Raw genomic sequence first — 118978 nt, 5'->3', positions numbered from 1 at the left:
TTTAACTTAATTCAACACTAAGCTTAGATAAAATCTGCTATCTTATTTAATATCCCAATCTCAGATACAAATTGATTTTTAATCCTCAGTATCCAGGTACTCCATTCTATTTTCTCTGACATTAAAAGGCTTCAAAGAAACTGTCTGTGGAAATATGCCATTTGGCATAAATTGATGAAATTATTTGTTAATTTATACATTTATCCAAAAAAATTCATTAACACTGTGGTAGTTTGAAGGTGAAAGGACTCCAGAAGATCAAGTTCTTAAAGCTAACCCATTCCTGTGGGTGTAAACCTATTGTGGGTAGGACTCTTTGACTTGGTTATTTCAGTTGAGGTGGGCTCCAGGTAGGTCTTCATCCTTTATAAAAGGATAAATACAGAGAAAAAGACCAGATGTTGAGAAAGACATACACAGAAGTTGAGAGAGATAGCCTCAGTAACAGAGAGGAACACACTGAAGCCAGAATCTGAAAGTAATAAAATTCAGAAGAGAAGGGAGAGACCAGTAGATGCTGCCATGCCCCTTGCTTTTGACAGAGGGGTCCAGGTATCATCTTGAAAGTGCCTTGATTGGGATATTTTCATGGCCTCAAAAAGTATCCCAACCAAAATATCCTCAAAATATAAGTGCTTATAAACTAATTAATTCCCTTTGTTAAAAAGCCAGTCCATTTCTAGTGTATTGCATTTTGGCAGTATTAGCAAACAAGCACCCACAATTTGTTCAGGTATTGTGCTAGTGACTTAAGTATAAATAGATGATAACAAATGAGCTTTTCTTCAAAGATATCACAGTCCACTGGGAGAGGAAGTGTTAAATAATACATTAAAGTCAGTAATGGATGTAGGTACCAGTCATTATATGAAAGCATATACTGAATCCAATGGAGCTTGTAGCCGATGGGCACCAGGAAAAAAGATTCTTCTAGAAAAATCTGATACAATCTTTTCTTATCCACCCAACTCACTTTTTAATGGTTTATAAAAAGGAGGAATTGAGCATTTGAGGTAGAAGAGAACAATTAAAAAACATATAACAAATTCAGTAGGAGTATGTATGTGAATCTTGAGAGTTAAGGGCAAACACCAAGGTCATATTACTCATGTAATTAAGTTTATTTTGCTTGATCATGAAGGATGAGACTGAAATGATAGCTACTCCTGTGTGATCAAACTTAATCTATAGGCAATTGGTTGTAATGAAGAATGCAGTGTGATTAACTTGCATTTTATACAGCTCCCTCTGATGATTATAGGAAGGGAAATATGTCAAAGAAAACAATTATACTTATTTTGTGTTTTCTTGTGGGCCAGATGTTAATTTTTTTTCACTTCCCCAAATGAGGTCTATCAAAATATGCTAGCTCTGTTTTCCTTCAGTAAAAAGTTTAAAAGAAAAACCATGTTAAATAAGATTTTTAAAAAACTGATGCATTGCAGAAAATGTAGCTTATCATATTACCTAAGTTGTTACTAAGAAGGCATGCATAGATTCTTTCTGATAAGTAACTGGACAGAAAAAAAAACTAAATAGTGGAGTTTTGTATATTTTTATACCAGCCTTATTGAGATATAATTCACATACCATACAATTCACCTATTTAAAGTGAACAATTCAATAGTTTCAGTATATTCACAAAATTGTGCAACCATAGCCACAGTCTAATTTTAGAACATTTTCATCACTCCAAAAAGAAAACCCATACCTATTAATAGACACTCCCCATTGCCCCCCAGCTACTCCCAAACCCCAGTCAAGCATTAATATATTTGCTGTCTCTATACAATTATACAAAATTTATCTATGTTGTAGATAATTTATCTATGTTTACCCCAAATTTGGTGGCTGAAAGCAATGCAGATTTATTATCCTACAATTCTGGAGGTCATAAGTATTAAATGGGTCTGCAGGGCCGCATTTTGTCTGGAGACTCTGGGGGGAGTCAGTTTCGTTGCCTTTTCCAACTCTGAAGGGCTGTTGGCTCATGAGCCTGCATCACTCCAACCTCTGCTTCCATCTCACATCTTCTCTGTGACATCCCTCCCATCCTCTTCTAAGAACTCTCACAATTGCACTGAGCCAACCTGTTGATCCAGGATAATGTCTCCATCTAAGATACTCAATTTAATCACATCTGCACAGTTTCTTTTGCCATCTAAAGTAACATATTACCAGATTCTGGGAATTAAGACATCTTTGAGGTACGATTATTCTGTATACTACATATGAAAATGCCGCATTTTATTTTTCTATTCATCTGTTGTTGGGCATTTGGGTTTTTCCAGCTTTTGTACTCTACTGAATAATACTGCTATGAACATTGGTGTACGAATTTTTATATAAATGAATGTGTTCACTTCTTTTGAGCATAAACTTTGAAGTGGAATTGCTGGGTCATAAGATAGCTCTAAGTTTAACCTGTAGAGAAGCTGCCACACTGTTTACCAAAGTGGCTATGCCATTTTATAAGACCACCAGCAACATATGAAAGTTCCAATTTCTCCACATTATCACCAACAGTTATTTTCTCTTTTTTATTATAATTACCCAAGTGAGTGTGAAGTGATATTGCCATGCAGGTTTGTTTTGCATTTCCCTGCTGGCTGATTGTTTGAGTATCTTTTCATGTGCTTGTTGGTACATGATATTTTGAGAGATATAAACTTGTACTAGTTTGGTAGGGCATACTTTCAGGCTTAAAAATCAAGACAACTACATATAAAATAAACAAACAGAAAACCTAGTAGTCAAAATTCAGCCAATTGATATAGAAGCTGAGTCTTATGGCCATCTATGCTTTTTTCCTTTGTAATTCACTGAAGCGTATCTGAAATTTCCTCCTTATATATTTTTGTGTTATTTGAAAAAAATTATTAGCCTCTGTAATCCTCAGTTTTATACTTTAGTAAAGAAAATAAATATTTTGAATTAAATTAAATATAGTATATATGAAAATTACTTTGTAATTACTAATCAAGTTGCTCCATTATTAGTAGCATTTAAATAGTAACTTCCATGTACTTAATACTTAATACCAATTAGATGCCATTTACCATATATGTGTGTGTAAATATGTACATAAAGTCATATATATGTAAACATACATACATACATACATAGGAACTCCTTATATGCAAATACTTATGTTCATATAAAACAATACAAAATAGAGTCTCTAACCACATTTTACATTCATTTCGCCACAATTGTGTATCAGACATAATTGATACACAATAATCAATATTGAATATTGATAATAATCAGTTGGCTATTGATTATTCCTTATTGTTACACTATTAAAGATGATAAAATAAGATTGTCATGATTCCTACAGAATTTCCATTATTTTTTGAGAGAGTATTAATAGTAACATCCTCCCCCTTTTATTGTATGTTCCCTGATGGTCAAATTTCCACTCCATGTATGAATAGCTAACATTTCAATAGTACTTACTCTATGCCAAGCACTGCTCTAAATGTTTTACATAAATTAACAACTTGATCCTAAAAATAACTTGATAAGGAAGATACCTTTATACTCATTTTAGATTTTGAAATGGAAGCACAGAAAGGTTAAATGACTTACCTAAAAGCATGCAGTTAATAAGTTACAGAACTGATATTTGAACCCAGGTCATCTGGCTCCAGTGGCCATGATCCTAACCACCTTTTTATACTGCTTTTCACAATGAAATATAGTTTATGTGGGGGCAAAATTGTTATTGTCTTATACCCACTAAAGTGTAATTTGTGATACTGTTACTGTTTCAGAGAACCTACTTACTTCGGTGAAACAAGGGCAAGAGTAAAATATTGGCCATCTCAACACAGAAACAGACCAAATCTATATTAACATAATTGCCCTCTCAATTTCTGCCCATGTCTCTGCTCTAGCTCTCTCCATCTAGAGTCTCTACTTTTCTCACTTTTCATGTCTATATCACTTAACCACTTAAACCACATAGCTAAACATAGAGTTATTTTGAAGAAGGTGTATTTTAAAAATGGAAATATTGTCCCCATTCTAACTGTTGGATTGTTTTTTCTTTCATGACTCCATTACCCAATTCTGTATCTGTCAGCCCAATACTTTCATTCATTATTAGTCTCCGTCTCCTTCTCCTCTCCCTCTACCCCATCCTTCTCTAGTAAATTGTCATAGATGAGGACTGACACTTCTTGATAATTTATTCCTAAATAGTTTGTTCTTTCCTTTTCATTATGAGTGGCATCATTTTATCCTTTAGTTTTTTGTTTTTGTTCTTTGCTTTTTTTAGCATGGGCAGGCACTGGGTCTCTGGCATGGCAGGTGAGAATTCTGCCACTGAGCCACCGAGGCATCGCCCTATCCTTTAGATTTTTAACTATTTTAATGCTAATACAACCTAAATTTATAGTTCTCTTGAAAATCAGTAGATATAGAAAAATTAGGCCATTATTCCAGTATGGAAACAGTGAGCTGGGGTTGAGTAGCCTCTTTCTCCTTTCAATAGAGCATACAATTGACACATCACATTCTGTTCTCATTCCACTCCATGCATTTGGTTTACCTGCCTAGCCCCTGCAGGAAAATGCTTTAATTTAGGGTTGATGAGTCACACAGCTGTTGACATTACTTGGATGAAAGAAGTCTGTATTATTTGTTGGGCCTAATGTTGATTCTATGATATTACCAACTCTGGTCCCTAAATATGACCTCTCCTACCTGACCTGTGGGGTCTGCCAGGTGCTTTCAGCTCTGTCTGCAACATGATCCTGATTTTCCAGACCAGAAGCAATGCCTTCCTTCTCCCTAACTACACCCTGCATAGTTGTGCCCTTCCTCCCAAAGTGGCCCCACTATTGCCTACCAGAGCGGTAGCCTTAAAGAGCGGAGACCATTCCTGCCATCCACAATTGCATATCTGTGCTAATTTCCTCCAAAGGTCTGCCAGTTAAGAGGAAAGGGCTTCAAAAATGTCTTATATCTCTGGCCTTATAATTTTTCACTTCTTCCTCCCCACAGTATAATTTATTCCAAATCTCTACTGCAGCATCTACAATGAGTCTACATAAATTATAGATCAGTGAAAAAGAATTCTCACCCACAATTGAGTCTTGACTTATTGCGACCACCGTGGACTGTAAAAAATTGCAATAGAGATTCTTAAAGAAATGTTATACCTTATGAAGACGTCCCTGTTATACGTATGAGTACACATATCTCTGCAATTTGTAATAATAGCATAAATCCTCTGGATAGTTTATAAGTTTGCATTAAAAGATGCAGGGAAGCTTGTCCATTTGCCTATTTTTAGCATATTTCCTGAAACATTCTGTAAGCACAGATTTCACAAAGCTGAGTTTCTCACTTCTTTTTTTAAAAAACTTTAATTTTGCAATAGTTTTAAATTTACAGAAAAATTGCAAAGACAGTAGAGCTCCTGTTTATCCCTTACCCCAGTTTCAATTTGACCTAATGTTATCCTCTTATGTTACCATGGTACACTTGTCCAAACTAAGAAGTGTAATTGGGTACATTACTGTTAGTGTGAATTAAATTGTGTTCTCTAGTTTGGAAATGTTTTTGGTCTTGGTCCACATTCTGGTGGGTGTGGAAACCTTGTAAATAAAACTGTTATTCAAGCTGCTAATTGAGTTTAGGTATGGCCCAATTAAATCAGGTTAGGCTTTAATCTAGATTCCTGGAATCCTTTATTAGCAAAGTAAAACTCAGAGAGAGAGAGAAGCCACAGCAATCAATAAGAAGCTGAAAGTCAACAGAACCCTGAAGAAAAAGGAGACAATGCCACAATGTTCATTGCCATGAAACAGAGAAGTTAAGCCCCAAGAAATGCCAGCAGCCAACTCCAGACAACCCAGTCTTCTGGAAGAAAGCATCACCCCATGATTTGGGGATCCTGGTCTCAAAACCATGGTTCAAGAAATCCTTCCATTTATACCAGTCCATTGTTTAGCATATGTTTTGGCAGATATGAAACTAAAACAACTATTAACTAAACTCCAGACTTTATTTGGATTTCACTGTTTGTTTCTTTAATGCCCTTTTTCTATTCCAAGATATCATCCAGAACATCACATTGCCTTTAGATGTCCTGCCTTCTTAGTTTCCTTTGGCCTGTGCTGGTTCTGTCTTTCCTTGTTTCTCATGACCTTGATAGCCTTGAAGGGTATTTGTTAGATATTTTGTAAAATATACCTCAATTTAGGTTTATCTGATATTTTTCTCTTGAATAGACTGCAGCAGTGTGGTTTTGGAAAGAATACCATGGTGGTGAAGTGCCCCACTCATGAAAAAATATCAGAGGGTACATAATCTCCACATGACATCACTGGTGATGTTAACCTTGATCACTTGGTTTAAGTGATGTTTTCCAGGTTTCTCCACCATAGAGTTATTATTTTTCTGTTTTCATACTGTGTTCTTTGGAATCAAGTCACTAAGCCAAATATGTAGGTGTGCTGATAATACATTCTCTCTATTTTGTTTGAGGTTTTTTATTTCCACTTCATTTTTTTATTTTTTCCTTTTTTTAATTACAGCACTTGCAAGTTTACAGAAAAATCATTCATAAAGTAGCGTTCTCATATACCCCTCCTCACCTACGTAGTTTGCCTACTCTTCATATTTTGTATTGTGTAGTAACTTTGTTATAAATGATGAAGCAATATTATTAATATTATTCTGTTATTACATCAGGTTTCTAATTAATTTAGCCAGCACCTGTAGCTGGGGACAGGTGGACCTGTGTGGCATAATTTTATTCTTGGCCTGATGGCTTAGTCTTTTTCATTCCCTCCCTCGCCATTTTGGCATGTCCGGTTCTTCTAGACCTCTGAATTACAAGCCTCACCCGGCGACTAGTGACGCAGCCTTGTCTCTCTACCCCTGTTGGCCTCCTCCTTATCCCTCCACCCACTCAACATCCGCAGCTACAGGCACACTCAAAAACAACATCTCCCTGGTGCCTACAGACGTCACAGTCACCCCATCCGTCCTCCCTGTGTGATTGGCTACCCTCCCCTGGAGTCCACACCCTAACTCCACCTCTCCTCAAACTGTATATAGTCCGGGGCTCACCGAGCCTCGAGGTCTTTAGCTACTGGCGGCCCTGGCATAAACTTCTACCAACAATAAAGCTACCTTGCTTCATGCCTTAATTGACTCGGCCTCCAGTCCTTCAGACCCGCAGTGGTCCCCTGCGCGCGCGCCTCCGACCCAGACCCTCGAGCTCGAGCCCCCTCTGTGCCTGGCGGTTCTACTCCCTGGACCCCCTCGGCAGGAGGAGTGGACCCTCACTAGCCTAGCGGGACCGGACTCGGCGGAGTCCCACCGCTCCCCGCAGACCTGAGGTTAAAAGATGACTCAGGAGTACCAGCTGCTGGGAAGCAGCTGACAAATTATCTATTTCCTAGCTCCCAATAGAGCTTTAAGGAGAATTGCAATCCCCACATGAAACCTGGGACTTGGTTTATGAGGGAAAGACTGACAAACCAAATCCAAAAGGAGACTTTCAATGCAAATTTAAATACATAGCCATAGTTGCATGAAGGAAATTAACTTACAAAATAACTTTATTAAGACATTTAGATGCCCCATGTGCAACAGAAAATCATAAAACACATTAAAACTCATGCAGATATGAGCCAGTCAATGAGCCAATTAAATCACTTGATGGGGCACAGAATCTGGAAAAGCCAATCAAAAATATTCATGGCACCATAAAAGATATTAAAAAGACATGGGAAGAGCATAAAAAAGAATATGAAAGAATAAATAGATACATGGCAGATCTCATAGAGATGAAAGATATGATAAACCAAATTAAAAGTATGCTAGAGATATACAACAGCAGATTTGAAGAGATAGAAGAAAGAATAGGTGAATTAGAAGATAGGACAATTGAACTTGAACACATAAAAGAACAAATAGCAAGAAAGATGGAAAAATGGAACTAGATTTCAGGGCAACAATAGATAACACAAAGCACACAAATATAAAAATTGTCAGTGTCCCAGAAGAAGATAAGAATAAAAGATAAGAATTAAAAAAATGAGAAGGCTAGATAAAGAGATAATGGGAGAAAACTTCCCAACTCTTATAAAAGACATAAATATGCAAAGCAAAGAAGGCCAATAAACCCCAAATAGAATAAATCCAAACAGGCCTACTCTAATACTCATATATTGAAAATCAGAATGTCAAATATCAAAGAGAAGCAAAAAGTCATGAAGCAACAAGTGGAAAGTGATTCACTACTTATAAGAAAACCATATAAGACAGAGTTCAGACTACTCAACAGCAAACATAGACATGAGAAGGTAGTGTTATGACATAGTTATGATTCTGAATGAGAATGATTTCCAGCCAACAACTCTTTATCCTGCTGAGCTGTCCTTCAAAATTGGGGGAGAGATTAAAATCTTCAATGACAAACAAAGGCTAAGAAAATTTGCCAAGAAAAAACCTGCTGTACAAAAATCATTAAAGGGAGTTTTGTCAATAGGAAAAAAAAAGAAGGAGAGAGAAGTCTGGAGGAGAATACAAAACTGAAAGTAATAGTAAGGGTAACTTAAAAGATTATAAGAAAGAGAGGGAAAAGAATATATAGAACTGATAAATAAATACTAAAGTATAAACGGTAGATTCAAGAACTGCCTTACAGTAATAACTCTGAATGGTAAAGGAATAAATTCACTAATTAAAAGATACACATTGGCAATCTGATTTAAAAATATAATCCATCTATATACTGATTATAAGAGACTCGTCTCAGACCTAAGGATATAAATAGATTGAAAGTGAAAGGATGGGAAAGGGCAGTTTATGCAAGCAGTAACCAAAAGAAAGCAGGGGGTAGCCATATTAATATCAGATTAAATTGATTTTAAGTGTAAAGATGTCATGAGACAAGGAAGGACACTATATATTAATAAAAGCATCAATTTACCCAAAAGAAATAACAGTCATAAATGTTTGTTCTCCCAATCAAGGATTTCCAAAGTACATGAGGCAAGTACTGCCTAAATTCTAGGGAATAATTGACATTTCAAAAATAATAATGGGAGATTTCAGTACCCCACTCTCTTTGATCAACAGAACAACCAGACAGAGGATCAATACGGAAAAAGAGAATTTAAACAATGTGATAAATGAATTAGACCTAACTGATATATATAGATCATTATGTCCTAAAATACCAAGATAGACATTCTTCTCTAATGCTTATGGAAATTTCTCCAAGATAGACCATATGCTGGAACACAAATCAGGTTTTTTTTTAAGTTTAATAAGATTGAGGTTATTCAAAAATTTTCTCTGACCACACAGAATTAAGTTGGAAATTAATAGTCATCAAAAAACTAGAACTTTTACAAATATAAGAAGATTAAACAATGCACTTTTAAACAATCAGTGGGTCAAAGAAGAAATTGCAAAAGTGGTAAATATCTGGAGATGAATGAAAATGAAAATGCAATATATCACAACTTGTGGGATAAAGAAAAGGTAGTGCTGAGAGGGAAATGTACTGCCCTAAGTGCCTAAATTAAAAAAAAAGAAGAAAGAGCAAAAATCAAGGATTTAACTGCTCACCTAGAGAAATTAGAGACACAATAGCAAATGAATGTCAAAGCAAATAGAAGAGAAATAACAAGGATTAAAGCAGAAATAAATAAACTAGAGAACAACAAAAAAGAGACAATAGAAAGAATTAAAGAAACTAAAAGTTGGTTTTTTGAGGTCCATCAACTTTATTTTTTCTCAGCTAGATTGACTAAGAAAAAAAGAAAGGGTGCAAATAAACAAAATTAAAAATGAGAAGGGAGTCATTACCATGGATCCTGAGGAAATTTTTAAAATCATAAGAAGATATGAACAACTATAAACCAACAAACTAGACAACTTAGATAAAATGGACAAATTTCTAGAAACATAAATTACCAACATTGTCTGAAGAAGAAATTGAAGTTCTGAACAAACAAACCAATTACAGATGAAGAGATTCAATTAGTTATTTAAAATCTTTCCGTGAAGAAAAGTGCAGGACCAGAAAACTTCATAAAGAAATTTTATCAAACATTCCAAAAAGAACTAATACCAACTCTGCTCAAGTTTTTTCAAAAAATTGAGGAAAGAAGATCATTACTTAGCTCATATTATGAAGCTAATATCATTTTAATACCAAAACCAAATGGAGATGTTACAAGAAGGAAAATTTAAAGAACAATTTCCCAAATGAACGTAGAAAAATTCTCAATAAAATTCTAGCAAATCAAATCCAACAATATATTAAAAGAATTATACATCATGACCAACTTGGATTTATACCAAGAACACAAGGATGGTTCATCATAAAAAAAAAAGTCAATTAATGTAACACAGCATATTACTAAATTCAAAGAGAAAAATCACATGAACATATTGATTGATACTGAAAAACATTAGACAAAATTCAATAAAAACACTGCAAAAGGCAGAAATCATACAAAACTTGCTCAATGTCATAAAGGGCATATATGAAAAACTCATAGCAAGCATCATTCTCAACAATGAGAGATTGAAACCATTCCCTTAAGATTGGGCAAGACAAGGATGCCCACTGTCACCACTATTATTCAACATTGTACTAGAAGCCCTACTTATAGTGATTAGACAGGAGAAAGAAATAAAAGGCATCCAAACAGGTAAGAAGTAAAACTTTCATTATTTGCAGATGACATGAGCCTATACTTGGAAAATCCTGAGAAATCCATGACAAAGCTACTTGAGTTAATAAACAAATTTAATATACTGGCAAGATACAAGATAAATGTACAAAAAAATGGAAATGTTTCTATATACAAATAATGACTTAAATATGGAAACATGGAAAAAATTCCATTCAAAATAACCACTAAAAGAATCAGGTATTTAGGAATAAGCTTAACCAGGAAAGCAAAGGCCCTGTACATAAAAGACTACAAAATATTGTTTAAATAAATTAAAGAAGATCTAAACAGATGGAAAGAGATTCCATGCTCAAGGTTGAATGTTGTTAAGATGTCAATCTTACCCAAATTGATCTATAGATTCAATGCAATACCAATCAAAATTCCAGCAACCTACTTTGAAGACTTGGAAAGCTAGTTATCAAATTCATTTTGGAAGGGAAAGAAACCTCTAATAGCTAAAAATATTCTTAAAAAGAAGCACAAAGTAGAAGGGTTAACATTTCCCAACTGTAAAGCTTACAACAAAGCCACAGTCATCAAAACAGTATGGCATTGGCACAAAGATAGAAGTATTGATCAATGGAAGCAAATTGAGAGTGTGGAGATGGACCGCCAAATTTACAGCCAATTGATCTTCAATAAGGTTCCCAAATCTACTCAATTGGGACAGAATAGTCTTTTCAATAAATGCCCTTGGAAAAACTGGATGTCAATAGTCAATAGAATGAAAAAGGTCCCATATCTTACACCCTAAACAAAAAAACTCAAAGTGGATTAAAGACCTAAATATGAAAGCCAGTATTATAAAACTCCTGGAAGAAAACATAGGGAAACATCTTCAAGATCTAGCTATAGGAGGTTGTTTCCTGAATTAACAAGAAACAGGAAAAAATAGATAAATGAGAGCTCCTCAGAATCAGAAGTTTCTGTACATCAAAGGATTTTGTCAAAAAGGTAAAGAGACAGACAACTCAATGGGAAAAGAGATTTGGAAACCATACATCAGATAAAGATTTGATATCCCATGTACATGAAGGAATTATGCAATTCAACAACAAAAGAATTAAAATATAAGCATTAAATGGGCAAAATATATGAAGACATTTTTCTGAAAAGCAAATACAAATGATTGAGAAACACATGAAAAGTTGCTCTTCTTTAGCTACATGAGAAATGCAAATTAAAACTACAATGAGATATCATCTTACACTCATAAGAATAGCTTCCATTAAACAAACAGGAAACTATAAAATTGGAGAGGATGTGGAGAAATTGGAACACTTATTCACTGCTGGTGGAACTGTATAGTGGTAGACAGTTTGGCAGTTCCTCAAAAACTAAACATCAAGTTGCCATTTGACCAGACAATACCACTATTTGGTATACCTAGAAAAGCTGAAAGAACATGAACAGACATTTTCAAACTGATGTGTTCATAGTGGCACTATTTCCGATTGCTAAAGAAGGAAGCAGTCCAAGTGCCCATCAACAGATAAGTGGATAAACAAGGTGTGGTATATACATACAATGGAATATAATACTGCAATAAAAGAAAGTGATGAGCTGAAGCATATGACAATGTGGATGAACCTTGAAGACATAATCCTTGGTGAAATAAGCCAAACACAAAAGGATAGATATTGTATAATCTAGATAATATGACTCTGGTAAAATTAACAATGTCAAGGTTCAGGTGAGCTGAATGAGTTGCTCTGAAAATAGGCCAAGAACTGATCAGATCCCAGATGAAAAGTCAATGCAACTTCCTGTGATATTTTCCTCTAATATGATTTGGATGAAGTTTTAGGGACAGAAGGGAAATGTGGTGCTCTTTTCCCAACATTGTCCTCCCTCCTTACCTCTTCTTCTCTCCCTCCTTTCTCCCTTCTCATTTCCCCTCTTTTTCTTTCTCTCTTTTCTGATTCTCTTTCTATATTTCTCCTTTTCTCCTTTCCTTCCCTAAAAATAAAAATAAAATATAAAAAATGAAAATTTATACTATTAACTATACTCCATAGTTTAGAGTTCACACTTTATGTTGTACAGTTTTATGATTTTTTAAAAATTTTATTCTGGTAATATTTTTAAAATATTTTTTCACAGTCAATAGTTTTTTGCACAATGTCTTTTTTCTCACTGGCTGTTTTAAACATAGTCTCCCTGTCTCTCTTTTTGTCTCTCTCTCTCTCTCTCTCTCTCTCTCTTTCTCTCTCTCTCTCTTTCTTCTTCTTCTTTTTCTTCTTCCTCCTCCCCTTCTCTCTGTCTCCCTGTCTATATTATACCAAGGTGTTGTAGTTGTGTATGTGCATGTCTGTATTTTCTTGCTTGGTATTCTTCAAGAATATTGGACCTAGAGTTTGGTGTCTGACATTAATTCTTAGCCATTACTTCTTTGAATTTTTCTTCTGCTCTTTTCTGTTATTATTCTCCACTGATATACCATTTATAAATACATTACACTATTACATATTGTCCAATAGTTTTTGGATGTTCTGTTCTATTTCTGTTCACTCTTTGTGGTAGGCAATTTCCAACGTGGATCTCAATTATGCTCTTGTGCAGTCCTTGTATGTGGGCTGAATCTAGTGACATGTGCTTCCAATGAACAGAATAAAGCAAAAATGATGAGATACAATTTTCAAGTTTGGGTTATTAAAGACCATAAATCAGCTCACCTGGTAAGGAACTAATGGGAGCCTCTGTCTGACTGTCATTAAGAAATTGATGTCTTCTGTCCAACATTTTATAAGGACCTGAATCATACCACAACCATGTTAGTGAGCATAGAAGCAGATCCTTTCCCAATCAAGACTTCAGATAAAACCACAGCTCCAGCCAACAAGTTGATTGCAACCTGTGAGAAATCTTAAAATAGAGTAATAACTACTGCCCCCAAAAGAAGGTCATCTCATCCATGCTTTTGCCCATTGTAAAAGTAAGAAGGTGTGCCGGCTTGAATCTGTTATGTACCTGAGAAAAGACTATGTGCTTTTAAACCTTGTGGGGGGAAGACCTATGTTGGGTATGACCTTTTGATTAGGTTGTTTTCAGGAAGATGTGATCCAGCCCACTCAAGGGTGTCTTAATCCCCTTACTGGAGTCCTTTATGAGAGGATTAAAGGCAGAGATATTTTGGAGAGAGCTCAGAGCTTAGAGAAGCTAAGAGATAAAGAAATACCCAGAAACAGAAATGCCCAGGAGAAATGAGAAAGGACTGACAGAAGCCTAGAGACATTTTGGACAGTAAAATGTCAGACCAGCAGATGTCATCATGTTCCTTCCCATTTGACAGAGGACTCTGGATGCCAGCAGCTTTTCCCACAAGAAGGTATCTTCCTCTTGATACCTGAGTTTGGGCATTTTCATGGCTTTGGAACTGTAAATGTGCTATGTAATAAATCTCCTTTGCAAAAGCCAATCCATTTCTGGTATAAAACTAGAAGCTTTAGCAAATTGAAACAGAAGAGGACCCAAACATTCAAATTGGGATATGCTTCCAAGTACCTGAGGGAGAGAGAATTTGAAACTGGAAATGGGAGAATACCAAAAAAAAGCAAATTTTTTAGAGAAGCAGGTGGCAATTCACATGTTCTATCAAAGAAGAGCAAAGCCCAGGTTTATATTTTTTCGTTCTTACTTCTATAAGATCAAAGTTTAGTCAGTCACCAATAATAGTTTGCTCTGGATTCTCTCAGTGTAAAGACATCAAAAAGGTGAAAATTTTCCCAGCCATCTGTATTTTGATAATTTCAGGGAACTATGGCTGAGAAACAAGGTTCTAGACTGCTTCAGTATTCAACTATGTATTCTTCTTTCTCTCCATCATATTATCTTACCATGGATAGTAAATTATATTTCCCCAAGGACTTAATTTTGTTCAGTCCTAAGCCATCCTAGACAATGTTCTCCTTCTTTTTCTTCTAACTACTTTGGACTTTGAATCCCTTTCTCAACTCTGGGAAAAGAAAAAGAGACTACTTTATGAGAAAGGAATTTTCTCATTGCAGAGGCACAGCTAGCTCATATGTAGAAAGGCCTAAGATTTAATTCAACTCTGTCACAATAATCTTTCTTATGCCATCTGCCAGATATCTAGGTTGAAAAAAGACAAAGAAAGGCAAAGTTCTTGAACTTAGCTATGCACATTTAGACGGTTTTAGTTATTTATGTAGATCTCTAGTTCCTTACATCTAATTTTTGTTTCTATATGTTAATTTAATTCTTAACCAAATATTCCAGATAGAAATAAGGTTGGAAAAATCCTGACAAGGACTTTGATGGGCTTGTTTTGGGTCATTGGCTTTTCTTTGAACAAGTCACTATAATCAGGAAGATAGGAACTTATAAAAGGATGTGAGCTCTTATTCTTAACATATCAAATATAGGGGAGGAAAAGCAAATTCCCCAAAAATAAACAGTAATGTGGTAACACCCACAAGGATCGTCATTGTGAGCTGAGAAGCTACTTCTGGTTTTCCACCAAACTTTTTAAATGATCTTAATCCATATTTTCCAAACTCCTTTGATGACTAAACACTTTTTCACACTCTTTTAAATCTAAAAACCTAATTTTCCAAGGACTCATTTTTGTTAAACATTTTCACAGATTACAGAACTTTTAAACATGTTGCCTACATACAATTTATTGACATCAGTAAAATTTTCATAGAAAATCCAACTTTAAGCAATGTAGCATTATACTGCTCCTTTTAACAGAAACTGGTAGCAATCAGCATGCTAAAATAAAGCAAACCTAGTGACATATTTATCTTTTAATTAAAGGCCTATAAAACTTTTTCACTAGAATGTTCCATTTATAAACAAATATAAAAAAGCAAAATATGAACATTTATGAAAGCTCAAGGTGGCAGTTTATAGTTGCCTTTATTCTGCAGGATTTTTTGAAGCAGATTCTTTAATTTCCCTTGTTGTTCCAAATATCAACATGATAAGAAAGTAGTGAGGAAAAATAACCTCATCTTTTATATGATTTCTGCTTTCAAGAAGCACTAATTCAGTTTAAAGGTCCTCTTATTTAAAACAAAAACAAAAACAGACCTATTTTCACCTGAAGAAAATTATTCTTCAATTAACATCATATGCATTGTGACAGAGTTGAATTAAATCTTAGGCCTTTCTACATATGAGCTAGCTGTGCCTCTGCAATGAGAAAATTCCTTTCTCATAAAGTAGTCTCTTTTTCTTTTCCCAGAGTTGAGAAAGGGATTCAAAGTCCAAAGTAGTTAGAAGAAAAAGAAAGAGAACATTGTCTAGGATGGCTTAGGACTGAACAAAATTAAGTCCTTGGGGAAATATAATTTACTATCCATGGTAAGGTAATATGATGGAGAGACCTCTAAGACCATATATAAGAAGTCTCAGGAATTATTTCATAAGATTCAAAAAGAGAGAGTCCTATGATGATACTTCCTCAAAACTTCTGGCTTATTGGTATGAGTTGGTTTTATTTTGCCCTGCTGCTCTGGAAAGGGTGAGTATGGTAGAAGCATGTATGACAACAAACAGATATAAATATTAAGCAGTAAGGACAAAAATGAAAAGAAAATAGGAACTATAAAAACATATTTGAAGTTTTAAAGAGCTTATAGTAATAGCAATATTGGAGACAAAATTGAAATTTAAGAAAAAAGTTTTATTATTACATATATAGTGAAAAATCATTAATAGTGTTAACAAAATATATATGATAAGGCTGGAGATAAGAAGTCATAGCAAGGTATGAAGTGGTGAAAATGAACAGAAGGGGTAAGTGAGAAATTTACATTTATTGTTACCAAATGCCAGATACTATGGTAAATGCTTTACATCATTCCAAATTAAGTCTCATATGTAACCTGTGCTTGTAGATATTATTGGCCCCATTAATAAATGGAAAATGGACATTTATGAGGACTATATTATTTATTTAAGGTCATATTATAGATTTCAAAAATGTAATTTGAACCCAGGACCAGCTAAAACCAAAACCTGATCTTTCCACTACAAAGTTTAGCAAGGAGAGAAAGAAAAAGAAACAATGATGAGAAAACAAAGAACTAGTCTTTAATGGACTCTTGAGAGTAAGTATGGAGAAAGGAAAAATGTTACAAGTAAATATTTAGGAGCACCTATGAAAATAGTGGTAGTCCTTAAATCAATACTAACAGACATTTAGTGGAAATAAGGAATGGAGAAGGATTTTAGGGCTGGAATGCATTTTGGGACTCATAAGGACTAACTAGTTTTCAGACTTTTGAAAACTGCAATGCCACTTCTGTTGGTATTCTCTCTGGGCCATACCCAAGACAACATTACTACAAAGCATTTTAATATTTTGTGACTATTCTACTTATGACTGAAGACCAGCAAATGTCTCAGAAATCCAATTTTTTTCCAGACTTTGTTGAGAAAGGCAAACTATAGTTTGAGATACATGGCTAGCTTATATCTACAGAGGTCTGACCCATTGAATTGCAGTCCTTCATAATTCATGTGTGTTACAAGATAATTTTATTTAAATTTTCATATGCTGTCTGCCAGGCATCTACATACAAAGAAATAGGAAAGATGAAGGTCTTGAATTTGGCAGAATGGTATTAGTTATATAAAGGACTGTGAGTTCTGGCAATTAGGCTTTATTTGTTGTCCTTCTCTACTCTCTGTTACTGTAATATTTGTTCATGTTCTCATCAGTTTTTCCATATGTTGGTGTCAGAGCTTACTAACTGGTCTCCTTACAGCTGATTTTATGTTCTAACCCCTTGTGATAGTTAGGTTCAGGTATAAACTTGGCCGGGTGATGATGTTCTATTGCTGTGGACTTAAATCATCAGCATGTGAAATTGATCTGTGACTGAATGCATCTGCATCTGGCTAAGGGGAGTGCCTTTGCAATGAGTGACATTTAATGAGCTAGAGGCTTAAAAAGAGAGAGATCAAAAGAGATCTCAGCAGCTCAGCATACATCATCTCAGCCCTCAGACCAGTTCAACCACAGATTTTTGGATATACAAAGAGTAATTGCCCTGGGGAAAGCCATTTGGACCCAGAAGCTGAAGAGGGAGTCTGGTAGATGTCTGCCAGGTGCCTTCCCAAGTGACAGAGAAAGTCAAAGGGAAGCCAGCTGCTTTTCCTCTGAAGAACTGTAAATATGTAACTAAATGGATCTCCTTATTGTAGTTTGATCCATCTCTGGTGTGTTGCATTCTGGCAGCTTTAGCAAACTAAAACATATTTTGGTACCAAGAGTAAGGTGTTTCTGCAGTTTGCAAATGTGAAACATGTCAGAATGTTTTTTAAAATGGTTAAGGGAAAGCAGTGCACTGGTGGCTCAGTGGCAGAATCTTGCCTGGTGTGCCAGAAACCTGGGTTCAATTCTCAGAGCCTGCCCATGTTAAATGGTTAAGGGAAAGATTTTGGAAGAATTGTGAGAAGCTTGATAGAGAAGGCCTAGAGTGCTTTGAAGAGACTCTTGGTAGAAATGTAGACTTTAGAGATGCCTCTGACAAGGCTTTAGACAGAAATGAGGTATGTGTCATTGCAGGCTGGAAGGAAGGTGTTCTTTTTTAAATGGCAGATAATTTGGCCAAATTGAGTACTGCTGTTGGATGGAAGTTAGAATTTAAAGGCATTGACCCAGGATTCTTAGCTGAGGAATTTCCAAACTAAATGTGAAAAAGGCAGCCTAGTTTCTCCTTGCAGCTTATAGGAAAATGTGACAGGAAAGAAATAAGCTGAGGGCTGAACTCTTGGGTACAAAGAAACCAGAAATTTATGGTCTAGAAAATTTGGGGCTTCCAGAAAGGGAGACTTCAGAGAATATTTCCCTAACTGAGGATTTACAAAACATGGAACCAGTCAACAATTTCAGAAAAATCCAGGATTGGAGATGGAGCTAACCAGGAAAGATTTGTGGAAAGTCCTTTTATCCGATGGGCATGATCCCAGTGTGCTGCATGGAAAACCAACAAGAGTGTTGTGAGATCTGTATAAATGGAACAACTATGAATCTGGACTAAAAATGACAGAAAAGGGACAAGTTGAAGGAAAAATAACTTTGGAAACAGAACCATGGAAATTAAGGTCTAAAACTAAGAAACCTTGGGCCAAGAGAGCAGACCCACCCAAGTATTTGGAGAGGGTGAGTGTGGTAGTTAGATTCAGTTGTCAACTTGGCCAGGTGAACGTGCCTACTTCTGTTGCTATAGACATGAACTAATGGTACGTGAACCTCATCTGTTGCTCATCACATCTGCAGTCACCTAAGAGGTGTGCCTGCTGCAATGAATGGTGTTTGATTTAATTGGCTGGTGCTTAAATGAGAGAACTCAATGTAGCACAGCCCAAGAAGTTTGGCATGCTTCATCTCAGTACTCACAGCTCAGTCCAGGCCTTTGGAGATGCAGAAAGAAATCACCCCAGGGAAGGTTGTTGGAACCCAAAGGCCTGGAGAGGCCAGCAGAGATCACCCTGTGCCTTCCCACATAGGAAAGAACCTCAGATGAAAGTTAGCTGCCTTTCCTCTGAAGAACTAATGAAATAAATCCCCTTTTATTAAAAGCCAATCCATCTCTGATGTGTTGCATTCCAGCAGCTAGCAAACTAGAACCGTGAGTTTGCCCTGAAGGCAGAGGATGGGCCTTCTGCCTCAATGTTGTGGATGAGTTGTACCTCAGGCCTTGGAGAGGATGGAGCACATTCCTTGGAGATTAAGGAGAGCTTGGCTGCCACCATATTGTTCTGGAAGTGTTGAATGTGTCCTCCAGAGAGGGCAGAAAGCCCAGGTGAGACACTGATGTTTGAAGGTGTTGGAGCCAAGAAAAACGTGGTCTCCCCAATGTCTCCCAAAGTTGCTGAGAGCTGGGCTGCTGCATAAGCCCTTGGAAAAGATGGAACTGCCACTTTCTAAGTTCCTGAGGATAAATGACTCTCAGATTTTGACATCTAATGGAGTTTGCCATGCAAGTTTTCAGAATTGTTTAGAATTGGTGACCCTTGTTTTCCTTCCAATTTCTCCCTGTGGCAGTGAAATTGTTTATCCTATGACTGTTTCTTCTTTGTATATTGGAAGCAGATTGCTTTCTCCAAGTACACAGGTCCACAGTCAGAAGAGAATTTTTCTTTAGGACAAACCATGCTTGCAAATGACTTTGATGAGATTTTGTACCATTTTTGAATTGCTATTGCATTTGTATTATTACTGAAATTATTTAAGGCATTTGTGATATTATGATGAAATGAATGTATTTTGCACATGGAAAGATTTAGTGCATTTTATCTTCAGGATACAGATTATCAATTTTAGGTAAAAAAAAATACATCTGTTATTGTTTTCTGTTTAGAGATTAAGTATAGTTTAAGGTAATGTGTGTAGTTGACAAGGGATGGACATGTGATGGTTAAATTCAGGTGTCAACTTAGGTGATGATGCCCCCTTCTGTTACTGTGGACTTAAATCATTAGCATTTGAAATTCATCTGTGGCTGATCACATCTGCAGATGGCTAAAGGGAGTACCTTCTGCAGTGAGTGATGTTTAATTTAATTAGCAGGAGGCTTCAAAGAGAGAGGTCAGGAAAGAGCTCAGAAGTTCAGCATACCTCACCTCAGCACTCAGAGCAGCTCAGGCAGATATTTGGAGATGCAGAAAGGAATTGCCTGGAGGCTGGGAGGGAGCCCAGTGGACATCCACCATGTGCCTTCCCATGTGACAGAGAAAGACAGAGGGAAGCCAGCTGCCTTTCCTCTGAAGAATTGTAAATTTTTAACTAAATGGATACCCTTATTGAAGGCCAATCCATCTCTTGTGTGTTGTATTCTGACAGCTTTAGCAAACTAAAACACCCCTCTTACAGATGGCTTCTCAGTTTCCTAGAGGAATTTGGGCAAGTGAAATGGCCTCCTCAAATAATCTTGCTACCCTACATATCATGTTAATGGAAGTAAATTTTCTTATTATTAAGAACTAAAATATAATGGAAAAAGAAGACCTACTTAATGGGGATTTTGGATGTTGATGGTGTTCTAGTTTGCTAGCTGCCAGAATGCAGTATACCAGAATCAGAATGGCTTTTAAAAAGGGGGAATATGATGATATTAAGAATTACTGATTGTATATGTAGAATGGAATGATATCTAAATGTTTTGTTTGTTAATTTTTTTAATTAATAAAAAAAGTTTTTAAAAAGGGGGGGAATTTAATAAGTTGCCAGTTTTCAGTTCTAAGGCCAAGAAAATGTCCCAATTAAAGCAAGTCTATAGAAATGCCCAATTTAAGGCATCCAGGGAAAGATACATTGGTTCAAGAAAGCTGATGAAATTCATGGTTTCTTTCTCAAGGGGAAGGGCACATGGTGAACACAATCAAAGTTTCTCTCTCATCTGGAAAGGCACATGGTGAACAGTCAGGTTTCCTCTCTCATTTGGAAGGGCAAATGGCAAACATAACATCATCTGCTAGCTTCTTCTCCTGGCTTCCTGTTTCATGAAGCTCCCCGGGAGGCATTTTCCTTCTTCATCTCCTAAGGTTGCTGGCCGGTGGACTCTGCTTCTCATGTCTATGAGGTTCTGCTCTGCTCTCTCAGAAATCTCTTATTCTCCAAAATGTTTCCTCTTTTATAGGACTTCAGAAGCTAATCAAGACCCACCCGAGACATGTCATCACCTAATCCAATTTAACAACCACTCTCAATTATATCACATCTCCAGGGAGATAATCTAATTACAGTTTCAAACATACAATGCTGAATAGGGATTAGAAGAAATGGCTGCCTTTACAAAATGGGATTAGTATTAAAACATGTCTTTTCTAGGGTACATACATCATTTCAAACCAGCACAGATGGAAAAGAAATAAAATGGTGCATCAATAATCCATTTCACATTTGTTTCTCCATCTTTGTTCTGTGGAAGGGTTTTCTCATGGTTTGGGTACTTTTCTAAGAATGATAGATGTCATTGACGACACTTAATATCATAATATTATGAAATATGAACTGTTGCAGAAACCTTATTTCGAGTTATTTATTCTTAGAGAAGCCATTGGGATTTTAGTATCAAAGGTTATCTGAAAAATAATATGTTCACCAAATAAGATGTGTGGCTGGGTCTCAGACCTGTTAGTGCTTCCTGTCCTTTCCCTACAGCTCAAGCACTCTGAGTCTTGGTTTATCAGTTCTGTTTTCACCCTGCTCCCCTAGGTGACCAGTGTCATTACTGGAATTAAGCACATCCAGTTTAACTCTTACTTAATCTTCCCTAGGATAAGCTTCTAATAAAAATGTTATTTAGAATAGTTCTAAACTATGGTAAATAATAATGAGATCAATTAGCAGTCAGCATTAGAATGAACAACAAATGCTGCTTTGCTTGCACATTCCAGTTAGAAGCCACTCAGTAGAATGCAGGGGACAGGATGTGTCTTTCCCTTTATTGTCAGAACAAAGCACCAAATAAGGTTCTTGAGTAATTTCCTTTTTAGTTAGAAGAAGAGTTCTCTTACTGCTTTTATCCTATTATGGATTTGAATCACTGAGGTTGTCTAACATTTCTCTGAAATGCATAGAAGTGTCAAAGAAAAAAACTGTATCAGACAAGGTTAAACAGGCAAGAATGACTTTATTCAAGGGCTGCTGCTTCCTAGAAAAGAGGAAACAAAGGACAGCCAGTTTTTTAAGGACTGGAAGTAGGTTGGAGAAAAAGCAGTGGAAGATATTAAGGGGGATTGATAATGGGTTGGTGAGTGATTTACTGAGGTTGCCATTAGGATAACTTTTCAGAAAGCTTTCTTTAAGGTAATTGGGTCACCTGTAGCCTGTGAGGGCTGAAAGATAGGAGAGGACATATAAGAATGCCTAGAGCCTCTAGGCACCTGGGTAGCCCAGAGGCAGTTGGGGGAGGGTGGTGAAGCTTGATATTTAGGACACAATGACAAAATTGTAAAGTTTTGCTTTGTGAATGGCAGTTTCTTAATATTAGCCAAGGTCAAAGAAGATTGTTTCCAAAATAAAAGGATTCTGGTATCCTTCATTATTTAAGTATTCTTGTTAAAATCCCAAACAAAATATGTTTTCACTCTTTACTTTTCTCAGTACATAAAGGATACATCTCATCTTCATTGGGTGGAGAAGGAGGTTCATTGGTCAGGCAAACAGATGACTCTGTCCCAAACCCAACTTAGATATTTCTCTGTGAATTTGTTTTTGATGGAGCAAATTTGGACCTACTGATCATGGATGGAAGCAGCAATTTTTTAAGATGCTGTTTCAAAGGTTCAAAGATCACAAGAATATAAGAATTTGGATTCTCTCTCAGGAATAATTTTTTGGGAAGTGAAAACTGTTAGGCATAGATTCATTAAGGATTCCTCATGAGATAGTGATTTAAAGCCTAATGGTTCATTGAGAGAGAGAGAGAGAGAGAGAGAGAGAAACAGATTGAGAACAAAGGAAGAGCAGGCAGGTAGGCCAGTGAAACCTGCTAGAAAAAGAGAAATGATTCCAACTCTCTTTCTGACAGCTTATGGTTTTAAAGGAAAAACTGCACCAAGAGGGATGGGGGTGACATATGTGACTGCAGGCATCACTGGGAGATAGGCTGATGCAGATCCTGGCTTCATGCTCATGTTATCTGGGCTGGCCTCTGGTGGGTGGGGTGTCAGCACATTCATACTCATCTATCTTGCCAGTACATCAGGTCCTGTCAGAGAAGCTTCTGAGGAAGAGAAGCAGAAGGGGCCCCCATGCCACAGAATCCATTTTGTATGTTAAGTTTTATTTTCTGAGACCTTACATTCCTGCCTTTTATTTTTTTTCATAAAATTGACTGGAGCTTGGGTTAGGTTTAGAGGGATGCCTTAGCTGAGCTTGAAGCAATTTTTAAAAGTAGGGACATTGTGTTTTCTTCTTGGCTACTTCCTGCTGTGTCCAGGTGAAGATGAGGAAATAAAAATTGCTTTGAGCTAGGCAGAGGCATCATTAATTGGGCTTCTAGGCATCTTCAGTTGAAATTGGTTGATAGTGCTGTTTATGCTGCAACAGGAGCAGATTTTAAATTTTTGTTGTAGCAGGAGTATGTTTTTAGAATTCTGCTGGTTGGCTATGGCTGTTGTTGTCCTGTGAACAAATTTAGATAGACATTGTGAGAGGCAGGGGTTTAGGAGGAAAATCAATAAGAGGATAATTAAAGAGGACTGAATTGCTAATAAGATTTAAGAGGTAAAGGGATGAATTGATGAAATAAGTTGTTATTTGGGGAGAGCTTAGCATTTTCAGGTTTCAGAGCTTTTTGGTATTGGAACAATTTTGGAAGTTTTAAGTTTCTGAAAAACAAACTTATTAAGTAAAATTTTATAGAGAATTAGAAATTTTTCAGGGTTTTTAGAAACACTGTTGGTTGGGATTTGCCATATTGTGACAGTTTGTAATATCTGGCTGAAGTTTGCATTAAAGCAACCTCCAGAGTAACCTCTTGATTCGATTTGAAATTTTTTAGCCATTGAAACTCTATTTCTTTCCCCCTTTTTGGTCAATTAATCCATGTCAAGGCCAGAATCATTTTGGGATCTTATGTCTTACAGTGCCAGGACTAGCTATGTTCTTCTGTGATGCCAAGGTCAGCTGTATTTCTAACAGCCAGTGCCAGGTTCATATCCCTGAAAATTATGTCCCACATTGGGGGGAATCTCAGAGTTTGGCTTAGAGAGAGACCACATTTGAGCCAGCAGAGATCTTTTGGAGATGAATCTTAGACATTAATTCTAAGTAGGTTTAGTTTGCTATTATAGAAATAAGTTTCATAAGGGCCTTAAAATTGAGGCCTTGGCTTCCTGGGGAATTCCTAATAATTTTATTTTTTCCATTTCCTTAAGGAACATTGCAGACACTTTCATCTTTTTCCCCAAACACTCTAAAATGTAGAGTACAAACATCAAGATTTTGTTCCTTATTCCAGGTTTTATATTAATTAATGTTAAATTAGGTTGTTTAATTTTACTATGCAGATTAAATTAGGTAGTGCAAATTTTGGACAAAATAAACATTTTTTTATTTCACACAAAAGTTAAAGCTTTAAAATACAAACAATATTATTTTTTACCTTGCATATAGATTTATTTTGGTTTTAACTATATCAGTTTCATTACATTTTTAATTAAAGTTTGAGTGCTATATAAAGAGCAAAGTACCTCAGAATTTAATGATACTAGTCAATGCTTACAATTTGAGCTTTAATTTTTATAAGTATTTTTAAATGAAGCTTTTTTAGAAATAAAAACATAGACAGTTGTTTTATATTAAGAAATTATAGCAAAGGTTTTGTTTTATCAGGTTTTTACACATTTACCAGAGTTATGTTATTTAACAGATAATATATATATTTGTTTAACTTCTCTTTTAAAGTTAAGCACATATATTTTTAGAGAGGTGTTAGAGCAAAGTAGTGCAACTGACAATTTGCCTGTTTTTATTATTTGCAGCCTTTTTAAAAAAATCAAACCATGATTAATAACATCATACCATTGCTTAACATTATATACATTAGCATCAGGATATAACATTGACAGAGAATATTGTCAAGATTTTAGGAATTTATGCAATGTTCAAATATATGACTATTTTATTTACTTAAATTTAATTAGCAACAAGATGGAAAATTCCTTTTAACCATTATAATATATTTCAAATATTTTTTATGGAATAGGTTAAGTTTAGTAACTTAGCATCTTATTTATACAATGTGAAAAAACATAATTATTTGCAACCATTTTTTTCTAACAGTGAGAAGACTTGTTTTCTGAAGTAAAGGATAATGCCAATATAAACATTAATAAGGATATTATTTTGATGTAAAATGTAAAATATATTAGATATAATATTTGGATGATAAAGAAAAATTATTTAAAAATACCTTATATTAAGAGCATACTAACAACTGATGCTAATAGAACACAAAGAAATCTTAACCCTCATTTTGTTTGAATACTCAGCATAACCCAAAAGCTTTCCTTTTTTTTTAAATATATGATAAACAAACCTAATAATTTTGGTTAGTACTGATTATGACAAGCAGAATTCACTTTTATAAACTCCTTTATAACTCTTTACAGTTGTTCTATGATAGACAGAATTCATTTTTATAAACTTTTTCTTTATAACTTTTCACAATCATTTAGAACTTATAATAAAAATGGCTATAACAAATAGAATTCATCTCCTCCAACTTTTTATTAATTTCTTTATCCATTTATCCATTGTGGATGACAATGATCCATTGTCAATATTGACAATAACAAACAAAATTTATTTTTTTAAACTTTTTATTACCTTTTATATTTATTTCACCTATAGTTTTTATTTATTTAAACTGCATATATTAGAAATAAATTTGATAACACATTTATAAAGCTTTTGTGCCAGAGATTTATGAATTAATACAGAAAGGGGAAAAATTTATGTTTGGGTTTAGAACATGGCCAGGCATTCATATACTTTATATTCAGAACACATAAATGCTTATTTTATAATATATTTTAAAACTTTTATCTTAATTTAGCAAAACCTTAAATTTTTTCTAATAATATTTTTTACTGCTAAATAATGCCAGGAATGTGTTAATTTATAGAATTAAGTTATAGTTTATAAAAACTGTTTAGAGTTTTATTTGTTTAAATGCTACTTTCTGATTTAAAGGTTTTATGCATGTCATTTTTATTTTTTTTGCATTTTAAATTTTTTCAGCATTTTTATTCCTTTGCTACCACTGTTTTATATAAAGCTTTAATAGATGTATATTTTAACTAGAGTATAAAACCTTACAAGCCAAGATTTATGGTTTTTTATTTATGACAGGCAGGCATTAATAAAGTTATTATAACTCCAAATTTGTATACATATTGAGGTAACAAATGACTAAGTAAGAAAAGTTAGATTTTTCAAAATTTAGGTAATTAAAGTTATAAAAAGTCCATTTATATTTTTATTAAACTTAGCTGATTTTTAAGAACATACCTAAGCAGAAAAAAATTGCATTTGTTTAATTGAAAGATTCATTATTTAATTTCTTTTATTGCTATTATAATATTTTAAAATTATGAAGAACTTTAAAGGTACATTGACTATTAAGTTTTGAGAAATATATTGAGTTCATTGAATTTGTCCCAAGTTCAAATGTGGGAAAACTTTTTAATTGATTACACTGATAGGAAGATATTAGGCATAGAGCTCATTAAAAATTTTCTTATTAATTTGCTGTTACTACCCAGAGGTATGAGACTATACATTGAAAATACAAACAGGCATAAATAGGATATTTATTATGTGAAAAGATAAACAGGAACATAGACTTTTTTTGAGAGTAATAAGTAAAGGATTGAATATGCCATCTCATTCCATCCTCATTTTTTATAAAAATGGGATAAAATAATACATTTAATTTTTTACTGATAGTAGTAGTATTTTCATTTTAAATTATAGTGAAGTTAAATTATGTTATAGAAATGAAACCTTTTTTTAGACTTATTACCAAAATGCTTTTAATTTTCAATACAGCCTGAAAGTTTCCTTTTTAAAAGAATTTCTGTAATTAGTAACCAGCTATGAAAATTTGACTAATATAAATGTAGGAATATACCAATTAATAATTAGACTGAACACATTAGCTAATAAACAGGCATTAAATATATGACATACCAAATATATTAGTTAACAATTAAACAGACATGAAACACTTATGACACCACTTTAGAAGTGATTAGAGGGGTAGGAGGCTTAGAAGCTCTTTTATGAAGGAGGCAAAGCAATAGAGTAATAAGGTTGTTAAGTTTGAGAGGAGGAACTTTCAGACTATTTGTTAATCTAGAGTGCCATTTTGTGGCCAATGTTTTTGTTGCTCTAAAAGGTACTGTGGTCAAGCCAAATTGCAGAGAAAAATGAGTTTTTCTGGTTTTATTTTTTAGTTGGCATTTACTTAGAGTGGTTTTAGGAATTAGCGGGACATTGCCCATGATCGCCAGGGTAGACACAATGTTGAAGTAGATCAGGGCACCATGTCTAAGTGGGCCAAAGTAAACACTGCTTTAAAGTAAGTTGGGGTGCCTTATGGGCATTGAGGTAGACTCTAGGTAGGGGCACTGTGCTGGGGCAGACCAAAATAGACACTGCCTTAAAGCAGCTTTGGATGCCTTCGAGGCCCTGAGGTAAACATCATGTCAGGATGTCTCCATGACACTGAGCTGGGGCACTTTAAATGTGACTTAACCACCCAGATCTGTGATCCTTTGTGATGACAAAGTTTGTCATCAGAGACCAGGAGTGCATGCAGTCATTTGCTTAATGTGTCCCCCAAGCTCATTTGACTGCTGCACCAGGAAAAATGCTCCCTGGCCAACATACTCCCTGAGTGTCATGCTCCCTGAGCATGGGAGAGTTTTAGCTGAGTACTCAGATTTTATAAGTGCTGAGGCTGGGACCGCTTTAACGTGAGCCTAAACACCACACTGAGATGGGTGGGGTGTCCCTAGTACACCAAACAAAACTCTCAAGGGGAGAATTTTGAGCAGAAAGACAACATTTGTTTAGGGCCAAATTTGTCATAGTTGTTTGAACGCCATGGATGTGAGCTGGCATCACATTAAGATGGTCCAAACTCTACAAGATCAACATTCAAAAATCTGTACTGTTTCTATACACTAGCAATGAACAAGCTGAGGGGGAAATCAAGAAATGAATTCCATTTACAATTGCAACTAAAAGAATAAAATACTTAGGAATAAATTTAACTAAAGAGACAAAAGACCTATACAAAGAAAACTACAAGAAACTGTTAAAATAAATCACAGAAGACCTAAATAAATGGAAGGGCATACCATGTTCATGGATTGGAAGACTAAATATAGTTAAGATGTCAATTCTACCTAAATTGATTTATAGATTCAATGCAATACCAATCAAAACCCCAATAACTTATTTTTCAGAAATAGAAAAACCAATAAGCAAATTTATCTGGAAGGGCAGGGTGCCCCGAATTGCTAAAAACATCTTGAGGGAAAAAAACGAAGCTGGAGGTCTCGCACTGCCTGACTTTAAGGCATATTATGAAGCCACAGTGGTCAAAACAGCATGGTACTGGCATAAAGATAGATATATGGACCAATGGAATCGAATAAAGTGCTCAGATATAGGCCCTCTCATCTATGGACATTTGATCTTTGATAAGGCAGTCAAGCCAACTCACCTGGGACAGAACAGTCTCTTCAATAAATGGTGCCTAGAGAACTGGATATCCACATGCAAAAGAATGAAAGAGGACCCGTATCTCACATCCTATACAAAAGTTAACTCAAAATGGATCAAAGATCTAAACATTAGGTCTAAGACCATAAAACAGTTAGAGGAAAATGTAGGAAGATATCTTACGAATCTTACAACTGGAGGTGGTTTTATGGACCTTACACCTAAAGCAAGAGCACTGAAGAAAGAAATAAATGGGAGCTCCTCAAAATTAAACACTTTTGTGCATCAAAGAACTTCATCAAGAAAGTAAAAAGACAGCCTACGCAATGGGAGACAATATTTGGAAACAGCATGTCAGATAAAGGTCTAGTAACCAGAATTTATAAAGAGATTGTTCAACTCAACAACAAAAAGACAGCCAATCCAATCACAAAATGGGAAAAAGACTTGAACAGACACCTCTCAGAAGAGGAAATACAAATGGCCAAAAGGCACATGAACAGATGCTCAATGTCCCTGGCCATTAGAGAAATGCAAATCAAAACCACAATGAGATATCATCTCACACCCACCAGAATGGCCATTATCAACAAAACAGAAAAGGACAAGTGCTGGAGAGGATGCGGTGAAAGAGGCACACTTATCCACTGTTGGTGGGAATGTCAAATGGTGCAACCACTGTGGAAGGCAATTTGGCGGTTCCTCAAAAAGCTGAATATAGAATTTCCATACGACCCAGCAATACCATTGCTAGGAATCTACTCAAAGGAATTAAGGGCAAAAACTCAAATGGACATTTGCACACCAATGTTTATAGCAGCATTCTTTACAATTGCAAAGAGATGGAAACAGCCAAAATGTCCATCAACAGACGAGTGGCTAAACAAACTGTGGTATATACATATGATGGAATATTATGCAGCTTTAAGACAGGATAAACTTATGAAGCATGTAATAACATGGATGGACCTAGAGAACATTATGCTGAGTGAGTCTAGCCAAAAACTAAAAGACAAATACTGTATGGTCCCGCTGATGTGAACCGACATTAGAGAATAAACTTGGAATATGTCATTGGTGACAGAGTCCAGCAGGAGTTAGAAACAGGGTTAAATAATGGGTGATTGGAGCTGAAGGGATACAGACTGTGCAACAGGACTAGATACAAAAACTCAAAAATGGACAGCACAATAATACCTAATTGTAAAGTAATCATGTTAAAACACTGAATGAAGCTGCATCCAAGCTATAGGTTTTTGTTTTGTTTTGTTTTGTTTTGTTTTGTTTTTACTACCATTACTTTTATTTTCTTCTCTATATTAACATTCTATATCTTTTTCGGTTGTGTTGCTAGTTCTTCTAAACCAATGCAAATGTACTAAGAAACGATGATCATGCATCTATGTGATGATGTTAAGAATTACTGATTGCATATGTAGAATGGTATGATTTCTAAATGTTGGATTAATTTTTTTTTCCGTTAATAAAAAAAAAAAGTTCATGAAGCAAACAATGGCAAAACAGAAGGGAGAAATAGATATCTCTACAATAATAGTTGGAGATTTCAATATACTGCTCTCATCAATAGATAGAACAGTTAGACAGAGGATCCATAAGGAAACAGAGAACTTGAACAATTTGAAAATGGACCAGACCTAAGAGACATATACAGAACACTGAACCCCAAAACAGCAAAATACACATTTTCCTCAACTGCTCACAGACGATTCTCCATGAGAAAACCACATATTAGGTCACAAAGCAGTCACAATAAATTTAAGATTGGAATTATATGAAGCCTTTCTTTGACCCTAATGGAGTAAAGCTGGAAATCAGTAGCAGTTGGAGAACTGTAGTATTTGATAAAAAATTATCAGGCACACCCAGGAAAGGACCAGTTGTGAAAAGATACAACAGAAAAAGAACTACCGGTAACACAGACATTGGAATTACCAGTTACAAATTTTTAAATAACTATGATTAATTATTTTATGGTAAGAGAACATAATTTGTATGATTTCAGTTATTTTAAATATGTTTTAAACTATTGAGTCTACTGCCCAATGCTTTAATTTTTCTCTCTACAGCGATGCAATTTGCTCTTAAACCTATTTAGTCTTGATTTCAGTCTTTGTATTTGTCATTTATAGGATTTCTGCTACATTCTTATCCATAGATTTCAATTTTCTGATGAAATGCTCTATCTGGTCAGCTATTTTCTTCAATTTATTAATCATAGTTATTTAAAAATTTGTAACTGGTAATTCCAATGTCTGTGTTACCGGTAGTTCTTTTTCTAGAGACCAATAACAGAACAATAAAATTCCCAAATATTTGGAAATGAATCACATTTCTAAATAATCTGTGGGTTAAAGAGCAAGTATCAAGCAATATTAGAAAACATTTTCCACTAAATGAAAATAAAAATAAACCATCTAAAGATTTCTGATTATAAGTAAAGTAGACTTAGAGGGGAATTTGCACCACTAAAGCATCACACCAATAACCTAAACTTCTACCCTAAGACACTAGAAAAATATACCCAAGGCAAGTAGGAAGAAGGAAATAACATAAGAGCAAAAATCAGTGAAATTGAAATCAGAAAATAATAAAGAATATTAAACCAGAAATGTCTTCTTTGAAAAGGTCAATAAAATTGATAAACACCTGGCTAGACTAACAAAGAAAACAATAACTTAAATAACCATATATTTAGCAAAAAAAAAATTGATTTGTTGTTATAAAATCTTCCAAAAATAAAACTCTCAGGACCAGATGGCTCCACTGGTGAAGTCTACCAAAAATCAATGAAGAAATAATACAATTAATATTCTCATTTTTCAATGAGTAAAACAAAAAGCTGAGATTCAGAAAGGTAGCTTGCTGAAAGTCACAACACTTATAAGTGAAAAGCTGAGTTTCAAGCCCAGGCAACCTGATCCAACAGCCCAGTTTACTAAATGTTATGCTATATTCTCACCTTAGGGTGATCTGTTTGCAGGTAGAACAGAATATGGACATGTCTTAATGGAGAATAATCCACATATATTCCTTCTCTTCTTTCATATTAATAGGATCATTAGAGGTGTGCCAAAATCCATCATCTCTGACATGTAAAAAGATTTTTAGCTAGGGCCAGCTAGATTTCTCAACTTTCATAGGTGTGACTGTCACTGATGGAATGTGAGCAAGTATGAGGTGGGCCACTTCCATGCATCGTCCATGCCCTTTTCACTTCCACAGAGTGATGCAGATGAGGGACGTGTCCTAATGGATGGTAGAGCCAGAGGATGGAGAAGCTGACCAGCAGCACTACATGGGACTGCTATGCAAATTAAAAATAAACATCTCTTGTTTTGAGCTTTATACATTTTTTGACTCCCTTTGATTAGGGTAAACTAACCATTAGGTGAAAAAAGAATGTCTGAGAGAGAGATATGTTATGGTAAGGAGACCATTGCAGTGAGAGGAATAATGAACACACACGAGAATGAGTAAACGACTAGTGTGTTCAGGAAATGATCAAACTAACGGCATTTCTTAGTGCCTATGCTGTGTTAGGGAAATTGGTCAGATCGTGGAAAGTGTTGTATGTCATATCAAGAAGTATGGCATTTTAACTGTAGATCAGAGGTTCAATGTGCTGTGCTGACTTCCAGCATCAGAAAAGAACAGAGAGATGTGTCAGTTACAGGAAGGGTCACACAGCACTTAGTGGAGAAAAAAGTTTGTTCTGCCTGTAAAGCAGTCCGAGAATCCTGGCTAGAAAAGCAGCTCTCCCTCTAAACAGGGCTTCTCAAGGTGAATTCAGTTGGTGCCACTTCCAGCTCAAGAACAGAAAAATCCTTTTCCTTTTAGCCAATAATGTGGAATTTGCATGTATCATTCCTGCCAGCAGTCTGTTGATTAGCACTTGATCACATAGCTGCAGCTTGCTGCAGAGGAAACTGAGAAATACAGCCTCTTGCTGAAGAGCCACGCATCCAGGAAGAGAAGAGCACATGTGGGGAGTCAGCAGAGTCCCTGTCACAGTCGCTTTTTAAATATATAGATTTTTTAGTTCTCCCAAAACCAGTTAGATAAGAATTTTGGAGATTGTGCCAAAGACATTTCCTTCTTAAGAGTATGGCAATTTTGATCTAATGAATGCCACAGTATGAAAGCCACTAGTATGGTTAATGGAGAGCCAATTGAGACTTTTATATAAAGAAAGAATGTGCTGTAAAATGAGTTTTAAGTTAAATCTGGAGAAACATGGAGCATGGCATGTAAAAGTGATTAATAATAAAGTGATTTAGAAAGGAGTTATAATTGCACCAGCAGGTGATAAAAAGTTCCTGGACTGTGACAAAGATATTGTATGTGGTTAAGAGAGCGGACACAGAGAAAGAGCAGAGAAACAGATGAGGGAGAAATATGTGCTGATTTGGGAAAAGAGAGATAAAAGTCAGTTATCTTGGTTGTAAGAAAGAGCAATATTTGGAGACCATTAAGTTTGGGTGAGAATAGGAAAATCTGTAGCAATTCTTTCTCCATACACATAGGATGGGAGAAGCATGGCACTTATGTAAGTATATGTAAGAAAGCAATGCAGTCTGGACAGAACATTTTAGAATGTTCAGATGATTTTGCTGTAGAGGAAAGTCTTAGCTGTGATAAACTCTGATAATGCCCACGAACATAGCTTCACCTATGAAAGGGAAGCTGCATATTCCTTTCAAAATAAGAAATACCATAGGTCACTCCCCTAGGATTTCAGGCTGAAAAGCTGTGTTTTGGATTTTGATTCCTAAAAGAAACTGAATATGAGCAAGGCTTGAAATTCAACCAAGAAGTCCTCATAATGAAGCACTTTTTGGAGAATCTCATAGTATTTATTATCATTCATTTTAGTACAAACACAGATCATGAGGGTCTCAGTAGCCCTCTCCTGTGGCGTGATGTCACTCTCAAACTGATGTTACTGGACAAGCTTCCTGGATTTTCTCTCTTACCATTTTCACAATAAAAGGATGATCTTCTTGCATCCCAGCTTCCTCCCCTCTGGGAGCTTCTCTCTCAGGGTCCTGAAGCCTGCCTGAAGTAAAAAGAGCATTGCTTAATTGTAGCTAATGAAATAAAATGATACAACCCCATTCAAGCAGAAGAAATATTTTCAAGGGACTCAGTAAATATTTCAAAACATCAGCAAACATCTCAAAACATTCTTATTAGGAGAAAACTGTGCAGCTTACATGCCATAGTCTGGTGAATATTTGTCACAGAACAGTATTGCCAGACGACAACTATGTGCAAAACTATTTCTTTGCCTGAGTAATGAGAAAGGATATGAGAGTAGGACTAGGGTCAGGAACATTTCACTTAGCAAAATATAAATAAAGTAAATTCACAAGAAATGGAAAGTAGGAAAACACAGCTCCACAACCCTTACTCCTGAATGACAGCCTAGTACTTTCTCTCTGGCTCTGTACTGATTTCCAAAAATTTCCATATGGAAATTCCCAGCCTTTTTAGATTAGCCTGCAATAAGTTTAGCCTTTTGAGCTCCAAAGATAAAACGTCACCGCAAGCCACACTACTGTTATCTTACCCACCCACACAGCCAGGAGAAAAGGGGAGTTTTCTCATCTATTAATTAAAAAGATTATTTTCTTTGATTTCTTCTAGCTCTAACTTTCTGTGTGTCTACAAGAAAATTGGGACTAATTCCTCACACCTGATATTTAACCTCTAGTAACCATATATTTATAATGAAACTCTTCATCAAAATTACTAGGCAGCAAGGGTAACCATGAATTACAAAAATGTCTAAAAAATGTTAATATTTTTGCATCTAAACTGATTCCCCACCCAAAAAATGTAGTTCAGAATTAGCACCAAAAAAAATCATTTGCCATCAAGGAGGTAACATTTGAAGTAGGGAAATAATGTCACAGTAACATAACATGTGTGCATCAGTGACTGAGAACAGAAGAGAGCTGCATACCCCACAGAAGCCAGGATTTACCCGCCTCTGTGAAGATACAGAGAAATGACACAGATGACTTTATGGAGCAAAACAGATGTATGAGAGTGATGAGAACCCACTCAGAGTCTCAACTCCTACAGACTTCTATATGTCTACGGTGTGTCCTTGGATAACAAATGTAAGAGAGTTACTCCTCTCACTCTCATTCACTGCCGGAATAGGAAAACTCTCAGACACAGCCACCGTTTGGCATCTGTAATTACTCGCCAGTCGGGGTATTCTTCTGACTTGTGTGCTGAAAGGACATACAAGAGTCTTAAGAACAGTAACAGAATGATAAAATAGAGCAGGATTGGGCAAATGGAGACATTTATTCAAATGGCTGGGAATTGTAATTTCAGTTCACTAAACTTTTCCAGCCACAATATTCTCGTTAATGTGATCATTGTGTTGGGCTACACATTCTAGTTGTCTACAATTAAAACCATCATAGGGGCGGGCCGCGGTGGCTCAGCGGGCAAGAGTGCTTGCCTGCCGTGCCGGAGGACCCCGGTTCGATTCCCGGCCCCAGCCCATGTAAAAAAACAAACAAACAAACAAAATATAATAAAACAAGAAAATGTTTCCCTTTCTTCCTTCCTTCCATCCTTCCTTCCTTCTAAAAAAAAAAAAAAAAAAAAAAAAAAACCATCATATGGTTTTGTTGTGGATGTGATGAATCCAAGCACATGTTTATCTTTCCTCCCTTGAATTTTTTTTAACTTCTCAAATCTTCACATTTATTCAGCCAGAAATTTATTATCAACCTGTTTAACCTCAAAGCAACCCAATAACTTTTTACAGACTAGGCATTTCATTTTTATGTGAGGTAAACCTGGTCAGAGTATCGATATGACATACAATATACATAATAAGGGAGTGATCCCTGCCTGTGATGTCATAGAGCAGCACTAAGGAGGGCAGAGCTGGCCCTGACTGGAGAAGCAAGTCCTCTCACATACACACAACTACAGGAATTGTTATTAACAGTTGTTTTGAAGATGACCAGGAAAATGGACCTTCAATTTTTCTCTGATGTTCTCAGCTCTTGAAATAGCCCTAGAGCTATTTCAAAATCAAATTTAAAATCACTGCCTGGAGACGACTCAGAGATTCCTTTCTTTCCACTATCTGGCACATAATAGGAAAATTTCATCACTGAGTCACTTAAAAAGGACCAATAATAGAAAAACATTTTAATAAAAAGGAGAAACATTTCTCACTTACAAGAGTTGATGATAACCAGCTGAAGAAAGTATCAGGACCAAAACTCAGCTTCAAGATTGTTCTCCTTAGGGAGAAGGCCAGAGCCCTTAGACTAAGCTTGGAGGAAAGAGAGGTTGGTCTCAATGAGATTTGGGCTTGGGGTCTCCAACTACTTAGCAAAGAAACTGTGAAACTGACTAGAAATGTTGGTTTATGGCCAGAAGAACACAGAGTTGAAAGGGAAAGAACACTCACCACCTGGCCTCTCCAGATGGTCCATCTTTATCTCTTTGTTTCCTTTGTCCTTAAACACAGCACAGCACAGAGAATCCCAGCATTTGAACAAGACTAAGACAAAACATGCTGGGTCAAGACCAACGTCCGGAAACTCCCTCATATATCCCCCAAATTCCTCAAATTCCCCATACCCTTATACCTGGGATTTACCCTCATCCCAGTCAGGACCCAAAATATTTCCACATGGGGCACAGGAATGCCAGGAAAGGACTTTCTAGCCCTGAACTGTATCCCAGGTACCTCTTTCATATATGAGATTATGATTTCTAAGAACTGTTAGCCCAGGGCAATAGAAATGACTTAAATCCCAGAGAAGAGAATTTGTTTTCCCAGATCATGTAGTAAGGAATATATTTTTAGGGATCTCACATTTTGATGGATCCTTTCCCCTCCTTACACACACGCATTCTCTAGGCTTCCATCAGACTTACATTTCCTTATGTGTTCATCAACCTTACTGAAGAATGGAAAAAATGAGAAGTAGACAATAAAAAGGGTGGTTGTTCCAAACAGAATATATATCCAAAAAACCGTATGTTGATGTAAACAGGTATCTCGTACAGACTTACACATGAGGATGTGAATAATTCTCTATCCCCACTCTGTTGCTTTCTAAGTGATCAGAGTGATGAAGTCACAAAAACAGTGAGTGAGGAATGGCTGGGCAGCCTAAGCCAAGCTTCATCCTGATTATATCATAAAGGAACACTGAGGAACATCAGGTAGCCTCCCTTCTACAAAAGCCTCAATAGCCCCAAAACACCTGAATACAAAAAAGAAAAAGAAAAAAAAATGCCAGGAGAGAGGGAAACCTCAAACACTGATATTCAGAATGAGTGTTTCTGCATTGAAATCACATAAGTACAAAGGGAATGTCAACTATCCCCAGACTCCTCAGCCCTAGGCCAACTTTATTCAGATAAAATGACATCTAAGTTGGAGGAGCAAGAAAGACAGAATGTTCCCGAGGAAACATTCCAGATCATTCCTGAGAAGACCCAGCAGTATCTCTCTTGATGTGCGCATTCATGTCAGGGAAGCAGATCCCGTGGATCTTGGGACTATTACTTATGCTAAAGGGGAGAGAATGGCCTATTTTTCTGCATAGGCTAATGCTGTCCTTCAAACTAAACAGAATATTACGGTGCTCTGAATATCACTAGAACACGCTCCCTTAGTCCTTGGTAGCAGCTGTGGATCTGATCATGGCCTTACCTGGGGCAAAAGCACAGAACAGGCTTACACACAAATGGAACTCCCCATTCCCAACCTACTACACAAAACTGTCTAACAGAACTTTATTTGGCAAAGAATTTGCATCAAGCTTTTCTCCCTCATTCCACGGAGCACTTCACAGCAGGTTTCCTCAGGCTTCAAGTCATTTTTTCCAGAGATTCACAGCCCACGTCCACAAGGAAGACTCTGCTCCAGTCCCACTCTCCAGTGCACATGATGCTCCCAAATCCTCCTCTAAATTCAACCTTCTTTAAGGGCACCAGTGGAGAGCCATTGACAAGACACTACTGCACCTCCATAGACATATTACCTACCATCCCCGGGAGTCTTCATGCCTAATTGATCTTCCATGGGCACGTGCTTTTTCCCCAGACCTGCAAGTCCCTATTTCTCACCCAAAAGAACCAGGAGAAATCATTCCCACCACAGCACTAACTGAGAACCTAAAATTTGCACAATATTGGATTGGGCAATAAATGTGAAGCCTAAGCACTGCCCTCTTGGGGCTTCTCATGCAACTGAGGAGATAAAATCCCAGACAAGGGCATTTGTCCCATGGGCTGGGATAATTGGGGAAATCTTTGTGGAAAAAAAAAGGAAAAGTAGCAGTTGCACAAATAGCACTAAAGGGAAGTGGTTTCTTGGGTTTCAAAGTGCCCTTCAGGTTTCAGGACAGGGAAACAGGGACCTGAGATGCTGCTGTGCCTTTATAAGCTTCATTTTGGGGTTGTCTTAGAAACTTAAAATTTCTCAATCCTAGTTTTAAAATGTTATTGAGATAAAAATTCCTCTTTAGAAAATGAAACAACAAAATCTCAATACTATTTTACTTATCATTACTAGAATAACACTTACTCTGTTGTGTTTTGTTTGGATTTTGCTTTTGTTTTTGTTTTTGCTTTAATTTTTATTTTGAATACCTTCCAAAGAAAGGCCTAGATAGCCTACGGCAAGTGTTTCAGGATTGGAGAATACCCAATGGCTCCAGCACATCTTTCTCATCCAAAACATCTCTTTCTTCCTGAAGAACTATTTCCAACATTTTTTAAATATAAAGTGTTGTTTATGTCCCTTGTGTAGACAAACATAAGAAAAAATACCATGTTAAAAATCATGAGTGAGGAGGGCATTTTAAAACAATGTATTTGTCTGATGAATTTAAAAACATGTTCAAGCTGTTAAGATTAATTAAATTATCCAAAAATTAATATAAATAATATAAATGAAAGAAAAAGTGTCTAGTTTCTCTTATTTAAATGATGTATGAAGATCATATAGGAAGCCAGTAATAGTTCAATGGACCCATTCATTTTTATTTTACACTTAGCAATGTAGTATCATGGAACGGCAATTGATGGGGTTTCTGACCATCATATTCCATGGCATCATCAAAGATAATTCCTTTTAACTTGGAGATTTATCAACATAAATTGTTCAGTTACACAAATTTAAGGGAAATAATTTCCCAAAACCCATCAAGAAAACTATTAGACAGTATTGAATCTCAGTTTAAATCCCAGAGATTGGATAACAATGTGTATATTTTTAATAATACATGAGCTAAAGGGTGTCTTTGAAGAGGAGAGAGCAATGGGTTCCTGGGAAGGAAATTAAAATTGTCACTGTGCCATGAAGATATACGTATATATGTAAATAACTAGGATTTGGGGGAAATTACTTGAAAGTTATTGTGATTAAAGTGTGCTTTTATAGAGGTAAGAGTGAGGGTAATTTCTGAACTTGGAAATGATTTCTAAAGGACCAGATTGGCATACTATGTGATGGATGCTAAACCTTCTGCTCAGAGCCCTGAGGCATCACTCTGAAGAGCAACGAGAGAAGTTGCTAGGGGAGCTTGTAGTGTGATTGTTAGATTTTCTGCAGAAGGTAACCAGAGAGTTCTCCTGGCCACTGAATAAGCACCTGTGCTGCATCATCTCATCGACTTCTCACCATTTCCTGCTTCCGTCTATGCTCAGCCTGCAAGGCTGTGCCTGGAAGTCTGGGAACTACAACTCCCACAATCCCTTACAGGAGCAATCGGGCTTAGGTTCCACCAATAAGGCCTGTTTATTAAAGATTTAGTTTTGCAGGAGATTTTGTACCTGTCCTGTAAACAGCTAGCATTAATGTTGTAGCATCTTGACATTAAGTAGTGGTTTCTTATGGGTTTTGAAACTTCCTGAAGAGAAATTTGTACGAAGTAATTTCCTGCAGTAAACCCCTTTCTGTATTATATACAGAGGGCTCTCTGTTCGTTGTCTGATTTTTAAATATTTGGTCTCCTTGGATTCATGTAATCCTGGAAAGGATTACATTTGGGGGAACAGGGCAAAGTGATGAAACATGAAGAATGAAAGAATATTGCAATAAAAATGTTGGGCAGGTAGACAGAAAAAGAGAGAGTAAAAGAAATTACATTCAGTAACAAATAGAGAATTAGGACCTAGAAAGTAATAGGAATGACATCCACAAGCCCGGAGATGAAGAAAACACTGGAAAATGATTATCTTTAAATCAGGATGTTTAAAAGAGTCAATAAAAATTAATAAATAACATAGGAAATGAGAACAATAAGAAATATGAAAATAAAAAAGAAAGAGGTGTACCCCCCAAAACTAAAGAGGCATCTATGAAAATAAAAGGTAATGTGCAGGACAAGCAATGATGGCTCGGTGGCAGAGTTCTCACTAACCATGCCAGAGACCCAGGTTCAGTTCCCGGTACCTGCCCATACAAAAAAAAAGAAAGAAAAGATAATGTGCAGGCATAAAAATTGGCACAAACCCCAAAGAAACAGATATAGGCACAAGAAACTAATATCCCATTTGATATTTGAATATACTCTTGATAGGCATCCACACATTTGCAAACACTAGAGTGAGCTGAGATTTCAGTAATTCTTTGTCACAAATTATTGCAATTATTAGACAATGGAAGGACTTACACAGATTATTTTAACTCCCTATTCAAAGGAGAAATCCCTCACATATAGCACCAGACATTTCTTTAACATTTCTGCTGACAGAAATACCTTTCCTCTCAAAGCAACCAATTCCATGTCTCCAGCCCAGAGCTCGCTCATTGTCTTTCTTTCTCTCTCTCTCTTTTTTCTTTCTCTAACCACCCAAACCCCAACCTCCAGTCCTATATGTACCTCCCCAACTAGACATTTCCACTTGGATGTCTTAACAACTCATTAAATTTAAAACTGAAAATTTCCAGTTTGGTTTGTCCCACAAACCTCTTCCTCTCCAGTAGGATGTATTCCAGTAAATGGTATACATTTACTCAAGTGCAAAACCAAATAAGCTTTACTCCTTTTCTTTTATATGGAATATTGATATTTAGCTCTTTTTCCTTGCGATATCTTTTCTTAGTTTAAGTAACAAGATAATACTCTTCTCATATACTGAGTTGGGAGGTGTCTCCCATTTCCATTTTGAACCTATTGTGTCGACTTGGGATTATTTATTCCTTAAATATCTGTCATATCTTGCATGCATATTCATCTATTCCTGGAGTTTTCTTTGTGGCAAAGCTTTAACTACAAATTCTGTCATTTTAATAGATAGAAGACTATTAAATTCATTTTTTTCCTTGACTCTGCTTGGGTAGTTGTGTCTTTCAAAGAATTTGTTCATTTCATCTAAATTTAGAATTTATGAGCATAAAGTTGTTATTGTAGTTTGCAAAATGCTGCCAGAAATGGAATGCAAAATATACCAGAAATGGAATGGCTTTGAGAAAGGGAATTTTTTTTAATTTACTGTTCAAATTACAAGTTTACTGCTCAAAGGACATAAAAATATTCTAACTAAGGTATCCAGAGAAACAGATATATATGTCTGTCACATGGGAAGGCACGTGGTTGCCATCTGCATCCTCTGCCAGCTTCTGGTTTCAAATGGCTCTCTTAGAACCTGTAGATCCTTCTGGATCCTCATGGGAAGGCACATAGTGATGCCTGCTGGGCTCTGCACCTCCAGACATCCGTATCTAGGCATCTTCTCTCTCTGCTGGCACTCCAAATATCTCCAAATGTCTGCATCTATGTCACTTCTGAGACAACTCCAAAATGTTTCCCTTTTAAAGGACTCCAGTGAACTAATCAACACCCACCTTGAACGGACAGAGTCACATCTTCATCTAATCAAAATGCCACAACCACAATTGGCTGTGTCACATCTCCGTGGAAACAAATTAATCAAGAGATCTCACCTTCCAATATTGAGTCAGAATTAGCAGAACATGGCTGCCCTCACAATATTGGCTCAAGATCAAATAACAGGGCTTTTCTGGGGTGCATAACAATTTCAAACCAGCAAAGTCTCTAATATACTTCAGTACATCCCTTCTTTCAAGCTTAATGTTGGTAACATATGTCATCTGTTTTCTCTTGGTCCATCTCTAAAGTTTTATCAATGTTGTTAATCACCTCTGAGTGAGTTTTTGATTTCATGATTCTCTCTATTGTTTTTGTTTTTAGTTTGATTGATTTCTTCTCTTATATTAAATATTTCTTCCTTATTTCTTAGGTTTAATTTGTAACACTTTTAGTTTCTTAAGGTGGAATTTTAATCACTTAATACTATTAAAAAATGCTCAAGCATTTAACATTATTTCCTTCTCAGTACGGTTTTGGCTATAACCCCCAATTTCTGATATGCTTTATTTTAATTTTCATTCAATTCAAAATGGTTTCTTTTTCCTTCTGACTTCCTCTTTGATCTATGGATTATCGAGATTCTTGTTTTTCAGTTTCCAAATATTTTAGAATTTTCCAGGTGTGATGCTTATCCCCCCATGATCATCCCCCACCCTCTCCCCCCGCCTCACATGTTTAATCTAAACCACAGAGCTTACTAGATAGTCCTTCCTATGTGTCAGCACACGGAGGTGGTGCAGCTTCTCTGGATTGATGCTCATTGCGTGGTTCAAATATGAGAGCTATTTTCTTAGTCTGTCCATGATGACTGGGCAACACAAGAACATCTGGCCCAAGTGATGTCAATAATCAACTTCCCTATACCTAATAGAGAAGATGTATACTGCAAAAACTCACCAAGTTTTTTTAATTGGAACATTATTACCATCGCTTCTTTTTTTCCTTTCAAGTGGGAAGATATGAGTCTACATGGTATTGGTGACCACAGTTCTAGTGTAATAGAAAAAGATGGTCTTGATGAAATGATGTGCAGAGAAGTGCTAAGATGAGAAAGAGTAAAAAGGGAAAGAAAGAGATATAGCATTTGAAACTCCAGTTCCCGTTGTCTCTAGCCTTCCGTTATTTGGATTATATTATTGAGCATAACACATTTTTAAATCTGAGCTAATTGGAGTTGTGTTTATTTTGAAACAAAAGGGTCCTTAATAGTTTCATCAATACCTTGGAGAAGATTACTTGGCATACCTTTACTCACACCTTGCAAATGATCCAGATCTAGAGACTGCTTAAAGACATTAGTTTAAAATGCTTCTGGCTATGAAATAAGCAAGGCATATAAGAACAAAACCAAGTTAATATGTTATACACTATATAAATGATTTCATTTAGATAAAATATTCAAAATATATGCATGCAGTCAGAAATAAAGACCTGTATGTAAAGACAGAATGGACAGAAATGTATTTTCATGTATTGAATATATTGAAACATGTTTAGGCTAAATCTCATGAAATATGAAGCATAACATGGAAAAAGGAGAGATTAGTTCAATAACGTGCATCATAAAGCACTTCTAATTGCACAGGCAGGTAAATAAAAATCCTGAACCATACCAAACACATGGCATTGCAGGAACCTAAGAGAGTTTATAGAGAGGAAGAGCACGTAAACAAGTTATGAATTGCTGAAATAGGGTTTTAAATTTGGGTTCTGGTTGAGGTCAGGTACAACACCGATGGGGAGCCAGAAGCAATAATACATAAAACATGATAGTTTATTACTTACATGTCCTGGAGGGGAGAGGGACACTACAAGGGGATAACGGGAAGCATGACCAGCTTGGGGGTTCAACTGGCAGGCAGGGAGCACACAAGCAGATGGAGAGGGACTCGTGGGCTTGTGCTTTTATTGAAGTCCGGGGTTGGTGGTCAGTGGGTTTCTCCGTGGGATCAACTACTGGTTAGTTTAAAGCAATCACAGGAGAAAAGGGGAAGGGACTGCGGATCCGAGGGCAATGGAGATGAGTGGATTATCATTTGGGAACAGCTATGGTTTCTGGGGAAGGTGTGTGGAGCATATTGGTGGTAATGGTTGGGCCTAGGTGACTGGTATACACTGAGACCTGGCATAGAAATGGGCTGATGGATGCAGCAAAGGGATGCAGAGGCAGCACAAGCATAATGGAGACTCAGGATGCAAGTGCGTATGGTAGGAGACAATGAGGAAAATTACGTATTGATGTGGAAAATGAGAGAGAAAATTCCTTTATAAAAATGTTTACTGTGGGAGAAGAAAATGGAATAAGAAGCTTAAAGGAACTGTTTTCTTAATTAAGAAAAACCCTAGAACGATTTAAACTATGTAAATGTGTAATTTGACTTAAAAGTAAACATTAGCCAATTAAACAGAGAAAAATCATTTAACTTGATTGTAAAGGAACAATATTATTTGGGCCATGGAACTTTGAGCAGAATACGAGAATCTATAGTAATTTCTGTACCACACATCTATCTCCATGAAACTATATTCCAAAGGGGAGAGGTATGACATTTATGTAAGAACAATATGACATGGACAGAACATTTTAGAATGCTCCAGTGATTTTGTTGTGTGATCATCTCAGGTAGACAGCTAAAGGGCTCAGCTGTGGTCCTGGATTCAGTGTTTGCTCTGACTTACAGTGGCCATGAGCTTCTCCCCACCTGTCACAATCACCCATATGTTGCTTTAGGAGAATATAGCATAAGTCATGCGCCTCAAATTTATCCTGGAGGTTGGAGGCTAGGTTTGAGATTTGGGTAACTAAAAAGAAGCCAGTGAAAGACACTAAAAGTTCAACAAAGAATTCCTGGCAGCATGAATGTTTCTGAGAGTCTCAAAATATTTGTTATTATTTTATTTCAGTATAAACATAAATCATGAGGGTCTCAGAAGCCCTTCCATGGATGGGATATGATGTCACAAGGGACTCCTTCCAGGCTCAGCCACCCTCAGACAGGTGATCCCAGGGAGCACATCTCAGTTTCAGCATCCTGATGCTCTCTCGCTACCCTCATCCATGGTATCTTCCCCATGCTATCTTCCTTCCCGCCCAGAGGTTCTCTCCTCGGGGACTGTAGAGGACAGCCTGAAACAAGAAAATTGTTTGGTTACGCCAGTGACCCAACAGAAAGGTGGCATACGTTTTAGACAGCAGAAACAATACAAGAAATGCAGGTGGAACAAATTTTTGCACATCAATATCTCAGAACAATCCTTCTGAGACAGAATTATATGACTCTACTCATTGTCTGGAAAATACTTGTCACAAGAGATTATTGACATTTTCTCATGTTTAATTCACAAGGGATAGAAGGGAGCTCCCATACATTCATTCTTCAATGACAGATGAACCCTTTCTTTGTGACTCTGTCCTGATTCCCAAAATGTCTATCTATCCCAATCTTTATAGACTGTTCCTAAATAAGGATTATTATCTGAACTCTAAAAGCCCTCACCAAAAAGGCCAAATTTTCAACTTATCCAACAAAGAGAGAAGGGTTTTTTCATCTGTTAATTAAAATTATGACAACTGATATTTCATACATCAGCTCTAATGTTTCTACTGCTAATGTTCAATGAGTTCAAAACGAAAATTGGAATAAAGCTCTCCCCACACTTGACATCTAACCCCATAAAACTAACTACTTACTAGGAAAGTCATTCTCATATAGTAAGGACAATAAACAACATAAAATAGAAAATAGTTCCAAAATATCCATATTTTACCAAATCAACTGATACCGCATGCTTTGGTTCACACGAAGAATTAGCATAAATATCTTTGACAGTCGAAGGAACTAACATTTAAATTTGAGAAATATGGTCATAGTAGCACAACATGTGTGTATCAGCGATTAAGAAGTGGTGGTGTAATGTACGATGTAACCCACAGAACCTAGGATTGATCTGCTTCTGTGAGGATACAGAGAAATGATTGTTTTTTAATGCTTGGGGAAGAGAAAGCCAATGTATGAAAGAGATAGGGGAAATCAGACTCTCAACTCTCACAAAAGATGGTTGTGCCCACCTCGTCTTGCCTTGGTCACAAAGAGTTCTAAGGTAGTAAATCTGTGTTTATTTCCATGGGGAAGATACTCCTTTAACTCATTGTTAGAATAAGAAACATTCCAGGCACACCCACTCATTTGACCTCTTTGTTATCATCACTCCATATGTTGTTTTCTGACTTGTGGACTCGAAGGATAGACAAGGATCTCAAGAACAGGAGCAGAGGGACAAAGTGGAGGCATTTGTAAAAATGGCTGGTAGTTACTTGACTTCATGTGAAATTTGGGGCAAGTCACTTACTTTTCCAACTGCAGTATTCTCATTTATATAATGGCAGGATTGTCTAGACGATATGTTTGTCTATAGTTAAAACCACCATATACTTTGGGAATGTGACAAATCCAAACACTTGGTCTCATCCTTCCCCTGCTTACCTCAAAAGCAATACAACAACCATTTATAGGCTAGGCATTTTAATTTTGTGTGTGGAAAACCTAGTCAGAGTGCCTGTAGGACATACAGTATTTGCATTGAGGAAGTGGTATGGGAGAATCTTAGAGTCCACTGAGTTCCTTGTCTGTGATGGCATAAGAGAACCATAGAACAGCCCAAAGGAGGGCAGAGTTGGCCCGACCTGGAGAGACAAGTCCTCTCACGTGCACAATTCTGCAAGACTTAGGGTCAACAGGTAGTCAGAGTTAACCAGAAAAAAATGAACTGTCGATCTCTCCATGCCATTTGCCTTGAAGGCCTTATCTCTACAGAGTCCTTCATCCCTTATCTCACAAAAACAAGTTTAAAACCACTGCCTGAAGAAGATTCAAAGCTACTTTTCTTTTCACTATCTAGAATGAAAAAAAATGATAGCTGACTCATGGAGTCACTTGAGATAGGAACCTGATTAGAAGAGAAACATCACAGGCATCGATGAGAAAAATTTTCTCACCCACAGGAATTAATGAGGGCTCAGAAACCTCAGCATGAAAAAATTATCTCCTTGGAGATCTTAGCTCTTAGGCTAAGCTTAGAAACAGGAAGTGGTTATGTGCAGAACACAATAGGGCTGTCTCACTGAGACCAGAGTTGAGCAGAGGTCTCCAACTATCTAACACATAGACTGGAACTGACTAGAACCACTGGTTTATGCCAGAGAACACAGAGTTGAAAGGCAAAGAACACTCACCTGGCCTTCCCAGCTGGTCCATCTTTATCTCATTGTTTTCTTTGTCCTTACACATAGCATTATGGAGAGAAAACTGGCATCTCAGCAAGACTAAGACAAAGCACCCTGGGTCAGAGACCAACACCTACAAATTCCCTCACATATTCCCAGATGCCTCAGGGTTGCCCAAATCCTTATACCTGGGGGTTACCCCCATCCCAGTCTGGACCCAAAATATTTCCACATGATGCACATGTATGCCAGGAAAGGACTTTGTGGCCAAGCCCTGATCTGTATCCCAGGTACTTCTTTCATATATAAGATTATGATTTCTAAGAATTTCTAAGAATTCTGAGACCTTGGAGTAGAGAAAATAACAGACATTGTTTTCATGTTCTCCACGTTATAATGGATTCCTTCCCCTCTATCCACAGGTACATTTCCCCATGTTTCATTACGGTTCCCAAGTTCCTGAAGGCCCACACTAACACATTTCTTTATGTGTTGGTCAATCTCCAGTAAAAAGGGAGAGAACATGACAAGGAGAAAAAATACGAAAAGCATAGCAAACAGGGCATAGAGCCAAGGGACACCACTTGGGAATAAACTGGCCCCTGATTCAACCCCAGCCATTGGGATCTGGTAAAAGATGTGGAATTCTCTGGCCCAGTTCTGTCACCTCCTAGGTGATCAGTGTGATGAAGTCACAGCTTCAGACACAATGACCATGATGAAGGTCTGGGTGAGGATGGCCACACCTCAACCCATACATGCGCTAAAGGAATAAGGAATCTCAGGAAGTGCCTCTTCTACTACAGTCCCAATGACCCCAAAATGCTAGTTATAAAGCCAGACCAGCAGGAGGGTAGAAAACCACACAGATATTCAGAATGAAAATCTTTCTGCACAGGAACCACATCTATATACAAAGGAAAAGGACCAGTGTCCCTAAACTTCTCAACCTTTATTCATCAGAGTGACATCTAAGTCAGAGGACCAAGAAATGTCAAATGTACCTGAGGAAAGATTGCCGATGGTTCCTGAGAAACCCCAGCATTGCCTCTCTCGGTGTGCTCATTCATGTCAGGGAAGCAGGTCCCATGGATCGTGGGAATATGTCCCCAGTCGCATACACCAGAGGGGAGAGAATGGTTTTCATGGGCTAATGCTGTTCTTAATACTAAACAGAATATTGGCACCAGGGTGCTCTGAACATCACTAGAACATGCACAGTTGGTCCTTGCCAACAACTTTGAATCCAATCATGGTTTACCTGGGGCCTTACATGGAGCAAGAGCACAGAACGGCCTTACTCACAAATATTCACAGGAAGGAGCAAAGATAGTATATTTAGGATGTGTCCAGTTTAGGGCTATTTAAATACAGCTGCTATGAACAATAACGTACTAGGTTTTATGTGGATATAAATGTTCATTTATCTGGATTTAATTTACTAGAGTACCTGAATTACATGGCAAATATATGTATAATTTTTTATGATCATATAAAAGTCTCAACAATTTCAAATTATTGAAATCATTCTGAAGTATTATCTGATCAAAGTGGAGAAATCACAATGAAAATCAGAAAATGCTTCAAGTTGAACAATAATGAAAATACAACACATAAAATTTGAGTGATGGCTAAATAAAGTAGTACATGAAGGGAAATTTATAGCCTTAAATACATCAAAGCTTAGATCACAGAAAAGTGAATCCAAAAGAAGTAAAAGGAAGAAAAACGTAAAGACAAGCTTAGAAAACAATAAACCAGAAAACAAACCTATAATAGAATGGATCATGAAAGCCAAAACTGACTCTGAAAACATTAATGAAACCAAAAAAAATAATAGAGGAATGAGAGAAAACACGAATTGTTGCTATCGGGAACAAAAAAAAGAACACCATAACAAATTCTACAGATTAAAATGATAATAAACTGATATTAAAACATTTCACCAATATAGGTGAAATTGACAATTTCTCAAAAAACAAATTACCAAGGCACAGAAAAAATTTGAAAATCTGAATAATAGTATATGTGTTTTAAAAATTAAATCTGTTATTGAACATATATACCAAAAGTAAATTTCAGGCCCTCATGGCTTTGCCAATGAATTTTTCCTAGTAATTTCCTAGTAATTTGCCATGTAATTCAGCTACTCTTGTAAATTTAACACTACTAATACTAGGAAATAACACTACTGATACTAGGAATAACACTACTTTTACAAACACTTGCATGGTATAGAGCATATTTTATGAGACCAGCATAACTTTGATACCAGAAGTTGTTTATAAACTTCATGGAAATCACACTAATGCAAAATGTTAAAATAGGGAAAACTGGGGGGGAGAGGGGGTTATATACTCTGTACTTTCTGCATGATTTTTCTAGAAACCTACAACTGCTCTAATTTCTTAAATAATGAAAAGAAAACGTCATGGGCAAAGAATACTACTAATCCTTCTAGAGCAGAATTGTGAAATATTCACATAATGAATGCCAGTTGTAGATATAAAATACAATATATCATGACCAAATGAAGTTTATTTCAGGAATGAAAGGGTGATTTAAAATCTGAAAAAAAACAGTGTAACTTTCATTAATACAGAAAAAGAATTAAAATTATATAATCATTTTGTTCAATGTGGAAAAACATTTGATAAAATTTAATACTCAAGATAAATAGGAATTAATGTAAAATAAGAATAGAAGGAATTTCCACAATCTGATACAGATTATCTTTACAAAGCATGCAGCAAACACCAAACATAATAGTGAATTATTAAATGCTTTCCCCCTAAAACTATAAATGAAACAAGTATTACCATTATCATAACTCTTTATATGTAATATATAGTATAATGTCAAATATAATAGATTGTATATAATAGATGTCCTGACTGATTTTTATTTGCATTCTGTTAACTTGTGATTTTAGATTTGTCTATTTCTCTTTATGTGTGTGAGAAATTTTGGTTGTTATTTTGGAATTATCTTAAAGCATATGCAATGATTCAGAATTGTTATATCTTCAGGATGGCTTCTCCCCTTTATTGTAATATGTCAATTTTTGTCTTTAATAGTGCTTTTTAAAATATTTCTTGCCTTAAAGTCCACTTTACCTGATTACCTACATTAACTTTCTTTTGTTTAGTGGTTGCATAGTATATTGTTTTCTAGCCTTTTGTCTCTCATATTTCAGTCATAATAAGCAGCATATAGTCAAGATTTACCTTCGATCCTTTATGAAAGACTTAGTGTTTGAATTGGAACATTCAATATGCTTACATTTAATGTAATTGCTTATTGCATATGTGTTTTGTATCTATTACAACACTCTTTGTTTCTTCTTGACCCTCCAGTTACATGCACTTTTTACTCTCTTTTTTTTTTGCCATCTTTTGGATTTATCAAATATCTTAATATTCCCTTTCATACTCACTTTCAATTTGTTAGTTCTACATTATTTTCTATATTTTGGTAGTTACTCTAGATATTACAATATGCACCCATGACCTACTATAGCCTACTGATGTCTTACCTTCACTTTGCTGTAATGTCAGAACCTTAGTAGATCTCAGAGCCTTTTAATCCAAGCTTTTTTTCCAGAATGGCTGTATAAGAAAGTGTCTTTGGAGAGGAGAAAGGAATGGCTTCCTGAAAGGGCAATTAAAACAAGAATGTCTGTGCCCCTTACATGATGATATATAATTGTATATCAGCAAGACATGGAGAAATTAATTGAGTTAGTGTGGTTATAGTGCTTTTTCACCACTTCAAAGATAATAGAGAAGATTTAATATGGATATGGACAAGTAAATAAATATAGGATACAAAATTAAAAGGTTGACCCATTGATAAATTTGACATCACACTTCAAAGGGGAAATGATGGCCTGTCAAACAGATGACAGATTATATGAAAATAAAATAACATTTCTGGGAATTTACTAATACCTTGTAGGTTAGATTGATATCCATTACAGACCTAAATGTGAAAGACAAAATCATAAAATCAATAGAAGCTAATGAAAGAAAAATCTCTATGATTTAAACTTGGGGAATACATTCTTAAACAAAGCATCAACCTGCCTCAACCTAGCCCAGTCTCTGGATGCATTAAGGTAAAGAGGATCCTCCACTATCAGTCTCACAGTAGAAATGGTGATTTTAAAAAAACCTCTTTGGTGGGAAAAAATAAGAACTTTCAGAGTTTCTTTAATTTTTAAACAATGTCTCGAATTTATGAAATGTGCTAAGTATGTGAAGCGGTGGAATCATATAAAAATAGCCAAGTTAAAAAAAAAAAAGGAAACTAGAAATAGATGCATAATTGACTAAGATTTTGTAGCTCATGAGCAAAGACATTAAAAGAAATATGCTTAATGTGGTCAAGAAGATAGTCATAGAAATAGATGAAAATATGTAGACTTTCAACAGAGAATTATTTATAAAAAATAATCAAATGAACATTCAGAGCTGACAAGTACAATATCTGAAATTAAGGTCTCAATGGATTATTTAATAACAGATTAAACACAGCTGAAGAGCAGCTTAAGAAACTGGAAGATAAATCAGTAGAAAAGATTCTAACTGAATTATATAAAGAAAAATAAATAATAGAAAAAAGACATAACAGGGCATAATAGACATGCCAAAAGATCTAATTTTACATGTAATTGGAATTCAAGAAGAAGATAAGAAAGAATATGAAAAGATTTTCAACATCATTAGTCTTCCAGAAAACACAAATTATAACCAGAATGAGCTCTCCCTATATTTTCAGTTGAATGGGTGAATTTAAAAGCCTCTCATAGTTTCTGGTAGATGTGGAAATTTGCACCATCACTTTGAAAAATGGTTTGTCAGTTTCTAAAAAATATGTGCAGCTATATTCAATGACCTGGCAGTTTCTTTTCTGAAAATAGATGCCCCAAAAAATCTTTCATCAATCTTGGGTAATACTTGGCTGATAAGAGTATTTTAATACAGATGGTTTGCTGGACATAAGAACTCATTACCTTATTAAATATAGTTATTGCTTCCCTATTACAACAGCTTTGTGATAGTTTGGAGGCTGTATGTGCTTGATGCAATTTTAACCCATTGCTGTGGGTGCAGACCTCTTACTTGTAGGTGGGACCTTTTGATTTGGTTATTTCAATTGAAACCTGTCCCAGAGTGAGACTTAATTCTCTTACTGGAACCCTTTATAAGAGGATAAAGAACACACAGAAAATAGAAACACCCAGAGAAGTTTAGAGAAAAAGCCACAGCAGGAGAAGCCAGAAGCTGAAGCAACAAAGCTCAGGAGAAACAGATCAGCAGACATTGCCATCTGCCTTGCTATCTGACAGAGGAGCCCAAGATCACTGGTAACCAGTCTTCAGAGAAGGTATTGTCCTGTTGATGCCTTAATTGGGACATTTCAACAGCCTAGGAACTGTAAATCCGTAAACTAATAAAGGCTTGTTTTTAAAAGCCATTCGTTTTCTGGTAATTTGCATTTCATCAGCTTTACCAAACCAAAACAGATTTTTTTCCTCATGTTGCTTGAAAGGCAATCTATAAGCCTTTCAAATTTAGACCTCATATATTTTTCTTTAATTCTGTGAATTCTGTTATCTACTGGCTCTTTAACTGTTGCATCCTCTCTAGTTTTCTTTCTTTCCTTCTAGGACCCCTATTAAGTAGTTGTGGGTGGTTGTCTACTGTCCTCTACATCTCTTAGCATATCAGCTTTATTTTCTGCCTTTTTATTCTCTCCTCTTGACTTCTGGGAAAACTACACAAATTAATACTCCAAGCCCCCAATTTGTTCTTCATCTACATTCATCCTACCATTCAGTCCTTGTTTTTTCTTTAATTTCTCAGCTTGGTAGCACTTTTGTACTTCTCTGATATTAGTTATGAACACAGCAAAGAATAGATTAGATTGCTGCCACAAAAGAAATAATAAAAGGGATTAGGGAAAGTGCAAGGTCAGAACTTTCCACCAGTCTACACTTTCATTTTCTCTCCTTGCAGTCCTCCTGTCAGACTACAACCACTCATCTCTGTCCTGCCCCTCTCCAGTTACCAGTTCAATATAGGCTTCAGTCTACCCAGGGAATGGCTTATTGGATATAGTTAATTCTCTGGACGCTCCTTTCCTTCTTATTTCTGTTATTTCTCCAGAGTTGACACTGGGAATTGGCATTCAAATCTATTCCCCTCTTAGCAGGAATAGGGTGCCTTTGGCCTATAAAATAAGTTACCTCATTTAATAAATATTTTGAGAACATAATATAGGTAGTTGTCATTTTGAGCCAAATTACACAAAATGTTATCAATTAATATATCAAATTCGATCATCTAAAATTAAATGCCACTTATCTCTATGAATGATCACGAATGAGGCTGCCAGTTTAGGAAATTCTATAGATATGGTAGATCTTTCAGTGCAATCTAAGATACATGAAGCACACCACAATTTTCTGCCAAGTAGAGATCAGCAAGGAACTCTTGCTTTACTCTTAATCAGATATTACTAAAGGTGCAGGATGTTTTTCTGTTCTTCATTAAACCCATTTGCAATTATAACCAGAGTGGTATGTAACAGGAAAGAAAATCTTGCTCTATCAAAAGAAATAACAGCAGCTGTTTTTGCTTTCAGGAAAAGGAGGTGGGTTGTGGGTAAAGGAAGTAAAGGTTAATTATACTCTTCACACATATTTTATTATAAAAGGTCAGACAGTGCCCAGGTACTGTAACTGGGCTTACAGTCCTTAGAGTCATCTCCTGTGAGTGCTGCAAACTAGACCAATCAACTTATGTGCTAAAATTGTTGTCAGTGTTCCTATCCAGAAATTTAGGCAGTCTCTGATGGCTCAATGCACGATCAAAAAGTCAGAATGTATAAATCCTGTTTAATAGGGTCAGCTTATACACAATGATACCTCAAATATAACAATTAGGGAGCAACTGGTTGGCCAGGCAATGACTGCTAAAAGGATAAATCTCTGCTCTGATTCCCTTCCCGTGAGTGAAGCATACAATCTGAAGTGGACAAAAGTGCTCTACTCTGCCTCAGGGGGAGGAAGGATATTTCATTGGTCAGCTCTCCCATTACTTCTCTCTTCCTGAGTCACTGGAGTCAAAGAACTTTAGGAGGCATTGCAAACTCATAAATAAAAGGAAATTAGAGAAGATCTACAGAGAGAGGGAAGAGTGTGCAATACGTCATGGTGACAGGGTGAAAGAGGAGAGGCAAAGAAATTCCATCAGGCAGAATGGATAGAGGAGAATACAGAAGGATATTAAGATTAGGTCAATTTGCTAATTATTTTATGTATTGTACACGCTATATTCCTCCCCACTCTCCTTTAACAACAAAACTTCAGCAGATGTGGATTAGATTAAATAAGCTTTTGGAGGAGGAGAAAGCAGCAACAGAATGTCCATACATGAAGTAAAGCGAGGCAAAGAGAAGATAGGAAGCATGGGGGAAGTGCAGGGAATACAGATGGAGAAGTCCACGAAAGCACATTGTCAGCAGATAGTAGTTAAAAACATCATAGCCCAAACACACCAAGAAATCTTCAGAAATACTGGAGAGCATATGTAGAGCTGATGATTCCAACTACTTCATTTGGATGTGAAAGAAAAGGTTTGAACATGTTACCTGTAGATGGTATGTTTGTGCCCAGCAGGTGTGTGAACTCTAAGGATTTTGTAGGTAGCTCAGAAAATTAGCAAGTCTAACCCTACTCTGTATAAGATTTTATGCTTTTGACCCAACCACATCAGGTCAGAAATTTTTAAATGCCATTCCCTTCTCCTTCCACTGAGAGGCACAGATTAGGATGGAATTTGGGGACAAAGATAGGCACTTGTGCTCAAGGGTTTATCATTGAGCTTTCCTTTGCTCCCTGCTTGAACATAGGGGGTTACCTCACTTCTTCAAAAGAGTTAATTCAGATATAGTGGAATAGAAAGTAGTTTTACAGGAAGAGTTGACTTACAACAGAGATCTTTTCCAAGGTGTCATGCACCAATAAATTGAATCTAGGATACAAGTTGAGAATAATATCCATAGTCACCATTGCTATAACATGCTGAGGGAACCAGAACAGTCCTGTCTCAGCTGACATCATCAATAACCCTGATTCCAATGAAACTTCCAGCACTACTCTTCCCCACTGACCGACATGTGGTTTCTGATCTTACCCCATAGCCAAAAAAAAGTGAGAACTGAAAATTGTTTCCCCAATTAAAATCTAACCATACTGTGAGTAACTTGAACTGATTTACATTTTTAAAGATCACTGTATTTGAGAATTTAAGAGACAATGTTCATTTTTAATTACCGTGTAACATACATTGGTTGCTATATGGCCAAAGTTACAAAGTGAAAAACATAGAAACATTCTGTTTCCAAATGACTTCCATACTTTTCTATTCCAATTCAGACTGAGATTTTTTTTATTTCTAATATTTTGCATTTATTTATATTTACTGAGAAAGTTCTACCTGCATCTGCCTCAGTGAAACCACATTCCAGAATCTTTAGGGATAGAGACCAAAATCATGCAAGAAAAAATGGAGTAATTAAAATAGAAAATTTCTGGAATAGTCAGGTATGATTTACCGTGAGGACGGCTTTAGGGGGAGAGAAACCTCAAATCTGAACCTTTTATTCAGCATCTCTCTCAGTCTGACCACAGGTCACGCAGCTAGAATTTCACCCAGTAGAAGAAAAAATATATATATTGGGGTTGGTAAAACTAGCAAAACCACTTGTAAAGTACACTGGACATTCACAAAGATTTCTCAATAGCACAGAACTGGTGTGAGAAGATCTAAAGCTTAATACTGGACAACATATAAAAATGAAATGTCAATCAAAATACCCCATCTGGAAAGAGACAGTGAGCAATAGTCTCTGAACCTCAAGTCTTTTTTTACCTTTTTTTTTTTTTTTTTTTTTTAGCATGTGCAAGCACCAGGAATCAAACCTGGGTCTCCAGCATGGCAGGTGAGAACTCTGCCTGCTGAGCCACCGTGGCCCACCCTGAACCTCAAGTCTTGATCAAAATGTAACAATAGTTTCAATACAGGCATCTTTATTCTTCAAGTCACATTCCAGACCTCTGAGCTCAACATCCTCATTTCTGGGCTCCTCTGCTTCGTTCAGGAGTTTGTCTCACAAATCTCCTTTCCTTGGCGTACCTGAAAAAGCAAATGAGCGACCTGCTTATAGTTATGACCTAAAAACAGCACAGAGCCCCCTCGATACAGCAAAGCCATGGGTAAGATGAAAACAGCATCTCCGGAGGATGAGCTTGAGAACAGTTCTGCACAATACAAAACACATCAAGAAAATTCATAAGGATACAAACTGATTGTTTCTGACCTTTTCTTCATATGGATTATTGGCAGAATAAAGCTAGAAAGAGCTATTTCTCAATCTATACAAACACCAGGTGCATGGAGTTAAAAGAAAAGAATTGTGATCATCCTTTCTTCTCCCAGTAAGATGGGGCAAAATCAGGGGAATTGATGGCAAGAAGGTGCAATTCTATTACCACATATTCGGTAAAGACACTTAGGAACCATAACCTCATGTTGGAAAGGCAAATGTCCACAAGAACAATCCCAACCTTTCCTGTTAGTTTTCAAATGGGTGTAATTGCTTCAGCTTCTAGTTTTTCTCCATCCAAAGGACACAACCACCCTTATGCAAGCTGTAGCATAAGATGGCTTTTTGGCCTTCCAGCTCTGAAAATCCATGAAGCAGAGCTGGCTTCATTACACAGTCACACAGGACCCCATGCTCAGAAGGTGCTGTTGCCTTCTTGAAATTCTTAAAAATTTCTAAACAAGGAACTCCATATTTTCATTTTACAGTGTACCCTAAAAATAGTCCTGCTGTGAGTCTTAGGAAAATAATTCTCTCTCTTCACCCAAAATCTGCCCCACTAAGCATATACTTCTCAGTGTATTCTTACTATATTAGGGATTATGGGTCATCATAGAATATCAAAATGCCACCTAATATCAAAATTTTTCCATTTAAACTATATTTCTTTGTTTTTCACATCCTGAACTAAACCAGAAAATCTTTTGAAGCTCCATGTGATCATTGCGATTGGGAAAAGATGGTGATCACAGCATCCAAAAGTGCATGTATGGTTGTAATGGTGTCAATCACAAAGTCCAAATCCAAATTCCCCACCTATCTAAAGATGCATAGAAGTAACAGAGATCATTCCTGAAGTGGCTCTGGCTTAATTTAAGAAATGCAGGATCACTCACATTTTGCCTTTGCAGGAAAGATTGGCAATTAAGAGCTCACACTCATCTTCCCAGGAAATACAAATAAGCCTGTTAGAGACTGAACTTCCTCTTACTGGTTTTTGAGGGACAGCCTACACCACCTGGGTGTGTATCCAGGACTGGTTACATAATTTGTGGGGCCCAGTGTAAAGTGAAATGCAGGGCCCATTGTTCAAAAACTCTTAAGAATTTCAAGACAGCCACAGCACAGTAATAAATGCAGAGCAAAGTCCTTCTGAGTTTGGAGTCCTGTGTAATATTGTGAAGGTTGCAGGCCCATGAAGGTAGTCCTGGGCAAGTCCATCTTATCCATCTCACATGTACAAGGCTCTGGTAGAAGCACAGGCACAGCAAGCACTTCGTCTTTGAAATCACATTTTGGGGTATTGGTCTTCTGAACTCTAAGACACAAAGGTCTCAGGTAGAATGCATACAGGTGGAATGGACCTGTTGCCAGGAATCACAATAGGGCAGCCGTGGAGGGAACAGTGACACTTAGTGTGACCCTGGAAAGCCACATTATCTACTTTCAGTTATTTTATTTGTATAGTGGTATTTGACTATATAACCCCTATGATCTCTTCAAGTTCAAATAGTCTCAGAGTCTATAATTAAAAGCATTCTGAATAATTGGCAGATGTCCCAGCTTCAAAATTTGGCACCATTATTCCATAAAACATCAAAATGTTCATCAAATCCCAGTATCTTTCAGTAAAATGATATTTTTCAGTTGCCTCCCACTCTAAAATGTTACAACAATTTTTTCATGAAGCCAGATGTCTTGGTTTGGTAATTATGGTCACATTACCTACATTATCTGAAACTATTAGAGAGGCTATGAGCACAGAGAACTCAGTTTTCCCCTTTACAAGATCACAAGTCAGTCATAGAGGTATCAGAAAGAATATAGATTTTAAGCTAGTTAGAGAAATGGTCGGTTGATTCCTTGGAAGATGGTCACCAGGGATCAGGCCTTCCCTCTCTGAGGACTGAAGCACAATCTCCTAAAGCATTAACCCCTCCAGAATCTCTTCCTCAAAGGTCTTCCTGCTCCATTCCCAATCCCAAGAACAGACTTCCCTGCATTGCCTAGGAAATTTCCAGGGCCAACTTTGTTTTCACAGTCCTTGGGATACAACGAGATGTGGCCGCAGACATCTGACTGGAAGAGAGAAATTCACAGATGGGAAACTAGATCGGGGTTCAGAACAAAACCTCAGGCTTGAATATTTTCTTTCCAGAGTGGAAACTCAGTGCTCACTGAGGGTCAGAAAGGGTCTTGACATTCCAGAATGGGAAGAATGATATCGTCATGAGGTGGGACACAGGAACACCTTGTGCAGAGGCTGTGCCCACAGATGCTGGATGTTCTAGTTTGCAAGCTGCCAGAATGTGATATACCAGAAATGGAATGGCTTTTAAAAGGGAGAATTTATTAAGTTGCAAGTTTACAGTTCTAAGGTTGTGAAAACATCTAAATTAAGGCAAGGCTATAAAAATGTCCAATCTATGGCATCCAGAAAAAGATACCTCGGTTCAAGAAGGCTGATGATATTCAGAGTTTCTCTCTCAGCTGGAAGAGCACTTGGCAGAGTCTGCTAGTTTTCTCTCCCAGCTTTTTGTTTCATGAAGTGCCCCCAATGGTGTTTTTCTTCATCTCCAAAGGGCTCTAAAGCTTTTTCTAAAATGGTTCCCTCTCAAAAAGCTCCAATAAGCAACTCCACCTTGAATGGGTAGAGACACATCTCCATGGAAACCATCTAAGCAAAAGTTACCACCCACAATTGGGTAGGTCATATCTCCATGGAAACAATAAAAAAGATTCTACTCAGCAATACGGAATGAGAATTAAAGGACATAGCTTTTCTGGGGTACCTAATAGCTTCACACCAGCACACTGGACGTCACCCAGGTGATGGTTTGTGGCCTAAAGATATACTAGAGAAGGGCAAGGGGCTCTCACTTGATGCCAGTTGTTCCTCTTCTCTTGTTCCATAGTCAGTTTTTATTGTCCTTACATGTAGCCTTGCATAGAGAAAATTTATATGTGGGCAACGCTAAGGGAAAGTTTCTGGGTCAGAGAATGACATCTTGAAACACATTCACATCCATCCATCCGGGGGTCTCTTGTTCACATCTAGGGCTGCTCTCAGTTCATCAGGGCTCCTAACTTTTTCATGCTTATTCCCAGCCCAATCCTAACCTGTGTCCCTATACCTGGCTGTGATCTTAACTGCTCTTATATATACACCATGTTTTCTTGGCACTCCTAATCCAAAGCCACTGAGGCCTAGGGTCCCAAGAAGTACAGTTCTCCTTTCCCAGATAATGTAGTAAAGACAGAATATGAATTCAGTATTCCACATTATGACAGAAACCTTCCCACCCATTGCCTACAGTCTTTTCTTATACTTTATTCCCTGGTACCTTCTAGAGTGCACCTTGGCACTCCATTTTCCTTCTATGTTGTTGAACTATCAGGAAAATGAGAAAAGGAAAGAGCATAGTACCAGGAGGATACTAGGGGACACCCACTACAAAAAAGATCATGGGGTCAAGATTTGAATGGGCTCCAGAAAAAAAAACATAACCTAAGAATAGGTTTGGACATGGGGGAAATTCCTGTCCCCTAACTCTGACATCTCTTGGATGCTCAAGATGGTACAATGAAGTCACAGTTTCAGGCACAGTGGCACTATAAGAACCTGGCAGGAACTGGCCTAGCCTCTTCCTTAGAATATTTCAACTCATCCTATACTGCCCTGGAAACTTAATGGGGAGAGCTAAGGAATGTTAGGACGTTTTGCAAATGCCCCAGACTCAAAGGTTCAGAAACACCAGCCAGCTCGCTTTCCAGGGAGTGAGCTTGTCTACATTCCCATAGGGAGAAGGAAAGCTCAAAGCACTCCTTTCAAAAAAAGAATCTTCCCAAGGAAGAAGAGCACCCATGAGCATGGCAAGTGGTCTGCTTCTCCAGAATTATCTATCCAAAATCAACCCAAGGAATCCAGGACTCTTTCTCCTTTCCAGAAGGTCAAGGTCCCATTAGGTCACAGTCACTCCTGTCAGAACTGTGTGCCCCAGAGAGACTGTCCTGTCACATAGAGCCCAAGGAAGGGAATATTAGACTTGTTTAAATAAGAGGCCAATGTTCCCTATCATCTGGACTGCAAAAAAGGAAATTGGAAACTGGGGCTGTCCAACCATCACCAGGACCTCTACCCTGGATTCTTGACCCAGCATTCCTGGGAGGCCCCAGGTCCCCTTCCTCCAGAAGTGCCTGGACAAATCCAGCTATTCAAGCCACAGCCCACGGAGTACAAAAACACTTACAGTCTATGAAAACACTTCCTGAAAGAATATTTCTGTGATCCTAAAGATGTCAAAACTGATACTCTTTTATAGGGTTTCAACCCAGAGCCCAAGCTCTCCACTCCCCAAGACACACCCTCTTCACCCGTGCCGTCTGTGTCACAGTAGTGCAAACACGGGCCTGCCCCTGTACTTACCTCAGCCAGCCAAATGCTCCCGTTCCCCAGGCCCAAAGCAGTCTCCACAGGCAGCCACAGCAGAGCTTTGCACCCAAGAAGAGGAAGTACAAAAAAGAGAAGCCACACCTTCAGGAAACCATTAATTTGTATGAACACATCTTGGAAAGCACCAGAAGTTTTATAATAAAAATGAACTGTGTAGATTTCTTTTTGGGGATTCCAACGGGACTGGTGCCAAGGGCCTCTGATCTGCAGTAACCTATGCCTCAGAGTATTAGTTTCACTCTTTAGGGCTTACAGAAAGGCACAAAGTAGTAAATCCTGAGTGAAATGCTCCAACACTACAAATGTGGTGCCAAAATAAGGGCCAAGAATCGACATTAAAATGTCACAATTAGAGAAGCTGGATATTTTTCACTGTAACAAAAACTATTACAGATAGAGTTCCCCCAGAAAATAGGTTCAGAGTTGGAGATTTCAGTGCAGGAAGTTTCCTGAGGATAACTTTGCTTAGAAGGGACCCAAAGAAATAGCCTGAGCAGAGGGAAAAGCTGAATTGTAATGTAGATACAACAAAAGGTCAGTTGATCCCATAGGGAGTTCTGGAGCTGTAATGATCTTCAGTCTTATCCCAAATGAAGGCTTTTATACCCATGTACTAAAGAATCTTTGAAAGTGGACCTCCCCAGGGAGGGAACTGCCACCAACACCTATACCAGCTGGGGAAATGAGTGTTTTGGTAAAGCGTGTGGGGCACACACAGCACCCACTCCAGCCAGCTTTTGTGCCTCTATGATTGGCTCACTTTATGCATTACACATACATCATTCATTAAGTTCTGGGAGCTTCTTCTCAGTGGATTCTCTGGGGAAGATTGCAGGAGGAAAGTTAGTAAGAACAAGCTATAGCCCCCATCCCTGCAGTTGCTCCCAAGACCAAACTATAACTCATCGTCTCCCTCCTCTACCGCATGTAAATTTCCCTCACCCTTGTTTGCACTTCTGTTGGTCTCGGTGGCTTGCCTGGTAGGATGACCCAAACCTCCACCCTTGAGTGTTCTTACACAAATATAGTCAACTGATTTCTGACAACAATGAAACAAATTCCGTAAAGAAAAGATTCCAAAGGTGCTGGAGCAATTGGACATCCATGGTGAAAAAAAATTTAATTTTAACCCAAATCCCAAACCTTATATAAAATTTAACTCAAAATAAATCATGGACCTAAATATAAAACTTTTTTAATAAAACAGAAGAAAACCTTTGGGATCTAGGGTTAAGCAAAGAGTTCTTAGACTTGACACTAAAAGTAGGAGCCATAAAAATAAAAATTGTTAGACTGTATTTCATCATAATAAAAACTTTATCTGACAAAATGCATATGAAGAGGATGAAAAACCAAGCTATAGATGGCTGACAAAGTGATATCTAGAATACATTACGAACTCTCAAAAATCTACATTAAAAAATTTCAGGAGACTTCCGGAGAAGATGGCGGCTTAGTAAGACGCGTGGATCTTAGTGTCTTCTCCAGGACAGCTACTAGGGGAGTAGAAACGATACAGAACAGCTCCCAAAGCCACAACAGAGAAAAAAAAAGACAGCGTACCCCATCCTGGAACGGCTGGCTGGCTGAAAGAAGCCGCTCGGGTGAGATCGCCAAGGCACGCGGGCTTCACTGGGTGGGGCGGAAAGCGGCCGGAGTCACTCCCTTCCCCCTTCCCGGGCCGGCTGGGAGAATTGGAGAGGCGGTCCCCTGAAACCGCGGCGGCTGGTGCCCACACCACACGCGGCCCCCCGGACCAACTGAGAGAATTGGATCGGAAATCCCCAGGCCGCGGAGAACGGTGACGGGTGGGGGAGGCCCCTTCCAAACACGTGACTCCCCGGGAACGTGCACTCTCCCGGGTGGGCCGCTGCCGCTGCCACCCTCCCGCCACGCTTGTCGCCCCAGGCCGACTAGGAAATTCGGACAGGCGCTTTCCCAGGCTGTGGCGGCCAGCAACCCTCCCCGCATTTGGACCCCGGGGCGGCTGGCACTCTTCCAAGCCGCTTCGGCTAGCGAACCTCCTGGACGGCGAGAGTTTTCCAAAGTTAAAGGTCCCACAGCACCTTTTACTGGTGGGACCCGCAGACAAACGTGTGTCACGAGCGCCACCTACTTGGCAGGATAAGAAAAACAAAATCCAGAGATTTCACAGAAAAATCTTCCAAACTTTTGGATCCAATACCCAGGGAAATCTGTCTAAATGTGCAGACGCCAACAAAAGATATCAGATCACGCTCAAATAATTGAAAACATGGCCCAGTCAAAGGAACAAACCAATAGTTCAAATGAGATACAGGAGCTGAGACAACTAATGCTGAATATACGAACAGAAATGGAAAACGTCTTCAAAAACGAAATCGATAAATTGAGGGAGGACATGAAGAAGACATGGGCTGAACATAAAGAAGAAATAGAAAAACTGAAAAAACAAATCACAGAACTTATGGAAGTGAAGGACAAAGTAGAAAAGATAGAAAAAACAATGGATACCTACAATGATAGATTTAAAGAGACAGAAGATAGAATTAGTGATTTGGAGGATGGAACATCTGAATTCCAAAAACAAACAGAAACTATCGGGAAAAGAATGGAAAAATTTGAACAGGGTATCAGGGAACTCAAGGACAATATGAAACGCACAAATATACGTGTTGTGGGTGTTCCAGAAGGAGAAGAGAAGGGAAAAGGAGGAGAAAAACTAATGGAAGAAATTTTCACTGAAAATTTACCAACTCTTATGAAAGACCTAAAATTACAGATCCAAGAATTGCAGTGCACCCCAAAGAGATTAGACCCAAATAGGTGTTCTCCAAGACACTTACTAGTTAGAATGTCAGAGGTCAAAGAGAAAGAGAGGATCTTGAAAGCAGAAAGAGAAAAACAATCCATCACATACAAGGGAAACCCAATAAGACTATTTGTAGATTTCTTAGCAGAAACCACGGAGGCTAGAAGACAGTGGGATGACATATTTAAATTACTAAAAGAGAAAAACTGCCAACCAAGACTCCTATATCCAGCAAAATTGTCCTTCAAAAATGAGGGAGAAATTGAAACATTCTCAGACGAAAAGTCACTGAGAGAATTTGTGACCAAGAGACCAGCTCTGCAAGAAATACTAAAGGCAGCACTAGAGTCAGATACGAAAAGACAGAAGAGAGAGGTATGGAGAAGAGTGTAGAAAGAAGGAAAGTCAGATATGATATATATAATACAAAAGGCAAAATGGTAGAGGAAAATATTATCCAAACAGTAATAACACTAAATGTTAATGGACTGAATTCCCCAATCAAAAGACATAGAATGGCAGAATGGATTAAAAAACAGGATCCTTCTATATGCTGTCTACAGGAAACACATCTTAGACCCAAAGATAAACATAGGTTGAAAGTGAAAGGTTGGGAAAAGATATTTCATGCAAATAACAACCAGAAAATAGCAGGAGTGGCTCTTTTCCAACAAGTTAGACTTCAAATATAAAACAGTTAAAAGAGACAAAGAAGGACACTATATACTAATAAAAGGAACAATTAAACAAGAAGACATAACAATCATAAATATTTACGCACTGAACCAGAATGCCCCAAAATACGTGAGGAATACACTGCAAACACTGAAAAGGGAAATAGACACAAATACCATAATAGTTGGAGACTTCAATTCCCCACTCTCATCAATGGACAGAACATCTAGACAGAGGATCAATAAAGAAATAGAGAATCTGAATATTACTATAAAGGAGCTAGATTTAACAGACATTTATAAGACATTAAATCCCACAACAGCAGGATACACCTTTTTCTCAAGTGCTCATGGATCATTCTCAAAGATAGACCATATGCTGGGTCACAAAGCAAGTCTTAACAAATTTAAAAAGATTGAAATCATACACAACACTTTCTCGGATCATAAAGGAATGAAGTTGGAAATCTGGCGGAATGCCAGAAAATTCACAAATACGTGGAAGCTCAACAATACACTCTTAAACGAGTGGGTCAAAGAAGAAATTGCAAGAGAAATTAGTAAATGCCTCGAGGCGAATGAAAATGAAAACACAACATATCAAAACTTATGGGATGCAGCAAAGGCAGTGCTAAGAGGGAAATTTATTGCCCTAAGTGCCTATATCAGAAAAGAAGAAAAGGCAAAAATGCAGGAATTGACTGTCCACTTGGAAGAACTGGAGAAAGAACAGCAAACTAATCCCAAAGCAAGCAAAAGAAAAGAAATAACAAAGATCAGAGCAGAAATAAATGAAATTGAAAACAGTAGAGAAAATCAATAAGACCAGAAGTTGGTTCTATGAGAAAATCAATAAGATTGATGGGCCCTTAGCAAGATTGACAAAAAGAGGAAGAGAGAGGATGCAAATAAATAAGATCAGAAATGGAAGAGGAGACATAACTACTGACCTCACAGAAATAAAGGAGGTAATAACAGGATACTATGAACAACTTTACGCTAATAAATACAACAATTTAGAGGAAATGGACGGGTTCCTGGAAAGACAAGAACAACCAACTTTGACTCAAGAAGACATAGATGACCTCAACAAACCAATCACAAGTAAAGAAATTGAATTAGTCATTCAAAATCTTCCTAAAAAAAAAAAGTCCAGGACCAGATGGCTTCACATGTGAATTCTAGAAAACGTTCCAGAAAGAATTAGTAGCAATTCTCCTCAAACTTTTCAAAAAGTCAAATTGGAGGGAAAACTACCTAATTCATTCTATGAAGCCAACATCACCCTCATACCAAAACCAGGCAAAGATATTACAAAAAAAGAAAACTACAGACCAATCTCTCTAATGAATATAGATGCAAAAATCCTCAATAAAATTCTAGCAAATCGTATCCAACAACACATTAAAAGAATTATACATCATGACCAAGTAGGATTCATCCCAGGTATGCAAGGATGGTTCAACATAAGAAAATCAATTAATGTAATACACCATATCAACAAATCAAAGCAGAAAAATCACATGATCATCTCAATTGATGCAGAGAAGGCATTTGACAAGATTCAACATCCTTTCCTGTCGAAAACACTTCAAAAGATAGGAATACAAGGGAACTTCCTTAAAGTGATAGAGGGAATATATGAAAAACCCACAGCTAATATCATCCTCAAGGGGAAAAATTGAAAACTTTCCCCCTAAGATCAGGAACAAGACAAGGATGTCCACTATCATCACTATTATTCAACATTGTGTTGGAGGTTCTAGCCAGAGCAATTAGACAAGAAAAAGAAATACAAGGCATCAAAATTGGAAAGGAAGAAGTAAAACTATCACTGTTTGCAGACGATATGATACTATACGTCGAAAACCCAGAAAAATCCACAACAAAACTACTACAGCTAATAAATGACTACCGCAAAGTAGCAGGTTACAAGATCAACATTCAAAAATCTGTAGCATTTCTATACACTAGTAATGAACAAGCTGAGGGGGAAATCAAGAAACGAATCCCATTTACAATTGCAACTAAAAGAATAAAATACCTAGGAATAAATTTAACTAAAGAGACAAAAAACCTATATAAAGAAAACTACAAAAAACTGTTAAAAGAAATCACAGAAGACCTAAATAGATGGAAGGGCATACCGTGTTCATGGATTGGAAGACTAAATATAGTTAAGATGTCAATCCTACCTAAATTGATTTACAGATTCAATACAATACCAATCAAAATCCCAACAACTTATTTTTCAGAAATAGAAAAACCAATAAGCAAATTTATTTGGAAGGGCAGGGTGCCTCGAATTGCTAAAAACATCTTGAGGAAAAAAAACGAAGCTGGAGGTCTCACGCTGCCTGACTTTAAGGCATATTATGAAGCCACAGTGGTCAAAACAGCATGGTATTGGCATAAAGATAGATATATCGACCAATGGAATCAAATAGAGTGCTCAGATATAGACCCTCTCATCTATGGACATTTGATCTTTGATAAGGCAGTCAAGCCAACTCACCTGGGACAGAACAGTCTCTTCAATAAATGGTGCCTAGAGAACTGGATATCCATACGCAAAAGAATGAAAGAAGACCCATCTCTCACACCCTATACAAAAGTTAACTCAAAATAGATCAAAGATCTAAACATTAGGTCTAAGACCATAAAACAGTTAGAGGAAAATGTAGGGAGATATCTTATGAATCTTACAACTGGAGGCATTTTTATGGACCTTAAACCTAAAGCAAGAACACTGAAGAAGGAAATAAATAAATGGGAGCTCCTCAAAATTAAACACTTTTGTGCATCAAAGAACTTCAACAAGAAAGTAGAAAGACAGCCTACACAATGGGAGACAATATTTGGAAATGACATATCAGATAAAGGTCTAGTATCCAGAATTTATAAAGAGATTGTTCATCTCAACAACAAAAAGACAGCCAACCCAATTACAAAATGGGAAAAAGACTTGAACAGACACCTATCAGAAGAGGAAATACAAATGGCCAAAAGGCACATGAAGAGATGCTCAATGTCCCTGGCCATTAGAGAAATGCAAATCAAAACCACAATGAGATATCATCTCATACCCACCAGAATGGCCATTATCAACAAAACAGAAAATGACAAGTGCTGGAGAGGATGTGGAGAAAGAGGCACACTTATCCACTGTTGGTGGGAATGTCAAATGGTGCAACCACTGTGGAAGGCAGTTTGGCGGTTCCTCAAAAAGCTGAATATAGAATTGCCATACGACCCAGCAATACCATTGCTGGGAATCTACTCAAAGGACTTAAGGGCAAAGACACAAACGGACATTTGCACACCAATGTTTATAGCAGCGTTATTTACAATTGCAAAGAGATGGAAACAGCCGAAATCTCCATCAACAGAAGAGTGGCTAAACAAACTGTGGTATATACATATGATGGAATATTATGCAGCTTTAAGACAGGATAAACTTATGAAGCATGTAATAACATGGATGGACCTAGAGAACATTATGCTGAGTGAGTCTAGCCAAAAACTAAAGGACAAATACTGTATGGTCCCACTGATGTGAACAGACATTCGAGAATAAATTTGGAATATGTCATTGGTAACAGAGTCCAGCAGGAGGTCGAAACAGGGTAAGATAATGGGCAATTGGAGTTGAAGAAATACAGACGGTGTTACAGGATTAGATACAAAAACTCAAAAATGGACAGCACATTAATCCCTAATTGTAAAGTAATCATGTTAAAACACTGAATGAAGCTACATCTGAGCTATAGGTTTTTGTTTTGTTTTGTTTTGATTTTACTATTATCACTTTTATTTTTTTCTCTATATTAACATTCTATATCTTTTTCGGTTATGTTGCTAGTTCTTCTAAACCGATGCAAATGTACTAAGAAATGATGATCATGCATCTATGTGAGGATGTTAAGAATTACTGATTGCATATGTAGAATGGTATGATTTCTAAATGTTGGGTTAATTTCTTTTTTTCCGTTAATTAAAAAAAAAAAAAAGAGAAGGGGTAATTGGAGCTGAAGGGATACAGACTGTACAACGGGACTGGATATAAAAACTCAGAAATGGACAGCACAATACTACCCAATTGTAATGCAATTATGTTAAATCACTGAATGAAGATGCATGTGAGGTATAGGTTTTTTGGTTTTTTTTTTTTCTTTCTATTATTGTTTTAATTCTTATTCTGTTGTCTTTTTATTTTTTTTTCTAAATCAATGCAAATGTACTAAGAAATGATGAATATGCAACTATGTGATGTTATTAAGAATTACTGTACATGTAGAATGGAATGATTTCTAATTGTTTTGTTAATTCTTTTTTTAATTAATAAAAAAAAAATTTCAATTAGAAAATGTGCAAAATAATGGAGCAGACAATTTACCACCAAAGGGGAAATACAGATGGAAAATAAGCCTTTATTTTTCAAAAATGCAAAGACAACAACACAAAGAAAGGCTGGTGAATTGTTCCAGATTAAAGAATACTAAAGACATAGTTAAATGCAGTGCATGTCCCTGGACTGGATTCTAGAAAGGAGGGAAATAGCTATCAAGATATTACTGGGACAATTGACAAAACTTGGATGTAGATTGTGTATTAGATAGTAGTAAGGAGTAAATGTCACATTTTCTGATTGTTGTAACTGTATTATAATTATGTAAAAGAATGTCCTTGTTTTTAGGAAATACACACTGAGTATTTAGGGGTAAAGGGTACTTGTATCCAATGTACTCTCAAATGATTCATATAAAATTATACATGCACATATAAAAACATATACATTTATGCAGAAATCATTATAAAATAATGGGACAAAATATAAGCAATTGCTGATTCTTGGTAAAGGATCTATGGGAATTAATTGTACCATTCTTTAAGATGTTCTATAAATTGAAATTAAATCAAAATTTAAAGTTAAAAATAAACAAGAAAATTAAGCCAAAAGGAAATCATATTATTCTTTCATTTCTATTTAAATTTTTATTTCAAGAATCCTAAAGAAGGAGGAGTATAAAAGAGAAGATAAGATTTAACAAATAAGCATGACTACTGAATCATTATATTGATATTTCTTTTGGTCTCTAGTGTCTTGGGGCAGCTAGAAGAAAAAACAAAAAATCGTGGAACTGTAACCCATACCAAACTTTCAAATCTGTTCTATAACTACTTGTTAAAATGTACGTGGAAATGTATTGCTTTTTTGTACATACATTTCACAATTTTAAAGGTTTAAAAATGATAACAAATAAAAATAAAAATAATCCTTAAAACACTAATATCTTTTACAAATAACAAATCAAGATAATCAAATTTTAAGACAATCTTTGCTTGTCTTAAAAGAGAGAAAGAAAGTACTTGGTTACCTCACACTTGTTTATACATGCATATTCTTCTATCTAGAGTAAATGTAAAGTTGTTTGAAAGTTAATTTGGAGGCAGTCAGCTTTAAATGGCTGAATCCTCTAGCTACCATGAAGTATTCTTTTGCCCTTTTGTTTATTGTGTGGTTTGATTTTCTTTTGTTGATTTTTGAGAAATTCTTTATTAAGGATATGAATCTTTTATTGGATATAAGTATTTTGAACCTTTTTTTCCAGTCTTTAACTCATATCCACTTTTTGTGGGTCTTTTGATAAATTGACATTCATATTGATAACATCAATGCAGTAAGTTTTTCTTATATGGTTAATGTTTTTGCATCCTGCTTAAGAAATCTTTGCTTACCTCATGTCATGAATATGTACTCTTGTATTTCTAGAAGCTTTATTTTTATCTTCTACATTTAGGCCTATGACATATTTTTAATTAATATCAGTGTACAGCATGAAATAGGAATCAACATAAATATTTTCATAAAGTTATCACATTTGTCAGCCTCCAGTTACTGGAAAGTTCATCCTTTCCTACCAAATTTCAGTTGTTTCTCAAGAAATGTGTCCATTTTATCTAAGCTGTCAAACGCATTGGCGTGGAGTTATTCATGTCTTCTGGAATGATGTTCCATTTTTAGTCAACATGTCAATAATTTATGTTTTCTCATTTGTTCCTTGACTAAGTTTGTTGGTGGTTTATCAGTTTTGTGTATCTTTTCGTCAAAATATCTTTTGACTTTGTAGATTTTCTCTAGGGTATTCTGTCTTTTAATTCACTGATTTCTCCTCCATTTTTCTTTTCACCTTTAAAATTTAATATGCTATTCTCTTTCTAAATTCTTAAGATGGAAACTTGGATTATTGATTTTAAACCTTTCATTTGTTCTAAAATATATGTATTTAAAACTGTATATTTCCTCCAAAGCTTGTCTGTCTTGAGCTGCAACTGATAAAACTTTGTATAGTATATTTTTAATGTCTTATAAATAAAAATATTTTAATCTGCACTTTATTTATAGTCTCCAGGGGCTGTTTTGATATGGTGTTTCATTTGCAAATATTTGGGGATTTTCCAGCTATCTTTATATCATTTATTTCTCGTTTACTCCTTGTGATGAGTATACTTTCTGCATGATTTTAATCAACTCAAATATTTTAAAATATATTGAGACTAGCTTTAAGATATTGGCTTGCTTTATTGTTCATAATTGATCATGGTTGAGATAGATATGGTAAGACCTGTAACTATGAAGCACCAAGTGTTGCCAGCACATCACAGAAGCTATGAAGAGGCAAAGAATTCTCCCCCATAGACTTTGAAGGGGGCACGGCCCTTCCAACACTTTGATTTCAGACATCCAGCCCCCAGAACTGTGCGACACATTTCTCTTGTTTTAAGCCACCAAGTACTTTGTCGTGGTTCTTCTAAACTGATCCCACAAATTTTTACATTCAACCGATGAGTCACGGAAAACTCCTCCAGTCTGTGAGCAAAAGGAGGACCTGGAGGAATATGAAATGTCAACTGATGCTTCTCCTGGATTTAAGCAGATCACCAATGATGAGTGTCAACCCACTGCCAAGCTCTTATCTGGGTACATGACCAGTAACTGTTGACCTCCCTGCCCAAGCTCTGGGAAACTGCTACCTCAGAAAATTAATTAGAGTTAGATTGACTCAACACAAGTTTTTCAGCAGCCTTTTGCTTGTTTATCTACATGCTGGCAGGATAGGTCCCTCACAAATAGTGCCTGTTTCATCAAATACTGTCATCTGAAATTTTATGTAGATATGAATTTCTTTCTTTGCTGCTACAGAAGGAATGATGAATTAGAAGATTGAAAATGTGCTATTTTCTTTTCTTCTTTCCTTAGAAAGAACCATCAAAACTAAGTGTTAACAGTTGTGAGCTTCATCAATCCTGAACCACTGCAAAGCCATTGTTTCTTTGTTGTTTTTCTTTAGAGTTAGAGCAAGCTTTGTCAGACGATCTGTAACCAGCCCTTTTGGGGGGATTCTGAGGTCAGACCTGAAGTTCATTTTTTACAATGAAATGGGATCAGGGCTGACCCAGCACTTAGAAGGTGAGACCTTCATTGAGAAGGGGTACAGGAAAGGCCTGTGGTTTTCAGGAAAAGGGCAATGCCAGTGTCTTGCTGGCTGTGGTTTCCTGTATGGGGAAACACCTGGAGGACATCTGTGGAAGATGAATATTAAGCAAGGATCTTTTGTGGCTGAAACTGTTGACAATACATAAGAGGAGAGCTGATATTCAACTGGTATGCACCGGAAGAGGTGTAAGGGCTGTTAAAATTCGTAAATTTTCGCTGCCCTCACCCCAAGACCCTGATCACTCTGGCCTGATGCTCTGAAACCCCAGACTTCTTCATGGTATAAGAAATATAAGGTTAAAGGAACGAAATTCTGCTACATACCTCAACATGGATGAACCACAAAGACAACATGTCAAGTGAATTAAACCAGACACAAAGGGACACATATTGTATGACCTCACTTATACGAAATAATTCAAATATGCAAATTCAGAGTCAGAAATTAGAATTTGGTTACCAGAGGTAGGAGTGAGGGTGGGAAATATGGAGTCAATGCTTAATTAGAATAGAGTTTCTCTGTTAAACATGTTTTGGTATGATAGTGATGATGGTAGCATAGCATTGCGAATGTCATCAACACTACTGAATTATATACTTGAAAGTGGTTAAGCTGGGAAATTTCAGGTAAAAATTGTTATGGAAATAAAAATTTCAATATACATATGTTATTGAAATAAAAATTGTTTAAAAAACAGAACTGTACAACACAAAGAGTGAAACCTAATGTAAACTATGACTATGATTATAATGAGATTCTGCAATCAATCAGAGCAAAGATACCACACTAATGCAGAGTATTAATGATAGGGAAAACAGAGTGTGTGAGGGGCAGGGGGTAAATGGAAGCTCTGTACATTCTGAATGATGTTTCTATAAACCTACAACTGTGCTAATAAAAAACATTAAGAAATATAGAGTAAATCTCTGGCAAGGAAAGGTCTGCTAGAAACTTGTTCCATATTTACCTGCTGGTGTGTATTTCAAGTGATGTCTCCATTTCAAGTAATTCCCCAAGCATGAAACTCCAGGCATTGCTGCTGCCCTCCCAATGAATCTCTGAGAGCTGGGACAGGCCTACCCCCTGTACCTTCCAAGCCCTATAACTCCTGAGTGGGCACCATTACTGAGCTGTCCTGGTGTGTTGCTGACTTCCAGCCCATCAGGCAAACTACCTCAACTTAAGCACACAGCGCACAACTCCATCTATCCCCCTGCCCTGGGTGAGCAGACCCAAACCCTGGCAATAAAGACCACATGCCTTGTGAAAATACTAGAAACATCAGGAGTAACTGCCTAGTGAACTTCAGGCTCCCTGAGACTCTGTCTGCCCTCCCCAGGTAAGTAAATTCCAAAGGTTGTCCTTGAGCAATCATTTATGGTAATTCAAGCCTCTACAAAACTTAGCTTTGAGAAAGCCTTGTATTGGGTGGGAGGTCAGGTGATTTGGGTAGTACTGGGGAGCAGAAGGACTGTGGGCTTCACCAATGTGGTAGACTTTCCTTGAAAGTGAGGAAAGGAGGCTACTCATAAGTGAGGGATGGACTCGGGATGGCTTGGAATGGAGCAAGGAGTTCAGGGCAGACTTGTTGAATTTCTCTCTTTAATGGTACAATTTACTTAAAATTCTCTGAACATTCATATATTGTACGTATTAACAACGTTGATTTTATTAATAAAAATGGGAACTAGCACTTCTAAAGTGCTTAATTTGTGTCAGACATCATTCTTAATATTTTAACTCATTTGAGTACTGTACTTAATATCATATTCCCAATTATACAGATGAGGGAACTGCAGCATAGAGGTTACTAAAAAATTGTGTGAATATAGAGCTGGTATTCAAACCCAGGCATCCCAGCAACTGATCACACACTGCTTCTCATCCAACGAAAACATGAGGCTCAACCAACTTAAATATGAAATTCAAAAAACAATCACAGGCCTTTATTGAGGATACAGATATTGAACAAATAAAACTTTTACACAGTATTTTAAGAGCTAAAGTTTTCTAATTCAATTGTTGCTACAGTAAAAAAAAAATTGAAGATCTGGTACCATAAAAACCATCACTAATTGTTAAGAAATTCTCAAATTATTTAAATTTCACTTTATTCAAGAACAATTAATAAAAAGTAGAAGTCTGAAGAGTTTCTCACTGTTTCCTCCACTAATATCAGATCTCAGATCTCAGACAGGGCATTATATAGCTAGTGACAACTTCATTAAATGAAAAATCACATCAACAATTTTTAAAAATCAGATAATCATTTGGAAATTATTGAAATGAGAAATTGATGCTACAACTTAATTTTTGGTAAACAATTGTATATTTAGAGTAGAGTTTATTCAGAAAATGCAAGGGTATGATATATTTTCATTTTTGATTTATGCTTTGATTAATATAAAAATTCATATTAACACAACAGTTAATAAGTACGTAAGATACGACCCCTCTAACAGACAATTGTGAATTGAAGCTAGCAATGCAAGCAGGTTGGGGGAGAACCAGGACACTGTCAGGGAGCACACAGCAGAGTTATAAGAGTGATAGGATGTGCGTGAACCAAGGAACAACCTCCTCTGTGCCCCCAGCCCTCTTCCCTCCTGTCTAGACTGGCATTAGATGTTCTCTCAGCCAAGTGGACTAGATCAGAACCAGACTTAATTGGACAGAATACTGAAAAGCTATGACATTTTACATTAAATATGTCCTTAAATATCACATGGTTGCAAACATACACTCTTGAGTCTACCTGCCTCATAGATGGGACAGGGAGGACATAAGAATCAAATCAAATAACCTCTTAAAATATAAAACCATTACTCCATGGCTTCCCACTGCAACTAAGATAAAATTTTTAAACATAGTTTAAAAGATCCTGCCTGACCAGTACCAGCCTGTGTTTTCTGCATCAACCCTTGCTTCTTTCCTTCTTGTTCTTCATGTTTCAAGGACTCCCTGGTTTCTCAAAGACTTTTTTAAAAGGTAAAGTTCTTTCCTGATTCAGGGTATTTCTGTGCTCTCTAATTCTACCTGGAATGTTTTTTTTGCTCCTCTATATATTGTGTGGCAAATGCCCATTCATCCTTTAGAGCTCATCTCAAACGTAGCTTTTAAAGTAAAATTTCCTTGATCATCTTACACCCCTTTTGCCTTCATAATTAACACCCTGTGCCTGGGTTATGGTCTTCCTTTTATAAACTCTCATTGTTTTCTATGCTTTTCCTCTCTAGCTCCTTTTATATCTATAATTAACCACTGATTCCTGTATTTATATGTAGAATATCAGTCTCTACTGTTCAACTGGCAGTCTCTGACTCAACATTTTACCCCCAGCATCTAGCATCTTGTCAATAAACAGCAGCATTGTTATAGATGTTAACATAAACAATAAGCTATAGCATTGTTAGTAGATGTTATAAATATTTTTTGGATAACAATAATTAACACTAATTCAATGCTTACCATATATCATGCGTGGTAGGAAATTCTTACATATTTTCTCTTAGTTAACCCTCACTACAAATGATTTGTTGTGATTACTGTAACACTGAAAATTTACTTCCTTGCAGTAAACAGCAATTACATTTTAAAAGTGATTTAAAAGGTGAGTACTTGTTTTGTTCATAGCAAGAGTAAAATAAGGGATTTGTGTAAAAATAATTCCATTTCTGAGCACTGTAACAAGAGCCATCTGAGGTAGAGGCTGAGTAAAGACCAGAACAAAACGTGGAAGTAGGCTATTTGGTTTATGTGAACATGAAGGAAGAAGGGGAAGCACAGGTAATGAACTGTTGAAAAAGAGGGCCTAGGAGCAAGAGAGCACACATTCTCTAATCTCTGAAGACTGGCCAGGCACAGCCCTGCACGTTGTAAAATGGAGATTAATCTTGGAATTGATTTTTAACCTGTAGCACTACCCTGTCCCAGAAGAGTGTAATTAATCCCTAGTTAAATTGTCTGTGCAAGTCCTTGTAGTCTGAGGGGCAAACTCTCAAACTCTCTCTACGATGTGAGGGGAGGAGAGGAAAGACAAACTTTAACCTTGGTAACATCAACATCTGTGGAGCCCTGAACTTTTGTGAGGTTTCACTTAGCTGGAATGAAAGGAGAGGAAAGTGACACTACCAACCCAATAGTCACATCCTTTTGGTGTCTGTCTCACCTTCTTTTCATTCACCTGAGAATTTTCATCTTTCTAATCCCAGTGTTCTATTCGCCTGTCTTTTGTTCTTACTCTTAGACATTTCTTATTTCTCTGCAGCCCCAACAATTTGGTAATGTAGCTCAATGACATTGGAGACAAGCTGAATTAAACAAACAAACAAACAACAAGAACAACAGCAAAAAACACATTTTCTTATGCCCGTAGGATGGTGAGACTGACCCAGAAATGGTGCAACTGACTGATCCCACCAGCTGAGTTGAACTGGCTAATGAGCTGGACGCTGGGGAAGAAGAAAGTCACATATATTTTTGATATAGATTTTCTGCCAGCCTCAGGGATAAAGAAGAAACCTGTCTTCAGAAAACCTTGTATCTCATATAAGGAGATGTTTAAGATTCAGAATCTAATTGGTGTTTGAACTTCAGAAAGTTTCCTTTTATAAAGTCTCTGATGGCAGGGAAGATGTTTAACAGGGTTTCTATTGGCTCCCGGAAGATGGCATCATCAAGAGTTGAGTCTATATAATACCCTTCCTACTGCTGGAGCACACACAGCCCCCCCCCACACACACACCCCTTAAGGGCCAAGAGGAGTCCTTGAATTATTTTAGGGAGCTGAGGCTCTGGAGGACAAAAGGATAAGAATGACCGTGAATGGACATTGCTTCCTCCAGGGACTTGTCTTTCTCCTCTTCGTGGTGCTTGTGGATGGTGAAGGTAAGCAGCACCTCACTTTCTAAGAATCAAAGACACCCGGGATGTCAGGGCTTTGGGAGATGATCCTCAGGATCATGAAGACAAAGCCTCATATTGACCATCCAGTTTTTACCAAATGTGATCCTTAGTGACAGTGAATGTTGATTTTTCTCTTAGGGAGTCTCTGTTTTTCAAGCAATGAGATATTACAGAGATATAAAGTTGTGAACCTGTGTTAACCTGCTCCCCAACAACATCTAAAAGCTCAGAGAACATCTGATCACTTCCCAATTTTCCCATGATGAATTATGGCTGAGTAACTACCTCAGGCTAGGCTACCCATCTGTCCTTTTGGTGAATTTTGGTCTTTCTGGTCTTTTAGACTAAAGACTGGTGTGTGTATGTGTGTACATGTGTGTTTATGTGAGAGAGCAAGCAAGAGAGAGGATTGAAAGGAAGTTTGAAGAGTATGTATAGGCTAAATGTGTGAGCGGAAATATGTCTGCCCAGTGGAGGCCCATTGTTAAGATAGAACTTTCTCTAAGCTGTGCTGCTGGATTTGGTGGCAGAGTTGGTGGTGGTAGTTGTGATATGTGTGTATATGTATATAATGATGGCAGATATGGAGACCTCGCTGCCTAGGAAGAAAGGCTTCCCAGTATGATCTTTAATTACACCCCAGATAACCCTGAACCTGTTGTCTGAGCCTGACTTTGAGTTTCTTTTTCTGCCCCACAAAGCCACAATTCAGGCATTTTTCTGCTTTTACTATAGTCTTTCCCTGGCACTGACTTCTTGGTAGAACCTTGTCTTCTTGCCTGTGTTTTTTCCCTTCCTGCCCTTTGGACTGATTGTCCAGCAGAGAAAACTGATCCCAAATGTAGGTACTCAGGGATGGATTTCCATCTGCTTTGAAGACAGACCAGGACTATTGCCTTAGAGACTTGAGGATGAGGCCCAATGGAATAATGCAGCTGGTTCTGTAACATCCCCCAGGACCTGCTATTTAGCAAGAACTCTGTGCTTGTGACTGTTCTTATGGTGAATATTCTTCCTTGTGGTTCCCTCAGGCTCTACACAAAAAGTCTGTACATCCCAGAATTGTCGGCATCTGAGCTCCAAAAATAAGAATAATCCAGCCATGTACCTGCAGTCAGCTATTCTGGGTGTGGGCTTTCATCCTGGATGCTGCTGTAATGCTTCTTTGACTTCTCTCTCTCTTCTCCATCCTATGCTTCCTCCCTATTAGACTCCTTTAGTCAGAAGTCCCCATCTCTCTTCTTTGGGAAATTCTACCCCACCCCACCCCCAATAAAAGCAAGATACTCTACCCCTTAAGCAAACACTAAGAAATAAATATGTCAGTGTTTCACTGTTCTTACAGTTCTATCAATTTCTCCTCCCATTTTCAAAGTTTATAATTTATATATTAATTCAACAGTGTTTGGTCAATAAGATTGACCTGGCATAACAATAAAGAAGACTGAGTACTTCCAGTTCCTTGGATTTTGTCCATATCCAGTGAGGGCTGACTTTTTCTGTGCAAGCTTTGCTAGCTCTGAAAGACAGACATGGAATCTCAAATTGAAATATGAAATCAGTGTTCTAACTCTATTTGGCCTCTTCAGCTATGAGAAAAAATGAATACATTTCTTATTAGGCTTAGAAGAAATCACACCTCACTCAAACAGGCAGAATCTTCCCCAGAGAGAATGTTTTGTAGGATCACACTATTAAAACACAGTTCACGTGATTTCACCTTATCTACTTATAAAATTTCCACCTTGGTAATATGGCCATACTGAGCCTGGCCAGAAAGTGCCTACAGTAAAAGGCAGGCTGAGTCCTGCTAACTTTCTTCAGGTTCTTTCTGAACGTAAAATCTCTGCTTTAATAGAAGGCATGCTCAGTTCTCTGTCACTGCACATGCACACACACACAATTAAACAACCCCCTGTAAGGCCATCTATGATCCCTGCATTGCCAAATTCAAAATTCAGTGATCAATTCTCAGTTGCTGTTTTGCTGTTGTTTGTGTGGTTGCTCTAAATACTAGAGAGTCACCCAGAAAACCTGGAACACTGTACTGCTAGATACAGGATTCCCACCATTGCACTCAAATAGGCACCACTATTACAAGCAGTGAACACAGTCCATAACAAGGCTTATAGGTTAATAAAGAAAGTGGGCAATTAAACAAATAATGGTGATAAACTATAAAAGATACAATAATTACAAAAGTAATGGGAGCACAGCATAAAGTCAACTAATCCACTTTTTTTTTTAATTTAATCAACCACCATTTATTGAGCACTTAATAGACGCCAAGCACGGTTTTAGGCACTGGGAATTTATCGGTACACAAAACAAAGTTCTTAACTTCATGGTGATTGAACGTCAGTCATAAAGGCAAGGCATGTCTGGACATTACCTAAATTAATACGTCTAGCATTGTAGAAAGAATGAACATTTTAATGATTCTTTATATTGTTTCACAATGAATATACTTGTTGAGTGTCTATTTCATTTCAAATTAAGAATTGCTGGCTCTGGAAATGGATGTAACAAGTCCTATCAAATTAGGTCAAAAATGTGTAAAATGTTCATTGTCAAATCTGGCTCTACATTTCGTAATTCACAATTCACAATTTGTAAGTATCTAGATTCTTTTCCAGGTGTCAATCAACTAGCAAATTGATTGATGAATAGCATCACAAAGAAAAGAAAAGATGATGTACTTTCTCTTAGGGCACTATATTTCAATGCAAGAAGTCACAAGTCACAGAGAAATAAATTTAACATAAATGACCAAACATTAGCATAAATAGTTACTAATTCAAATGCAAAATACATTTGTGGTGTAGTCAGAGAAATTAATCTGTAGCATACTTTGGAGAGAGTGAATCAGTGAAGACCAGCCACTTTTAAATTGTTTTCATCTATACAAGGAACTATTTGTTGAAATGTTTACCAAAAAATTCTATTTCAATGCAACTATTCTTGATAATATGAGTGGAAAAGCACATTTTAAACTAAGATCTTTCTCTTTTACAACCTACTAGTATTAGTGAGGATTCTAACAGAAAATAATGGCATATGTAAATTAGAATAATTTGTGGAAAAGTTAAGGACTAATTCCTAGGAATAGGTAGATGTAGGGAACCACAAGGGATGGCGCAGGAACCCAGCCTTAAGACCTGAAGGACTGGAGAAGGAAGAATCTTCTGGAACTAAGAAGAAGAAAGTCGTGCATGGTAGTTTGCCTGAAAAGGAATAAGAACCTGCTGAGAGCAAGGTGGGAAAAGAGATGGATCTGGAGGAAGCAAATGTAAGATATCTGGCACATATACCAAATATGCTATGGCCATCCAAGTGAATTAAAACATTCCATTCATTCAAAATCTATTTAACTCTACTATGTTCCAATCCCTGTACTGTGCAAGCAGACTACAAAAGAGGAGTAAATCAGGGTATGTCTCCTCAAATCAGAGTCTAGTGTGATTGGCAACTAATCTTCTCTTGAATAGTTTAGAAAAGCTTCCTAAAAGAAATAAAATGTAAGGGCATATAATATATTCCACAATGGAAGTTGTTTTTGGATATAAAGTTAAATATCTATATTTATAATATCTAGATAATATAACAGAGGTCCCCATATTTGTGTGTGTACATATAATTCATACCCTCCATATACTTATTTACCTCTATATTGGTCAAACACTAAGAAATAAATATGTAAATACGCCACTGCTCAATTTCTCCTATTTTCAAAGTTTATAATTATAGATGAACTCAATAGCTTTTGATCAATAAGATTTATGAAAAGTGTATGAGTATGATAACCTAGCATAAAAATAAAGACCTTGGTTTTTCAAACCAGAATAACTGGTGTGCCAGTTTGAAACTGTCGTGTACCCCAGAAAAACCTCATTCTTTAATCTTCATTCAATATTGCTGGGTGTGATCTTTTTACTGTTTCCATGGAGATGTGACCCACCCAGATGTGGGTGACAACTTTTGATTAGATGGGTTCCATGGAGATCTGACTCCACTCATTCCAGGTGGAGCCCTTTAAGGGGGAAACATTTTGGAAAGAGCTAACAGAGCCCACACAGCCAGAGACGTTTGCAGATGAATAAAGAAAGCATCTCCAGAGAAGCCATTGGAGAAGCCTGGAGAGAAAGCTAGCAGACATCGCCATGTGCCTTTCCAGCTGAGACAGAAACCCTGAATGTCATCAGCCTTCTTGAGTCAAGGTATCTTTCCCTGTATGCCTTAGATTGACATGGCAAAATGTCCCTTAGATTTGACATTTTAATAACTTGGCCTTAATTTTCATGGCCTTAGAACTGTAAACTTGCAACTTTCTTTTAAAAACCATTCCATTTCTGGTATATTGCCCTCAGACAACCTTCACAAACTAAAACAAGTTATAAGTAGCCAAAGGATATGAACAGACATTTCTCCAACAATATGCAAATGGTCAATAAACTTATGAAAAGGCGCTCAACACCATTAGCCATTAGAGAAAACTAATCAAAATTGAAATGAGATAACACTTCATTCCCCCAGTATAGCAATAACAAAATAGACAGATAATAAGTGTTGGTCAGGATGTAGAGATACTGGAACCCTCCTTCATTGCTGGTGGGAATGTAAAATAGAGCAACTGATTTGCAAAATGGTTGACGGTTTTACTCATAATATTAAGCATAGCATTATCATATGACCCAGAAATTCTATGCCTGGGTATATACCCAAGAGAAATGAAAACAAGCATTGACACAAAAACTTGTACACAAATGTTTCTAGAAGTATTGCTCACAATAGCCAAAAAAGGTGGAAACAGCACAAATATCCATCAACTGATAAGTGGAAAACAAAGTGTGATATATGCATACAATGGCCTATTATGCGGCTGTACAACGGAATGAAGTCCTAATACACACTACAGCATAGATGAACCTTGAAAACATTACGCTGAGTGAAAGAAGCTACTCACAATAGACCACATATTCCATGATTCTACTTTTCTGAAAAGCCCAGAATAGGTAAATCTATGGACACAGGGTAGATTAGCATTGTCTAGCATTAAGTGAGAATGAGAAGTTTGAGCAGGATGGGGTTTCCTTTTGTGATGATGAAAATGTTCTAAACTTGATTGTGGTGATGGCTGTACAACTCCGAACATACTACCCTGGCATTGATAGTTTGATTCATTCTTTATTATTCTTTATTAGTCTTTTCTGAAATGTATTTATTTTATTAGAATTTTAAATCAAGTTTTGAGGGATTTTTTTCCTCTGTTTTTCTATCTTATGTTTGTTTTCTATTTCATTAACTTCTGTTCTTATTTTTATTGATTCTAGCCTTCTACTCCTTTTAGATTTTATTTGCTGATCTTCTAGTTTCTTACATAGACGCTTAGATTTTTTTTCATTTTCAGTTCTTTTCTTCTCTTTTCTAAATCATGAGTCCTAGGGTACAAATTTCCCTTACTTGCTGCTGTAGCTGTGTTAGAGAAATTTAGTTACCACAAATCTTAATTATCAATATTCACATTTTCTCATTTTAAAAAATTTGTTCCTTGACCTAGGTATTTTTTGGAAGTGTTGCTTACTTTCCCAACGTTTAAGTATTTCTAGCCATATTTTTCTTTTTAATTACTAACTTAATTTCACTGGTTAATTTAATTTCCTGTGATTAGCGGAAATATTCTGCTTGAATTAAATTATTTGGGCACATCATATAGTCAATTTTAATAAATGTTCCATGTGCATTTCAGGATCATGTAAATTCATTCATTGTTGCATGCAGTGCTCTAAATATGTTAATTCATTGGCTTTGTTGCTTTACATCTACCATATTCTTTCTTATTTGTGTCTGGTTGATCTTCCCACTATTGAAAGAGTCAAAGTTCATTATTCGTATTATGAATTCGCCCATTTCTTTTTTTAATTGTCGTTTTTCTTTATATATTTTATGTTTTGACATCTTTCTTGGATTTTAATAACTATAATATCTTTATTAAAAGTTTACCCTATTATAATCATGAAAATTCCCCCTTTTTGCTCAGTTAATACAACTTGCTTTAAAGTCTACTTTGAGTGGTATTAATATAGTTACACCGGTTTTCTTTCATTTAATATTTGCCTGATATACATAGATATATATTCCATTATTTTATAGTCAACCTTTCGTTGTCCTCATATAAAAGGTGAGTGTCTGGCAAGCAGCATATAGTTGCTTCATCTAGATTGGCTTTTACTTGGAGTATCCAATCCATTTATTTCAAATGCAATTATTGATATAAGCGGGCTATTATCTACCATTTGCTTTCCTTTTCGCTCCTTTTTTTGACCTTCTTTTAGATTGAATAATTTTGTCATTCCATATTTTCATCTTTTTCTTTGATTTTCAGCAGCTTTATTATGATGTGCCTAGTTGTGGGTGGCTTCATATCTTTGGGGTTCTCCAAGTGTGTTAAATTATGTGCATTGGTACGTTTCACCCATTTAGAGAATGTTCACCCATTATCTCTTCTAATATTTTTTGACTGTTCTCTCTCTCTCTCTCTCTCTCTCTCTCTCTCCCTCCCTCCCTTTCTCTTCCTCTTTCTCTCCTTCTTTCCCCCTTTCCCACTCCTGTTCTTTCTTGTTCTCTCCTCTCTTCTCTTTTCTAGGATTCCAATATTGTATGTTACGCCTTTTGAACATGTCCTAAATGTCTTCATGCTCTGTTCTTTTTATCAATCTTTATCTTTCTGCATTTAAGCTTTGAAATTATCTATTAATTTGAGTTCTAAGTCATTAATTCTGTGTTCTACTATGTCTAAACTCATTTTAACCCTATCCTTTCAATTCATAATAAAACATTTTATTTTCAGTTGGAAACCATTCCTTTTATACTTTTTACATATATTACAATTCCCTGTTAAAATTTTCCATCTTTGCACTTTTTTTTCCTCTCCTCTATTTCTCTAAACACACCGATCACAGGTAAAGTCCTTATCTACTAACTAAATATCTTCATCATCTGTGCTTCCTTTACTTATTTTTTCATTATGTGATCCCATCACTTTATATGCTAGGTAATTTTTAAATTAAATAATAAAATTTTATATTAAAACTGCTTATTTCAAAAAGGATACCTAAATCTGGAAATGAGCTAGAATGAATCTACACTACAGTTGTGGTAACACTCGGTGCACTGTTTTTTTCTGTTCCTATGTCATGAACTTTCAGATTTCTCAGCTGAAAGTCCGGGGTGTCTTTGGTTGCTCAGAACCAAGAGAATGAGGGAATATCCACTCTGCTTTTCAAGATGTACAACTTAGTTGCTTAGCCTCCTTTCTTTCACAGCTTCAATATTGGGCAAATATAAGAGAGGAAAACCTGCCATGCAGTGGTGACCTTCAAGTCACCAATTCTGTCACACTCTAGCCCCAAAATATACTGCTTTCTCTGTCCCAGTATCAATTCTCTGCTGTGTCTATGTGAAGATTCCCTTTCACTGAGTTGGAAAACTTCCTTAAGAGAAAAAAGAAGCCACAGATCTTAGCTAAATTCTGAAATGATCCCCACTCTGTCCACAAATTTCCAATGTCTTTAATATATATATATATATATTTTTTTGGGCATGGGCAGGCACCGGAAATTGAACCAGGGTCTCTGACATGGCAAGCAAGAACTCTACCTGCTGAGCCTCCGTGGCCTGCCCTTTAATTTTTTGTGTTACCCAGTTTTTAAAGTTTTGTCCAGTAGGAGCACTGGCCTGTTGAGAAATCCTCCATTCTACATGGTAGCACAAGTTCTAGGTTTGATTCTGCACTTGACCATTTACTTAAAATAATGGTGAAGCTACATTGATATAAGTAACTTAACCTTGCTTTCCAATAATAATAATAATATTATTATTATTATTATTAAGGAGAGAATAATAATAATATAGTGGGTCTGTCCAAATTGTCTCAGTGATTTCAGAGCAAGAATATAACCTATCTCTTCTCTGCGGCAGGGTTAAAAATACATGACGTGTCTTGTTTTACCCAGAATACACAGGACTCCAATTTTTGAATAACTTTTCATGTAAAGTCCAACAGAGATTAGACTTTTGGGGGGGGGGGCAACACTCTGTGATTCCCAGTGGAATCTGGCCATGGTCAATATCATCTGACATCATCTCTCATGCAGGGTTGCCCAATCTACTCATAGAGAGGAGCATGATGTTTTGAATTAAATTCCAAATTTAGAATCTGAAACCTAGAATCATAAATTGTGTTCTGAAGTAAACCATGGCCTGTCTCATGGTTCCTTTTACAGCTCTAAATGACGATATTAAGAACGATCCTGATTGGCCCTGGATTGATGGCTATTCCCTAAGGCTTCTCATGAGCTCCTACACTGATCCTAAGCCCATTCCCTCTGCTCTAGTCCATCTGACTCCCAGGTCAATGTTAGTGAAATGAGTGCACTTTGTAAGAAAACAGCCCAGCTACTGGCCCACTACAGTGGCTGTTTGATTGAACCACCTGGCTCTCTGCTCATTCAGAGAAAGGCATGTCAACTGTTCAGGGTGGAGGATTCTGACATTTCCAGTATATTCTTCTCAGACCCTATGCAGCACCCTACAAATCAGAAGGTTAACTCTGATAGGTCCTTCATAGCAACTTTTAACTCAGACTGTTTTAGTTTGCTAAAGCTGCCAGAATGCAATATACCAAAATGGATCAGCTTTTATAAAGGGGATTTATTAAGTTACAAGTTTACAGTTTTAAGGCTATAAAAATGTCCAAACTAAGGCATCCAAAGAAAGATACCTTGACTCCAAAGAAAGGCTAAATGGTGTCCCAGATTTCTCTGTCAGCTGGGAAGGCACCATGACTGGCATCTGGGATCCTTGCTCCAGGTTCATTGTTTTGAGCGTCAGCTTCCTCTCTAAGCATCTGTGGGTCCTCACTTAGCTTCTCCAGGGCAAACTCTGGGTTCTGGCATGCTTAGCATCTCATGGGAAGGCCCCCTCTCCCGGCTTCTGGTTTCAAATGACTCTCGCAGACCCTATGGGTCCTTCTGGCATTTTCTTTTGCATCTCCATAAGTCTGTGTGTCTAAGCATCTGCTCTTTGTATCAGCTATCCAAGCATCTCTAAATGTCTATGTCTTAGCTTTCTCCAAAATCTTTACCCTTTTAAAGGATTCCAATAAATTAATTGAGACCCACCTTGAATGAATAGGGTCACATCTCCTTCTAATCAAAAGGTCATACCTAAAAAAAAAGGGCAGTGTGATGGTGGCTCAGTGGCAGTATTCTCACCTGCCATGCCGGAGACCCGGGCTGGATTCCTGGAGCCTGCCCATGCAAAAAAAAAAAAAAAAAAAGTCATACCTACAATTAAGTGTGTCACATCTCCATGGAAGCAACCTAATCAAAATGTCCCAGCCTACAATATTGGATCAGGAATAAAAGGGTATGGCTTCTCTGGGAAACAAAACAGATTAAAACCACCACATACTACTCACCAGATCATTTTTACTTTAATTCAGCTTCCTATTCTTCAGCCCTCTCAACCTCCCTGATCATGTCTTTTATGTCCCTTAATACCTTTGTTATAAATTTTCCAAACTTTTGTCTTTCTGTGCCTTATTTTTTCAGTATTTTCTTGTAATCAATATTCAGTTTTACTCATTCTGTCGTCTACTTATTTAATGTGCTGTTGCACTCATCCTTTGAGTTCTTAATTCGTTATTTCAGGTCTTGAATTTTCATGTGATTCTTAGTTATCTTTTCTGTGCCAAAATACCAATCTTTTCATTGTATTCCTTGGACATTGTGAGCCTTATTTAAAGTCCCTGTCTAATAACTCCAAAAACAAGATTCCCTGGGAGTTTCTTCCTAATATGACCCTTTTCCTTTCGGCTTTATTTGGGGGAGGGGGGAAGGGGAGGTGGAGCGCAGGGGCCAGGATTGGAACCTGACTCTCCCACACGGAAGCAAGCATTCTACCCATTCAACATTCCTCCTGGTTTTTGGTCAAATCTCTTCTTTTGTATGTCTGAATACTTTTTGATTGGCAGACATTATGGAAGAAAACTTGTATAAATCCTTCAGAAAGATTTCATTTTGTTTTTTCCAGGCACCTGATTTAGGGTCAAATCATCTTAAAGGGAATAGAAAGGGATAGTAGCTGGGCATCCATCCTTATAAGGAATGGCACTCTTCCTCTTTTGGTACAAGTTTTCTGGTTATTTAACAGAGTTCCTCCTCTTATCACACCCTGAATTATAATTTTGTGTTACCCCAACCCTGTGTGTCAGGCAAACCCCCTGTTCAGCTTTTCAGGTTCTCAGTTGTTACCTTTGAGTTGGCAAATGCCTCAAGGGAAAAGGGCTTCCAAATGCCCTTTACTTCTGAAAGCTTGGCTTCAAAAATTTTTGCCATCTTATAACTTTACAGTGCGTCTTAACAATATTCATATCTTCTAGCTCCTCTGAAGTCATTCTCACTGCAATGGTTTGTTTGATACAGTTCTCTTCTCCAACCTCGGAAGAGAACTCTCCATAAAGGTGACCTCTGAAGCTATAACGTTACACCTATATTGCTTTCATCTCTCACGCCTTCACTAGATTATTATTTAAAGCGGATTTCCTATTCTTTGGCCCTGCTGACCTCTGGTCGTATTGCTTTTACAGGAAACCAGACCCAGGTAGTGCCCGTGTGCAACCCCGCGGGCTTAGCGGCCTCGGAGGAGAGTGCGGCCAACTGCGCGAGCAAGGCGTCCCAGGACCGGGAAGCCCCTCCCACCCCTGTACAAACTCCCCACTGACTTGACTCTCTCCCCTTAGAGAGCAGACAGCTCCGCCTGGTGGGCGGGGACGGTCGCTGCGCCGGGAGAGTGGAGGCCCTTCACCAAGGCTCCTGGGGCACCATCTGTGGCTACAGCTGGGACCTGAGAGATGCCCACGTGGTGTGCAGACAGCTGGGCTGTGGAGAGGCCGTCAGTGCCCCCGTCGCTGCTCACTTTGGAGAGGGATCGGGGTCCGTCTTGCTGAATAGCCTGAGCTGCACCGGAAAGGAGTCCCACATTTGGAAGTGCCCTTCTGCGGGCTGGGGGTGGAGCAACTGCGGACATGCGGGGGATGCGGGGGTTATCTGCTCAGGTAAGGTCGGTGCATTGGCCACTGACTTGAACAATGGAAAGTTCAGGGAAGCTTGTGTCTGAACCGTAATTACTTAAAGCAGCTGTGAATGATGGGCCTCGTTTACTTTCTTAAGTTTCAACTGCTGGTCTATAATAGTTATAATCTAGTATCACCCCAATTAAAATCAAGCTTCATAATTTTGTTTTTTTATAATTTACTCTATAAAGGTATACATTTGCAAACCCGTTTGTGACATGAGATTCTCAGAGGGAGGGAGAGAGGTCGCTTCCTCCCGCTTCTGAAGGTCCAGCGTTTCTGAATGGAGTGTTTCTATGTGTACAATGAGACACTGTTTTGCACTGAGCTCGTAGGGAAGCACAGGGACTACTGTTAAGTAATCAGAGAGGAATTTATAGATTTGTGTTAAATTGCAATTCTCCTTTGCAGATTTGGACATAAGTATTCATAGCTCCTGTACTGGAAGGACCAAGGGGCTATGAATAAAATGCTTGGAGCTGTAAGGTTCTCCCATTGTTACCAGAAAAGATTCTTTCTCCCTTTTTTTTTTTTTTAGCAACTTTAATATAAACTCAAACTTCGGAGAGAAGCTCAGACATGCACTGACAAGGCATTGATAGATACAATAAAATAATAATTTGTGTTTTACGGTAAGAGATTATAGTGTTTAGACTGATGGCTTTAATGATGTAAGAGAAGTGCATTTGGGAGTGTAGTTGATAAAAACAGGTAAGAGCAGGTAAGGAGACAAATAGAGCTTTTGAAGAGGGTGGAAGGGGTTTTTAGTAGCTAGGGATGGGGAAGGAACAACAATGACAGCAGACAAAGGGCACAGAAAGGGTTCTCTGGACAGTACTGAGGACCCAGGTGTGGGGTGGAGAATGCCATGTGAACACTAGTGAATTCTGTAAGGCTGCTTGTAGGGAAGGAGAAGACTGAGTGGTAAGACTCAAAGTGGAAACATGAAGGAGTTCTGAGTGATGGAAGAAATTTTATTAAGCAACTTACCTAAAAACACAGATCAGACAAGGATATATCTAGCTACAACTTTCAATTTGCTTTAGAAGGTTGATTCATATAAATTAATAGCTCTCAGAAGGGGCAGGTTTTTTTTGTTTTGTTTTGTTTTTTTTTACATGGGCAGGCACCGGAAATCGAACCCGGGTCCTCGGGCATGGCAGGCAAGCACTCTTACCTGCTGAGCCACCGTGGCCCGCCCAGGGATAGTTTTTTTTATTTGGGCTCTCCAGTCTCATAAATTTTTCACAAGGCTTTGAACTGTTACTTTTTGTCTTTCCCAAAAGCTCCACAAAGAACAGTATTGTGTGGCAGTTTTCATTCCCAACACCTACCAAAGTTCCTAAAACATGGTACACTCTGAAAAGAGGTTTGGATTTTGAATAAAAGGACATGAAAGTGAATTCTCAATATTGCCTTCAAACCTCTTCCTCCTACTTACTCCACTCTCCCTGACACCCCCTGTGCCCATAACACAGGCAGGAGCAAGACAATAGAAGTCTTTGCCCAGAATTTGCTCTCTTCTTGTGGATAATTTGGCCATGTATAGGACTAGAGAATGCCAGCGTCTGAATTCTCAGCTGTTTGGAAAAGACTTTTCTGAAGAACAAAGATAAATGGAGAGAAACAGGGATTAGAAAGGAATTTATGGAGGGAATGCCATAAAGGCATTTGGTTCCCATTCCTTTAGCTTTCCCCCAGAAACCCACCTTGTCCATGAGATATGCCAGCTTGTGAAATATGAGTTGGGTTTCTGTCATTTGCAAATGAGATTCATGATTAATATTCTCTACATTTTCTTTTGAAAGCTTTACATCTCCCACAAAAGCCCCAGACAGTAGTTGCTTTGAATTATGTCTCCAAACTCAAAGCAGGAACTATTTACAATGCAAAGGGAGAAACTGTTTCAAGAGACCACAGTAAATGCTCATTCCAGGTATGTGCTGACCATTTCAGGCCTTTCAAATCATGCTCAAGTCTTGATGGATTCTGTTCTCCAGGATCCACAGGGAATTCTCCAAGTATCAAAAAGAAGGGCTACTCTGCCAAATAATTGATGATTTCATATCCATATAATAGAGGCTTAGGTGGACGAGCCACACGTCCCAGCTTCTGGGTTTTAGCCATTGCAGATTTGAAGAGTAATACACACAATTACAAAGTCATTACAAAGTAATAATAATTATATTATATTAAGAATTATAATTACTTATGTAAATGGTATCTTATTTTTAAAGAATAGGAAGAAAAATTCTATTTATGTATATATTCTTGCAAATGGAAAGATAGATAAAAGGAAGGATACACAGTAGAGTCATTATTAATCTTGAGCATCTAAAAAAGAAAAGAGAACAATTTTTCTCTAGATTCCTGTACACTACTGACATATCAAAAGATATGTACCTTTTGGGATTAAAAACTAATAAGATTTTAAAACCTTTATAATACAAGGAACACCTACTTAATTGAAGACCTGTTTGGACCATTGTAACCCCTATCTTTTGATTAGATGATCTTGTTTTATGAGAACAATTTATGCCTAGACCTGAATCACACCCAGAATGAGTATGTACTGTTTACATTTCATTATTTGTAACACAGTTCTTCAATCCCTGAAAATAACTGAGGGATCACTTCTGTGTAAAATCGATAGCTGATTGAAATTTCTGAATCACACATTTTTCTAAAAATATGTTCTGAAGCTTTTGGATATACATTATTTTGTAAACACATAGTAACTCATATTGCTCAATAAATATTTTTCAGGTAAATGAATGAGTTGCTGAGTTGACAATGATACTTCTATAGTTGTCATTTCCAGAACCTTGTCCAGCACAGAGCCTGATACCCAGTCAAGGCTCTGAGAACATTCATTGTATGAAATTTACTGTAATCACAGCCCTCTTAGGCTGTAGGAGGGCCAGCGTCCCATTGACCTATGCCAAGAGTAGAACAGCATTGGTGAGCTATCGCTTTCTCAGAAATGCTTCCAATTTCATCAAAGAAGATTATGCACAGGTCCCTGGGGAGGGTTCTATATGATACTCAAAATTACTGTCTAAGACAACTAACTAGAGAGGGCTGTAAATTATTCCAGGGAATTATCTCAGAATTTAGCAAAGAGGTAGTGTTATTCAATCTGAATTGAGCCATTACACCAGTATTCTTGAGAGCTAGAAGTGTACCATTTACCTACTAAAAATAAAGAAAAGTAAAAGACAGTGAGATTAAAGAATAGTTTGAGTATCTATCTAATTGAGCCAGTGACTCTAATTCAATCAGACACCCCTGGTGTCCTCAGTGGTGGTGCTGGTATAGGCCCTGCTTTGGAGGTGGCAGTGAGTGGAAACCAGAGTATGCAGGGTATGAGAGCCGACAGCCACTCCATTCTATTCTGTTCTGGATGAAGAGAGGGTCATTGCTGTACCTCATTCTGGCCAACAATGTCAGCAGCTATTTTTAGATAATATCACTTCTGTTCTTTAAAGTTTAGTCAATGCAATTTGGCCTTTTTGTATCAGGAAACTTTGCATTTTGGCTTTTCAGATGAGGTACATTGTTATCATTATTTTCTAATCAGGATATAAATTGAGAATGGCCTTATGGAAACAGTTTAGGAATCCAGGCTGCATGTCAATACATCAATACGAGAGTAGAACAGGAGGATGTCTAAATAAAATGTCTAATAAGTAATTAGATTAATGGTTTTAGTGCTCATTATATTTCAGCGATTTACCTTGAAAACAAAACTTTACTGAGCATCTACTCTGCTTTCTCTTAAGGAAGACAACCCCCACTGAACGTCTTCATTACTTATACACCTACTTACTGTTATATAACAAAATCAATAGCTGTAGGTCAGATGTGTGCCAAAAACCCGCAATCCATAGTTGAAATTATTTCCTGATTGTCTTCAGTAGGTAACCCATATATTCTTCAAACTCATCTGTTAGTAACAAAATACTCTCTCAAAAGAAAAAAGCATGCACGCAATCTTAAATCTCTTAATAATTTCTGATCTAATTCCTAAATTTTCTTCCTTTCTTATGTAATGAGAATAATAATGTAAAGAGCATGATGATTTTAGTCATGATAACGTGGTTTTTAACTGTCTTCCACTATTCAGGGGGCCTGTTTCTCATGTCTAAAGAAAGAATAAATATAAACTGTGATGGTTGGTTAATACTGAAGATTTTTCACTCATTAACAAATATTACATTAGTTGGTATTATGACACAGGAACTGAGCTAGTTCCTGGGGATAAAATAGTGAAAAAGATAAATCTAATTATTTGCCCTGATTGAGCTTATAGTCAATAAATAGATTTAGATCTTATATTGATCAATTGCTAAGTTCTATAGAATCTTTACCCTAATATTTAATACTCTCTATTCCTCCATTGTTTGTTTCAGCCATCTTTTATTTTCTAAACTATTTACTTTGCCACCCAAAACCTCCACTTTCTCTCTCCTTTGCCTTTTCTACTATATTAGCACTGTGCTGTGGTGGTTATGGCAGAATATCCAGATGGTATGGGTAGGTTATAGAAAATAAAAGAACCATGTCAGTTCTTAAGGATTGAATTGCTTTATTTCTACACTCAGTTTTGTGAAAGGATTTATGGAAGAGAAATTAAGTCACCACAGCAGCATGAGGCATTTTGCTTGAGAGAAAGTCCTGTTAAATCTAATGTGGTACCCTGCGCAATTTGGCTGGGTAATGCCCCTGCCACCCCAACCTGGTCAATTCTTTTAAGATTATTTTCTCTTGTCTGAATCAGAAAAAAAAATGGGAAAGGCTGGCAGGTTAGGGGTGGATGGGAGGGACACAGAGTGATGAAATATTTTTAAAAACTTGCTTAATAAGTATTTTTCACAGATATTTGTCTTTTATCCATATTGAGGCTTTTACAAGTTGGAGGGCTCCAAATTACGGCTTATTTGCTCTCTTCTTTCTTCATCTTCCTTCCTTTTTTGCAGCATGTCGGATTCTTGAGAACCCCAAAAGGAGAACAATACAAACTTAGCATAGCGATAGGATTAAAATACATCAATTTAGATATAGATAGATGATGGTGATATATAGATAAATATACCTATAGATGTAGATATAGATGATAGAACAATATAACAATTGTGGCAAAATGCCAAAAGTTGGTAAATTTGGGTATCTGGGTGGGGGTTATGTTGGAGTTCTTTGTATTGCTTTTGGGTTATTTTTGCAACTTTCCTGTAAGTTCAAACTTATTTCAAAGTAAAAACAACATCAATTACTATCACACTTAAGCATTTGCTAAGACGCTCATATCTTGGAAGCAAAACCCCATATTAAACAATCAGAATACTCGTCTGTCTCGCATACTCTCATTGAGAATTTACTCTCTCCCAAGTTTATTGGCAAATCCTGGAGTTTCAACAAAGCTGGCTAGGACCACTAACCCCTTCCTTCACGCCTATGACTCTCTGAACTCATCTGTGTACAATTTCTTTTCCATATAGGTAACCTAAGAAATTCTTGGAATTCTTCACCATCAAAAATTATCAGAAAAATAAAATGTGAAACCACAGAAGTGGACTAGTTATAGTAGTCCACTTTTAATATAATATATTTCTTCTCTTGAGCCATCAATCTTTCTACAGTTTGTCATTCATTCATGGTTCATCTCGCAGGATTTGGCCACTCCTCAGTCACTTGAGGATTGCACAAGAGAGAGCTGGTCAGAATTCTAGCTCCAGAAGGATGGCTTTCTAACCTTGTCTGACTGACCTTCTCATACTCTATATCCTGTTCTTGTTTGTTTCTTTGTTTTTCACCTCTGAGTTGGTTCTGCTCTTCATATCTTTGCACCTAAGTTTGAATGCCCACCTCCTTTGCAGTTTTCTTGGGCTCTGTAATTCCCAGGCCCCTATATGAGGAATTTACTTCCCTGATTCCAAAGTGTATATTCTTTGGATTCAGCCATTCTGAACTGATCCTGCAAAGTCCTCCTGGATCTTTCTCACTCATGGATGACTTATCCTGACACCAACCATCAAATCCTCCCCCCATGCCCCACCCCTGAGAGAAGAAAACTTTCACACCATCGCCTGTGACATATCATTTCCAAGTGCCAAGTAAGGACGTGAACACTTCCTGGGTTTGTTTTTTCTCCCTTAGGATTTGTGCGTCTGGTTGGAGGGAATGGACCCTGTTCAGGGCGAGTAGAAGTGCACTCTGGAGGAGGCTGGACTCCAGTGCCTCATAGGGAATTCACATTGCCCACTGCCCATGTCATCTGTGCAGAGTTACAGTGTGGCAAGGCTACATCTGTACAGGGGGACATGTCCTTCAGAGACACTGACGGTCAGGTCTGGGCTGAAGGATTCCAATGTCAGGGGCAGGAGCAGCAGCTCTCATTCTGCCCCAGAACATCCTGCCCTGAGGGCACGTGTCACCACGGCGGAGCTGTTCAGATTGTCTGCTCAGGTGAGACTTGCAACAGGGCTTTGACCTGCCCCCATACCCTGCTAGTATAAGAAAAACATGAGATTTTGCTTAAACCCTGTCTTCTCCTCCCAGAGTACACAGAAGTGCGGCTCATGAAAAATGGTACCTCTCAGTGTGAGGGACAAGTGGAGATGAATATTTCTGGAGCCTGGAGAGCACTCTGTGCCACCCACTGGAATATGGCCAATGCCAATGTTGTTTGCCGTCAGCTCGGCTGTGGAGTCGCCAACTCGATCTCAGAAGGAACATACTTTGTGGAGGGAGATGATCCGGTTTGGAAACACCGATTTCACTGCTCAGGGGCTGAGTCCTTTCTGTGGAATTGCCCTTTGACTGCCCTGGGGATGCCTAACTGTGCCCATGGAAACACAGCCTCTGTGATCTGCTCAGGTAAGAGAGAGGTAAGGGCTAACCGGTACTTGGGGTGCCTCTTGAGTGGAATTTCTTGAAGAGCAGGGAGTGTACAAAAGCTGGCTTCAAAAATAAGACATTCTGTGATGAAAATGTGGCTCTTCTCATTGTTCATTCTTCCATCAGATTGGAGTCAAGGGTGTTATAAGGAATACTATATTTTGAAAGATAACCATTATTAAGTATATTTAAATATAATTTATAGAGAAAAGTGTATAAACAACATGCATATAGCTCAATGAGTTATAATAGCATGAACACAGTTCTGACAAGGAGCTGCACCCAGAAGACACTTGCCCACCCCAGCCATGCCGGTGCCCTCCTCCTCTCCAAAGTGGTTTCATTCTCCCAAACTCTACTACTGTAACATAGTTTTGATTGTTTTATAACTTTATATAAAGCCATATAGTGTGTTCTTATCTTGAATACAACTCCTTTGCGCACTATATTTGCTGTTTATATTTTAACTTTATCTAAAATCCTGCAATATGTTCTCTGTTGTGTTTAATATCTTTGATTCAATACTAGGTTGTGATTCATCTATATTGTTTAATAGCAGAGCTTCATTCATAATTATTCATACTATCCATAACTATTGCAGTAATCATTGCACTGAATGACCACATAAGGATGTATTGATTCATTCAGTTAATGACAGAAATTTCAGTTATTTCCAGTTCTTGACTACTGCATATAATGATGCTACAAATAACTGTGACAATAACTTTTGGATAAAATATGTATGTATTTATTTTGTAGGTTTAACCCATGGCTTTTTGTTTTCACTCTCTTCACAGTGTCACAGTGTTTTCTGATTAGTGGGTTCTTAATTTTAATGAAGTACAATTTATCACTTTTTCCTGTCCCTTAGTTGCTTCTTATGTCCTTTTTAAGAGAACTTCACCTACTGTAAGATCCTAAAGATGTTCTCCTACAGTATTTCACACAGGTTTACTTATTTTTCTTTCACATTTTTTTTTGCATATAATTGTATAAACCTTCTGGAATTGGTATTTGTGTATGGTGTGATACAGGGATCACATTTTATATTTTTATACGGGTATCCATATTAAGGGACTCAGGATCCTTTGCTAAAAAGAGTCATTTTCCCCACTGTAGTGTCACCTCTGTCATCATCTGAGCTTTTCCGAGACTCCTTATTCTGTTCCATCATATCATTGTCTCTCCTTGTTTCAATACCACACTTCCTTAATTATTGTGACTTTACAGTAAGTCTTGATATGTAGTAAAATAACTCCTCTCATTTTGTTGCTTTTCTTCCTGAGTGTGTTGGCCATTGTTAGTAATACATTCCAGAATCAGTTTGTCCTTTACACCAAAAAAAAAATTCATGATGGTATTTTGATTGAGATTGGTTTTAATCAACATATGAATTTGGAGATCATTGGCTTTGACAATATTGAGTGCTCCAATTCATTCACAAGTTAGAACCCTCCATTAAGTTAGGGCTTCTTTAATTTTTCTCAGAGGTCTTGGACATCTTTTTCTAAGTTTTCTTCTAGGTAATTTATTTGTTATGGTGTCTTAAATATATCTTTTGAATTTTATTTTATACTGTTTGTTTACATTATTTAAGAATAAAATTGATTTTTGCATTTATTTTGTATATTAGTTTGTGTATAGTGATGTTACTAAATTGACTTCTAATAATCTAACTGTAGATTATTTTGGTTTTTCTGCATTCATGCATTTTATGCAGCCATGTCTACAAATTATTATAATTTATTTCTTCCTCTTCAATTCTTATAATTTTTATTTCTTTTTCTTGCCTTATTGAACTTATATTGATCTCCAGTTAAATGCTGAATAAGAATAGTAATAACAGACATCATTGTATTGCTCTCATCTTCAGGCAGAATCTTTCAATATTCCACACTAACTGAGATATTTGTTCCAGGGTTTTGTATATGGCCTTTACCAGGGAAACCCCTCCTATTTCCAGTATGCTAAGAGATTTTCTCATTCGTTGGTGTTGACTTTTATCAATTTTTTTCATAACTAATGGCATGATTATGTGATTCTTTTCTTAATGTGAATATGGTTTTCAAATGTTGCATTAATGTTGCATTTCTGGAACAAACACCACTTGATCTGGTATATTCTTTATATACATCTCTGGATTCAATTTGCTAATATTTTCTTCATGAATTCTGCGTCTATATGGGTTAAAGACATTGGTCTGTAATTCTCCTTTCTAGGCTCATTTTGTTGTTAAGACTTTGCTGTACCCATAAAATGAGGTGGGAATTTTTCCCTCCTTTTTTATTCTCTGGAAGAGTTTCATATTAATTCTTTTTTTTTTTAATGTGTGTTGTTTAATTTTTATTTTTAAATAATCAATAATCTTACAGAAAATTTGTAGGAATAATGTAAAGAACTCTCTTACAACTTTCACCCATATTCACAACTTAACATTTTGCATACATATGTATTATCGTGCAAGTACATATACACATAAACATGTATATATTTTTTGGGGTATTTTTTCCCTGCACCACTTGAGAATAGCTTACAAACATCATGCCCCTTTACTCCTAAGTACTCCAACTCTCATTTCATAAGCACAAGGACATTTACACACCTAACAACTATATAGTTATCAAATACAGGAAATTTAAAATGACACTGTATTATTAGCTATGTACCACAAAAGCCATCTAAGCCTGAAATTTCTGTGCTTTTTGTTTGTTTGGTTGGTTAGTTTGGTTTGTTGTTGTTGAAGGGTTTTAACTACAAATTAAATATCTTTAATAAATTCAAGGTTTTTCAGATCTTCTGTTGTTTCTTATGTCATTTTTATTAAGTAGTGCTTTTTCAATGTATTTGCTATTTCAGCTAAATATTCAAAAGTATTGGCAAAATATTTATTATGAAATGCCCTTATCATTTTAATGCCTGTAGGCTCTGTAGATTACAAAACTTTTTCATCCCTAATCAATCATGCTAAGAGATTATCTAGTTTTATGTCTTTGGATTAATTTGGGTTATCTGGTTTTTTTCCTATTGTATATTTGCCTTTTATATCATTGATATCTATGATTATTTTTATTATTTCTTTTATCTGCTTTCTTTTACTTGATATTCTTTTATCTTCCAAATGTAAATGCTTAATTGTTGATTTTCATACTTTATTTTTATTATATCTGTTTAAGCTTTAAATTTGACTCTAATCACAAATTTAGCTACACTGTATATGTTTGGATTTGTTGTATATTTATTATTATTTAAATAAAAAACCATTCTAATTTATTTTATTTAAAGCTTTATTTCTTAATTTCCAAACTATTTAAAAAATTAGTGTCATTAATTTTTAGCTCAATTGCACTGTAGGCAGAGAAACTACTCTGTATGATATCAACCATTTGAAATTCATTGAGATTAGTTTGTGGCCCAGCATATAGTATCTTTTCATAAATGTTCCATGCACACTTGAAAATCTGTTTCCTATATTTCTTGGTTGCAAGGTTTTATATACATATGTCAAGTAATCAAATTGTTGTCAACTTATTCCTCTCTTCCATTTATCTATTCATTTATGTCTGTATTTCTTTCCATCAATTGACAGAAGTATATTAAAATTTCTAAATATAATTGTCTGTGTCTCAATTATGCTTTCTCAGTTTTTGCTTCATGCATTTCAAAGTTTTTTTTACATTATAAACAAATTTAGAATTGTTTTATCTTCCTGTTATATTATCCCTGTTACAAATCTGAAATGTGCTTCCTTATCTCTAATAACTTTTTCCATAAATTCTACTTAGTATGATATTAGTATTGCCATACCAAATTTCTTTGCATGGTATTTCTTTTCCCACCATTTGGTATTAGGGCCTTTCTGTATTCTAAAATTTATGGTGGGGCGGTACAATGGTGGCTCAGTAGCACATTTCTTGCCTGCCACGCCAGAGACCTGGATTCAATTCCCGGTGCCTGCCCATGCAAAAATAAATAAATAAATAAAAATAAAATTTATGGTGCATCTCTTATAATTAGTAGAAGCAGTATTACCTTCACTGCATTCTATTGCTTGTACACCGCTCACTACAGTCATTCCAGACTCAGGGAAGACAGCATAGATCCCACCTCGTACTGGATGTGGTAACAACGAATTTATTCATATGCTCAAATACCAACACTTGTATTAAACTATCTCACTGTGATAGTGGATTTTCCTATTTCTACTTTTAGTTCTGTTAGTTGTGATTTAGTGTATGTGAATGTTAAACTTTTCACTGTCTCTTATGCCTCTTCCTATATTTTCCATTATTTTGCCTTTCTATACTTTATTCTATGCATTTTCTTTTGATTTTTCAATTGTGTTTCTATCTTGTGCTGATATAATGTGCCATTGCACTCACCTTTTGAGTTCATAATTTCAGTCATTGACTTTTTAAGGTCAAGAATTTCCAGGTGATTATCATTTCTCTGCCAAAATACCCATTATGGGGCAGTGCAACAGTGGTTTAGTGGCAGAATTCCCGCCTGCCATGCCAGAGACCTGGGTTCACTTCCCGGAGCCTGCCCATGCCAAAAGAAAACAAGAAAAAAAGTCAAAATGTCTACTATGTCATTTAATTCCTTGGACATTTTACTCATGGTTATTGAAATCCCTATCTGATAACTACAATAGCAGGCTGTCCTGTTGCTTTCTTTCTAATGTGTCAGTTTTTTTAATCAAATCTCTTCTTTTATATGTCTGAGTATTTTTTTATTGACAGAAATTATAGAACCTTGCAGAAAGGATTTCATTTTCCTTCTTCCAGGCACCTGCTTTAGGGACTGATCACCTTATTTAAAGGGAATTGAAAGGTATCATAAGAAACTAGGCATCCATCTTTATAAGGCATGGTCACTCTTCCTTCTATGGTACAAGTTTTCTGGGTATTTAAAAAAGCTCCTCAATCTTGGCAGACCTTGAATTATAAATTGTGCTCCAGCAGCCTTGTGAGGCTGACAAATATCTCTGTTAAGCTTTTCAGTTCCTCAGCTATTGTCTTTGAATTGTCATATGCCTTCAGGAGGAAGGGGCTCACCTCCGGCCTTCAGTTCTCTCTGAGAGCTGGTAGCTCTGCATTGCTTCCAAACAGTCCTCATATATTCCAGCTTTTCTGAAATCATTCTGTGTGCAACTGTTTGCTTAAAACAGGCAGGTTCGCCATTGTCGGAAGAGAACTCTCCATAAAGAAGGTGACCTCTGAAGTTATGATACCACTCCACCTCCTAAATAACAGCTTTCATCTCATTATTTTTTAGTTCGACTTCCTGTTCTTTAGCCCTGCTAACCTCTGGTCATCTGTTTTTCTAGGAAAACAGACCCAGCTAGTGCCCATGTGCAATGACTCCGCGCCGGATCCCGCAGGCTCAGCGGCCTGGGAGGAGAGTGCAGCCAACTGCCCAGGTGCGGGGGCCCGGGATCGGGAAGCCCCTCCCACCCCTGTACAAACACCCCACTGACTTGACTCTCTCCCCTTAGAGAGCAGTAAGCTCCGCCTGGTGGGCGGGGACGGCCGCTGTGCCGGGAGAGTGGAGGTCTTTCACCGGGGCTCCTGGGGCACCATCTGTGATGACGAATGGGGCCTGAGCGATGCCCACGTGGTGTGCAGACAGCTGGACTGTGGAGAGGCCGTCAGTGCCCTCGACTCTGCTCGCTTCGGGGCGGGATCGGGGCCCATCTGGTTGGACGAGTTGAACTGCACCGGAAAGGAGTCCCACGTGTGGAAGTGTCCTTCCCAGGGCTGGGGGCAGCACGACTGCAGACACAAGGAGGACGCGGGGGTTATCTGCTCAGGTCTGCTCTCCAACTTGTCCGCATCCTGGGGGAGCCAGCACAGTTTCAGAAGGGTTGGGGTCTAGGCCTGTGGGAAGCAGGAGTTGAATGGCCCACAGGGAAACCGGGCTCCCCCGTGGTTCTCGTTTCTCAAATAGCCCTGAGGGATGGATTTCTTCCTGCAGGAATTTCGTATGACAAGATAAATTCTTCTAGGGTTTCCAAAATAAAAATAGGACTCTCACTTCACAGTAGGTTTAAAAAAAAAAAAAATGAAATAACTTATAAATACCTTTGCATACCTTGTGTATATTAGTGGTCTCCCAGAGGCTGAGGCAGTAATTTGAAGCGCTGCTTCAATTCAGTTCAATTCCAGTGTCTATAATGAGAAATAGCAGGGCACAAACAGAGAGAACAGTGCACTGATTAGGAAAAGGAATCAGAAAGGAATTTACCAACCCTTTCCACATGGAAGTCTCCCCAGCAGTGCCTGAGACCAGTGGGCCAATGGCCTGGTGTGGAAGGATGAGCTTCTTAAGACCCCACGCAGCCCACCATGGTCCCTCATTCTCTCTGTCTTCATTTTCAGAGTTCCTGGCCCTCAGGCTGGTGAGTGATAAGGACTGTGCTGGGTGGCTGGAGGTTTTCTACAACGGGACGTGGGGCAGTGTCTGCAGAAGCCCAATGGAGTCCACCACCCTGGCTGTGATCTGCAGACAGTTGGGCTGTGGGGAGTCGGGGGATCTCAATGTTTCTGTTAGCATCAGGACTGCTTCTCAGCCCCACTGGGTGGATGGAATCCGTTGTCGGAAAAGTGACACCACCCTCTGGCAGTGTGTTTCTGATGCCTGGGACAACAACTCTTGCTCTCTGAAAGAAGCAGCTTACATCGTTTGTTCAGGTGACTCCTTTGCCTGAACTTGGGTAGTCTGTACCATGTTTTTATGTGTTTTTAATGCAAATTTATGTTTTAGTCGTATGGTTTAAATTTCATATTGAACTTACAAAATGCATCTACCCATAGAGAATTAAGTCTTTTACCAATAGATCCAACATTTTCTGAGAAACAAGAAAAGGATATTCAAGTCTAATATTAAGCAAAAGTACCTGGGGGAGTTGAAGAGAAAATGTGGGCATTTCAAACTTATTCTGTGATGGAAACTTCAATTGTGTTCACTGGCACTTATTACTCAAAGATGATAAGAGATGGGCCTTAACTAATAATGAGCATTTACTAGGTATTATGCTATGCCTTTCACAAACAGAATCACATTTAATTTTCACAGAAAGCCTGTTAAGTAGGTATAATGATTACCATTTTTCAGTTGAGGAAACTGAGTTAACAAAGCTTTAGTGAAAAGCTCAGTTCCTTTGCTAACAATTGCCAGAAATGGAAATCCAGTTTCATAAACCCATTCCCAGAGCACTGCCCTTTCCAATCTCTAATGTTTTTGTGATCATAAGAGCACTTTTTAAGTTAGATGATCAGCCTACAGGCTTTGAGCACCAAGCTTTGCAAGACCCTGTTATAGGCATAAGAGTGGAGAAAAGATATGTATAACCATCCTAAAGATTTCAACTTAGTGATAAAGACCCACTGTGCAAATATAGGGCTATCGGAGTGATTTTTCCCTCATGACAACACTCAATCTCTAATGTATCTGCAAATTTTTTCATTCCCTTACCCTCCTTACATCTGTACTTTCTTGTTTACCTATTTAAGTTTTAGGGTCTATCAATTCATACACTCTCTTGCCACCACCCTCAACTCCCTTGCCACTCTTTCCTGTGTAAAATTCGTTTGGCTAAACCACAACTATTGAAAAACTCAACTATCTGTACATCCCTCCTTGCACCCAAGAAGTTGAACTGGACAGGAGAAAAGTACCCAGAACTTATGGGTCCCACTTGAGGTGATGTATAAATCCCCAAAGGGAAATTGACACTCCCACACACTCCTACAATCGATCTCCCACTCTCCAAAACTGATATTCCCCATGTCCTTCTTTTGCCTTAAATTACCAATAACTGGTCTACTACTCACTCTTAACTGAATTTGCCTTCTTTTATCCTAAAAGAACAGAAATAATTATATGGACACTCCCTCATCTTTATTTTACGTATCTATTCAAACATAGTTCTGCACTTGCACTTTTATCTTTTCCCTTTAATGATGGGTGATGTGTCATTCCTCTTCCTTTTGGTGGTTCCCCTAGGACTCTAGATTCCATCCTCTCTTGTTTTCAGAAGAAGTTTAATGCTAAATAGGACAGAATTGATCACGTTCTCCTTATTTCAACTCATTTTTTCCCTAGGGTTTCCTTAAACCCTACTCTCTTGTTTTGGACACATTATTGTCCATGACCAGTCTATTGATGAATGCTTCAAAATCATTCTTCATTTCTCTTACAGTGGTTTTGATATCTGACATTTCCTTTTGATTCTTTATTCAAGTTTCCATCTCTCTGCTCACATTACCCATCTGTTCTCATGTTCTCCACTTTTTCCAGTAGAGCCATTATCATATTAGTCATAGTTATTTAAATTCCCAATCTGATCATTGCCAAATCTCTGCCACATGTGAGTCTGGGTCTAATGCTTACTTTGTCTCTCCAGACTGTGATTTTTGCCTTTGTCATGTCTTGTGATTTTTTGTTAAAAGCTGGACCTCATGTATCAGGCAAAAGAAACTGAGGTTATCTCTCTCCTAGCCCAACTTTGCAAATAAATTTATTATTCTCCCCTCTATGCTATGTGGGACACAACTTCAAGGGGTCTAAGTCTCCCTGACAACAGGGGACATGACTCCTAAGGATGAGCCTGGACCTGGTATTGTGAGATTGACAATGCCTTCTTGACCAATAGGGGGAAGAGAAATGTAACAAAATAAGGTATCAGTGGCTAAGAGAATTCAGATGGAGTCGAGGGGCTATTCTGGAGGCAGTTCTTATGCAAGCTTCAGCTAGATATTGCAGATTGCCATGGTATGACAAGGCCCAACCAACAGTATTTCTGAAAGCCCTAAAGAAAGCCTAGGGCTCTATCTGAGACTATGTAATATCTTCACTCAGTTTATTTTCTCAGAAACCTAAAACCATCAGATTGTTCCTATGCCAGATAAGCCCTGAAACCCAGGGGTACCGGTCTCTCCCAGAACAGCAACCAGTTTCAGCCCCTTACCTCATAATATTGACACCCTTTCTCAACATGATCTCTAGAATGATCATTGCCCAAATATCCCTAAAGATTGAAAGAAGGGTCAAATGAGAGGAAGGAGTTGTAATAGAGAAGAGAGGATTTAACAAATGAGTGTGACTACCGAATCATTGTATTGATGTTTCTTTCAGTCTCCAGTGTATTAGAGAAGCTAGAAGGAAATACATGAAATTGTGGAAGTGAAGTTTGTTTGTTCAAATGTACTTTGTAATCTATCATATATGTTATATCTCACAATAAAAAATGTTGGAAAAAAAACTGAGGTAGATAGGCCTTTAGTATGAAGCTTTATGTTTATTTGTGTAGGAGTTAGGATGTGTTTACTGTTTGCTGTAGTTGTGGTTTCAGAGGCTAAAATAAAATGTTCTTCAGTGTACTTGCTTTTGCCTCCACTGTTATCTTTGGTTTTCCCTGGAAACCCTTACATAGAGTCTCAGTCTTGCATTTCTTTCAATCATACTTCCCATTATTATACAGGAGCCCCTAATGATGAGTTAGTAAGTTATGGGGGGACAGGAAGGGTTCTATAATCCTATGATTAGGTCTCAGTCTTATAGTGAGTCTGTGTTCCTGGGCTGTGACCTTCACAAATGCTTCTCAGCTTTTTTTCCTCCCATTAGGTGTGACAGGAAGGTGGCTTGGGTTGGGTATTTATCTTCTCCCAGTCAGTTAGTTAGGTTCTCCTGACACCCTCGTTTGTTAGGCTCTGGTAGAATAATTTCCCTTCAAGCAGGCTGTAGTTAAGAAGAACAGGGGTATGGAGCTTGTTTCAAAATGGTTACTTTCCCCTCTCTTGCTAGGAATAGGAAGGAATTTTTCTCTAATCTTCACCTAATGGTGCTCCCCAAAGTAAAACAAAAGTTTTTGTCTCTCAAGTTAGTCCAACTTAGTCTATTTTACCCTTACATGTTCTTACCAGGCTCCAGCAGTGGCTATTACTCTCAGTCAGCTGTGATTTTCTGAATCTGCCTGTCTTTCCAGTGTTCAGGGTGGTAGTTTGTCCCATATTTTCAACTCTCTGGTGGATATCAGAATAGTTATTGATCTTCAGTTTTTCCATCTTTTTATTTTGTTGTCAGGATGAGAATGATGACTTCCAACATGTTGGACCAGAAACCAGATGTCTACTCTTTTGTTGGTGTTTTTTTTTTTTTCCTGCCTCACTAATTGCTGTCCTTTATCAAGTCCTCTATATGCTTAAACTTGAAATATTGCACAGTCTCTGAGCTCAGTCCTGGGCAATCACCATCTCCATCTTCTTCTTTTTGACATCCTATTTCTTTTATATTTTCCTCTTGAGAAAACAACTTCTTGAGAGATGTCTTAAGAAACCTCCAGTTTTACTAGAACTAGTGATAAGAAGAACTATTCTACAAAAAAGCAAGCTGCCTTAAGAGTCACAGCTATTGCTGCTTCTTCAAATGAGAAACCATCCAAAGAAGTTGGGAGATTAAATTTTCCACAGGGAAATTCTGAATAAGGTTCTGCGTGGTTATAAGGAAATGATACAAAAAAAGGTATATAAAGCCTGAGATTTTCTAACAGTTAGTAAATCCTAATTGTATTTTTCTGTGAAATATGATATTTTCTTATCTTTTCCCACATTCTTGGTCTTTCCATAATTAAAGTATTTCTTTTATGGACTTTTTTACTTTAATGTATATATATATATTAGTATCATTGTCTCTGTATTATTTTGTCCATTTTGTGTAATTATCTGCATGTATAATCAGTTTCAACTCAATCTCTATCCAAGTATCTTTTTCAACATTTCTTTTACTGATCCCCTGGGTTTCTAACCACTTTAAAATTCTCCCATTAATATTCCCCTTCCCTTTCCTTATAGTTCACCCATTTTTCTAATTAAGATGTCATGCTAAAATTGTAAAAGCATTTTTTAACATTTGTTTCACATTCTCAATTTTTAAATTACACAATTTGATAAATATTTTTCTCTCAATCCCTTCTACAATTCCCTTTTTGTATTACAGAACATTTTTTATATGGCTCAATGGCCTTTAATAGAAAAACAGCCCTTCTCTACTACCAATTGTATTCCATTTTGCTTGTTAATTTATAGGGGAGTTGGAAAAGTTGGTTAATCACAAAGACTAAATATTGATCCACAATTCCTTTCACAGTTCAGTAATGAAAACAGTAAAGTTCACAATTACACTTGGAATCCCCTCCCTTTCCTTTGTTTATTTATATTTTCAGTAAATAAAGATTTACTGAATGCCTTCTATGAACCAAGTAGTATTCTAGGGAATAGAGAGATGACTAAGACAGACAAAGTTCTTGCTCTAATTAGGTGGTATGGTGAAGGTTGATTTAAAACAAACAAAATCAATGAATAAATGACAGCAATAATTTCAAACAGTTATAATTTCTATGAAAATGAAATTAGAGTGAAATGAGAGAAAGACTATCTGCAAAGGTGGAGCAGCGTTGGTATTGATTTATAATGTTGGAATACTGAGACTACTGCTCTAGGAAAGTTGGCAGGGGCGGGGGGGGTGTAGTGATATCACAATCAATCCCTCAAGGCAGACACTGGCCCTGATATGGCCCCACTAGCAGCTGCCCTCCCTCAAGGTCCAGGACACCACAGGGATTCTTGTCTCTTCTCTCAAAGCCCCATAACTTAAGTTCTAGCATCCTCAAGCCTCCATGAGCATCTACTCCTCCAAGACCTTGCCAACCCTAGGTACTTACTCAATATCGGGTTTACAGGTATATACCACAGTGAAACACAAAGATCAGCATTATCTGGAAGTGTACCTGCTCTCCTTGAAGGATCCTCAAACCTCACCCTGTCTCACCCGACATCAGTCAATCAAGAGTGGGACCCCTGAGAGTTGAGGAATTCTTCATGTTTGTGCACCTCACCAATTTCTTTAAAGAATAAAAGCTCCTAAATCCCACATTGGCAATGAAGACAGAACTCTACAGCCCAAAATTCTGTCTGGCCTTCATGAGAAGGAAGGAGAATGTGAGAATATTAATAAATACATTTAAATATCCATACTTCTAACTGATAAAGCCATAGCTCAAGGAAAAATACATGAAACACCAATTCAAATCGCACATATTTGTGGCTTCTCCATGCTGTTGATTTCTTCTTGCCCTTTGTGCTGTAGGGGACCGTAGAGAGCCTGTGCTGACACAGTCAGACCTGGTGACCACTTGGCTGTCCCCAGCTGCCAGGATGTAGCTCTTACCCATCGTCTTTTTTTGTTTCTGCAGGAGAAAAACCCAAAAGATGTCCCACCGGAGCCCCCTGCACAGGTACGTCGGCCCTCCCACCTTCTTTCTCGGCTCTAGGGACACTCCTCTGTCCCTCCCTTCCTCCCTCCTTCCAGGACAGTCACAGGAAGTACCTTTCAGACGAGGAGAAGCTCAGACTAAGGGGAGGAGATTCCGCGTGCTCGGGGCGCGTGGAGGTTTGGCACAGCGGCACCTGGGGCACGGTGTGTGACGACGCGTGGAGCCTGACGGAAGCCCAGGTGGTGTGTCGGCAGCTGGGCTGTGGCCCCGCCCTGGAGGCCCTGAGAGAGGCTGCATTTGGCCCAGGCAACGGGAGCATCTGGCTGGATGATCTGCAGTGCGGAGGCTGGGAGGCCTCACTGTGGGCCTGTGATGCTGCGCCCTGGGGGTGGAGCGACTGCAAGCACGAAGAGGATGCTGGAGTGAGGTGCGCTGGTGAGTGCATGGACTGGCCATTGCGCTAAGGTCAAAGGAGGTGCAAGTGCATCCAGAAGCCCTTCCTGGGCTGCCCCAGTGTCCGGGCTCTCGCTATCAAAGAGGCTGTGGTTTGATCTCTTGGCCCCGGGGAGAGAAGGACGTGCAGGCGATGGTAGTTGTGACCCCAGGCTTCCCCAGTGCAGTCATCCCATTGCCTTCTCTTCTCTCCAGGTAAGAAGACCGGGTTCACCACCAACCCTAGAGGTAAGTGTTTCTTCTGCCCTGAGCCCTGTGGTAGAAGAGATACCCAGATTTCAGGGACCTGCCCTGAGCAGTCTGTGGATCTCTGGAAGATTTACTTGTTTGGGTAGAGGAAAGGCCTGATGACCAGGTACTTACAACCAGTTTAAGCTGCATCAGCCATTAAGCTCCAAAGTCTCACCAGCATTCACTTTACAGACATCCCTTGGACCAGATTCAGGAGTCATGACAACACCCTGAGGGCAGGACCTGGGTCAAGTACTTTGTGGGGTTCAGGCAGACTCACTGCATCTGAACTAACAGTTGATGGACCTGAGAACTCGAGGTGGCAGGGAGAAGTGGGTTCTCCTGGGCGCCAAAGCCCTATGGCCCTTTTTTCTTCTCAGAGCCCGGTTCAGACTCAGTTCCTGTCCCTGGCATTTTCTCCCTTCCTGGGATACTGTGCCTCATCCTGGGGGCCCTTCTCCTCCTGGTTCTAATCATCCTGGTGACTCAACTGCACAGATGGAGAGCAGAGCGCAGAGGTAGGCCCTGGGGTGGGGGTGCGCTGAGTAACACAGAAGGTACGTCGGGTGGGAAATGGGGACAGGTGTAACAAGCCAAAAACTGTACAAGTTTTATTCTTCCCTCTCAGTATCTGGCAAATCTCCCCTTTCCTTTCAATAGGCTCCAGAATTTGAGAGACTTGAGTCCTTGATCCTGAGTTAAGTGTGGAAGCTCTCAAAAAGTATGCCTCCATGGATTTTAGTTTCCTGGCTAACAAATCAAATACCACAAAGTGGGGCGGCTTAAACAACAGGAATGTATCAACTCAAAGTTTTGAAGCTAGGAGAATTCTAAAATCAAGGCATCATCTAGGTGATGCTTCCTTCTAGAAGACTGTTGCATTCTGGAGTTGGCTGTCAGCAATCCTTGGCCCTTGGCTTTTCTGACACATGGCAAGGCACATGGCCACCTCTCCTGGCTTCTCCTTTCTCTTCCACATTCCACTGACATTCAGCTACTGACTGTTCCCTCTGACTTTCTCTCCATGTGTATGAATTTAACTCTGCTTATGAAAGACTTCAGTAATAAGATTAAAATCCATCCTGATTCAATTGAGCCAAATCTTAACTAAGGTAACCTCTTGAAGAGTTTCTATTTAAAATGGGTTCACACCCACAAGAATGGATTAAGTTTAAGAACATGTCTTTCTGGGGTACACACTTCAAAGCACACCATGTGAACAGTGTCTGAGGACATTGAGTATAGGTTCAGGATGAAGGTGAGTCATGAAACCTAGTTCTGGATCAAGAGGGTCAATGTATAGAAAGGAGCCCTGGCAGCCCATAGAACATTCTCCAAAGATGAGCACTGGGGATCCATGAAGGTTTGGGTTATTGGTAAGGGGAATATCTCTGGGACAGTCTCTGAACTGGTGCTGCTTTCTCCAGCCTTGTCCAATTATGAAGATGCTGTCAGTGAGACCTTGTATCAGGAGATTGATTATGTCATAAAACCACAGAAAGAGGACCCACTGGACAGCGCAGGTGTGTGTCCCATGCCCTCCTCTCTCTTTGTGAGCTGGCTGTAGTTTGAGTGTCTTCAGCAAGCACAGACCACCAATAACCCAACCTCATATGGTCAGCTTCTTCCGAGACCTCTCTTTAACAAGCCTGGAGCTTCAGATTTCCTCTGAACTTTGACATTGGGCCTCATACTGCAGGAAAGATTTTGTTCTTTGTCTGTGACATTTTTCTCCCTACCAGGAAACCTGTCTGGTGACTCGGTGACTAAGTTGTCATATTACACAGGCAACAATGAGGAGGATGAAAACCCCATATCTACCCCAGGTAGGAAGAGTGGGTCTCTGCCCTTGGCTGGTGGCAGTGAAGCAGAGGAATCTCATCTGAGGAGGACGTTCACTTGTGATTAGGACAAGAAGGATCTCTGCCTTCCAGTTGGCAATAATTATTTCCTCTATCTGCTCACTCTGTAATCTCAAAAAGGGAAAGATTAGACTCGGTTCTCTGTATCCACAGATACTTCTACTCAGTCCTAGACTATTTGAGTTTGCTAAAGCTGCTGGAATGCAACATACCAGGAATGGACTGGCTTTTGTAAACGGGATTTATTTAGTTAAAAGTTTATAGTCCTGAGGCCACAAAAATGTCCAAACTAAGGCATCCAAAGAAAGATACCTTGACTCCAAAGTAATGCCAATGTCTGTTACATGGGAAGGCATGTGGCTGGCATCTCCTGGTCCTTTGACCCTGGGTTGTGTTGCTTCCAGCTTCTGATTCCAGTGGCTTTTTATGTTAGCTCTCGAAGCATCTCCAGATGTTTGTGTATGAGTTTCCTCCAAAAGGTTTACCTGTGTTGGCTCTTTCAAGGACTCCAGTAAACTAATTGACACACCTTAAATGAGTGGAATCAGATGCCCATCTAATCAAAAGGTGCCACCCACGATTAGGTGGGATGCATCTCCATGGAACAACCTAATCAAAAGGTCCCACCCAAACAATAGATCTGCCTCCACATAATTGGATTAGGATGAAAAGAACATGACTTTTCTGGGGTGCATAATAACCTCAAACCAGCACATGGACTTACATCTAGTGTATTCTTATAAATTCAAAGGCCATATTTTTTGATGATATCTGAAACTGATAACCTCAAAAATTCCATGGTGAGAAAGAACATTGGGGGAAATAGTTTTGAGATAGCATGATATTTGGGCCATTTGGTGGTACATTGAGAAAGAAAAAAATGGACTTTGGTATAGCTCTGGAATACATGGAGTGCATGGTGTCTGAATTTAGCATCTACCAAGAACTCTTATTTGCAAGGGACCTCCTCTGAGGTTCACCTCCATCTTCCTGGTAATAGAGATGGTCATCCCTTAGGTTAGGGCAAGTCCAGAAGGGCTTTGTAGATCATAAGATCAACAGAATACTGAAAGGATTGAAGCCCAAGTCTCCTCTGATTGGAACTGGTGAGATCTCTTGTTTTTGGGTGATACCCAATCCTCTCTCTTCCTGGCAGTTCCATGACTCCCACAGCCTCAGAGGGCAAGTGAATACATGGGTTCTCTCGGTCCAGATTCATGCTCCTTTGGTTGCAGAGATGTACATGTTATGCATCAGACTGTTTCAATAAGTTAGAAAATAGTGCCTAAAATTCATAGCACAATAGCTTTTATTGATGCTTTATGGTATGAGAGGTCATTTTAGAAAAATGTTATTGACCTTGAAATATTAGAATATTTTAAAGATTTAAATGGTTTATGGGAATATTGAAGTCAAATATGTACCTTGGGACAGTCTTGGAATATGGGACTTATTTTATCAACTATAAGAATCTCTACATTAGAGAAGACTTATGGAGTCAACTAGTCCAACCCATATTTGCTATTCTACCTAAGTCCTTGTCTGCTTTCAGAGCCTCCAGCTCAGCGTGTCAGCACCACAGGAAATGGTTATGATGATGTTGAAGAGTTACCTGTTCCTGAAATTCCTCCTGCTTGTAGGATGAGTGGGAAGTATTCTTTCTCAGAAGAGAGAGATGGAGCCAGGTATTCCCAGACAAGTGAGTAGACAGCCATTTCCAGTAGTCTTACTATTTCATCGTGGGGAAGGTGAATTTAGACCAATCATAGTCATTTTTTTCTGTACCATCAGAATTTTGGTAGCATTGCATATCTAGATGAAATAAGCTCTTTCTTATCCCTGATCTAATGTGACTATTTCCTCTCTTCTAAGAGACAGAACATATTGTATCCTTTGCCTCTATACCTACCATCCCTTGGATATAGACATGTCTAGAAAATGAGTTGCAGAGGTTTTTCCACATTTTTTACACAACAAATGGAGGAATGTGTACTGACGATAAGTTTGGAGGCTCTTTTAGTTTGTGAGAGGTGACGGGAAAGATTTTTACTAACAAGATAAATTGAATTTATGAGTTTTTTGTTGCTTTTTTGAAACCATATAACCAAACATTTATTAGCGCAGAATGTGAAACATTCTTAGCTAGAGTCATAAAATCTCAGCACTAGAAGGAAACTAAGAGAGAATTTTCTCTCAGTATTTCACTTGACATGAAGATCCTCATTCCCTATAACCAAACTTAGCTGTGAGCGTATGATCCGTGTGGAGCAAGACACTATGGAATTTGATCAAACTGCTACCTTTGGCATCTGACGGAGGACCCAGAAATGTTCCCATGAATACTTTGAAGTCAGGTTTGGTCTGTTATTGAGGTGTTGAAGGATATCAGGAAGTGATCTCCTGCCTCTATTCCTTAAGAAATCAGACCAGTCCAGTGTGGAAGATGCTTTATAGTGTGAGCATCTCTCATGAATCATTAATGATGCTTTATGTGCTCTCATCTCTCTCCCAAGTCCTTGTCACTATTGACTCATCCTTCCAATTGTCCAGATCAGGACAAAGCTTTACACAGAATAGCTGAGTCAGTGCATGGTAGCTGTAGTGTTCCAAACAAGCAGTGGGTCCCCATAGATTTTTTTTGTGGCCATTTTATTCTGAACTTTCCTTCCCCTAAGGGCCTCTATTCTGTCTTTTTACACTATTGTAATTGGGATTCTCCTTGTTGCTTCAGATGCCTCTCTGAGGTCTCCTAATGAAGCTGCCAATCCTAGGATGGAAGGTAGAGGTTTCTCATTGGTCCTGGGGCAAGGAGAAGATCCTGGATATGACGATGTTGAACTTAGCACCATATAGAGCCATTTTTTAAAAACAAACAGTCTACAAAGAATCTACTGTGATGACTCCCAAATAAATGAGAATCCTTTTTCATTACAGAAAAAAAAAATTGTGTGTGTGCTGTATGGCTGGATCACATTTAATTATTTTTCCATGTGAGTGTCCTATTATTGCAGCACCATTTGTTGAATTTTTGTTATTTTGTTTTGCTTGTTCATTTGTTTTTGGGGAAGTGCATGGACCAGGAATCAAATTCAGGTCTCCCACAAGGCAGTGAGAATTCTACCACTGAACTACCCTTGTCCCCTATAGAAAAAATTTTATGTATACATAAAATGAAAAGAAATTATTCCTAATAAATACTCTGAGTTTCTCAGACCAGAGCGCTTCTCTTACGAATCTAAGTACATTCACTCCTGCTAACATTGGAATATTCATTCTTCCAATATACTCCTTTCTCGAGGTAAAATCTCAGCTGAAAAATCAGTGTTAATACCTCCCTACAGGCTACATTCTTGCCTTCCTTTAGATACAGGGAAGTTCATACTTTTCTTTAATAGCATGAGACTCTGAAATCCAGCCCTTAACTGAGCACTTGCTCTTATGAAGCAAACTCATTAAATACACAATCAAATATTCCAAAATATTCTGTTTTATAGATGATTCTGTTGTGTGTACCACACAGTTCAAATACAAGAGGCAGACAAAACAATATTCACTCCAACTAAATTCCACAGAGCTTTGGAATCTCTCATTTTGCTCAACCATCAAATTACCATTGAAGTAAATTCATTAATTGATGGTCCCAGTCTTTTCATACAGCATAGTTATCTTTTTGTGTTTCCAGTCAGAGAAGTTTACCTGGAGCTCTTCGAGGAATAATAACTTTCTGTGGCAAATCTGAGTTTTAATGCCTTGGCCAGGGACCTAACTATACTACATAGAATAAATTGCCTGTGTCAGAGAAAACCCATTCCCAATAGGGTATGTGATGATTTAAAGCCATTATGGACTCCATAAGATCATATTCTTAAAATTAATCCATTCCTTTGGATGTAAACCTATTGTGGGTGGGACGGCTTGATTGAATTATTTCAGTACAGGCATGCCCTTGGTGCATCTTTTTTATATATATATATAATTTTTTTATTAATTAAAGAAAAAAAGAAATTAACACAACATTTAGAAATCATTCCATTCTACATATGCAATCAGTAATTCTTAACATCATCACATAGATGCATGATCATCATTTCTTAGTACATTTGCATCGATTTAGGAAAAGAACTAGCAAAACAACAGAAAAAGATATAGAATGTTAATATAGAGAAAAAAATAAAAATAATAATAATAGTACAAAAAAAAGAAAAAAAAAGACAAACAAACAGACAGACAAAAAAAAAAACACTTATAGCTCAGATGCAGCTTCATTCAGTGTTTTAACATGATTACTTTACAATTAGGTATTATTGTGCTGTCCATTTTTGAGTTTTTGTATCTAGTCCTGTTGCACAGTCTGTATCCCTTCAGCTCCAATCACCCATTATCGTACCCTGTTTCTAACTCCTGCTGGACTCTGTTACCAATGACATATTCCAAGTTTATTCTCAAATGTCGGTTTACATCAGTGAGACCGTACAGTATTTGTCCTTTAGTTTTTGGCTAGACTCACTCAGCATAATGTTCTCTAGGTCCATCCATGTTATTACATGCTTCATAAGTTTATTCTGTCTTAAAGCTGCATAATATTCCATCATATGTATATACCACAGTTTGTTTAACCACTCGTCTGTTGATGGACATTTTGACTGTTTCCATCTCTTTGCTATTGTAAATAACGCTGCTATAAACATTGGTGTGCAAATGTCCGTTTGTGTCTTTGCCCTGAAGTCCTTTGAGTAGATACCCAGCAATGGTATTGCTGGGTCGTATGGCAATTCTATATTCAGCTTTTTGAGGAACCGCCAAACTGCCTTCCACAGTGGTTGCGCCATTTGACATTCCCACCAACAGAGGATAAGTGTGCCTCTTTCTCTGCATCCTCTCCAGCACTTGTCATTTTCTGTTTTGTTGATAATGGCCATTCTGGTGGGTGTGAGATGATATCTCATTGTGGTTTTGATTTGCATTTCTCTAATGGCCAGGGACATTGAGCATCTCTTCATGTGCCTTTTGGCCATTTGTATTTCCTCTTCTGAGAGGTGTCTGTTCAAGTCTTTTCCCCATTTTGTAATCGGGTTGGCTGTCTTTTTGTTGTTGAGTTGGACAAACTCTTTATAAATTCTGGATACTAGACCTTTATCTGATATGTCATTACCAAATATTGTCTCCCATTGTGTAGGCTGTTTTTCTACTTTCTTGATGAAGTTCTTTGATGCACAAAAGTGTTTGATTTTGAGGAGCTCCCATTTATCTATTTCCTTCTTCAGTGCTCTTGCTTTAGGTTTAAGGTCCATAAAACCGCCTCCATTTGTAAGTTTCATAAGATATCTCCCTACATTTTCCTCTAACTGTTTTATGGTCTTAGACCTAATGTTTAGATCTTTGATCCATTTTGAGTTAACTTTTGTATAGGGTGTGAGATACAGGTCTTCTTTCATTCCTTTGCATATGGATATCCAGTTCTCTAGGCACCATTTATTGAAGAGACTGTTCTGTCCCAGGTGAGTTGGCTTGACTGCCTTATCAAAGATCAAATGTCCATAGATGAGAGGGTCTATATTTGAGCACTCTATTCGATTCCATTGGTCGATATATCTACCTTTATGCCAATACCATGCTGTTTTGACCACTGTGGCTTCATAATATGCCTTAAAGTCAGGCAGCGCGAGACCTCCAGCTTCGTTTTTTTTCCTCAAGATGTTTTTAGCAATTCGGGGCACCCTGCCCTTCCAGATAAATTTGCTTATTGGTTTTTCTATTTCTGAAAAATAAGTTGTTGGGATTTTGATTGGTATTGCATTGAATCTGTAGATCAATTTAGGTAGGATTGACATCTTAACTATATTTAGTCTTCCAAACCATGAACACGGTATGCCCTTCCATCTATTTAGGTCTTCTGTGATTTAACAGTTTTTTGTAGTTTTCTTTATATAGGTTTTTTTGTCTCTTTAGTTAAATTTATTCCTAGGTATTTTATTCTTTTAGTTGCAATTGTAAATGGGATTCGTTTCTTGATTTCCCCCTCAGCTTGTTCATTGCTAGTGTATAGAAATGCTACAGATTTTTGAATGTTGATCTTGTAACCTGCCACTTTGCTGTACTCATTTATTAGCTGTAGTAGTTTTGTTGTGGATTTTTCCGGGTTTTCGACGTATAGTATCATATCGTCTGCAAACAGTGATAGTTTTACTTCTTCCTTTCCAATTTTGATGCCTTGTATTTCTTTTTATTGTCTAATTGCTCTGGCTAGAACCTCCAACACAATGTTGAATAATAGTGGTGATAATGGACATCCTTGTCTTGTTCCTGATCTTAGGGGGAAAGTTTTCAATTTTTCCCCATTGAGGATGATATTAGCTGTGGGTTTTTCATATATTCCCTCTATCACTTTAAGGAAGTTCCCTTGTATTCCTATCTTTTGAAGTGTTTTCAACAGGAAAGGATGTTGAATCTTGTCACATGCCTTCTCTGCATCAATTGAGATGATCATGTGATTTTTCTGCTTTGATTTGTTGATATGGTGTATTACATTAATTGATTTTCTTATGTTGAACCATCCTTGCATACCTGGGATGAATCCTACTTGGTCATGATGTATAATTCTTTTAATGTGTTGTTGGATACGATTTGCTAGAATTTTATTGAGGATTTTTGCATCTATGTTCATTAGAGAGATTGGTCTGTAGTTTTCTTTTTTTGTAATATCTTTGCCTGGTTTTGGTATGAGGGTGATGTTGGCTTCATAGAATGAATTAGGTAGTTTTCCTTCCACTTCGATTTTTTTGAAGAGTTTGAGGAGAGTTGGTACTAATTCTTTCTGGAATGTTTGATAGAATTCACATGTGAAGTCGTCTGGTCCTGGACTTTTCTTTTTAGGGAGCTTTTGAATGACTAATTCAATCTCTTTACTTGTGATTGGTTTGTTGAGGTCATCTATTTCTTCTTGAGTCAAAGTTGGTTGTTCATGTCTTTCCAGGAACCCGTCCATTTCCTCTAAATTGTTGTATTTATTAGCGTAAAGTTGTTCATAGTATCCTGTTATTACCTCCTTTATTTCTGTAAGGTCAGTAGTTATGTCTCCTCTTCCATTTCTGATCTTATTTATTTGCATCCTCTCTCTTCTTCTTTTTGTCAATCTTGATAAGGGCTCATCAATCTTATTGATTTTCTCATAGAACCAACTTCTGGTCTTATTGATTTTCTCTATTGTTTTCATGTTTTCAATTTCATTTATTTCTGCTCTAATCTTTGTTATTTCTTTCCTTTTGCTTGCTTTGGGATTAGTTTGCTGTTCTTTCTCCAGCTCTTCCAAGTGGACAGTTAATTCCTGCATTTTTGCCTTTTCTTCTTTTCTGATATAGGCATTTAGGGCAATAAATTTCCCTCTTAGCACTGCCTTTGCTGCCTCCCATAAGTTTTGATATGTTGTGTTTTCATTTTCATTCGCCTCGAGGTATTTACTAATTTCTCTTGCAATTTCTTCTTTGACCCACTTGTTGTTTAAGAGTGTGTTGTTGAGCCTCCATGTATTTGTGAATTTTCTGGCACTCCGCCTGTTATTGATTTCCAACTTCATTCTTTTATGAGCCGAGAAAGTGTTGTGTATGATTTCAATCTTTTTAAATTTGTTAAGACTTGCTTTGTGACCCAGCATGTGGTCTATCTTTGAGAATGATCCATGAGCACTTGAAAAAAAGGTGTATCCTGCTGTTGTGGTATGTAATGTCCTATAGGTGTCTGTTAAGTCTGGCTCATTTATAGTAATATTCAGATTCTCTATTTCTTTATTGATCCTCTGTCTAGATGTTCTGTCCATTGATGAGAGTGGTGAATTGAAGTCTCCAACTATTATGGTATATGTGTCTATTTCCCTTTTCAGTGTTTGCAGTGTATTCCTCACGTATTTTGGGGCATTCTGGTTTGGTGCATAAATATTTATGATTGTTATGTCTTCTTGTTTAATTGTTCCTTTTATTAGTATATAGTGTCCTTCTTTGTCTCTTTTAACTGTTTTACATTTGAAGTTTAATTTGTTGAATATTAGTATAGCCACTCCTGCTCTTTTCTGGTTGTTATTTGCATGAAATATATTTTCCCAACCTCTCACTTTCAACCTATATTTATCTTTGGGTCTAAGATGTGTTTCCTGTAGACAGCATATAGAAGGATCCTGTTTTTTAATCCATTCTGCCAGTCTATGTATTTTGATTGGGGAATTCTGTCCATTAACATTTAGAGTTATTACTGTTTGGATAATATTTTCCTCTACCTTTTTGCCTTTTGTATTATATATATCATATCTGACTTTCCTTCTTTCTACAGTCTTCTCCATATCTCTCTCTTCTGTCATTTTGTATCTGACTCTAGTGCTCCCTTTAGTATTTCTTGCAGAGCTGGTCTCTTGGTCACAAATTCTCTCAGTGACTTTTTGTCTGAGAATGTTTTAATTTCTCCCTCATTTTTGAAGGACAATTTTGCTGGATATAGGAGTCTTGGTTGGCAGTTTTTCTCTTTTAGTGATTTAAATATATCATCCCACTGTCTTCTTGCCTCCATGGTTTCTGCTGAGAAATCTACACATAGTCTTATTGCTTTTCCCTTGTATGTGATGGATTGCTTCTCTCTCGCCGCTTTCAAGATCCTCTCTTTCTCTTTGACCTCTGACATTCTAACTAATAAGTGTCTTGGGGAACGCCTATTTGGGTCTAATCTCTTTGGGGTGCGCTGCACTTCTTGGATCTGTAATTTTAGGTCTTTCATAGGAGTTGGGAAATTTTCAGTGATAATTTCTTCCATTAGTTTTTCTCCTCCTTTTCCCTTCTCTTCTCCTTCTGGGACACCCACAACACGTATATTTGTGCGGTTCATATTGTCCTTGAGTTCCCTGATACCCTGTTCGTATTTTTCCATTCTTTTCCGGATAGTTTCTGTTTCTTTTTGGAATTCAGATGTTGCATCTTCCAAATCACTAATTCTATCTTCTGTCTCTTTAAATCTATCATTGTAGGTATCCATTGTTTTTTCCATCTTTTCTACTTTATCCTTCACTTCCATAAGCTCTGTGATTTGTTTTTTCAGTTATTCTCTTTCTTCTTTTTGATCAGCCCATGTCTTCTTCATGTCCTCCCTCAATTTATTGATTTCGTTTTTGAAGAGGTTTTCCATTTCTGTTCGTTTATTCAGCATTAGTTGTTTCAGCTCCTGTATCTCATTTGAACTATTGGTTTGTTCTTTTGACTGGGCCATATTTTCAATTTTCTGAGCGTGATCCGTTATCTTCTGCTGGCATCTGGGCATTTAGTCAGATTTCCCTGAGTGTTGGATCCCACAGGTTGA

General features: G+C 37.5%; 1 protein-coding gene and 2 long non-coding RNA genes across 3 annotated transcripts; 1 reads left to right on the top strand and 2 right to left on the bottom strand.

The window, feature by feature from the left end:
- Positions 1-33757: 33757 nt before the first annotated feature.
- LOC143691450 (uncharacterized) lies at positions 33758-37119 on the bottom strand. Its single transcript, XR_013179522.1, has 3 exons — positions 36886-37119; positions 36413-36505; positions 33758-34021 (listed from the first exon to the last, which is right to left on the bottom strand). It is a non-coding gene; the product is annotated as an uncharacterized LOC143691450 (long non-coding RNA).
- Positions 37120-44739: 7620 nt separating this feature from the next.
- On the bottom strand, positions 44740-61031 carry LOC143691449 (uncharacterized). Its single transcript, XR_013179521.1, has 2 exons — positions 60902-61031; positions 44740-44985 (listed from the first exon to the last, which is right to left on the bottom strand). It is a non-coding gene; the product is annotated as an uncharacterized LOC143691449 (long non-coding RNA).
- Positions 61032-76706: 15675 nt separating this feature from the next.
- Positions 76707-112573, top strand: LOC143690479 (antigen WC1.1-like). The gene is made up of 15 exons (XM_077168207.1): positions 76707-76779; positions 87446-87505; positions 87599-87913; positions 94088-94396; positions 94490-94807; positions 100155-100247; positions 100323-100637; positions 101206-101517; positions 107220-107534; positions 107748-107780; positions 108164-108301; positions 109211-109306; positions 109526-109609; positions 111198-111344; positions 112377-112573. Exons 1-15 carry the CDS (start codon positions 76707-76709, stop codon positions 112496-112498), a joined length of 2730 nt encoding a protein of 909 aa, XP_077024322.1. The 3' UTR covers positions 112499-112573.
- Positions 112574-118978: the final 6405 nt, after the last annotated feature.

The sequence above is a fragment of the Tamandua tetradactyla genome, chromosome 7, assembly GCF_023851605.1.
Source record: "Tamandua tetradactyla isolate mTamTet1 chromosome 7, mTamTet1.pri, whole genome shotgun sequence".
Taxonomy (NCBI): Eukaryota; Metazoa; Chordata; class Mammalia; order Pilosa; family Myrmecophagidae; genus Tamandua; species Tamandua tetradactyla.
This window is presented reverse-complemented; position numbering and strand designations above follow the sequence as displayed.

Excerpts from the sequence above, each read along its gene's own strand:
- LOC143690479 (XM_077168207.1), top strand. The coding sequence starts at position 76,707 with ATGACCGTGAATGGACATTGCTTCCTCCAGGGACTTGTCTTTCTCCTC. Across the intron at positions 87,506-87,598 it reads CTTAGCGGCCTCGGAGGAGA|AGAGCAGACAGCTCCGCCTG; the intron begins GTGCGGCCAACT and ends CTCTCCCCTTAG. Across the intron at positions 108,302-109,210 it reads ATGGAGAGCAGAGCGCAGAG|CCTTGTCCAATTATGAAGAT; the intron begins GTAGGCCCTGGG and ends TGCTTTCTCCAG.